Source organism: Podarcis erhardii (genome assembly GCF_964252035.2).
Source record: "Podarcis erhardii genome assembly, chromosome: 10".
NCBI classification, from domain to species: Eukaryota; Metazoa; Chordata; class Lepidosauria; order Squamata; family Lacertidae; genus Podarcis; species Podarcis erhardii.
Genome location: NC_138500.1, coordinates 59,093,565 through 59,237,743, shown reverse-complemented (window position 1 = coordinate 59,237,743; position 144,179 = coordinate 59,093,565). Strand labels below are relative to the sequence as shown.

Here is a 144,179-nt window from a genome sequence, read left to right as displayed (position 1 = left end):
AGTTTGGCTCATATTTATATCTGTTTTTTCTCCCTTCAGTTCCTGTCTGACTTTTCCATTTTATTTTCTAGACTGAAGATGAGTGACTCCACTGCTCGCAAGTCATTATAATGTGCAAATGCCGGCGTCTCCAAGGAAGGCTGTTGTTAGAAATAACAAGGATCAAGTGCTTTTATTTGAAATACAGGATATTAAGAAAAGGAATTGTGGGGATTAGCGAATTCACTTTCCCCTTTTAAAGTTGTCAGCCAAGAGGAAAATCAAACAGCACTCCCTTCTGTCACACACACACATAAAAAATGAATAATAAATATTCGCTTTAACCCAAACATATTTTTTGTGTAAAAAAGTGAGGGGGAGAGCTCAGTAGGGACACCGTTGGGCTTAATTATAAAGAGAGGCTTTGACAGTTATGAGGGAGTGTAGGACATTTCACTCCAATATTTTACGTATCCCACTCTGCATGAAGGCACATGAGGGACCCAGCAAATCTGACCCCAGGACCTTACAGCTGTTGAGGAGTCAGCAGTTGGATACCTGCGGTCCTAAAGATAGTAATTAGCAGTCTCTGTCTCTCGAAGCACCAGGTGAAGGTGTTTGACTTTGCGGTTTATGTCGGATGAAGAAAGGGGGGTAGGAAACAAAAGCAATCCTGTGTGTTGTCAGCCTGCCGATGTAGCTGCGCTCACAAAAATGTACCAGTGTCTGCAGAAAGATCATGGTCAAAATGAACAGATTTGCTGAGTCCCTCATGCACCTTCATGCTTTAAACCCTCAGTGCCCATGCCAAGGATCTGTACAGCAAATCTTCTCCACTTCCCAGTGGGGAGGAGTTGCGGTGGACCATGTGGCCACCTACTCCCCACCGGGGGCAGCAGACTTTGTCCCCCGTTGCCCGGGGGATCCCAGCCACATCAGAGCCCGGCCAGCCAATCCACTGGCCAGGGGACATGACCGGGGCAGTTTAAACCGAGGAGGGAGCCAGGGGACTTCCTCTTGGCTCGCTTCCTCAATCACCTACCCTCCTTCCCTATTTGCAGGTTAGGCACTGGCCTTGCTATGGACTTTGGTTGGTTGCCTTGGTTGTCCGAGGGGCCTGGTAGGAATTTTTCCACTTGGCAAATTGGCACTGGCCACTTGGTTTTCGCCTACCTCGTAGCAATCGTCACAACTTTGTTAGGGTTGCGGTTAGGCATTGTTTGACCCAGAAATAGTACCTCGGGTTAAGAACTTTTCTTCAGGATGAGAACAGAAATCACATGGCGGCAGCAGGAGGACCCATTAGCTAAAGTGGTACCTCAGGTTAAGAGCCGTTTCAGGTTAAGAACAGACGTCCAGAATGAATTAAGTTCTTAACCCGGGGTACCACTGTATTTAGTTTGGAGTGGGGAGGGGAATAAGTGGAAGCTATCATAATGTTGTCACACACCTATGATGAGCCTGAAGAAGTTGCTCCTTCCTAAGCCACATGAAATCAGTTTCGTTATTTAAAAGTGGGCTTGTTGTGCTAGGGCGAAAGAACACTTACATCCACTTCAACTGCACAAGCCTAAACTTCTGACATGTTATTGAATCCCCCCCTGAAAAACAGCAGCAGCCTGGAGGCAGCCAATAATAATGGAGAAGGAACATTGAGAGATGCTGGCAAGCACACAGCATGGCAGTAATGTTTACAGATTTATTTTATTTTTATTTTTTTTAAAATCTAACTGTTTGCAAAGTTAATAGAAGGAGCGAACAGGCTTTAGGGTGAGTTTGTGTGATTGGGTTTATTTGTTCACAGGCAAAGAGCAAATACACAAATTTCACACCGTCTGCTTTTATGTTGATCATACTTCCCCCTCATACATTTCTTAAGTGGTTGGCAACTCTTCTGCCTGCGTATCATTTCCATTTCTTATTGGTTTGAATATTCTCTCTGAACTCACGCCGTGAGAAGGGCTAAGGGAAGCCACACATTCTCAGACAAAGCAGAAGGCAGGGGTTGATGATCATTACAACTGTGCTTTTATAGGCACTTGAAAACAGGGCACTGGAAGAGACTGAAAGAGCTTTCTTTAAATCACTTTAAAAAACCAAACAAACGGGGGGGGGGGATTTAGGGAACGTTTCACGCAAATATCTCTCTCCGACATTTATTATTTGAAATAACAAAAAGGATAAGTTTTAAATTCAGAGATGCAAGGACATTTATGCTCTCATTTAGAAACTCAATTTCTCCCCGCATGGCTGTGTTGCATGGTGAATTTAATCAACACATACAGTGGGTAGGGAGGGCAGGCAGCCGAGATGGTAATCTTCAGGCACAAAAGAAAACGGATTATGGCAGAAAATAGTCAATCCAAACTGCATAGGTTGATTTCATTTTAATCTCGATGACACCATGACTGGGCAATGGTGTCACAGCACTTCAAAACGATTTCCACATTGGCCAGTGTCTCTTATGAGTCTGTGACTGGCCAAAGGTTTAAAGTAGCTATAGGCTGGTATTTGATATGGAAAGTTAAAACACACACACACATGACTCTATAATAGCTATCTGATGTTGCTTCAGATTTCAGCAGAGGTAGGAGCTGGGCAAAGTTTTAAGTTCTGCTGTTGGATTAATTCAAGAACCCTTTGCATATGTGTGCACAGAAAGAGTGGGGGAAGATATAAATTAATGCAGTCACAGGTGGTGACTTATGCCCATTGGGCTTGCTGGAACAGATGCGCACCAGTTCTAGGGGGCCCACCCAATATTTGTTGGAAGGGGGCAGCCCCCCTCAATGTTGAGGGGCCTCAACATGCGGCATACATATGTGAAATCACTCACAACGTGCAATGTGGGTCACGGCTTCAGTGGCCTGCCACCCCTGTGCACTTGGCCTCCTAAAGATGTGATGTTGTGTGTGCAAACACTCGCACCATGTGCCACATGCATGACATCGTGTGTGCACAACACACACCCTGTCCCCTCGATCTGTAGGAATAACGGAGGACGACGAGAGGTTGGATGCAGGTGAGCCATGCAGAAGCAAGCTGGCAAGCATGCTCCAAGTAGGCTGCCAACTAGCTGCGCAGAGGCTCCTTTTATTAACAGACATCAACAATTGGAAACAGTAGTGAAACCACTCTGAACATGGCGTATCTCCATCAAAGCACATTTCCAGCATTATCAAATACACGTGTCAGCAGGTGTTTCCCTAAAATGTTTTCCCCGATACTTGATTACATCTGCGTCCCTGGTCATGCTCCAGCCAAGCGTTATGTCTAGTAACCAAATCTGTGAGAGGACAAACGGTCAGGGGGAAAACCCTGTTTACTAGCTAAGAGGCCACAAGTTCAGGGAGAGTGGGCGCGAGGCTCCTTGGCACACTGTGGCAAGCCAGGTGTGAGGTGTGGCTCAGCACAGGTGGAGCCTTACTCCCACACTTTTTAAAAAAAGAATATTTTTTATTAACCGGCCAATCAAATCAAATTAAATCACATCACATAAATTCCGAATTACAAAGCCGAATTTTAAATTTTGTTGGGGGGACCCATATTTCAAGATCCGAAGGGGGATTCTGATCATCTTCTTGCTACTGCGTTAATGTCCAAATCAGTCCGAATCAATCCAAACAGAGTTCATCATTCTATCCAGTCTTTTCTTGCTGTTTCCACATCACATCTTGTTCATATATTTTCTCTTTTTTCTTTATGATCTCTTCTGATAGTCTCCTTAAGCCGATAAACACCAATAATAATCCTGTGCGAATTTTTCCGTTCTTCCAATCCTCAGATCGAGATGGTTTCCATATATCATCACCTTCATAGATAACATCGCTCTTTCCATCATTAATCTCGCAAAGCTGTCGCTCTTAAGTCCCTCTGAGGAGTTTCACCCACAATATAAAAACAGCTCTATTTCTCTATTTCTCCTCCCAGACTCAAGACCTCCGACAGAACTTCCCAATATGGCAACGACATTTTTAACTGCATCATTCCAAAGCTCTTATACATTCCACGCTCTTCTTAAAACATGCTTTGGTTCGAAAGTTTATCTCCACACAGCCTTAAATCCACAGCTTAAGTCCTTAAAACGACATTTCTGACTCGTGAGGGGAGGGGATTCTTGTTTAATCACATAAGGAAAGAAAGGAAAGTTTTTTCCCCTCCCCCATCAGTCATTTGCCATACCGAGTCTTGGCGTATCTTCTCATGATTTATTCTTGTTCCTCCGACTCGTCTTGTTTTATCAGAGATCTCTTCTGTTAGCAGTCTTTACTCCCCCTCCTTCCTTGAGATATGTGCATTCATTCATCCAAATTGTTTCTTTTGAAGTTCTTGCAGCTAGTGGCGTGGATCAGGGACGGCGTCCAGGAGCGCCGAAATCCCACAGGAGGGCTTTGTGCCTAGTGCTTCCATCCCCACAAATTCGGGGGTGGTATAGGGCACAGCAGGCAAGGGCAGTCCCCCCCCCCACATCCTGGGGGGGTAGGGAGGCTAATTACTCCCATCATAGCCTCCAAATTACCTCGTGTGGGTCGGAGAGATGTTATTGTCAGCCATCTTCTGATGCACCCCCTAGTGGCCCCCTGCCTTACTCCCACACTTGGGGGGCAATCTGGCATCTCTGGTGAGGTGGAAGGAAAAGAGGCCAATGATAGGTGGAGCCAGAGTCAATTATAGGTAAAGCCACTAATTGTAATTTTCTCCCCAGTCACCTCTCTGCTGATGGCAAGGTTGAGGCTAAGGAAGAGGAAGCTGACCTCTTGGACTGTTTGCCGGTAAGAAGGCAGGTAGGTGGGGGCTGGCCAAGCTGGATGGGGCAGTGCCCCATTCTTCCTTATGGACCAGCCTCCACTGTCAAATGCATACTTTTTTTGTAATAGGAAGAGGAACCCCTGTAAAAGACATCTCTAGCTTTTCACACCTGTGGAAACCTTCTCTTCATTCTGATGCTGCAAGAAGCGTTGCCAGCTGTCAGGGGCTGTCTGGATCTGAAGACTGGGGAATGCAATCGCAGGGAGATCAGCTCCCAACAGAAGAGGAGGGGAAATATCTGTCTTCCCTGCTTCCAGCGTTTCCCGAAGCAGAGAGACAGGCAGACATGGAAGCTGCTCAGTTGAGAGAGGAGCTACCCAGCTATGAGATAGTAGCTAAGCAACCAGAACGGAGGGAGCAGCTGGGTGATACATCTATCGAGAGTGGGGGGAACCCCCTCCCTCACCGTGAACTCGGAGGTCTGAGCATGTCAGAGAACAAAGTAGACACGGGGGGAGGGACTTCCCGTTGGCACGCTTCTTGCTGTAGAAGTGAGGAGTCAGAGTAGGCAACAGATATCCTTGTGGAAGGTTGCCTGTTTGTGCTTGTAACATAATGCTGTAATAAAAGGATTATAAATCTACTAAATGCTCATTAATTCTTATTGGTGAGCTACCAGAAGGAAGAGGGGAACTTCCGTACTTGACACCAACTGAATGCAGAGAGGATTTGGTATCCGGTTCATTATGCTTCTAGTAATCCCCAAAGCTGCTGATAGGTTAGGCTGAATGATCCATCCGCAGAGTTTCATGGATGAATGGGAGCAGAACCTGTATCTTCCCTCTCCAAATGCAAACTTCTAAGTGCCACACCACACTGGCACCCTTGCCACATCTCTTGGACAGCTTTCAAACTAGAGATCCTCACCACTGCCTTCTGAAGTACTACTGTAACCGACCTGTGAGAATGCTGTTCCCTGTATGCACCTATATCTTGAGGTAGGAATCTTATCAACAACTCCTGTAAAGTCAGCTGACCACCAACGAATTCTAAACAAGACAAAGCTCAGATCCACACTGAACATTTAAGGTCCATTTAAAGCACATGGGATGAATCATGGGAACTGTAATGAATCATGGGAACTGTAATCTGCCCCCACAGAGCTACAATTCCCAGCTCCCTTGAATTGCAGTGCCCGGGATTTTGGAGGGAAGCTGTGTGCTTTAAATATGTGTTAAATGTGCTTCAAAAGCATTGTGTGGGTCAACCTGGATTCATTTTCCCTTTCACATTTACTGAAACTGTGTTGTGTCAGCATTACGCAGACCTTCCAAGTGTTGCTATTTTCCAGTGCCAGGTTTACAGAATCTGTCCCAGTTTCTTATGTGATCCTGGAACATCCCACTTTTGCTTAAGACGTCATTGTTTTCATCAGAGAAATGTTGGAGGGTGTGGAGTTATCAGATCACTGAGCCATCTGAAGGCAAACCTGTATAGTGAAGGTTTCTTTTTTAATGTTTAATGTTTTATTGTTTTTATATATGTCAGAAGCCGCCCAGACTGATTAGGGCCATCCAGCCAGGTGGGTGGGATATTATTATTATTATTATTATTATTATTATTATTATTATTATTATATAAATAAAAAGGTAAAGGGACCCCTGAACGTTAGGTCCAGTCATGGACGACTCTGGGGTTGTGCCCTCATCTCACTCTATAGGCCGAGAGAGCCAGCGTTTGTTCGCAGACAGCTTCTGGGTCATGTGGCTAGCAACACAAAGCCACTTCTGGCAAACCAGAGCAGGGCACGGAAATGCTGTTTACCTTCCCACCGGAGCAGTACCTATTTATCTACTTGCACTTTGAAGTGCTTTTGAACTGCTAGGTTGGCAGGAGCAGGGACCGAGCAACGGGAGCTCACCCCGTCACAGGGATTCGAACTGCCGACCTTCTGATCAGCAAGCCCTAGGCTCTGTGGTTTAGACCACAGTGCCACCCGCGTCCCTATTATTATTAAATAGCATGGCCCTGTTTTCATTGGAGAAATGTTGAATGGTATGTGTACATTGACTAGTGAATTCAGGATCTGGAAAGGGGTTGAGGGGTTGTTGACAATGCAGGGCTGTTAATGTTTGCTTGCAATGCTGTTTCTTTTAGCCCAGGAAAGGAGAGGGATCAGGGAATCTGTACCTAAGATGACAGTGGACATCTATTTCGCTGTGCCTGAACAGGACATCTGTATGCACATAGCACATACACTTCATGTGCAGAAAAGCAAGAAACACTTGCCTTCTAAAGCTAAAGAGCTATTGAGAACAAAGTTGTCACAATTACATAGAGAGGCATACAGAAGAGCCTTTTCTGTTTTCTAAAAGAATTTTTAAAAACAAACCCATGGACATAGAAACATAATATCATTTCTTTTCCCCATCTTTTTCATTTAGTTATCTTTCAGTAACTACCGCATTTCATCATTTAGCTGAGAAATTGGATGCCTTGGGGCTTGGCTTTTATCACGCACTAATAAAATGAAGAGAAACAGACCTTTTAAAAATAATCACCCAAATAGAGCCTGTCAGTAAGCATTAGATTCAGATGTGGCATCACCTCAAAAAGGTTATGTTGCATTAGAATACATTAAGCTTATCTCATTCGCTTCATGCAGGTAATGTTGCCTATTGTTTACATATTTTCAGATTTCAGCAGGCACATTCTTGGTTATTTTGCACTTTTAGAAAAATGCTGATAGGCTGAGAGATGCTTAAACCCTAGTAAAATATATGTTCCTAAAATGCATGCCCAATTGTTAGATGGTCAGAACCGTTTTGATTACATGAGAGACTATTTATCTCCATGGCTTGCCTTTTAAAGTCACAAACCTATATATACTAATATATCCCATATGTACTAATGCATGCTTACATGCCCTTAAAAGCTATAAGAGCTAAGCACAGGCTCTCCGTATTGCACCTTCAATTCGGAATGCATTCTTTTGACCAACGATTGCCAACATGCTAGAGATGCCTTATGTGAAGAGCCAGTGCGGTGTAGTGGTTAAGAGCGGTATTCTTGTAATCTGGGGAACTGGGTTCGCGTCTCCGCTCCTCCACATGCAGCTGCTGGGCTAGTCACACTTCTCTGAAGTCTCTCAGCCCCACTCACCTCACAGAGTGTTTGTTGTGGGGGAGGAAGGGAAAGGAGAATGTTAGCCACTTTGAGACTCCTTTGGGTAGTGATAAAGCGGGATATCAAATCCAAACTCTTCTTCTTACATATATTAATGGACTCTAATGCCTGTCAGTTCCACACAGCATGGCCAATGATCAGGGGAGAATGAAGTTGTAGTCCAACATCATATGGAAAGCACTACATTGGCTATCCTTGTCCCAGTGGTGTGGCGTGGGCTGCTAGCACCCGGGCAAGGCAAGTATTGTGACCCCTAACCTGTGGTTCCTGGTGGCAAGGGTGGTGAGGAAGGGTCTTCCCAGCAGAGAGAGGGAAGCTGGGGAGGGGACAGCAGCTGTGGTTGATTATTTTATTATTATTTATTTCATGGAATTTTTACACCACCTCCTCCACACTCCAGTTGTTTTTTTTAAATGCAGCATGTTCTGTATCTGATGGTTTGAGGTGTTTCATTTGGTACGTTGGTGTGATACAGCCTGCATTCTTTTCATTTGTCAAATCACAAAGATAATTATGTTCCTTGCTATTTAATAGTCATCCCAGTAATTATTTCAATGATTTTGGTGCACTTTTTGTTATGTATGTGTACATTGTATGCAGTCTTGGGTCATGCCTAAACCCATCTACACTTCACTTTTCACAGCTTGTCTCTTTCTCTCAGATGGATCTTACCTTTTAAATACCAGACAGGTGGTGTGAGACCAAGATAGGGTGGGAAAAAACCTATTACACAGATGGATGTATCTATTTATTGCAAAGCACACAGGGTTTGTATTCCTCTGAACCGCTGAGGATTGTTTGTTTTATAGGTCACAAGAAAAGACAGCGCAAGTCATCTTTCAGCTGCCCATAGTCTTAGAAGGATGCCAGAATAACCCCATTTGTTCCGATGCTCCAGTTCAAGGAATAAGTTGACTTAAGCATCATAAGGAAAGAAATGGGTGCTTTGGTTTTGGACAGATATCTCTCAGTTTGTTTGAATGTCAATTAACACAACACAACACTGAAAGCACTGGAGTCATGAAACTGATTTTGGGCACACAACAAAGTGGTAGCTCCTGCAACGTATGTCTTAGCCAAATTCTTATAACGTGTACAGATATTTTAAGAGCTCAACACGACAGTGATCTCTGTTCCACAAATCTGTATCAGTTTTATCTCACTTAAACTTCCATGTCATTCCCCCCAAGAATTCTGGGAATTGTTGCTCAGTGAAGGTACTGAGAATTCTGTTAGCTAGAGATATCCCTAAGCCAGTGTGGTGTAGTGGTTAAGAGCGGTAGTCTCATAATCTGGTGAACCACGTTTGATTCCCTGCTCCTCCACATGCAGCTGCTGGGTGACCTTGGGCTAGTCACACTTCCCTGAAGTCTCTCAGCCCCACTCACCTCACAAAGTGTTTGTTGTGGGGGAGGAAGGGAAAGGAGAACATTAGCCACTTTGAGACTCCTTAGGGGAGTTATAAAGCGGGATATCAAATCCAAACTCTTCCTCTTCTTCTTCTTCTTTTCATAGAACTACAAAGTTCTCTGCAGGGAAAAGAACAGGGTATTAAAAACCAGTTTGGATCTATAAGTGTAGATGTTCCCTGAAAGTAGATGGTGTGCTAAGCTGCCTTTGAATATTGAAAAATTAGCATTCGGATACACAATCTCCCTGACTTAACCCACATTTTAGTACATTTCAAAGAATATGTGAATTTGAGCTTTGGTGCTCAGTATAGTGGCATCTGCAGGATGTTATGAAGAGCACATAAAATAACATATCTTTAACCTCAGAGTTGGTCCGTGTTTATTCCTCAATCTCTCCCAGCAAAATTGAAGTCAATTGTATAGCTCTGAGCAGATGTGACTTCAAAAGAAGTGCCTGGATATATACACACTTGGAAACTGCATGAAAGGGAAGCACATGCGAGGCAGTCAGGTTTCTATGGTAGAGAAAGATTGGATTCTCATGACTTTTTAAAAAGAAATCAATGCAAGGGAAATAACTTTTTGAGTAGATGTGCATATGTTGAACCAATATTGTGAATTAATCCAAATGTTCTGGAACGTGCTCCAAACCAATTTGTGATAAGATCATTATCATTAGTCAAATGGACTCAGTAATGGACTGTATCAGAACCAATAGGTAAGGTAAAAAACAAAAAGTAAAGGACCCCTGGACGGTTAAGTCCAGTCAAAGGTGACTATGGGGTTGCGGCGCTCATCTCGCTTTCAGGCCGAGGAAACCATCATTTGTCCACAGACAGCTTTCCAGGTCATGTGGCCAGCATGACTAAACGCTTCTGGCACAACGGGACACCGTGACAGAAGCCAGAGCTCACGGAAACGCTATTTAGCTTCCTGCCACAGCAGTACCTATTTATCTACCTGCACTGGTGTGCTTTCAAACTGCTAGGTTGACAGGAACTGGGGCAGAACAATGATAGCTCACCCCATCACACGGATTCGAACCGCCGACCTTCTGATCAGCAAGCCCAAGAGGCTCAGTAGTTTAGACGACAGCACCACCCATGTCCCTCCGTAATGGACTGTTTCAGAGCCAATAAGCTGAAGCTGAATCCTAGGAAAACAGAGGCCCTGTGGGTGCTTCTGAGGTTTGGGAGATTGGTCAATTGTTCAGGATGGGGTTGCACACCCTCTGAAGGAATGAGCATGGAGCTGGCTTGTGGGCACTCCTTGAACTCTGTGTCTTCTCAGGTGTCTTCTTCACCCAGGAATGCCTCTACTAGATACACTCGTATCAGATAAACATGTTCTTAGACAGGGATAGCTTGGTGATCATGGTCCATACATTGATAACTTCTAGGCTTCAGTACTGTAATGCCGTTTATGCATGGCTGCCTTTGAATGTAGCCCAGAGGTTAAAGGTAAAGATAAAGGGACCCCTGACCATTAGGTCCAGTCGTGGCCGACTCTGGGGTTGCAGTGCTCATCTCGCTTTATTGGCCGAGGGAGCCGGCGTACAGCTTCGAGGTCATGTGACCAGCATGACTAAGCCGCTTCTGGCAAACCAGAGCAGTGCACGGAAACGCTGTTTACTTTCCCGCTGGAGAGGTACCTATTTATCTACTTGCACTTTGACGTGCTTTCAAACTGCTAGGTTGGCAGGAGCAGGGACCGAGCAATGGGAGCTCACTCCGTCGCGGGGATTCAAACCGCCGACCTTCTGATCGGCAAGTCCTAGGCTCTGTGGTTTAACCCACAGCGCCACCCGCGTCCCAGCGCAGAGGTTAAACGAGTGCAAAACATTGCTGCTAGTTTGTTGTCCTTGGCTGCTGGCTGCCACTTTCCTACTTTTTAAGCAGAGGTTGGATGGCCGTCTGTCTTGGATGCTTTAGTTGAGATTCCTGCATTGCAGGAGTTGAACTAGATGACCCTGGGGCAGGAGGTCCCTTCCAAGTCTACGATTCTAATATCCCTATTCAGGTAGATGCATGGTTGTAAGGGAGCAGGTGGCGCTGCGGTCTGAGCTACTGAGCCTCTTGGGCTTGCCAGTCACAAAGTCGGTGGTTCAAATCCCCACAATGGGGTGAGCTAACATTGCTCTGTTCCAGCTCCTGCCAACCTAGCAATTTGAAAGCTGTGGATGTTGCTGTCTGTGGACAAACACTGGCTCCCTCGGCCTGAAAGTGAGATGAGTGCCGCAACCCCATAGTCGCCTTTGACCGGACTTAACCATCCAGGGGTCCTTTACCTTTTTCAATTTAGATACATGGTTATACTACTTGTATATAAAGCTTTGATTGGTTCTGAACTAGGAATAGAGGAAATCATAGAATCATAGAATCATAGAGTTGGAAGAGACCACAAGGGCCATCGAGTCCAACCCCCTGCCAAGCAGGAAACACCATCAGAGCACTCCTGACATATGGTTGTCAAGCCTCTGCTTAAAGACCTCCAAAGAAGGAGACTCCACCACACTCCTTGGCAGCAAATTCCACTGTCAAACAGCTCTTACTGTCAGGAAGTTCTTCCTAATGTTTAGGTGGAAAGATTGATTCCATTCACGTTTAAAGATAAATTTACCTAATTCGCACAGTCCAAAACAATACGAAACACAGCCATCCTTTGAAAATCTGCACCTCTCTGAATTTTGCAATGCAGCAGCTAAAGAACATGTACAAAAATGCATATACAGTGGTACCTCACGTTAAGTACTTAATTTGTTCCAGAGGTCCGTACTTAACCTGAAACTGTTCTTAACCTGAAGCACCACTTTAGCTAATGGGGCCTCCCACTGCTGCCATGCTGCTGGAGCCCGATTTCTGTTCTCATCCTGAAGCAAAGTTCTTAACCTGAAGCGCTATTTCTGGGTTAGCAGAGTCTGTAACCTGAAACGTATGTAACCTGAGGTACCACTGTATACTGGAGTGAAGTGTGCACCACAATGAACATATTAGTGAAAATAACAGAAAATGCATTCTATCAGGGACAACTGCTTGCACAAGGGTGTATAATAGTAAAAACTGCAGACAAAATTTGTGTTTATTGTTGTTAATTAATTAATCTTTGGTACATAAACTTCAGCTCCCAGGATGCTTTGGGATGGGGAAATGTGCTTTAAATGTATGGTGTGTATGCAGCCTGAATTCCTTGAGCAGCCGTACTTGGGAGTGTCAGTGGTATAAATTAAAGGAGCCACTATCCAAAGCAACAAAATGGCCTCCAGTTTTTTCTTCTTCTTAAAACTGTAGTATCACAGCGACTGTTTTATGTATAGCCAGAAGCTACTGCCCCTATAACAGGGAGTGCGGGACCATTTACATATTATTTTGCTCTCCCCTTAGTGCTTAATACTGCCACAGAGGATTATTTTCAAATATACTGAACCATCACGAGAAAAGCTACAGGTCCAGTGAGTGTCATCCCAGGTGCCTTGAAAAGAATCAATTGACTTCTGAATTTCTCCTACCAATTATTCTTCCTCCGGGAAAGCCGGGACAGTAAAATAAAACAACATCAAAGTAGGTTAGAAGGGTTAGCTGCTTATAAGTCACCTCTGCTGTTTCATAAAAATCCTTACCTGTTCCTTTCGGGGGGGGGGGGAGAATGCAATTTAATGACTAGAGAGCTGTAAATTAAAATTTTAAAACCTGAAGTAAAATTCAGAAGGGATACCTCCAGTCTTCCTTACATAAAAGTTTCTGGGACACAGAGGTCAGGCTGCTGGCTTCTGTTTTTAAATGAGACCTGAGAGTGACTCCTTCTCCGTCTCCCTTTTGTAATAACTACAAGCCACACTCCTGTGGTAATATAATATATAGTTTTTAATTCAAGGCTTTCCTCGCTTCTACGTTTATTAATTTGGATTGATGAAAGACATTGCAAGCTTTCGTCTTATTTCTGAATATTGCCGTTTTCCACCCTCATTATTATTGTCACCACCTGACATTTACATCTCGCCTTTCCTCCAAGGAGATCAAAACAGCACATCTGATCCTCCCCTCCTCCATTTTGTCTCCACAACAACCCGGTGAGGTAGGCTTAGCTTATGTATCATAACTGGCCCAAGGTCACCCAAAGAACTTCATCACAGAGTAGTGATTTGAACCTATTTCTTCACAGTCCTAGTACAGATCTACACTCATGGCTTTTAACATTAAGGGAGGCTTAAGGAATGGTTTTGATAACACGGGTCCTAGTTTTTACATTCATAATGCATTATTGCCTTGTCTTTTTATTGCTTAAATTTTAATCATGTTATGCTATTATATCGGTGAAACTCTGCTCATATGTCCCTATGTAGTGTTTTTCCTTTCTTTACTGTATTCAAACTCTGACCCCACTCCAATGGTATTCGAGGGGTGCAGATAACAAAGGACAGGAACACAGGTGGCACTGTGGTCTAAACCACTGCGCCTCTTGGGCTTGCTGATCAGAAGGTCAGCGGTTCGAATCCCCGTTGCTCGGTCCCACCTCCTGCCAACCTAGCAGTTCGAAAGCACACCAGTGCAAGTAGATAAATAAGTACCATTGTGGTGGGAAGATAAATGGCATTTCCATGCGCTCTAGTTTCCGTCAGGGTGTTCTGTTGCGCCAGAAGCGGTTTAGTCATGCTGGCCACATGACCCGGAAAGCTGTCTGTGGACAAACGCTGGCTCCCTCAACCTGAAAGCGAGATGAGCACCGCAACCCCATAGTCGCCTTTGACTGGACTTAACTGTCCAGGAGTCCTTTAGCTTTTTTAAAACTTTTATAACAAAGGACACAGAGTGAGGGAGGAAGAATTAAAATGTGATACCAGAGGGCGGAGCAGAACAACCCGCAGGGAAAGAAACAGCGTTTTTGTGAAATGGCGTAACCAGGTATTTCTGACATTTGACAAAAAAAAAAGCCAATGTAAAAAAAGTTTTAATTAACAAATACATCCTGTGACATTTTAGAACAACATATCTAATAATGTCCTAATGGGGGAAATAATGTTAAACAGGTCTGTGTAGATCCAGCCCTAGTTTGACACAGTAACCAATACACCACACTGTAAAGATTCGTAGACTTGGATGTCGGTCTCATTAACAGTCCAATGCGGGTTATTAGGATTACTTATGTAATGGAGTGCTCTTGCAAGGCTATGGCCTAATGCCATTCTGTAATGTTATTTGATATAACAGTCTTTAAGAAATGCTTTTCAGATGTCATTCAGGTCAACAGTATGTGATTTTCATGGCATCGCTTCTGAACTTGCCACCTTCTGTGCCTCGAACAGAACAGAATCCTAAATAAGGTGCAGAAGCACCTGTGCAGTTTCAGGTATAACCGGATGAAAGAAGGGAGAAAGGTGACCTCCAGAACAAAGCTCTTTGTAGTGGATTCCAGGGGAAAATATGGAGCCTGAAAGAAATTGCTGAATGTGACTACCTCGCTGTTATACAACTTTTGCTTTCTTTAAAACGTCACACATGGCCTTCCTCTGTTTGGTTCAACAAACAAGATGGCCTGGAACAGAGGTAACCAAATAATTCAATTTAGAGGTATATATACTAGGCCTTGTTCAATCTCCAAGGTGATATTTCTATCACAAATCTGAGGCTCTCAGCTATCATTTCAAAGTTGGAGCAAAGCCTCATACATGGGGAAACGTGTCTGGAAGAATGAGGCCATGTTTGACCATGCCAACATAAAGTTTCTGTGTATGTTTTCAAATTTAGTGGGGCTTACTTCTAGAGAAGACATCCTCCCAGACCCTTCAAGTGTCCCTATTTTCCAGGGACAGTCCCAGATTTACAGAAGTCGTCCTGGTTTCTGATTTGATTTCCAGATTTTCCTTAGGACATCCCTATTTTCACTGGATAAATGTTGGAGGGTATGGAATTACACGACCCCCAAGACAAGGAGATGAATAACTATACAAACTATAGAAGACATCTGAAGGCAACCCTGCATACAGAAGTTTTTTTATGTTTAATTTTTTAATGGATTTTTTATATGTTGCAATCCATCCAGAGTGGCTGGGGCCATCCAATCAGATGGGTGGGATGTAAATAATAAAATTGTTGTTGTTGTTGTTTTGGAATAGGACGTCTCTTTTTTCATCAGAGATAATTATCAGCGTTCAATGACACTTTCCAGACAGGCAAAAGCACTCAAGAAGGATGTGAAGCATCAAAAAGGACGTGAAACTAGGCCAGTGAGAAGTGTGGCTTGGGGAGAGTCCCAGGGGCCAGATAGAGATGCTTGGAGGGCCACATTAGCAATGTCATAGCATGGGTTGCCAGTGTCCGGGGCAAGGCACAAAAAAAGCTGTGGCATCACCATGGGGAAGGGGGCTAGCATGTTGCTGTGGGTCCTTCTCTTCCATTTTTAGAGCAACCTCTGAGATGCGGGCTCTCCCGAGAGGTACCAGATGTGGACTCCAGCGGCCCAGCCACAGCCCTTTCTGAGTTGCAGCTCACCCAACACCAGCGACTTCATTTCTCCGTAAAGCACCCAAAGGAAGCTCTGCTGGTCTGACCTAGGAACTGGTGTGTTGCCAGCCAAGGCCCATATGGTCATTACTTTGTCTGCACCAGGTGCTCCAGTGGTGCCACACTGTGCCTGAGAGCCAGTGTGGTGTAGTGGTTAAGAGCAGTAGTCACATAATCTGGGGAACCGGGTTCGTGTCTCCGCTCCTCCACATGCAGCTGCTGGGTGACCTTGGGCCAGTCACACTTCTCTGAAGTCTCTCAGCCCCACTCACCTCACAGAGTGTTTGTTGTGGGGGAGGAAGGGAAAGGAGAATGTTAGCCGCTTTGAGACTCCTGAAGGGGAGTGAAAGGTGGGATATCAAATCCAAACTCCTCCTCCTCTTCTTCTTCTTCTTCTTCTTCTTCTTCTTCTTCTTCTTCTTCTTCTTCTTCTGTGGCTGCCTGCTCCCATACAAGGGCCTGGGCTGGGGGCTCTGTGGTGCTGTGGGGGGTCCCAGCCACCTCCATCCCCAAGCGGGGGCAGGAGGAAGCCAAGGGGGCCATCCGGTACAGCAGCAACCCATCGCACCTGGTAGTAATGTCAGCCATGGCATGAAACACGTGTGGTGTGTGTAGCCTGAGAGCGAAAAATGTGGACCTGAGGCATTGAAGGGGGCAGACAGTGAGAGTGGACTCCGCTCTGACAGGGGAGGGCCTGGCCAGCCCCCTGCTCCCTGCTTGCACAGGAGATCGGTGCACTGTGCACACCACATGTTGTCAGGCCACGAAAAGAAGCCACCTTCCTCCAAGTTTTGCAGAACCTTTGGGATTGCTGTGGCCCAGTGGTATAGCGTGGGTTGCGCCCCTACGAATTTTGCACCCAGGGCAAGCGCCCCTGTGGCCCCCCACAGCACACCGCTGCATGTTGGGGCCCCAAACCTGAGGTTCTCCACACCTATCCAGGCATAAAATGCTTCCTGTTCCAGTTCAGCCTTGCTTTTTGCTTGAGAAACATGGTCTTCCTGAACTCTGGAAGATTCTTGTATCCTTGTTTATTCTTTGGTTCTGTCTTGTGCTTGTGCATCGATCCAGACTCCTGCCTTGCCCTTCAGGTCTGATTTGCTCTTTGGAACTGATTTCTGGCTTGTCCTACATCAGGGGTCAGCAACCTTTTTCAGCCTTGGGCTGGTCCATGGTCCCTCAGACCATGTGGGGGGCCGGACTATAGTTTGAAGGGGGAAAAATGATCGAATTCCTATGCCCCACAAGTAACCCAGAGATGTATTTTAAATAAAAGCACACATTCTACTCCTGTAAAAACACCAGGCAGGCCCCACAAATAACCCAGAGGTGCATTTTAAATTAAAGGACACATTCTACTCATGTAAAAACACGCTGATTCCCGGACCGTCTGTGGGCCAGATTTAGAAGGCGAATTGGCCACATCCGGCCCCTGGGCCTTACGTTGCCTACATCTTCTCACTTGAGACTGCTCTCTACAGAGCAGCCATGGTGGTATTATCCGTCCAGAGATAAAAACAGGCAGCTCTCAGGAGTCATCCTACATCTGAAAAATATGTGAAACAGACCGCTTGGATTGGGGTCTCAGAGGGAACGGTTGAAGCCTTTGTGAACAAGTCACTTCCCATTGTAACGGGTGCCACGAACCAAGAAGAATTCTGTCATTTTGTTCTGCTTTCCATCACAAGGACAGAATGTCAAGCTTTTGGTATTTACAGAGCTGCTGGGGGACGCGGCAGAAATTGATTCCCAACTTCCTGTGAAATATTTTGAGCAGGAGCAGGCTGGATTTGTGAAAGCGGGGAGCCGCTCTGCGCTGCAGAAGAAAATGTCAGCGATGGTGGCAGAAGTCAAAATGGCTGAAATAACATTTGCACAGCAGCTAACGAGAGAGAAAGGATTTCGTGCGACATTTGGGCTTCTTGACACATAATTGACACAGTAATGCCAAACATGCTGGCTAATGCTCTGGCTCTTGGGCAGAAGCAATTGGGCCCAAAATTGCAAGTCACATTTCCGGCCTTCACAGGGCTGCAAATCCTTCAAGAACTTTGTTGGTTTTTATGGCTATCAAATGACATTTCTCTGTAGGCCTGTTCAAGAGCTCACTAGCTTACATTGCGGCTAATAACAGGATGAAAGAGAGCCATGTGTGGAAAGGGCTCTCCTTTTAATGAAGAGTTCGCTAACTTTGTTTGACACTGAAAGAAGAAGAAGAGGAGGAAGAGTTTGGATTTGATATCCCACTTTTTCACTACCCGAAGGAGTCTCAAAGTAGCTAACATTCTCCTTTCCCTTCCTCCCCCACAACAAACACTCTGTGAGGTGAGTGGGGCTGAGAGACTTCAGAGAAGTGTGACTAGCCCAAGGTCACCCAGCAGCTGCATGTGGAGGAGCAGGGAAGCGAACCCGGTTCACCAGATTACGAGACTACCACTCTTAACCACTACACAACATTGGCTCTTAGTTTTAAACTTAGAGACTTAGAAAGCAGTTTAAAATGACAAAGTCACAAACACAAAAAGCTAGCTTTATTGCCCAGATGTTCTTTTCACACTCCTGGAATGAATTTGTGAAAGCAAAGTAGAATGGTACATTGTTTTTTAATATATACAAAAGTGCATATTGCTTATAATAAATAAATACAAACAACAAAGTGATGAAGGGTATAAAATCTTAACCTATCCTAAAAGTACAATAAAACATCAGAATAATAGGTTCGGAGTCAAAGGCGCACAGTTGAGCAACATTTCAGGAAAGTCTATTTAAACAAAAATGTTTTGAGTACATGCTGAAAACTTTGCACGTTTGACACCTTCCTGATATCAATAGGGAGGGAATCCTATGATTTCTCTGCGCATTCGCTGCATTTACAGGGTTCCAGATGGAATCTAAACACATATAAAAAAACTGCTGTGAAAATGCTTTCTTTCAAAAAAAAAAAAAATTGAGAAATATATTGAATTTGCCATGAGCTCACCATCGCCATCTAGTGTCACATTTGTATAATGCACTTAAAACGTTATATTTGCAGCTGTGTAGCTGAGTCCCCAGAATGCATGCTTTGTGCGTACAACTTGTATGCATCAGAACTCTGTGCATACAGGGGAAATGAAAACAAGTGGAGCACAGGGACATAGGAAGCTACCTTATGCCAGGTCATATGCTTCTAAATGATTTTATATTGCCATGTTATAACCTTAAAACCTTTACTCATTTATAAATAAGTATTACAACAGCAGCTGCTGTAGGTTTATTGCTAGGTCTGCAGAACATGCATAGTGGTCCATGCCAAAATCCTCAAATTAAGCAAAAATTATCAAAGCCATGCACGTTCAGCTGAATTAATAATATGCAGTGAAGATCCCAAATCTCGCTAATTTTCCAAATTTAGTCTTTTAGCTAAGACAATCTAGCAGATCTGTTAACAGCCCACACAAGACACCACCACACTGCAGTACCCTATTTTTTGCTCCATAAGGCGCACCTGACCATAAGGCGCAACTACTTTGGGGGGGGGATTTAATAAAAAAAATGTGCTCTTGGGGGCTTTTGCGGGAGGTGGGGAAAGTGCGAGAGCCTCGCTCTGTCCCTTCCCCCACCTCCTGCAAAAGCCAGGGATACCCGCGCAAAGCCTCCCCAGGGCAGCGGGATGAAGGCTCCCCACTGCCCTGCGGAGGCTTTGCAGGCTACCCCAGAGCTGCTCGACCCAAAGTGCAGGTCGGGAAGCAGCGGAAAGGCTGTGTGCAGCCTTCTCGCTGCTCCCCGGGGCTGGCGGTGGGGGAAGCACAGCTTCCCCTCCCCCAGCCCCACAAGCTCAGGGAGCAGCCTTTCCGCTGCTCCCCGAGCTTGTGGGGCTGGCGAGGGAAGCTCGGGTCCCCCCCCCCCAGCCCCAGGGACCACACATTCGCTCCATAAGACACACAGATATTTCCCCTTAGGTTTTAAGAGGGGGAAAGTGCGTCTTATGGAGCAAAAAATACGGTATTGTACTTACCTCATAAACCACTTGATTGTAAACATCCTCAGAGCAGTTTACAAAAGGAAATATGACTTTAGACATTATAATACAGGGAAACATTTAAATGTATTTTGCAACAGGGAGGATACATACTATTTGGATCTTCCAAAACTAATGCTACCATTTTAGCAGAGTCTATTCTTGCAACCACAGCAAAGAATGCAGTAGGTTTTAAAATTCATGTGATGGAGCATCTTCTCTGGCCTTCTTAAGCAGCACAGTCTCCCTAGGAAGAAGCTGGGGATTATTCTGCCTTCAGGAGTAATATTTTCTGCAAGCAGCTTGTTCAAGTCTTCATCTTCCCTCAGCACCACCAATTCACTGTTGTTTTTGGGAGTAGCATCTCCTGCAAGCTCCAGCATCTCTGCTGTCAGATTCTCCAACACTGCAGCCATGTTAATACTACTTACAGGACTTTCTGCATAGTTACCCTCAGTCCCGGATTTACATATAAGCTAAACAAGCAAAAGCTTAGGGCCCCACTCTCTTGGGGGGCCCCAAAAAAATTAAAGAAAAAAGAAACTGGATGTACATTTCCAAAATATAAGATAAAAAACAAATAAAATAAAACCTACATACAGCAACAGTGTTTTGTGTTGTATAGTCCTATGATGTAGGTAATGGGCCCCCGCCCATTTCACTATTAATATACTTCTTCTTAATTGTATTTCAGTTCAACAATTTGATAAAATACATATTTTGTTGTGTGCAAATGGCTTTAGATACCCATTAAAAGGTAAAGGTAAAGGCACCCCTGACCGTTAGGTCCAGTCACGGACGACTCTGGGGTTGCGCGCTCATCTCGCTCTATAGGCCGAGGGAGCTGGCGTTTGTCCGCAGACAGCTTCTGGGTCATGTGGCCAGCATGACTAAACTGCTTCTGGTGAACCAGAGCAGCACATGGAAACGCTGTTTACCTTCCTGCCAGAGTGGTACCTATTTATCTACTTGCTCTTTGACGTGCTTTTGAACTGGTAGGTGGGCAGGAGCTGGGACCGAAGAATGAGGCTGCAATCTCCTGGGTGATGCAGGTGCCATTAGCCAGGGGTCAGCAAACATTTTCAGCAGAGGGGCAGTCCACTGTCCCTCAGACCTTGGGGGGGGCGGACTATATTTTTTTTGGGGGGGGGGGAATCAACGAATTTCTGCAAATAACCCAGAGATGCACCTTAAATAAAAGGACACAACATTCTATACAAGAGCACCGGGCAGGCCCTACAAATAACCCAAAGATGCATTTTAAATAAAAGGATACATTCTATTCAGATAAGCCATCCCCCCTGCACCGACTCTCCCCTTCTTTCTCCACAGCACCGGACAAGCACCAGTGGCTGCTTACCTGTGTCTTGCGAGTGGCAGGGGCTGGCGGTGGCGGGACAATGAACGGCATGCGAAGGGGCTCCGGAGAGGGGTCAGCACCAACAAAGCCCAGCCCCCTGTCTCTTGGCTCTAGGCAAGGCGGGGAGAAGCCAGGAAGAGAGAGGGAGGAGGGAGGAGGCGCTGCCAAACGCACTCGCTGGCGCAGCCTGAATGATCAGATCCACGTGGCGATTTCCGGGCCATCTGCGGGCTAGATCCAGGCAGTAACTGGGTCGGATCCGGCTCCCAGGCCTTAGTTGCATTAGGCAGTTGAATGTGCATGGAGCCTCTGTCCATTTCCCCGGGCACTGGTAACCCACAGTACGCCACTGCATACACGTCAACATTTTCTACTGCATAACTGGTCTGATCTTCATAGAACTGGTTCTTTCTTGAAGTCATCATGCTTCGCAAGCTGAGCCAAGCCTTGTTTGTGCAGGCATGGCCCCTCTCTTCATTACAGCTGAGAATAAGTGTCAGGGGTTCAGGAGCAGAGACACAGGAGAAGGAGCAAATGGAGAGTGAGGAGGAGGAATCCGAGGGGGGTGTAGGCAGTGACAGTGGTCAGAGAGATTCCACAAGTCTCTCCAGCGAATCGGAAGATTCACAGAGAGGAGCGCCGATGGCCAGGGCAAGGGGGGTGCCAAGGGGGAAACCCCAGAAGGAAGGGGCCAGCGGGGACTCCCTGAGCAGCAGTTGGAAATCAGGACCAGCGTCCCCACCAGAGCGTAGTGGGGGGGAGGAGTCCCAGGCATCGGGACCAGTCTTCTCACCACCAGAGGGAGGAGATGACGCAGGATTGGCCACGCCTCCATCGGAGAGCAGGGAAACGGTCAAGAGGAAAGTCACCGGCTGGGCGCGCGCGCCAAGTTCAAATGTACAGGCGAGCGGCACAGCAAGTAGCCCGGATAGGGAGCCAGGTCCTAAAGCCCGCCGGAAGGAAGGGCAAGACTCAGGGGGGTCAGCGTCAGAAGAGTCCAGGAGGGAGGAAACCCCAGGGGGCAGAAGGACCCAGAGGAGGAAGGAACAGCGCAGGAGGTGGAGCCGGGCTAGGATCTTAAACTGGTGCGGAAGGGGTAGTGACTCAGAGGGGACTTCGCCGGTCTAGGGCCAAGACGTAGGGCTGCACGCTCTGGGGTTTGAAATGGAAACTAAACTTCAATAAAGACTCTTGTACATTACATCAACCGGGCGTTGGTCCTCTGTGAGCTGGGACCTAGAGGCAGCTCTGACAATAAGTTTCTACACTAAAGAGAAACCTCCCCCTATATTCCAGATCCTCAAAAAGACATTTTTGATGAGTTCTGTTTTTGTTTTTTACAATAGGTAAAAGGCATTTACATTCTATTAAGTAATTAAGCAGTCACTTTAAATCTGGACGGTTTCTTATTTGTTTAAAAAAATCTTTAATAAGATATTACGGCATAAACATTTTCAGGCATATGAATATTGGCCTCGCTGGAGAGAGAACACTGGGCTAGCAGCTGTTATGGCTTTTTAAAGTACTATTTCTCATTAGCCGACTGCCTCCCAAGCAGAATATTGGAACATGATTTGATATAGGTTCACAGGTGACATCTACTGATTTCATTAATTCTACTTCTCCGAAGCTCTAAGCTTTCCTTTAGGAGACAGATAGTGCTTGCGACTAAAAGGACATGGCTCTCCAGCCCTCTAGTGGCTCTTGGTACTAAGTACAGCACGTTAGCCTCTAACCTATTTGCTTCTTTAAGTCTAAAGGTGAATGCCTGGCACTCCTTTTAAAAAAAAAAACAACCTCTATAAACACTACCAACACCACAGTTTTCCTCAGGGGGCTTCCTAAGAAGTAGCTGTTCCTGCAGATTGCCGTTGATTTGATGGACTATGAAAACTCAGGAGAAACTGCCAAATTTATCAAGCCTGAACTGGCACATAAAGTCAGATTGTTTGACAAAAGAAGTCATGTGAAAGCCATTTTCGGGGAAACATTTGACAAGCTGACAGAGCTTTCTTTTAAGATGTACTGGGCAATGTTACTCAGGGATAAAATGGTGGTTGTGTTGTAAGAACTGCTGTCAGCTCTGGTCTCCGAATGCTGCTTCTCAAAAACTGCTGCTGGGTGCAGTTCAACCTTTGCAAAAATCCCGCAGATCACAGGCAAAAGGCATCCTCACTGTCACTTTGATTTTATAGGAAAACTATGTTTATTAGGTTGACCTATTCTATGACACACCTCAAGCCTTAAGGCAGATCATATAATAGGTCAAGTCAATTAGACTTAAGGTCTTCAACATTCAAGTTGATGCAACCAAACTTAGCCAATGGGTGCCTTCAGAGGACAAAACTTCCATCAGCCCTGGCCGCCACAACACAATTCAAAGTGTTGGTGCTGACCTTTAAAGCCCTAAACAGCCTCGGTCCACTATACCTGAAGGAGCTTCTCCACCCCCATCATTCAGCCGGGACACTGAGGTCCAGCTCCGAGGGCCTTCTGGCGGTTCCCTCACTGTGAGAAGTGAGGTTACAGGCAACCAGGCAGAGGGTTTTCTCAGTGGTAGTGCCCGCCCTGTGGAACGCCCTCCCATCAGATGTCAAGGAAATAAAAAACTATCTGACTTTTAGAAGACATCTGAAGGCAGCCCTGATTTAGGGAAGTTTTTAATGTTTGATGTTTTATCATGTTTTTAATATTCTGTTGGGATCCGCCCAGAGTGGCAGGGGAAACCCAGCCAGATGGGTGGGGTATTATTATTACCAATTTTTATAGATTTCCACACAGGAAGTGACTTTTGTGTAGAAATGTTTAATGCATGAGGTGACCTTGCAGTCACTAGTCAGATGGTCTTGGTGATGGCTAAGCATGGGTTCTGAATGCAGTAATCCAAGTCTAACAATTGACTATGGAAGCTTGGTGAATCTTTATATGAGAAGAGGAGAGATGACGTTCACAGAAGTCATCGGGCAATTTTAGAACCATGAACTTTTGATTCAGCCCCAGCACCTTTCCAGAGAAGGACAGAACTACATAATCAAGGACACAACTACATAATCAGCCCATTTTCTGTCTCATCCCCCTGCTCTGCAGCCAAGGTAGATGTAATCTTCCTTCTCTGAATCTTGGTTGAGGCTTTTTAAATGTAGTTAAGGAGACTGTAATTACTTTTACATTGATTTAAAGGAAATGTATTATCTCGGTCAGACTTTTAGTTCAGCTTTGAGGTCTCACAAGGCCCACCAGCTGTTAACATCTTTTAGCTTTCATGCCAGGTTTATAAAATATTAAAACTCTACTATGGGGATTCTACTTCTTAAATGATCAATATCCCTAACTCCTTATTGTTCATCCCTTGTTCCTTGAAGAATTTAATCATCTTAATTTCTTCCTTTAAACAAGAATGGCATGGTTCCTTCGTCCAATTTCAATAATGTATATTTATCTACCTATACATGTGTGTACCTAATTTATGTTTTATATAAGTATTGGGGGGGTTTTAAAAAAACCCCAAAAACCTACATTTTCATCACACATAGTCCATGGCAACCGAAAGCCAGCTGGAATATTTAAAAGACAGACACTGCTTCTGGAAGATGCTCAGACACAAGTTTGGGAAAGTCTCCAGAACCAGAAATTCCACAGCTGGTATATGTGTATATGATATGAACAGCACTAAAGATGTAATTAAACATTGCAAAGGGGAAGAGAGGATAGGTGTTAAAATACCTTTTTTTGGACCAGGTTCATATCTAATTAAAAGGAGAGCCTCTGCCAGTCCAAGTCGACAACACTGGTCCAAAAGCACCAATACAGTGGTACCTTGGTTCTCAAACTTAATCCGTTCCGGAAGTCCGTTCCAAAACCAAAGCGTTCCAAAACCAAGGCACGCTTTCCCATAGAAAGTAATGCAAAACAGATTAATCCGTTCCAGACTTTTAAAAACAACCCCTAAAACAGCAATTTAACATGAATTTAACAAGATCATTAATCCATAAAATGAAAGCAATAATCAATGTACTGTACTATAAAATAAATAAGACAGTATTGTAGATGATAAAAATAAAAATTACATTTTTTACTTACCTGCACTGATGATACTCATTGTTTGGATGGGGGGCTTTTATCCATTTCCACAGTCATACAATCAATCAATCAATCAATCAGTAACCGAACTGGGTTCCACACAGTCACAAAAACAAATTAAATGAAAAAGCCTCAAAAACAAAAATGCAAAATAAATAGCAAAAACAAGAGCGCCAAACTTAATCAGTTCCAGAAGTCCGTTTAACTTCCAAAATGTTTGAAAACAAAGGTGCAACTTCTGATTGGTGCAAGCGGCCCAGAAACAATAGCCGACAGCTGCATCAGACGTTCAGCTTCCGAAAAATGTTTGAAAACCAGAACACTTACTTCTGGGTTTTTGGCATTTGAGAACCAAGGTGTTTGAGTACCAAGGAGTTTGAGAACCAGGGTGCCACTGTAACCCAATTCAGTTATAAGGTAGTTTCATATACTCAAACTGGGATGCTACTGAAAATGGCAACCCTGTGCTGAGTTCACTGTCACCGTTGGGTACAGTATAATGCATGTCTTGATGTAATTATGCTCAGCGACAGCCAGTGATGTTGAATGGGAGCAGGGAATTGAAAAGAGTATTAGGTTCGTTCTACCAGATGTTATGCAGCAGGGTGCTGGAGTGACGCAACTTGGGGTCGACATTATTTTGTAACAGCTCTACCTTTCTGTTTGGAAACTTTGAGTTTTGTCCTGGTACATAATTGCTTTGCATTATCTGCCCTTATAAAATATATACCTGTGGTATATAAATTCAATAAATAATACTTAATATTTTTCAGAGAACAACATAGGTCTACAGACCTCCCCGGATTTACAGAAGCTGTCCCGGTCTCTCATTTGATCCTGGTATGTCCCGCTTTTCCTTAGGACATCCCTATTTTCATAGGGAAAATGTTGAAGGGTGTGGAGTTATCAGACCACCAGGTCATCTGAAGGCAGCCCTGTACAGGGAAGTTTCTTAATGTTTTATGGTTTTTATGTTTTTTTATATGTTGGAAGCCGCCCAGAGTGGCTGGGGCAACCCAGTCAGATGGGTAGGGTATAAATAATAAAGTTGTTGTTGTTGTTGTTGTTGTGGAATAGGTCGTCCCTCTTTTCATCAGAGAAATATTGAAGGCCATGGGTCTATCATAATCACATCAAACATCACTTCATCTTGGCACAATGCACTAGGAATGCATGCTGTGCCAAATTTATGGCAATGACACATTTCATATACCCTTTAACAGCTCTGACAGAATCTGGAAGTAATAATTGTTGGAGGAAATGTGGAGTGATGGGAAAGTATTGTCATATGTGGTGGGATTGTCCGTTAGTTAATGAATTTTGGAAAGAGATTGGTATAGAAATCTCGGGAATTGTGGGTTGGAAGGTGGGAATATCTAAATTAATGGTTCTTATTAGTCTGAGTAGCACCGAGTTAAAATCAAAAGAGGAATGTAAATGGGTAAAATAGATGGTAACAGCAGCCAGACAGGTTATAGTGAGTAACTGGAAAAATGCAGAAGAGCTAGGGGTGAACCAATGGAGGAAAAAACTGAATAATATTATAATTTTAGAACATCTAACTGTGAAGATACACAGAATGAAAGGGTTTAAGATCAGTGAGAAAGAGGAGGATTGGTTGAGAAGATATTGAATTATCTGGGCAGGTTTGAACAATTTGGGGCAATTAAAATGTTAAAAGTTAAATAAACCTTGTGGATGGAGGAGTGTTAACGTATATAAAACTGTACATATGGTTGATTTGAATATGTTATAATTGATTATGTATACCCAATGTATCAGCCACATTGGGGGGGGGGGCAGTTTCATTGTGTTTGGTTGCTGGTAAAAAATTAAAATTTAAATAATTTTTTTTAAAAAAAACCAGCTCTGGGATTTCTCTCAGCTTGGAGATATGGTTCAAAGGAATGCATCAGCTCTTGATTCTTGCCTGTCATGTAAAGTGAATGATTCCTCATTCTAGAAGGGTGCCAGCCCTAATCACACCCAAGCAACCCTAAGTAACATAGTGCATGCAGAAGCATGGAGAATCCCCACCGATAAGGTCATCAAGCCATAGCAGTGCTCCGCTGACCTCCTCCCTAAGCAAACCTTTCAACTGAATTCTGCTTTGAAGAACTCTACAGCCTTTGCAGTTTCATCAGATTCCCAGCTGGCTTCTTTCAAGGACATAGCTGAAGACAGAATTTTAACAAATGTGGCCGACCCAGCATAACTATTATCTTTACCGAGAAAAAATGTCACAGCTGTGAAGACCCTTTGAGAAAGAGGACTACATATGTTTGACAGTCTGGAGTTGGAAAACCTATCAGAGCAGAGCCAGAATAATATTTAGGTGAATCATCCTCCTTTACAAAAACAGCAACACATTTCTTGCCAATCAACACCTGCCCAAATGGAGACATAAAAGCTTCATTCAAATTATGAATTGTGGGTAAGGTACTTAATCTGTGTAGTGAACCTGCTAAAAACTTTGACAGCAGATGGCTATTCGGAAGCTCATTGAATTCAGTGGGATTCACTCCTAACTAAGTGTGCATGGGACCTCAGCCTTACTTACATACAGTGGTACCTCGGGTTACAGACACTTCAGGTTACAGACGCTTCAGGTTACAGACTCCGCTAACCCAGAAATAGTGCTTCAGGTTAAGAACTTTGCTTCAGGATGAGAACAGAAATTGTGCTCCGGTGGTGCGGCAGCAGCTGGAGGCCCCATTAGCTAAAGTGGTGCTTCAGGTTAGGAACAGTTTCAGGTTAAGAACAGACCTCCGGAACGAATTAAGTATTTAACCCAAGGTACCACTGTAGTTTCCATTAAAAATACGATGTTACTACCAGCCCATAAACGTACATACAACATCAGCAAACCAGTGAAGCAACAGTCTAAGATCCACATTGTTTTTATGCACTCGGGTTGGCGCATTGTATTGTTGGGAATTCCATTCCACCCTTGCTGCAGATATGTGGGATAGTTACATGTCACATGTCTGTTTACATTCCAGCACAGATTGCTTGAGTCCTGTGAGCAGAACATCCGCTCTGCATTGCTTTTATTTTTCTCTCTCTCTGAGAAGAATGACAAGGAGCGAAGCCGTGTTTTCTTTGTTCTGATTTATGTACAATAAACATAGTCTAGTATCCACACCTCAAGTTGGATCTGTTGCGTGTTTACTCTGCTGCGTAATGTGTGCTCTTGCATACACAGTAGCATGAGTCATGGGCGCACGTCAGAGGAGGACTGATGGATCTCCGGAATGGCAAGGCTGAGAAGGGAGAAGCTCTGGCTGTGGCCAAGCCAGCTGGCTTTCCATCCCACAGTTCCAACATGTATATGATGATGATGATGATGATGATGATGATGATGATAACTTATTATTTATACCCCACCCATCTGGCTGGGTTTCCCCAGCCACTCTGGGCAGCTTCCAGCAGAATATTAAAGCACAATAAAAGATCAAACATTAAAAACTTCCCTAAACAGGGCTGCCTTCAGATGTCTTCTAAAAGTCCGATAGTTGTTTATTTCTTTGACATCTGATGGGAGGGCGTTCCACAGGGCGGGCGCCACTACCGAGAAGGCCCTTAGAAATGAGCCTTAGAAATGGCACAAATGGAAAATCATTAGTGAAGGCTGTTAGGGCTTCTAACATTTACATTATAGACTTCATAAGTAAATAATAATAATAATAATAATAACAACAACAACAACAACAACAACAACAACAACAACAACAACAACAACTCAGAGTGGATAGCACAGAGTCTATTAGTTAGCTACGAAGCCCAGACTGCATTAATGTTCCATCTCTGGGCAACATTGCATGTTAAACAAGTTTATATGCCAACTTGCTTTGCTATGTCTATATCCCCTGATGGATCGTTGACAACCAAAGCTTGATGCAGGATTCCAAAAGAATAGAAATTATAATGCCACGTGAGCAGGTTTATGGGATAATTAGGCATAAAGCCGTACTAGGGGTGATGTCATGGGTAGCATTCATGTATTTAGGAAGTCGGAGGCATTTCCCATGCCCAGTGATATTCTCTTCTGGAAAAATAGGTGTCAGTACTCAGTATGAAGTTGTTATAGTAAGTGCCACACTGTTTAACAACAACAAAATAGGTGCTGGTATTGCGTATCCTTGGGTGCCCCCAATAAAAAGCACAGCCCACGCCTCCCCCAGCAAAATTGAATGCCCAGTCAATCATCTAAATGTCTTGAAAGTATTAGTAATTGTGACTAGAAAGTATCTTGTTCAGTGCTGGCTTGGATTTGATGCTCGTTAAACTTTTAAACTGTATAATGCACTTAAATTTTAGATTATAAGATGTTCAGTGTAAAATTATTTGGGGAGTGTGAACAGTCAGAGTGACTGCTATGCTGCTGTGCACATAGATAGTAGTAAGAAGTAAACACTGATTTAATGTAGCCACCTTCCAACTTAAGATAAAATCAACTTTTCAAGTTCCATATGGAGTTAGCATGCAGCAAATTAAAAAATACTTTCAAAACCTCCGTTATCTGCTTTTGACACCTCGAGTCCAAAATTGCACTTTCTTTCCGAATAGGCAATATATGCAAATATCAACCTTTTTATTCAGTATTTGAATCTTTTGAAGGTACCTCGGACGATTCACTAAGATGGAATGGCATTCTACAGTTCCCAAGCCAGGTAAAAAAATTACAACAGCAGGGTGGACATTGTCAAATTCAAAATTGGCCTCAGGTATGTTGAACATCAGGCCACCCCAGAACAAATTTCTCATTGTCTTCTTATATCTCTGGTTTCATGCCACTGAAATAAAAAGAAAGCCAGTTTGCTAAGATCACCTGACAGGTTAATTATTCTGCTCCTGATTCAACTGAAGCATGTTGAATAACAAGGACTGCTTCCGTCCATGACAACTGCTAACCGCGTACACATGAAAAGCCCACCACAACTGAAACTTATGGCTATATATGTTTTAAAACATTGAACTATAGTTATAATGTAGATACACCAATCCTCTGAAATTTCCAGAACTAAATGGTGAAAAACCAACCATAATTTTTTTTTGGGGGGGGGGTAACATTTAAATAGCCTTCTTGAAAAAATACAGAGAGAGTGGAAGACTACTTTTACGTGAATACAGCGGCACTTTATTGAGTTTACTCATTATATTATTGGGCTTTCAGTTATTGTACTTTACTACCTGCATGTTCTTGCTAAATGTCTCGTGCCATAAGCACCTGTCATTATAATGGATGCACCACTGTACTATAGAGGAATTTTAAATATTAAATGTATTCTGCAATGCCATTTTGATTTTAATTAGCCGACATATAGCCGTGCTACATTTATTCCTGAGTTTGCAAGGAAAATAAAGAATTCATTGCTTCTAAACTGTTTTCTTCGTTCCGTTATTGTAATCCCAGGATATGCATCACATAGGGACATTTGCTCAATGGGAAGCAATCGTATATATATATATATATATGCAGGTTTTGGTGTCCTCGGGTGTCTTCCCGTGTAAAAGTTGGGGTGTCTAGGCGACGTTTCGACGAGGTCTCACTCGTCATCTTCAGGCTGGTGCTTTCGGCTTCTTGTTACTGGAACAGAGCAGGATCTCAGTGTTTGAGTTCCTATAAATACTGTAGAGGGGGTGTGGTGTATAGCCTCCAATGTTCTGGGCAGAGAGGAAGTTCCCAGGCTAGTGTGCCTTTTCTTCTTTTGTTCCTTAATTACTTGAGAGCTATCTTGAGTGATTTCTTGAGTGATATCCTGAGTACCACTTAGGTGGGTCATTAGGTGTGGATTAGTTGTTAAAGTCTTTGTGTCTTGACCTCTTGAACTTTGGCTCAGATATGTTGACGACACCTTTGTAATTTGGCCACACGGGAAAGAAAAACTGGATAGCTTCCTCACACATCTCAACAACTTACACCCCAAAATACAATTCACTATGGAAATAGAAGCCAACAACCAACTTCCCTTCCTTGACGTCCTAATCTACAAAAAACCTGATGGCTCCCTAGGACACACTATCTACCGGAAAAAAACACACACCAACCGCTACTTACATGCACAATCACACCACCACCCTGCACAAATAAACTCCGTAGCCAAGACTCTCATCTCCAGAACCAAACGCCTGGCTGACAAAGACCACTTGACAACTGAGTTACAGAATCTCTCAAACGTGTTAATTGCCAATGGATACCAGCAAAACAGGATTACGAAGCTAATCCAAAAGGAAACACCCCCCAAAAACCAAGACACAGAAGAAAACAATGGCATGGCCCTCCTTCCTTATATCAAGGGCACTACAGATAAAATTAGCAAAATCCTCCATAAACACAATATCAAAACAGCCTTTTGCACCAACCAAAAAATAGCCAATATCCTCAGAAACCCCAAGGATAAAATCCAGTTGGAAAACCAAGGGATCTATGAAATACCCTGCAAAGTCTGCCCAGCCACGTACATTGGACAAACAAACAGACGAATAAATGCACGTATCGCAGAACACAAGAATGCCGTCAAAAAAGAAGAAAAAACTTCCTCTCTTTTCCAACACATGAAAGAAACAGGACACGAAATTAATTTTGCAGATTCCAAATTGCTCTTTAACACGGAACATCACCACAAGAGAATAATCATGGAAGCCATCGAGATAGAGAAACACCCTCACAACATGAACAAGCGTGACGACACATCCCGCTTGCCAGACATCTGGAAATTAGCCCTCCCCACAAAAACTGACACCAGATCCAGAGGCACACAGAACGCCAACACCAATCAACCACACCAGACCCAAACCCAGACCCTCTCCACAGATGAATTACAGACACCATCCAGTAGCCAATCCATGGTGGCACCTCCGGATGCTGCACCCCCCTGCAATCCCTACACAGATCTGGCTGACACAAGCCACAAAACCACAGCTCGCCCCTATACACGAAGCCAAGCCAGAGCACAACTAAGTACAGTACAGCCATCTTCTCAGGAAAACTCTTCACAAAGTTCAAGAGGTCAAGACACAAAGACTTTAACAACTAATCCACACCTAATGACCCACCTAAGTGGTACTCAGGATATCACTCAAGAAATCACTCAAGATAGCTCTCAAGTAATTAAGGAACAAAAGAAGAAAAGGCACACTAGCCTGGGAACTTCCTCTCTGCCCAGAACATTGGAGGCTATACACCACACCCCCTCTACAGTATTTATAGGAACTCAAACACTGAGATCCTGCTCTGTTCCAGTAACAAGAAGCCGAAAGCACCAGCCTGAAGATGACGAGTGAGACCTCGTCGAAACGTCGCCTAGACACCCCAACTTTTACACGGGAAGACACCCGAGGACACCAAAACCTGCATTCCTGTACCCGTGAAAATCTACGAAAGCATATATATATATATATATATATATATATATATATATATATATATATATGCGCAGTGGATTCGGTAACCAATTTAAGGACACAGGCTGCTTCATCAGTGGCAAAACCAAAAAAACTACTGTCACTATTGAGACAGCTGAAGTTTTAGTACAAAGAACTATACAGAAATATTGTCTCAGCAAGGGAATATTACAACAGAATGCAGAGCAGTTATTATACCCAGAGATAGATACAAACAAAAACTAGACTATTGTTCATTTTAGCAGAGGGCTATTGGGACGACAAGATAAGATTAATTGAATCATTTGCGAGTTTGACAATAGGATGACACAGCTAAACTAATTAGGCAAGTACAGAAAGGCAACTGGAGGATAATTAGCAAGTGTATTAATTTAGCAAAGGAGATATCTCATTTTAAACAAAGACTTTGATACTGCCTTAGTGTACGATGGAAAAAGCATTTTCGGATTTTAAATTAATGTTTTCCAGTTCTCCTGAAGGACTTGATCCCAAATCTAATGAACTCAAAAGAACCTCTACTGATTCCATACCCATTTGGCACCATCGACCCAAAGCTAAGCATTGTCAAGTCCCATTGATTTCAACAGAAGAGTTTAAAGCACATACTTTGCCAACACCCCAACTGAAATTAAATGGGACTTGAAAATCCTTGACTTTGGCTGGATGGTGGCTGCTGTGAGCAGGTTGGCTAAAGTGGCTTTGTACATGCTATGCATGCAGTTAGCATAATCTGAAAATTGCTCTCTCAAACTGGGAAGATACCATGATATGGTCAGTGTATTAGTTGTGCTCACTTCTATCTGGATAGCTCAGTTGGCTAGAGCATTGCGCTGATAACGCCAGGTTTGCAGGTTCAATGGGACGGCTGCATATTCCTGCATTTCAGGGATTGGACTAGAATCTAGATGGTCCTCAGGGTTTTTTCCAACTCTACAGTTCTAGGGTTCTTGCTGAAACACCTTGACAAAGGGTTGCAAATGCTTATTGAGATAAAAATCAATTAACCTGAAAGAGCTACCCTTAAGCTGCTTCTGTATGTAAGATATCTAAACAAACCAAAAATATGTTCATTTTTGCACCCAGAAGTTTAATTTGCCCAATTATTGACTCTGGCTTCCATTTCTTGTACAGTGGTACCTCTGGTTGCGAACAGGATCCGTTCCGGAGCCCCATTCACAACCTGAAAGGAATGCAACCCGCGTCTGCGCACGCACATCGTGATTCGCTGCTTCTGCGCATGAGTGTGACGTCATTTTGCATGTCTGCGCATGCGCGAGTGGCGAAACCTGGAAGTAACCCTTTCTGGTGCTTCCGGGTTGCCGTGGGACGCAACCTGAAAAGACGTAACCTGAACCGAACGTAACAAGAGGTATGACTGTAATCGTTTAGGTTCTCAACCTAGAGTCTATCTATACATAATTTTAACCTACCATAGAAGCATTCTGTAACTCCATGCCAACACTCAGTCATTTATTAGTGTCAAAAATATGGCCAATTTTCTAAGATAATTTTTTCCAGCTGGCCAGCCTACAGGATGCAGAACAGCAGTGCGTATTAAGTGCCAAGCAGTGAAAGCCTGCTCCAAAAGTAGGTAACAGTTAACACATCCAGCCAATTCTGCCCTTTTAACCATTTGTGCATCTTAAAAACAATTGTTTTAGCCATACAATATAGTCGGAAACATTTAACAGTATGCCAAGACTCATGAAGAGTTGTAGTGCGATGTAAATTTTACGTATGCTAATGCCAGATACTGCTACTTGGGTTAGCAGTCCACATTCCAAATTCAAATGAAAAATATATATGTTGAAGGAACAATAATCTAAAGTCCAATGGCCCAAACCTAATACGGCGTAAAGCATGATTATGTCTACCTTTTGCCAGGCTTTGGGGAATCAGATCCCTCACACGGTGGCAGAAAAGACTCAGAGAAAAACAGAGAAGAGTTCTTACCCATTAGTTTATTCAATAATCATAGCGAGAGACAAAGGAATGGGGTCTCTCTCTAGAAATAGCATTGCTCCAAGGAAAGTCCCACCCCACTACGTCATCCCTATTCTTTGTCACCCCTGCATTGGTTAATCTGAGCTTTCTGCTTCTGAGCTTTCTGTTCTACTACCCTCAATGCCCGCCTGGTCCTGGGAGGGGGGGTCAGGAATGCTTTCCAAGGACACTGAGTCTGTCAGCTCTCTCTCCCCTTGTGCTTCTTCTTCCTGATGTTCCTCTTCCAATATTTCCCAGCTTCTCCACTCTGCAGCCTCTGAACTATGCCCTTCTGCAAACCACTGTTCTAAATCTATACTGTCCTCCTGTTGTCAGGAAGGTTCAGGAGAAGTGGGGGGTGGTTCCCACCATTCCTCCTCAGTCCAGACCCAGACAGCATTAAGCCAATATCTCTGGCATTTAGACATGGCTATGTGTTTTCACTTGCTCTGTTTTTCACTTGCTGTAACCTGCCCTAGGTTTTTATAGTGAAGGGAAGGCAAGAAATCGATTTGACAACAGAATTCTAATTAGATGGAACTTTGTTCTAGTCAGTGCTATTTTTCTAGAAAAAGTGGTGCCGGAACTCACCATGAATGCCTCCCTTGTTCTCTTAGAGTGGGCATGGTGCCCACCTGAGAGGTGCCAAAACCCACCTGAGAGATGCAAGAACTGAGTTCCAGTGACTACCAGATGGTGAGGAAAGCCCTGGACTAGTTGAGCAGGACTCTCCTTATATTACTTTATGCCACAGAAGTCAATAGATGTCCTTTTGGGTGGGACAATCTCAGTCTATGTGACTCCCATGGTTAATCATCCAAGTGCCCACATGCTGTATTTCTCTTCATGCGATAAATCCATGGCTCTTGGGCTTTTGTTACAGAGAAGCCAAATGGCGTTTGTTCCTTTAGCATTCTCACATTTAGGCAGTGGGCTGTCATATGTCCTACTTTTCAAAATCTTGCCTAGAATTAAGCTACTACAACCATGTTACGTTATGTATGGTACGCCACTAAAAACTGGACTTTGAGTGATGATGTTGAATGAATGATATGTATGCATCTCAGAAAAGTAGATTTTATTGTCCAGGTGTCTGCATGTGAATTTATGCACCTTCATGTGTCACTTGAGATCAAAGAACAAATCAACATCAGGATTAAAGGAAATTTTTCTTTAGTGTTCTACTCCTGTAAGAAACATGAAAATATGGTTACTTTCAGGCACCTGTTTGACAAGAATACTTAAAAAAGCATAGAAATGTTTTGGGGCCAAAGACTGGGGAGTGAAATATATTCAGAGTCAAGTGTGGATTTCATGCTCTTTATTCAGCTCATAGTGGTGAAGAGGAATGGAAGTTCCCCTAGAATGTCTGCTTTATGTACATTATTTATACAATAGGCCCCACATGATTGGCTAATTCCGGGATTCACCTGTAGGCCAATCAGGTTGCAGATTCACTTCCACCTGGAGCTGGATTGGGTGGCTCTTGTGGACCAATCAGACTGCTGCATTCTGAATCCTATTGTTCTAGGACCAATCAGAATGCTGCCTTTTGGATCCTATTCAACTCAGTACATAACAGGAGAGAACTCAGGCAAGTAGCTTCATGCTCACAGAACAGAAATAGGCTGCAACTCTTATTCTAAGGCAATGTCCTGAGCAATGATAGTGCTCAGCTCATCTACTTAGTAAATGAAGGGAGGAATCCCAGCCTGATTTAAATTTGGATCACTGCTTGTTGTAAACAGGGCCAATACCGGCAGCAACATCATGTGATCTCCATCAGGGCATCAGAAGAGTTCTGCAGCATCAGACCATAAGTTTACCTAGTGGCCAACCAGATTTCCCCAAATTTATATGGGTAGGCAAGGGAAATACAAGTAATGTACCCCACATTGACAGCAGAGAGATGATCCTAAAGCTGTCTGTGACACTAGGGTAAACACTATCGCAGCCAAAAGATTTAGTTAATCTACCGTAGTTGGTGGCGGGAGTCAGGAACCACTGTGTCCCAGCCAGCATGTAGAAAGAGGGGTAAAGGGACACAGGTGGTGCTGTGGTCTAAACCACTGAGCCTCTTGGGCTTGCTGATCAGAAGGTCGGCGGTTTGAATCCCCGCAACGGGGTGAGCTCCCGTTACTCTGTCCCAGCTCCTGCCAACCTAGCAGTTCGAAAGCACACCAGTGCAAGTAGATAAATAGGTACTGCTGCAGTGGGAAGGTAAACAGTATTTCCGTGAGCTCTGGTTTCCATCAGTGTCCTGTCGCGCCAGAAGCAGTTTAGTCCTGCTGGCCACGTGACCCAAAAACTTTCTGTGGACAAATGGTGGCTCCCTCAGCCTGAAGCAAGTTGAGCGCCACACCCTCTAGTTGCCTTAACTGTCCTTTTACCTTTTACTAACTTAGAGCAAGTTGGTTAGCTCATGTGCCTTCAGATAATGCCCTAATGAATTTATTGCAGGTACTCTTGGCACATTCTTTGATGAAATCATTTAGTTTCCCTCTCCCTACGTTAGATTTATTTTGTTATTTACTTGTTATTTGTTTTCTGAACCATTAGGTCAATATAGGCTTCCTTGCTTTGTAGAACAAACCACTCCAACCCATATGCTCACACTAAAACACACACCAGTTTTTTGAATTAATTTGGACATTTGAAATGCCCCTGTGCTTTTGGTTTAATGGTTTTTGAATGCATTTGCAGCTGTGAGTGACAAGAGATTTCTTTTAACAAACAAAATATAAAAAGAATCCATTTTGTAGAACCTTTTGTGACAGAGGGCTTTAAGCAAGCTTTTGCAATCAGAAGATTTCTAATAAGCATGTGGGAAATTTTCACCGATGGTACTGGGCCTCTACATTTCAGAATGAAACTTAATAGGACATTTCCTCCACTGACTTTCCTTGACAATCCTATGTTCCACAGTTGTGGTGAATGAAATAACAGTTGAGAAATAACTTGACCCTAGGTTCTCTACCTCCCAGCACTTATAGTCACAGACCATGAAACTAAGTTTCAGTGCTTAGTGAAACTGAACTGATTTAATTCCTAACTGGCAGAAAAGGAGGACTAGACCAGGGGTCAGCAACCTTTTCCAGCTGTGGGCCAGTCCACCGTCCCTCAGACCATGTGGTGGGCTGGACTATATTTTTTGGGGGGGGGTGGAATGAACGAATTCCTATGCCCCACAAATAACCCAGAGATGTATTTTAAATAGAAGCACACATTCTACTCATGTAAAAACACCAGGCAGGCCCCACAAATAACCCAGAGGTGCATTTTAAATAAAAGGACAATTCTACTCATGTAAAAACACGCTGATTCCTGGACTGTCTACAAGCCGGATTTAGAAGGTGATTGGGCCGGATCCTGCTCACAGGGCTTAGGTTACCTACCCCTGGACTAGACATATTAAATATTTAGTTTCTTTGGAGCCATAAATTCTGGGTAAAAAAGAAGAGTTCAGCTCCTAAAGATTTCATAATACATCATTACTCTGCCAATTTTTTGTAAGCATGAAGGTTTTCTTAGTGTCTTAAACAGTGTAATCCTATCCAACCCTACTCAGAAAAGAAAGCCTCATTGACTTCAATAGGACTTACTTCCAGATTAGTGTGAATAAAATTGAAGCCTTTAATAGTTTAGCAGCGGACTGCAATTTTGTAGCACATCCATTTTGTTAATTCTGTTGAAAGTTAAATGTAACAAACATTAAACACTACAGTATGTGCAACTACATTGAACAATATTATTTGGTTAATTCCAGGATGCATAATCCTATGCATAGTAGATTAGACGTAAAACCAGCTTTAAGTGTAAGGTATGTGTATGGGATTGTAGCCTTTATTATATAAAGGTGTTTATAGCACAGCCTTAAGGATGTTCACTGCATGCTTCTTTAAGTCCATGTCCAATGGGATTCACTCCCTACCTAGTGTGTTTAGGTGTGCAGTTCATAAATATAATAGAATCATAGCACTGGAAGGATCATCTAATCTAGGCATCCCCAACCTGCAGCCCTCCAGATGTTTTTGGCCTACAACTCCCATGATCCCTAGCTAACAGGAACAGTGGTCAGGGATGCTAGGAACTGTAGTCCAAAACATCTGGAGGGCCAAAGGTTGGGGATGCCTGATCTAATCCAACCCTCTGCAACGCAGAAATATACAGCTGTATTTTTTAATTTTAATTTTTGCAAAAGAAGGTTCAGAATTTGAGGACTATCTGGGCATTATTGCTAACCATGAGCTTGAAATTCTGGAGAACATCCTGGAACAGCCAAAAAAACCAACAACCCAACTTTCTATTCTATTACTAGATCAGCTTAATTATGCATGTTTACACAAACCGAATACATTATCAAAATTACACAGAGTAAGTAGGGAAATTATTTTATTCAACAGCCCAGCCATAAACATGCTTATGCAGAAGTAACTTCAACTGAGTTTAGCAGAACTTGCGTCTGAGTAAACATTCTAAGAATTTGGATGCAAGTTAATCAGATTTCATTCTACCCCTTTCATTAGATTGAACGATAATTGCAACCGTTTAAATACTCTTCTTAACAGCAACCCCCAAAGTAGATTAGGAATTCTTTCCTAACTGCAGATGGATGGGGAAAGAAAGAGCTATTTAATGGGTGAGACTGAACATAATTAAGTGGTGTGTGTTGGGATTAAATAATGATGATGATTCTAATTTCATACATGCGTTGATAAGATGTGAACTGGCTGTAACTATTCATGAAATAAATTTTGGAGTTGCGGCTGATAGCCCTATTTTGTATTTTTATGCTGTGAGCCGGCCTGAGATCTTCAGATAAAGGCAGTAAACAAATTTAATAAATAATAATAATATGAAAACCTCATATTTGTGTGGACTCTTTGCTCTGTCTTGCAACATAATAATAATAATAATAATAATAATAATAATAATAATAATAATAATAATTATTTCCAGGCAGCTTACAAATTCAAAACAAATAATAAAAAAGGTACCCAGAACAAACTTAGTTTGTCTTTAAGGTGCTACTGGACTTTATTGTTACTATTATTTTGACTGCGTCAGACCAGCACGGCTAACTACCTGAATTGAGATTAAAAACAAGAACGGTTAAAAACACAGAAAAAACTAAAATTACAGTTTTCATTTCACTTTTAATTTGTATACTGCTTTTCTATATAACAATACCCAAGGTGGTTTTCAGAAACAACAAAATATGCACCAAAGAACACACGCCTTATAACAATCTGATCCAATACAGAAAGTCATAATAAAACATAATATTCAACAATCTATTAGAATAGCACAACATGGGCAGAGATGACTGGCAGAATCCGAGACCAGGACAAAGAGACAGTGGAAGAAGATTGGATGAAGTTCAAAGACTATCTTAATAAACATTATAAAATTAATGAAGGCTAAAAAGATATGGGTTTAAAAATTAGTGGTTTGCAGGGGTGTTGATTAAGGAAAAAGAATAAAATTATCAAAAACTATGGGAAAAATGGGAATGGATTTGATAAGATAAATGAGATTAGAATACAGAAGGGGGAGGTGTGAGGAGGTCGGTGAAATTAGGTTTAGAAAATAAGGTTTGAATTTATACTTGTTTTTGTTTTGTTTCTTGGTTCATGTATGTTTTTATTGTTGTTTGTGTTTGTGTTTATATGTGTTTATTCGAAACTTTAATAAATATCATTTAAAAGAAAACAGAATAGCACAACACGGACCGTTCAACACTGGCGGAATTAAAAATATACATATTTATAAGTAGATAAATATTCCTGTCTTTGTGCACCCATTTCCCAATACAATCCTATGTATATCTACTCAGGAGAAGCAAGTTCCACTGATTTCAGTAAGAATCTCATTTGTGCATTTCAACCAGTTGTTTCCCATATACTTCGGTCTCCAGCTACATAACTACATTTCCCATGGTCCCTCACCGCTGGACCCGCGAGCTAGGGATCACGGGAGTTGTAGTCCAAAAGAAAAAGAGAGCTGGGGGAACTCAAACCTCCCTCCCAACCGTTACTTCCCTCGCCCAAGGCTCAGAAACGCTGCTCGCGTTGCCCGGCGCTGCGGAGCTTCAGTTTAGCACAGTGCGCGTGCGCCTGGCTCCGTTGGTAACGTCTGGGCGCCGCGAACCATAGAGAAGAACGAAGCCGCTGCGCACGCGCGGCCGGCAACCCACGAAGCGCTTTAGAACGCCCCTCAGCCCCCGGGCCCGGTTTGGCATGGAAATAAGGCTGCCTGACGGGCGAAGTGGTCGCTCGCGCCTTGCCTTCCTGTGAGGCCTGACCGGCCTTCAAAACCTGGGTTTGCAGCGGGGGCGCCATGCCACTTGAAGAGATAAGGGGCTCCTTCAGGGTGTTTGAAAACTCTCTGCGGGGAAGCCTCCAAAAAGTTGGTTTCGAGCATTTGCAGGTGGGCTGTGACTGCGCCAGCAAGTATGTCCAGGTAAACTCTTTACAATATTATTATTATTATTATTTCCAAATATATTTTATTACATTTCTACAGATTCCACATAGAGTTCCAATAATTATGTGTCTGTGTGTGTGTGTGTGTATATATGTATATGTATATGATGTATATGTATATGTATATGTATGTATATTTATTTATGTATCTCTGTCTCGACATAATGACTTCAGGTAAACTTTTTTTTTTTAAAAAAAAATTCCAAATATATTTTATTAGATTTCTACATGTTCCACATAGAATTCCAATAATTATGTGTCAATGTGTATGTATGTATGTGTGTGTGTGTATATATATATATATATATGCATATGCATATGTATGTATATCTATGTATCTCTCTGTCTCTCTTTCTCTCGACATAACGACTTCAGGTAAACTTTTTTTAAAATTCCTAAATATATTTTATTAAATTTCTACATGTTCCACATAGAATTCCAATAATTTTTTTTTTGTGTGTGTGTGTGCGCGCGCATACGTGTGTGTGTTATATGTGTGTGTGTTATATGTGTGTGTGCGCACGTGTATCTCGACTTTAGGTAAACTTTTTTAAAAATTCCAAATATATTTTATTAAATTTCTACAGATTCCACATGGAATTCCAATACATCTGTCTGTCTGTCTGTGTATCTATCTATCTATCTATCTATCTATCTATCTGTATAATATAGACTTCACATCCCATTTTCCATGTTTTTCTCCCCCCCCCTTTGCTGCACCCCATTTCCCTCTTTTATATCATAACCATAACACAATAATAACCAGTTTTTTTCTGTTGCTCATAGTTCAAATCCTGCTCGCACATTCTTCATACTATAATATCTCTTTAAATAATGTTCAGGTACCCTCAGAAAAAAGCACTGGTTATTAATTTGATTTATATACTGCCCTTCAGCATAAGATTTCAGGGTCGTTCACAGGATAAAATACAAGGTAAAAGCACGTGTAAATAGTCAACAAAAATAGCAAAACAATACCCCCTGCCTTCTGCAGTACATGACTGGGGCCTGGGATCATTTTCATGGGTCACAAGTTGTGTAGCACTGCCATGGCCTTTTCTTGCTATTTTTAAAGGACGGTTGAGTGTATGGCCATGGAAATAGCTTTAATGGGCTTTATGTTGCTGCATATTTCTAGGAGAGACTGATGTTGTGCTCAATTTTTGCTTGTGGGCTTCCTGTAGACATCTGTTTCATCACTGTGAGAGCAGGATGCTAGACTAGATAGGACTTCCATCTGATCCAGCAGTGTTGTTCTTAGGTTATTTATTTAATATTTTATTGTTTCATAAAACTTACACACCGCTTTATTGGTAAAAACAACAACAACCCTCAAAGTTGTTTATCACTAGGTTAGTGCTGAGCAAGATCTAGTGACATTCTCAGCAACAGTTGCTTCAAATTTTCTTTTATGCAATAGTTTTGCCTGCCTTCTTTCTGTAGCCATCAGCTTCTTATAGATTTAAGTTAACTTGGGTTCCATTAGTTGAACACACCTGAGAGTTGCTCCACTGATCTTTCCTTTTTTAATAATAATAATAATAATAATAATTTTTATTAACCGGCCAATCAAATCAAATCAAATCATATCACATAAATTCCGAATTACAAAGCCGAATTTTAAATTTTGTTGGGGGGACCCATATTTCAAGATCCGAAGGGGGATTCTGATCATCTTCTTGCTACTGCGTTAATGTCCAAATCAGTCCAAATCAGTCCAAACAGAGTTCATAATTCTATCCAGTCTTATCTTGCTGTTTCCACATCACATCTTGTTCATATATTTTCTCTTTTTTCTTTATGATCTCTTCTGATAGTCTCCTTAAGCCGATAAACACCAATAATAATCCTGTGTGAATTTTTCCGTTCTTCCAATCCTCAAATCGAGATGCTTTCCATATAGCATCACCTTCATAGATAACATCGCTCTTTCCATCATTAATCTCGCAAAACTGTCGCTCTTAAGTCCCACTGAGGAGTTTCACCCACAATATAAAAACAGCTCTATTTCTCCTCTCAGACTTAAGTCCTCCGACAGAACTTCCCAATATGGCAACGGCATTTTTAACTGCGTCATTCCAAAGCTCTTATACATTCCACGCTCTTCTTAAAACATGCTTTGGTTCGAAAGTTTATCTCCACACAGCCTTAAATCCACAGCTTAAGTCCTTAATACGACATTTCTGACTCGTAAGGGGAGGGGATTCTTGTTTAATCACATAAGGAAAGAAAGGAAAGTTTTTTTCCCCCTCCCCCATCAGTCATTTGCCATACCGAGTCTTGGCGTATCTTCTCATGATTTATTCTTGTTCCTCCGACTCATCTTGTTTTATCAGAGATCTCTTCTGTTAGCAGTCTTTACTCCCCCTCCTTCCTTGAAATATGTGCATTCCTTCATCCAAATTGTTTCTTTTGAAGTTCTTGCAGCTAGTGGCGCGGATCAGGGACAGCGTCCAGGAGCACCGGAATCCCACAGGAGGGCTTTGTGCCTAGTGCCCCCATCCCCACAAATTCGGGGGTGGTATAGGGCACAGCAAGCAAGGCATTCCCCCCCCATCCTGGGGGGGGGTAGGGAGGCTAATTACTCCCATCATAGCCTCCAAATTACCTCGTGTGGGTCGGAGAGATGTTATTGTCAGCCATCTTCTGATGCGCCCCCTAGTGGCCCCCCCGCTCCACTGATCTTTCCTGCCCTGTAGGATGTGAAGGCTCCCATATACATGTGAAACACTTCTGATCTGTAGATGTTTTAAGCAGAAGCTTGTAATTTTAAGTGCACTTCTCAATCAGTTAAAAATTGTAACAAGTTACAGTGATACCTCGGTTTTCGAGCATCTCGGAAGCTGAACAATTCGGTACCCGAATTCCGAAAACCCGGAAGTAATTGCTTCCATTTTTGAACACGTCTCGGAAGTCGAATGGCTTCCGCTGTGTGTTTTTCTATTTTTTCCATTGACTTGGCCAACCGCCCTTTGATCCTTGGTTGCCCAACGTTTCAAAAGTCCAGCAGTCTTCTGGAACAGATTACATTCGACAACCGAGGTATGTACCACTGTACTTGTGAATATTTATTTTATTAAATTTGTATACTGCTCCCTGTCTATTCTCACTTCCTTTTTGGAGACATGGTAGCCCTACTCTTATAGTCAGATCCTGAACAAGCTTACTTGAAAGTAAGTCTTAACTGAGTGTTGCTAAAATTAAAAATATCCTGTGCTTTGTCTTATCTATATAGTCATAGCATGCTCTCTTTTTAGCATTGCTTTTTTATTACTGGAACCATTAGTAAACTTGGAAGAAAAATATAGATGGCTTGGGAGCTTTTCATTTAAGGCATAAACTTAAAAAAGTGTTGTGATAAAAAAATTTCCAGTCTGGTGACTTAATGGACTTCTTTTTTCTTATAAAAGAATCAATGGAGTCTTCCAGATTTATGGACATTTTTCAAAAAACTGGAGGAACTGCACCACAATGTAACTTTTCTTTTTTACTTCCTCAACATAAAATCAGCACAGTTTGCAGCAATAATTTTCAGCTGTCTAGTAGCTGTTTCAGAACAAGGAATCCGCGTTGTGTTGCTCCATCTGTGGCTTCAAATGTGTTCTAAATTCAAGTGCTTAGTGCTGGTGGTACATTAGGCCTCTTGTATAAACTTTACAGAGTAGAACACATGAGACCAGTCTTCTTCAACATGTTTGCTTTAATTTGATGATGATGAATTTAATTTTAAAGCCTTTTATCATTACTGGCACTTGGGGATGTAAGCTGAGAATAGTACTGTTAAACTTGAATTTTGTTTGCTGTGGAAAAAAGCTTTTCAGCGAAAGCATGCAATTCAGTCATCATTACTGTTTCTTTGCTACTTTTATCTCCATGTACAGCATAAAGCCAAATATTGTATTTTCGCGTCACAGCAAACTGAGAATTACAAAAGAAAAAATCAATACAACCTTTTACTCTTTATGTAGGGTAAAATGGAGGTTAAAAAGACTCATGAATTTTTGTGATGTCAGGTATTTTTAATTCACACTCTTCTCCAGGAATACCTTTTTATCTCTAGCGCACGAAGTTCACAGTAGTTATCTTCATACACTGGAGACATTCCTTGGATGTAGTGCTTCAGGAGAGGTATGGAGGGTGTAAGGTCCAAGGCTCAATATCAGTTTTCGATTAATAAGCTGCAGTTTGGGAAGAGAGCTTTTTGACAGCGACCTTGGCAACATATCAGTGTTTCAGCTGCCACTTCCACCTTCTTTCAGTGAGGCATGGAGAATGGTTGTAGGGTATACAGTGCGTCTTCTGCTTGGATTGAAAGCCACACGTTGCAAAAAGGGCTGCATCCTCCTTTTTCTTTTTTAACTGTGGCCACACCTGCCAGCATGCACGTCTCATCCTCCTGCTGGGGGTTCAAGAGTGAACATGGCCCTCTGGTCAAGAAACGTTAGTCACTTGCTGAGGGGGGGCATTTAAACAATCAGTGTTCAAAATTAGCCAGGTGCATTTTGTACCTGGTTTTTGACCACCTACGACCAACTGAAGCTGCCTGGGCACCAGGATGGTGCCTGACATCTCTATCGTCTGGAGGTGCATGCCTGGGAATCATTGGATCTTGTCTTTTCACACACTCATACCCCGCCCTGTAGAATTCTATCAGATTTATTTTATCTGCACTTTCGGAATGAATTTCAGGAACCAAACTGCTTTTTCTGTGCAGCTTGAGCAGGAGTAGTCACCATTAGGAAAAAGAGGTCTGAAGAGGACCTGGATCAAGTGACTTTTCTTCTTTAAGTCCTTTAAGTTCTTTAAATTCTTAACTTAGCTAAAGGTTATCATCTGAACTAGCCAGATGTTTAACTGAGAATTAATCACAGTTGGTCCATCTGAAAAATCAGGCCTTTGAGCTGTCTTACCCCAAAATAGTAACTAGACATTTCATTTTGGCAATTGTAACATTGGTTTAAGAATCCATTTGGCATCTAGCTTATATATATCTGAGTTTCTAACACTGCTGATGACATGTGACACCCTTATTAAAACATCTGCACTGGCTGCCCATCTACTACTGAGCCATGTTCAAAGTCTTTGTGTTAATTTACAAGGCCCTGTACAACTTAAGTCCAGGATACCTTATGGATCACCTAAACCCTTATATCTTAGCTTCTTTACTAAGATAATCTGCAGAAGGGTTGTTGTTTATCCCCTAAGTTGTCGAGGCACATCTGACAACAACAAGAAACCAAGCGTTTAGTGTCATCAGCCCAGTCCTGTGGAATGTATCGGTACAGGAATATAATCTATGGCTGATTTCTAAAATATATATGGGGCACCGAGGTGGAGGTGGGGGGTAGAATGCCGTTTAAAGTTGTTAAAGATCACTGCCACAGTTGGTTTGTGTTCAAAGAGAGGCTATTTCTCGTGCTGGCACTGGCGCAAAATATATGTTCAGTACTCCATGTGATTGTGATAGATAATTTCCTCCGAGGAAACTTGCCTCATGGTGAGGAGAGAATTTAATGCATCTGAAATCTGCCTGAAGAAGCAAACAAACTAGGTGACTGTGAAAGGCTGGCACAAAGAACACGGTTAACAAGGAAACTAGCTCTTGTTAATTTGACAGAAGCAGTTATTGGGGCATCTGCTAATGTGCCAGGGATTGCTCTGGAGGACGCACATCTGCTTTCTACCTGGAAGCAGCTTTCAAATATATTATGATGATCACAGTGGTTGTACTGCATATTTACTGTTGTTCAAGTGTGATTGCCGTGTAATACATAGGCTCAGAACAGACAAATATATCCTTGGTGTACAAGCAGAGATGCCAGAGGAAAAAAGGCAAGTTGTAATTCAGGCAGTTTAATACACAGGTCTGTTAACTACTCCTGACTCCTTCAGCTGTGTATAACATGTGCAGCGTTCAAGAAATTCTGCTATTCTTGAGAGAGACAAAGAATATGCCATGTATCAAACCAGGGGAGGAAAATTATTTCCGGATATGGCCCACATTCTGAATTGGGTAGCTTGGAGCATCCCCACAGTTGCCTTGCTCTTTTGCAGTACTCCCAAGCAGTGTTGGAAGCTCAGATATATAAGCTAGTTGCCAAATGGCTCCTTAAACCAGGGTTACAGTCGCTGAAACCGAATGTCTATTTGCCATTTTGGGGCCAGACTGATTGAAAGTCGTTGTTTCTGGTTCTTGAAATTCGTTGTGCAGCTAAAGTATCACAGATAGAATTCTACAGGGTGTGTTGCTAGTATGTGAAAACAGTCAAGATCCAAGGATCCCCAGGCATGCACCTCCAAGATGGCGCAAACATCAGATGCCATCCTGGCACCCAGACATCTTTATTGGTCACAAGTGACTGACAGCCAGGTGCAAAACACGCTCGGCGAATTTTGAACACTACTCCCAAGTACAAAGTGAAACAGATCTGCAGGGACAATATTTGCCCACTCTTCTGTTGGGCGCATCATGATCCACAGAGAGCAGTGGAAAATATTTTTTCACATGCACCAGAATTAATCCTTAGTTGAGAGAGGGGGATATGCACAGCAAGAAAGAGCAGTATTTCGGGCATTCAGGCTGAAAATTCTTGGGCATTTGGGCTGAAAATTCTTCGGCAAAAAGTGTGTAGACGGCTGGGGGGTCCTGCGCTAGACCCACATCCTAACACCACAGTGTGCAATTATGTGTGTATATTCCATTCAAACTGTCCTGCTTTGAGTGGGAAGGTCTGGAGTGGGCTACAAAGGACATTAAGCTGACCTGGTTAAAAGCCTGTTAACACACAGGAGCTCTGATAATACAGCAGTGTTTCCCAAACTTGGGTCTCCAGCTGTTTTTGGACTACAACTCCCACCATCCCTCACCTGCTAGCTAGGGATGATGGGAGTCCAACAACAGCTGGATACCCATGCTTGGGAAACACTGTAATACAGGATCCCTGACTGTGGGGAAGCTCCTAAGCCAGGTGTGAAGAACCTGTGGCCCTCAAGATGTTACTAAACTATACTTCCCATTGTCCTTGGCAGTTATTGGCTGGGGGTGATGGAAACTGTAGTTCGGGAATTTCTGAAGGGCCACAGATTCCCCACCTCTGCTCAAGACTTGTTCGACCAAACGTGCTTAAAAAGTCCCTTCACCTTCCCACAGGGATATTGGAGTATGGGGCTGGCACAAGGGTTGGGAATGGAGGCTAAACATCTGAGGAGGGTTTAAGTTTGTCATGTTTTATGCAGAGCACAAATGAATATGGGATGTAGTTGGAGTAGGAGTGGCCACCATTCAGCTGGAAGACTAGCTTTTGTTGGTCAACTGCAAACCATAAAAATGAATGTTGCCATTTATTTGGAAGTTATTGAGGATTCTCTTGAGAGGCACAGGACTCTCTGTTCTACCAGCATTCTTTGGTCCAGAAAGTAGTGGACAGATATTGAGTAGTTGGTCCCGCCATGCTTCTCCATTTGTAAAAGGAGACTGACGATTGACTGCTCAGGATTGCAGTTAGGTTGTTAGATACAGATGAAGAAAGCAATTATAGGTTTGTATATTTTATGAAGCACTTCATTAATTGTTCTGCCACTGTAAAACCTGATGCGATGCTGCTGTTGTGGAGATATTGCACATAATCCGAAAGGTCTGGGTCAAGTAATGAATATGATTGATATTTTCTATTGGAAATATTTTCGACTTTCTATTGGAAATATTTTCGACTTAGGACCCCCTCCTCCCCAAATTTCTCATTTCAGGGAACAGTTGCTGCTTCCTATCCATTAAGTAAAGTGGGAAACGGGACATCTTTCTTCAAGATTATACTTCAAGGTATTTTAACATATATTTTTTGGTTGTACTACTTGTGTTCCACAGGCAAAAGTTGTGGGACTGTAATAATGGGGGTAATAACAGATATAGTGGAAGATTTAAAAAAACAACAACCCAGTGTCATATGCTTTTACAAATGGGAGAGATGATTTATTTGAGGAGGCATCTAGAATTCTGAAGTTGAAGTATTTTGCAAATTATAATATTATTATTTATTTAACCTACCGTTCACTTTTTAAACCAAGTACCTCAAACCACTTTACAACAGAAAAAGAATAACAAATACAGTAAAACTAACATGACACTAAGAGAGCAAAATCTGAAGCATTCATATTTTTGAAAAAGGAAGGTCTAAAACATCCCATCCCACTGAAGGAGACCATGGATTATCAAAAACTAAAGGCCTGCTGAAAAATAAATGATTTTGCCTGGGCCTAAATAAATAATGGTGGCTCTTCACTTGGGAGAGCATTCCATAACTGGGGAGTCGAGACCGAGAAGCCTGCTCTTTTGTCAATACCTCCCTTGCAGGGGGCACACAAAGATGGGCCTTGAATGATAAGCTATTGCTCTGGGTTGGTTCATAGGAGGAGAGGTGGTCCTGGAGTTACTGGGGTCCTGAGTTGTGGAAGGCTTTATAGATCAAAACCAGCACTTTGAATCAAGCCAGGAAATGAATTGGTAGCTTGCCATCTCCCTGCTGAATTCGGCACCTGCTGTAATTTCCAAACCATCTTCAAAGGCAGCTCTACATACTACGCGTTGCAGCAGTCTATCCTAAAAGTTACCAGAGCATAGACAACAGAGGCTAGGCCTTCCTCTACCCTTTTTAAAAATTTCACAGTCCTTATCTTGTCGTTTGATGTCGGTCCTCACCAGCAAGGTTATCTGGACTTTCACCTACAACCTGCTGCTGTGTGCTTCATTGATTGCCTGGTAGAATTGAGCTCATTTTGTGGTCCTTACTCTGGCCTTTCGGGAGCCGCCTTATGTGCAGAGATTCCCCCCCCCTTAGTTTCATAGCTCACAGGCGTGAGTGTATTTTAATGTCCCTGGCCTCTCAGCGCTTGCGATATCCCTGTGAAATCAGAGCTGCAAGGCTTTCCTTTAGTATATTCAGATAAATGTTACAGTGTCACTGTTCCTGTGTGTCTTTCAGAGTCAGAAAACCCATGTTTTAAGGCCGGTGCTATCAATACTTATATGTTTGGGAAGTTGGCAGAGGATTGTGCCAGCGTTGTACATCAAGGGGTAAATGCTTTTATTTCTTTCATTCTTAGATGTTTATTTCTTCTTGTGAACTGTTTTTCTACTGATCTTGTTGACCTAAGTGTGTTTACACGATCAATGCATGCGGCTGCCTTTTTGACCGGGTTAAGGTGCTGACTGGTGTTCAAATGAATAGCCTCTGTGGCCCGAAATCCCTGGGTGCTATTCACCCATGTATTTCGTGTATTAAAGCTGTATTTGTGTTCCTTTTTGTCACTGGAATCTGATATAGTACCGTTTGCTTGAACAGCACTATGGCATCACCTAATGGCAAAACAGAAAGAAACACCTCTTCAAAATAGTACTCTTTGTCTTCTACCTCAGTGACAGGGAACCAGATGTTGTCGGATTCCAGCTTCCATCAGCCCCAGCCAACATGACCAGTGGTTGGGGAGGAGCACAAGTTTTCAACCCTTGCTGTAGTTACTTACATACCCAACAGGTCACTGAGATCTGCTCTGCAGGACAGTTTTTTCTTCAAGGCCTATAGATCTCAGAAGCCTGCTCCACAGTAATGCATAGCAGGTCAATTTATTGCGTCTGAAAGTCACCAGGAGCATTTTGCTTAATGTCTGCACTGTTTGGAGCTGCATGCCTCGGGATCCTTGGATCTCGACTGTTTTCACACAGTAGCAACACATCCTGTAGCATTCTATCTGTGATATTCTAATGGTGCAATCGTAATGAATTTCAGGAACCAAAAAGTTGTATTGAAAAACATGACTTTTGATCCATCTGGCCCCCCAAATGGCAACTAGACTTTCTGTTTTGGCGACTGTAACTCTGTCTTAAGGAGCCATTTGGCTCCCAGCTTATATATTTGAGATTCTAACACTGGTTAGTGGGGCTGCCTGTTCCATGGAACAGCATTCTTGTTGAGATACTCATTATCTACACTTTCTGGAACAACTGGGTTTGCCTTTAAAACTGTTTTACAGCTTTAACTACCTGACTATCTATTTAGCCTCTCTTTCTGAAGTCCAGTATGAGCCATGGGTAGTCTTCAACTAAGTTCTAAGTAGACCCACTGAAATTACTGTCCATGACTAAGTTAGGTCTATTGATTTCAGTAGGTCAACCCCAAGAAAACTTTACTTACTTACTTATTGAATTTATATACCGCCCTATACCCAGAGTTCTTAGGGTGGTTCACAGAAAAGATCATAATATATAAAATCAAAAGAAGAACAATAACCCAATAACACCCCCCCCAATAGAGCCACATTTCAAAAGGGTATTGAATAGCTGAACACCCCTTTTTTCCCTAAATGCCCTTTATAAGTAAACATCTTAAGACTAGTTATCTGCCCAAGTGGAAAACTTATGTTAATTACCGGTCATGCCTCTGTCATTCTATTTAGTCCCCCCTGCCCCCATTTGTAATGAGCAGCTTTGCTTGCTGACTTTTATCCCAGCACAGCAAATGATGTGTAAAAGGAAAAAAGAAAAGAAAAAAAAGGGCCCTGTGGTAGTGGTGGTCTACCTGCCAGTATTATAGTATAGATTGGGCACTGAGAAATGATTTCAAGTTACCTCTTCTACCACATCGTTTAAAGTGTCTGAAACTTAATTAGCGCTTTGCGCCCTTCTTGATAAAAGGAGAAGTAGTAAAACAAGGCCCAAAGCACCAATTAGGAGATCACAGAGATCAGTACTGAGGACCTGTACTGGAAACTACAGCCCTTGAGCTGGAAACTTCAAACAGAGTTGAACTAGCAACAGAATATTCACACCTCCCTTGTGACTTGAGCCGTGGTTATGTGGACTTGTGCGTGTGGTTTTTAAGAGGCTTACTATGAATATGATAGAGGGAGGATAATCTCAGTTCCTTTAAAATAACACAAAATTTAGTGATCAGGCATTTTAGCAAGCCTGTTGAACTTTCTTTCTTTTAAAAAAAGTCATTGATTTAAATAGTAAATTGTGATGCAAGGAATTGGGGGTTCCCCGATGGGAGATGTAAACGGTAACATAGAAAGGGTATATTCATATTATGTTGCTCCTATGAATACCACTATTTTCAAAAAATTACTGTATATGGCACCAAATGTGCTTGATGCAATGTACATTTCTAAAATTGGTGTAAAGTAAGTTGTAAACCAAAAGAGCTATGCTCCTGGATATTTCATTCCCGTTCCAGCATTTTGAGATGTTACTGCACTAACTAGTTATTTTGGAGTTTGCTCCATTCATTCTTTCAATTTCTATACTGCCCATCATCCGAGGATCACAGAGTGGTTTATAGTATAAAAACACAAAAATACAAACCATGGTAACAAGCAAAAAACAACACACACACACACACCCCAGTTTAAACAGCCAGGCTCAACAAAAGACAGTTTAAAATCGCTTCTTTGAAATATCAAGCAGATATTGTGCCTGAGTTAGGTGCCTTTTTGATAACTAAGGAAGATTGTCCACAAATGCTTAAGGTTTCCCCTCCCCATTTCTTAAAGGCAGGTTGTGGTTCATATGTAAGAAACTTTACCCATGGATTTTTTAGTTGTTTTGTTACAGAGTTATTTCTCATTTTTTATTGAAAGGAAGATGGAACAGTGGCATAACTAACTCCCCTGCCCCCCTCCCAAAATGGTGGTACAGAATAAAATTCATTGCACCCCGGTAATTCCATTGCACATTAAGCTTTGTTGGAATTTGTTCTAATTCTTTTTAAACAATTGAATCTGTCTGTATCACTTAAGTTAGCAGTCTCCCACCCACCCCGGAAAACATTAAGGTTTGGGGTTTTCAGTCATTTAAAAGAATATCATCAGAGACTGCTGAAGTAGCAAAAAGAGCAATCATAGCACCGCAGTTTGCTAAAAACTCAGCTTTAATCAGAAAGCTCTTTTATTTATTGTAATCAAATAAACACACGGACAAACGACGTGCAGTAAAAGCTAACGGGAGTGTTGTTGGTACTAGATTGAATGCAAAAGATGAAGCGCTGAGGCTAAAATGCTTCTCAGGAAGAGCACATCCATCTGGAAGTACTTAGGGGGCACAGGCAAAATTGAGACGGCACTTTAAAACTCAGACAATGCCAGAAATAACTAAGGTAAAGGAGCCTTTAACTTGCATTGCAATTCCCTGTGCTCACTTTCATTTTCTCAGGTATCTAGCTTAGTTTCCCTGCCTGTCAGTAGTGCAGTCTATCAACCTTCTCTTTCACCCCCTCCCTACTTCCATGGGAGTTTGCCGTGTAATAAGCTGAGGGATGAGAGGCAAGTGGATAGCTCTCTTTTCCTCTTTCTTTCTCTTTAACCTGACTGCTAATGGTCCAATAACTGCTGACATCTGCAATCTTAGATGACAAGTGCTGCATGCAGAAAATCCAGTACCTTTAACTTCTTCACTGCTGAAAGATATCCAGCTGCTCACTCATAGCAAGCAGGTGGATCTGGGCCAGCACTGAAGATGTTAATATACAGGGCATTTGACTCTCAGAAAGAGAGAGAGAGCACTTAAATCTAGCCACCAGCTTGGCTTGACTTAACTAAGAAACAGCATTGTTGCTGTAACTCCTTTGAGTCGATAGGGATAAACAAGGTGCTATGTTTGGACATAACAAGAAAGCAGTGAAACAGTATTTCAGTAGTTTGATGCCCTGCTTCTTAATTGCTTTTCTACTAAAGAAGGCTGACCCTGAGAAAGCCACAGTTCACATACGTTTTTTTAAACAAAGCCTGTCCCGTCAATAATTTTACCTGTGCAAGGCAAGCTGAAATGAATATAGCTGTGCAAAACTTGCAAGTGCGCTTTCCCAAAAGTTGCAGTTGGTGCTGGTGCAAGGTAGTTTTCTGGGAGATCCTGAGCTAAGAAACTAAGATCTTCAAGCAGTAATTAAAATTTGGGGCTTGCCTTTTGAAAGTTATGTCCACGTTTCTTAGTAATTTGGGAATACAATTACAGAATGTAAATGTATTGTCTTTTATTCTTTACACATTTTCTGTTTTAAGTTTGCAGGCTGAGATACTGTGGCCCCTCTGGCTGTTACTGAACTACAGTTCTTTTCCTCCCCGCCCATGCTCTCTGGGATGATTGGCGGTGGAGTCCAAGAACATTTGAAGGACCACAGATTCCTCTCCCTGATCTCCATAGTCAAAAATCTATTTGAATGATGTGTTAATTTAACAGTTCTGCAGTTTGCTATTCATTCCCCAATATCATCAATATAAATGATATGTTACTACATTTGATTTTGATTATTCAACACACCAGTCTTTGAGAGTGATAGATCATTAACATTTGGCAAGAGGATGCTACCTGGCACTGATTGTAATTTGGTGTCCAAAAACATCTGCCAAGCTACAGGTTTTCACACTTGCTTTAGATAATGGGTGGAGGTTTCTCTTTCCTGTTTTTGTTAAAAGTGAGCTTTAAATACCATGTGATCCCCAATTAGTGTTAGAAATTCAGATATATAAGCTAGGTGCCAAAACAGAATGCCTAGTTGCCATTTTGGTTCCTGAAATTCATTATGATTGTGCAGGTAAAATGTAACTGATAGAATTCTGGAGGATGTGGTATTAGTGTGTCAAAACAGTCAAGATCCAATGATCCCCAAGCGTGTACCTCAAGATGGTGGAGCTGTCAGGCACCATCCTTTCACTCAGACATCTTCACTTGGTCGCAAGTAGCCAACAGGTGCTAAATGTGCCTAGCTAATTTTTTAACTGGAAAAACAAATATGAAGTGTTGCTGTTTAAGCCCTCTGTGGTATAACTATATTGAATTTTGTGTATACCACCATCCCTCTGTGGAGTTGGAAAACCTAAGTATCTACTCTATGGTAGTTTTTTGTTTTGTGAATGGTGCTACGGACCCCCTGGCTGGGTTTTGCAGAGCCATTGGGGTCTGCGGACCTCCAGTCAGGAACCACTGCTCTATTATATCCCCCCATTTTTATTTTAAACAAAAAATCTGCAAATGGTACACAACCCTCCTGAGTCTCCCTTTGCCATGTTGGATAGATCAGATAGGGACCTCATAATAACAGAATCAAGTAATAGTGATTTGCTAACTATTCTTTCTGATTTGGGCCACTAATCGGAAAGAGTGAAGTTTGACTATGTTGTACTGAAACGAATCAGATTTCAGTGTTGAACTGTGCACTTATATTGATTTTAGTGGGGTGCATTTACCTAACTTTATGTAGATTACATCCCCTTTTTGACATTAGCTTCAAAAAAAAAATGCACAGAAAGAGTTTACCCTTTGTCACTTTCCTGTAGAAATCAGAAAATGTGTGTATGTGTTTTACTTTTCCTGTTTGAATAATAACTTTCTACACTACTTATTCTTGCAAACTGGTACATAACCTCCACCCCCAATCCAGGACTATTTCATGCTAGTGTTATTCCATTATTGCTTCAGCTTAGATTTCAAATCACTGACATTTCTTTAAAAAAAAAAAAAAAAAAACCCACACTACTTAAAATTACTATAATGGAAAGTGCCATTACAAAAGTCAGTCTCCATAAAATGACATCCTTTGACGTTAACGTCAGTTTGGCTGTTGAGTAAATACCTTATTTGTATAGGAGGAAGCAGAGGGATTGCAGTAACTATTTTTCTTTCTGATTTATACTACTGGCAAAGAGACCTTTTAGAATTGAGTATTGCACTCATCTCAGAATTTTTATAACAAATATCTTCTATAAGTGACTTAGATTGTTCATCACCTTTCAAGCTATTTGAATTTTTCAGCTTGCTAATATTGTTTTGTTGGAAGAGTTGTTGTTGTTTTTTACCCTAATCCTCACAGTACCGAAAAGGCCATTTTGCTCACTCCAGTCGTCAGATATCAGAAACCAGTTCTTCGGTGCATTTTTCAAAAAGTGCCATTTAAGTTCCATATGATGAATTCTCTTGATTTATCAACTTCTTGTTTGTCTCAGATAAAATATTTAGCTACTCTTTTGTTATGTAAATACTGGCAACATTCAGACCATGAAGCTTTGCCCCATTGCCCTAGTCTTATGAAAGATGAATTGTAAGTTTTCGTAATGTAACGTCTAAGTTCACTGATGACCTGCAGATCATTGGAACACCTGTGTATGCTAAAATATGTAATTAGAATCATAGAATTGTAGAGTTGGAAGGGACCGCAAGAGTCATTTAGTCCAGCCCCCTGCAAATGCAGGAATCTCAAGAATTAATTTTAAAATGATTGATACCATTTGATTTTTGACAGTGGGTAATAGCTAATTCTCAGGGTAGATTCATTGAAATCTATAGATATGTCCATTGATTTTAGTGGGTCTGCTCCAAATATGGCTAACATTGAATATTCCCCCATGCAATTCTTGATTTAAATTATTTCAATCACTTAAGGCCTTTGTTTTCCCCAAACACTATCCCTACTAAAGTTAATGACACATTTGAGTGGAAATTTTAGACCTGTACACAAATATTTCATATTGAAACTTTGGTTGCATCATACCTTTACATTTTTCTTTTCTTTTCCAGAGGCTTTCATAATCAGCAGGGATTTGTCATGTTTTCTGAAGATCCAGGGAAATGTTTCATCAAATGATCTGATCACTAAGGACTCCGAAAATATGATAACTAATAGCAATAATGATGCATTTTTTCTCTCTCTATAGGACATCATGGTGGTAGCTGGATTCAGCATGGCTAAGTCCACCAGTGATACTGATGGGCATTGCTGTCGGCTAGAAGTCTCTGATGAAGCTGGGTCAACTATTTATGTATGTTTTTCAAGCTTTTCTTCTCTCCTTTCACTCCAAACCTTTCTTAATAAGAGAGTCTGAGAGGCTGTGGATTACTAAAAAGCACATCAAGGTCTGCTTTAAAAAGATAGACGAACTTTACCATTCAGCATACTAATAACTGGGATTCAGAGAAAACCCTTGGCTACAGCTGAGTGTCTAAGGGGGCTTTAGACTTGCATTCGTGTATCAAACAGCAACCCACCAGAAATCTTAGAATTGGAAAGGGACCACAAGGGTCATCTAGTACAACTCCCTGCAATGCAGGAATATTTTGCACAATGTGGGGCTCGAACCCACAACCCTGAGATTAAGAGTCTCATGCTTTACCGACTGAGCTATCTCTGGTGATAAAGAATCAGATGGCAGCAATCATAGAGTTCATGGCATGTGGAATACTATTTTTGATACTGAACAGGGTTTCTAAGCAATCTGACACACTACGCGGGCTGCTGCTGCTGCCCAAAGGGAAGAAAGTTAGCATTACTCAAATGCTTTGAAATGTGTGTAGCTCATACAGCTCTGTCTCTTTAGCAGTGTTTATAGGGTAGTTTTAGAAATGTGTAAAGTCCTTTTACTTCTCTTTCTCTACATAAAAATGTAAGGCTGCCATTGCTGGGCCTCCATTGGAGGATTTGTAGAGCCACATCACAAACCTGGATTTGCATGATGTCTGGGTAAGGGAGCAAACATGAGGCAGGATTTAAGATGGAGTTTTAAGTAAAAAGTTTGAGTAAAGCTGAAATAGAGGGACACAGAGGAGCTGGGGCAGGTAAGGGGCTTGAAGGGGCCGTGAGGAAGTGCAGGGCTTGAGGTAGCAGAACTGCAGAGATAGAGAGGCCGGAGTTGCTTTGTGGGAATAGGGAGGCTGAAGGAGGCAATGGCGGATTTGAGTGAGGTGTGAAGGGAGGGATGGGACTAGCAAGGAGGGTGACAGCAGCAGCAAGCTGGGTAAGCAATGTGAACAGGAGCAGAAGCATATATATTTACAGTGGTACCCCTAGTTACGAACTTAACTCGTTCCGGAGGTCCGTTCTTAACCTGAAACTGTTCTTAACTAGAGGCGTGCTTTCGCTAATGTGGCCTCTTGCTGTTGCTGTGCTGCCGGCACACGATTTCCATTCTCATCCTACAGCAAAGTTCTCAGCTCGACATAACTCTTCCAGGTTAGCGGAGTTTGTAACCTGAAGCGTTTGTAACCTGAGGCATTTGTAACTCGAGGTGCCACTGTCTGTCTGTCTGTCTGTCTATCTATCTATCTATCTATCTATCTATCTATCTATCACAGTAACTAATGAAGCAGAAATTTTACATTACTGTAACAAAATGTCTCAGGTTCCACCACCTTCATCAGTTGCTCTGATAAAAAAAATAGGATGTTTCCAAGCCTGCAGTTGCAGTGCTTCTGAGCATTCTGTTCTCAAAGTTCTGGAACGGCCAGCTTGGAAAGAGCCTCACTTTTTATCTAAGCAAGGCAGGTGTGGAAACATTTTGCTATAAGAATTCAAAAATTCTGTTTTGCTAGTCACTGCAACAAATACATGGTTTTAGTGATTACCTGCATCTTATCGGGATCCAGAACTAACTTGTCTGAAATGTTGTTTGGTGCGTGCATATTTTTCTCTCTTTATATGTGTGTATATGTGGATGTATATGCACAACACTGAGCCTCTTGGGCTTGCCGATCAGAAGGTTGGTGGTCTGAATCTGCACAATGGGGTGAGCTCCCGTTGTTGCTCTGTCCCAGTTCCTGCCAACCTAGCAGTTTGAAAGCACGCCAGTGCAAGTAGATAAATAGGTACCGCTGGAGCCCGAAGGCAATTGACGTTTCCATGTGCTCTGGCTTCTGTCACTGTCCTCCGTGCACCAGTAGCGGTTTAGTCATGCTGGCCACATAATCCAGAAAGCTGTCTGTGGACAAACGCTGGCTCCCTTGGCCTGAAAGCGAGACGAGCGCCACAACTCCATAGTTGCCTTTGACTGGACTTAACTGTCCAGGGGTCCTTTACCATATATGCACACACCCCTGGGAGAGTATTGGATGTTGCTGTGGGTACCCTAACTATTATGACTTAGGCCTATAAATCCAGTTGTGCTGTATTGAAGTACCGTATTGACCCAAATATAAGCCACACCCGAATATAAGCTGCACCTTTAAAATTGATGGGGGAAAGGAAAAAAGAAAAAACCACCCAAATATAAGCCGCTCCATTCCTTGCTGCTCCTGGCTGCAACCTTGCGGGGGGGGGGGGGAGCCACGCTGCGTTGCTGGCAGCCTTTCCCCTTCCTCGCTCTCTCCCTTCCCAGCCTTGGGGGAGAGGACGGGGAACTACGCGTGGGGCAGGAGCTGCTTTGTCACACTCCTGGCACTGTTTGCCCCGCACTCCTGGCTGCATACCATAAGGTCGCGAATATAAGCCGCACTTTAAGTTTTCACGGTCGGAATTTGGGAAAAAGGTGAGGCTTATATTCAAGCCAATACGGTAGTAGCAATCTACAGTGTTGCTGCTTTAGTTAATGGGGAAAGGCCCCTTGCCAGATTTCCAATAGTATTAGCCTTGAATTGACATAGACTTGGAAAGTTTGAGATTGTGCTGAGTTTGCAGAGTGCAGCGTATCTTTTTGATGCTTCGTGTCATTTCTCTGGGATAGCAAATATGCTGTAAATATATTTACATAGTGATAGCTTTGATTTGGAGAATGGATAAGAGAACTAATATTTCTATAGAGTCAATGGATTTTAGCTCTGATCTCAAAAAGTGATGTTACCATAAGCCCGTCTTACAGTACTTGAAGGGATGGTTTTTGTAATTTGTGTAGAATATTTGCCAAACTGAAAGGCAACTTGGATATTGCAGCTATGCAACTAATTTTGCATGCCCACAGGGAGACAGTTTTCTCTTCAATTCATCATGTACTCTCTTGAACCTAATGTTTAGTTAATTATTTGCTGTGTAGTTAATTATATTTAGGAGAAGCTCCCTTACCATTTCCTCTCCACCTGTTGAGGGAGCTTCACCAGTTTGGGTGTTGGATAACTAGGTTGAAATTCCTTCCCTAACCTGGTGCCTTCCATATATTTTGGACTCCCATCATCCCCAGCGAGCACAATCAGTGGTCAAGGATGATGGTAGTTGTGGTCCAAAATGTTTCATGCGTACAAGTTTAGGGAAGGCTATTAGTAATATTTTATTTTTATTTTATTTTAACATGGAACTTCTCACAAGCCCTTTTTGAGAAAAATGAAAGGCACATGTGCTGTTTGCTGCCGCTAATGAAAAGTTCATTTTAGATTGGAATTAAAGACCTAATCATGCTGTATTAGTTTAGCAGTATGAACATTAGGAGAACCTTATTTTTTAAAATGATTCTTACAGTTACATGTAATCCTGGGGTTTGCATCTTTAATTTCCTGGAGCACCCTGTGATGTTTTGTAATGTGTAACTTAATAAATTTCCTGGAGCGCCCTGTGATGTTAAGTAATGTGTAACTTAATAAAAGCGGCCAGATTTTAATCATTTCAATGTTTTAAAAAGGCACTTGTGCAAGTCTGTTGTTACAAACATTATTTCATTTAAACCAGGATTCATTCGCCAGGGCTAAGCCATGGGTTCAGCCATGGAACAGTTAACACGTGAAGTGAGTTTAAGGGCTTATCCACATTTACCCCTTGCTCCGTTCTTTCCAGGGAAAAGTAAGTGTGGATCAGCCCTAAGTGTATGCAGAATCTCCACTGAGTGACCACAACCAGCTTACATACACCTGAAGGCCCCCATAAACAAATAATCTGATATAAAGGCAGGCCGGAATTCTAGCGCCTCTTATTTTGGGAATTATTGATGTTGGTTAGAGAAGCCACATGTTATCTTTTGATAAGATAAAACCATGAATACTGGGGGAGTTGGAAGACCACCAATAGCAGTGCGAAGCCTGTTTTGGCCCTTTGTCTGCCTGACAGACAGGTAAGGGTAGCTCCTAAGGTAGTTTTTGTTTCTAAACAATACAGATACAGTAAGGGTGGGATGGAGAGTTAAGGGAAGCAGGTTACAGTTTGCAAGGTGTGGGGGAATAACAAGGGAATACTACAGCTACAGTCAAGTTGACCAGAGTTTAGGCATGTGAATGCATCCCAGATGTCCAGATAAGTGTCTGCTGCCCAAAGTAAACTGCCTGTTCAAAAGCAGAAAGGATTTGGAAAAGGGATTCTCTCTCTCTCTGTTGAAGGATTTGGCTTCACATTCATGTGTGCCCACAAGATCCAGTTTGCTGTTTTACAATTCACAAAGCACAAAATATAGTTTGGGGAATGTAGGCATCTGTGAAGTTCAGTGATGTCCCTAAAGCACATTAATCATCCAGGCAGCTGGATAAGACATGCCTATCTCTAATATGATAGTGATTAAATTGGCACCAATGTAAAATCAATACCATAACTTGCACAAATCTTAAATGCTATAAAACGTATGAGTCCAGTATGAATACTCGTGTATTATCTTTATGAAATGTATTTAGCGAGGAGTGAAAACCTTGGGCAGAATTCCGTTGACTACAGATAGTGTTGCCACCTCTTTTCTGGTCTTGCTCTTGCACCTATAGCAGCAGCCTGAAACAATTTTGAGTAAATAAAGCTTTTCTTAAGATCAGGAGAAGGGTCAGTAAAAAAGGAGGCAGCTCTAAGCACCCAAGGATAAGTGGTTTTGACAAATGCAGCTGAAATATGAAAAATGAGATGCACACATTTTGTATAAAATTTAAATTTGAAATTCTTGAGGGATTTGAAGTCACTTTGTTGTTTTGTAGATAAAAATGAAGAGGAAAATTAAAACCAGAGAAAGCACCCACCAAGTAGGTATTCTGTTACTGTATCTTTGTAGCATTGAGTGTTAAAAACGCTGATAATAAATTCATTCATATTATTTCTTAAAGACTTGTTTTAAATTGAAAGAGCTACTTTGAGTGAAGTTCCCTTTTGGATCCACACGGCAGTGTAAAAAAAATGGTATGGTTTATTTTGATATTGGCCATAATAGAAATATGCATTATTAAACTATTCTGTTCTGTTAGTTTGTGGGTTTTTTATACTGACCCCAAATGTTTGAGATAAAGTAGTCTATAAAAATATAAATGTTTGTTAATTAGAATTGTTGGTTTACATAAATATTTAGGTAGCTTTTGCTATATGTTTAACATAAGACAATTCACTTATATTACAATGTAATAAAAATGCATACATTTATTATTTCTATCTTTTAAGTTACCTATACATAATAGATTAACTTCCAGCATATATTTGTTCAAAGAACAAAGAATGTCCATCTTAAAATATTGGAATAAAAAAATCTGAAATGATCCTTATTGTCTTCCAGTTTGTTCTAACAATCTTCAGTTTTGTTTTTCTCCGCAGGTTTGTACTAGGTCATCCAGTACAATTACTGGTTCAGAAACTGTAGCCATGGTAAGTTTTGTTTTGGTGTTTCTTTTATTTTTGTTTTAAATTGCAGAAGGCATCGCGAGTTCAGTGCCTGAAACAAGTTTTACAGCAATTTTAAGATGGCCTGTAGAAATGGCTATAGTTCTCAAAATATTTTTGCATTAGCTGCTGTGGGGAACACAATTACAAAAGGAATAAGGCAGAGAATAGGTGTCCAGAAATTTTGAATAAATCCAAACACATGCTAGGTTTCCTCCTTTGGACATCTCTCTTTACACTGTGAGGCTGGGAATGCTTTATGAATGTGTTTTCCAGCTACTTTAATTTGTCTTACGTATATAGAAAAATTCTTTTCAAGCAGCCCCGCTAAATAAAAAAATACACCAGGCTGTAGAGGCTCAGAAACTCTGGCAAGTGTGCTAATTTCCTGAACATCTTGGAGGTGGTCTGCAAGTATTATGACTGTTATTAGGCTAGCCAGCAGAACAAGGTGATGACAGAAATAATTAAAATGCCTGTGGCACCTTCTGCTGGTTGCTGGAGAAAGTACAAAAATTCATGTGTTCCAACAGCCTTTCCAAAACTTTATTAAAGCAAATTTGCTGTATCAGGAGAGGGCAACACTGTAGATTTTTTGACATGTGTACAACTGGTTGGCAAGATTCTATACTCACTAGGGCCAGACTGAAATTCTAATGTGTCAAAAATCAATTGACAAAGATCAAAAATCAGTTGGCTTTCTCATTCTATATGTTGGACCCATGTGTTTTCTCTTCTCATGTAAGTAGCTTACACACTTATTCCAACCACAGAATGTACAGCAAATGGGTTTTTTAAACATCCTGTGGAATGATAAATCGACATGTGTGATAACTATTAAAACCATGGAAATTAATCAGTGCTATTGTACTATAAACATTTAACTTACAATTGGACCCGGTGTTTTTTTCCTGTTAAACTATACAGATGGTTTAGTTATACAGCAACATAAGGATCTATGTCATTGTATGGTGTTGGCAACAATAATTTTGTTGGCAAAAAAATGAAGATCAGCAATGATACCAACCATTAATAAATACAGAGAGAAAATATAGGAATTTGCTTCAATGGCCAAGCTAGCTTGTTATGTCAGAGAACATAACAAGATGAATTTGCAACAAATGAGTAGGTGCTTATTAAATATAGCAAGGATTTAATCAAAACATGTTGTGGTTTTACACTGTTTTGAAGTTTGGTTTGTTGAGGATAATTAAACTAGTAGGTTATGATATAGGTTCTTGTCTCTTTCTTTTTTTCACTTAGATTAATGCTTTTTGAAATAATAAACAAATTTGTATCTGCAAATGTTTTATAGCTTTAACTCTGCAGTTGTACTATTTAAACTAGAAAAGCAAAAAAAGCTAGTGTTTCTGGAATGGTCTGATATTTGCCGTTTGCCAGGAAATAACACTTGGCTGTCTCATAAGAAGAGTCCTGCAGGATCAGACTCGCAACATATATAACAGTCATAGCTTGCAGCTTTTGATAGCCTTATATTCCATGAATCGGTCCAACCCCCCTTTAAAACCACCCAAACTGGTGGCTGTCTGCCTCTTCTGAGAGCAAATCCCATAGTTTAATTATGTACTGTATAAAAAAGCACTTTTTTTCTGAGCTGAATTTCCTAACATTCGGCTTCATTGGATGGTTCCAGATTCTAGTATGAAAATAGTCACACACACACCCCAACATCATTTTATACATCACAAAGCATATCCACTCCCCGCTCACCTTTTCTGTACAGTAAAAAAAAAAAAAAACCACCCCAAATTGTTATAACCTTTCCTTATAGGGGAATTCTTCCAAAGGAAGAAGGAGTATTCTGATGGAATGACCAGTAGCAAAGAAAAATGTTTTCTTTGATGTTCATAATGGACCCTGATATCTAGGCCCTGTACATAAAGAAAGTTTTGGCAAAAGAAAATAAAAGAGAGAAGAAGAAGAAGCTTGCCACTTTTAAAGAGCTACAGAATTTGACTTGAATGTGATCACTTTCTGTTTTGTCTTGTTAGTCTGTTGCCCCCAGCTATACATACACCCCTCTGAATCTTGTTAAAGGCGGGACTATTGTCAACCTCTATGGTGTTGTGAAATTCTTCAAGCCTCCATATAAATGCAAAGGAACGGGTATGTATTATTAAATATATAAAACTCACAAAGTGTTCTGCTTTATAAAAAAATGCTCATAGCAAATATGAGCAAGAAGTCGATTATGGGTCATTGTATGATTTCTGATCAGCTTGCCGAAGGTCGGCGGTTCGAATCCCAACGAGGGGGTGAGCTCCCGTTGCTCGGTCCCTGCTCCTGCCAACCTAGCAGTTTGAAAGCACATCAGACTGCAAGTAGATAAATAGGTACCGCTCCGGCGGGAAGGTAAACGGCGTTTCCATGCGCCCCTCGGGTTCGCCAGAAGTGGCTTAGTCATTCTGGCCACATGACCCGGAAGCTGTCTGCCGGCTCCCTCGGCCAGTAAAGCGAGATGAGTGCCACAACCCCAGAGTCGTCTGCAACTCGACCTAACGGTCAGGGGTCCCTTTACCTTTACGATTTCGAATAAACTGCTCAATGCTTCCTGGATGTTTGGATTCCTGTACAGCAGCCTTTCTCAACCTGTGGGTCCCCAGATGTTGTTGGACTACAACTCCATTCATCCCTGAGCTCTGGCCTTGCTAGCTAGGGGTGATGGGAGTTGTAATTCAACAACATCTGGGGACCCACAGGTTGAGAAAGGCTGCTGTAAAGAATGCTTGCTCAGATTCACCTTGGTGAGCCACCTTGGTCTGTTCCACCCTTTCAGTGACTTCTTTTATGACATTCCCGCATCAGCTTTTGGGTTCAGTGCTGTGTGCAATTGTGCACATGTTGGTCGCGCCTAAAATGGGGGTTGCCTGTTGTGCTCAGCATTATCACGAACTCCAAATCAAAGTTTGGAAATGGGAGCTTGTTTTATCGTAACTTGGAGTTTATAGTGGTTAGGGCAGATGAAACCCTGACCATGGTTAGCTTTGAAAAGAAAGAAATTCATGCTAGCGTGGCTAGGAGATTAGGCAGCCCAATGTCTTCGGCAATAGTTGAAAGTTTTATTCATTTGTGGAGAAGCTATGGAAACCTCCCTATTCATTGCACACCATTTGATATAACGGTGGGAAACTCAAGAGGGATTTCTTTGCTCTTTGGATTGACAAATAGAGGAACATAGTCTTTGGTCATGCTGTTTGAAAATGGATCTGCTTCCTTCACTTCTTTTGTTTAAAAATGAACATGACTTTAGTCGCACAAACCCAACATAGTTTGTGGTAATGGTATTTAAACATAAAACTGTTGGAAATATTGAAAGATAAGTGTTTTCATATCCCAGTTAAGAAAAAAATATATGAATAAAGCACCATGAGGTACAATAATTTATATGTCAGACCTTTAAAAAATGAATGGGGTAATTAAATTTGGTATCAAGAACTGGTAATGGTCCATCTGTTATTACAGATATTACACCATATGCTTTGTCTATTTTTCCACAAAATGAAATTAAAATGAATATCATTAGTTTCATCTCATATTCACTTATAAACTAAAATTATATTGCAGGCATGAACCTGGAAAATAATGTGTCTGCTCTAATTTTGGAGGGAATGGAGCGATTTGCATATTGGTCGTTAGTTTTGTGATAATTTGAGCTGATGATAGAAGACTTACTGTCATAGAAAGAACTTTCTAAACTGGTCAACTTCTTTCATAATGGTGATCTTGTATCCTGGCAAGGCAGACTGTGGCAGTAATGAAAACTATTTTTATCCAGAATTCCAAGGAAACTTTTTTTTTTTTTTAAGTGAACCCATCTTATTCCTTTTGCCAGGATCTCGGGGAACAAAAGCAATACTTCTGTAGATGATACGTTTTACAAACAATTTGTTAAGTTTGACCATTTGGGGAAATAGTTGTGCTGGATTTTGTTTTGTTCTTTTTTTTTTAAGGCTGACTACCTTCTTGTGATGGTAACCCTTACTAACTAGGGTTTCTTTAGAATGATTCAAGATCTTGTTTTGGTTAAAACTGGAATGAGTTGCATTGTAGCTTGTAAATTTCATTAAAAGCCCACTTATCTGTTTCCCCATCATTGGATCACTGGGGTACTCATAAAGCACATCAGGTATTGCTATCTATCTCTTCTTAAATTAAATTTAGGAATAGAAATAGATTTGAAATAGATGTTTGAAAAATAGTGTTGCCATTATTAGGACACAATGATCTGCTTCAAACATAATGCTAAACCATAGCTTTAGCACTGTGTGAACCCTACCTAGCAGCTTAACTATGGTTTGTTTCCTGACAACAATCTGAAGCCATGGTTTGCTGATAATTTGCAAACCTTAGTTTGTGTGAATTATGATCTGGTGCTATGTGTGAATGCAGCACTCTTCCTTAACCATGTTGGTTTAGCGAGCATCTCCGGTGGTCCATCTATAAAGGAATGAGTTTAGTAATTGGAAAACAAACTAAATTTTGGAGAAACAAGCATACTTGTCTATTTGTGGGACAACTGTGGTTTCACTCATTGTTTGTTAAGCAAACCATGGTTTAATGTTATGTGTGAACAAGGCTTCCATATCTTATATTGTGTCTGTGCTGTTCTCCTATGTAGTTTGTAGAACATTAAGAAAAAAGTATGTAAAGCCAAATACAATTCTGATGTACAAGTTATATCAATATGGTTAACATTTCCTAGTTCTTTCTGTATAGGAATTGTCTTCCTGAAGCCAAGATGAAACTTTTAGATTCTTATACTTCAGCATCTTTTGATGCTTAGTTATGCTAGGTCTGTATGTCTGAGAAAACTGCATTCACTGTGACATTTTCAGTCTTTAATTTTAATAGGGATATTTTTCCCCCTTCTGGAGAGCTGCAGAGAACTGAAAAGATTATGATTTTCTATCCTTTAGGATATTGCAGAAGGTATTGCTGATTTTTAAAATGTTATTTCTGGATAGGCAGATATCCTCTTATTTCTCTTTCCTCACCACTTGTAGCTTTTAAATGTAAAATGGTCAAAACCAAAAGGGCATGTAGACAATCATTTGCAGAAAGGGCACTTCTCGACTGAGGATATCAAATGGAAATTTAAAGTTGGCAACCCCCTATTAAGATATCTGAAGACTTCACAGCTGATGGTAGAAAATTTAATCCATGAAATGGCAATTGGATCCATCCTAGGGTCTCTAATGACATAGAAGTAACTGTAGCTCCAACTGCTGCTGTGAGGGCTTAATATTTCCCTGTTCCTTCTTTTGCAGTTAAGCCAAGCAAGCTTACAGTAGCTGTTAAGTAATTTTGTCAGGTGTTACAACTTACTGCTTAAAGTCATTTCCATGGGTGTGTTTTTGTTTTTGTTTTTTTTTTTGCCATTCTTAAACAATGCTAATACAATTAAATTATTTCATGGTAGCATAAGTTTGCTACTTACTACAGAATAAACTAACCTAACCCAATTGATCTAAATCACAGACAATACAACCTGGAACTATACAAAAGCCCAAATTTGGAAGTGCACTGTTCTAAATAAAAGAGCTTCAGTGGCCCGAACAGAGAGCTGAGATATCAAATAAAGATGAACCACTGAAGCTCACTTCCATTGAATTGATTGGTAAAAATACATAGATCAGCAATGGCTTGCAATTTGGTGTGGAGCTGTTACACTGACTTCCTGGCAGCTGAGTCGCTGCTGCTTACTGGAAGGGCGATGTAATAGGAAAGTTGGCATGACCAGCAGAACCCACCCTCTCACCTTGCTCATTCTGGTAAGCAACTGTGATCCACTTGCTCGAAAGCTAGCGTTGCATATCAATCCCAGTTGGCAAGCTGCTTCTGGCATACATGTAAAACTGTAGATGTCTGTTGGTCTCAGTGGAAAGGCCCATAGAGGTTGGAAATAGAACATGTATTTTCATATTTGCATATATGTATGCATGAATTTTCAAACTGCTATAGCAAAACTATTAAAGTTTCTCTGTTTTTGGTGTGCTTGTCTACCCTGAAATCCATTCTGGATGTTTCCGAAATGGAAACTGCACCCGGTGTGTCATTCAAAGCTTCTTTAGCCACTAAAATACTAAATGTAGTTTGTGTTTCTTGTGTTTCTTATGTTACTGATTTCCATATTGAATAGCATTTTGGACTTTCAATCTATCTTGTGCTAGGGGCCATTTCACGCACTTTAGAATGTCTTTCCTAAAATATGTGCTTTCTTAGAGAAAAGTGTTTTGAGAAACATGTGTACCTATGACATACATCTTGCCTTATATTCTATGTGTGTGGTGGGTGTATTAGAGAGTTCAGTGTCTCCCACCCACATATATGGAAGAGCTATTCTAGTAAGTGTATGAACTAGACTCCCAGTGCTGGTGGGTTCCACTTACTATCCATACAACATGCCAGGATACTTTCAACATTTAGAACCAGGACATGGGTGGTGCTGTGGTCAAAACCACTGAGCCTCTTTGGATTGCTGATTGGAAGGTCGGCGGTTCAAATCCACATGACAGGGTGAGCTTCTGTTGCTTTGTCCCAACTTCCGCCAACCTAGCAGTTCAAAAGCACGCCAGTGCAAGTAGATAGGTACTGCTGCGGCAGGAAGGTGAACGGTGCTTCTGTGCGCTCTGGTTTCTGTCACAGTGTCCCGCTGTGCCAGAAGCATTTTAGTCATGCTGGCCACATGACCCGGAAAGTTGTCAGTGGACAAACCACCGGCTCCCTCAACCTGAAAGTGAGATGAGTGTCGCACCCCATAGTCACCTTTTACTGGACCTTGACAATCCAGGAGTCCTTTAACTTTTTTACGTTGACATTCGGCATATCATCACAGAAGTGTAGGACTTGAAAAATACAATTTCATATGCAGTAACAAGCCTAAGTGGATATAACTATTCCAGTCACCTGATGTGATAAGGTACCTGGGAGAGGCTAACTCCCTATATTCCAAATCATGAGATAGATTTTTTTAAACTAACAGTTAAGGCATGAGAACATGATCTACAGACGGAGAGCAGTATACAAATTTAATAATAATAATAATAATAATAATAATAATAATAATAATAATACAGCGGTGCCCCACAAGATGAACGCCTCGCAAGACGGAAAACCCGCTAGACGAAAGGGTTTTCCGTTTTGGAGGCGCTTCACAAAACAAATTTCCCTGTGAGCTTGCTTCGCAAGACGAAAATGTCTTGCGAGTTCCTGCGGGGTTTTTCCCCATTCCCCCCCCCCCTTTTCCTAAGCCCTAAGCCGCTTATCAGCTGGCTTTAGGTCTGTGAGCCATGCAAGCTGTTTGCTTTCAAGTTGTTGTTTTTTTCTGCAATCCCACATGTTTTGAAACAAAAATGTAAGGTGAGATTATTAGAGTGCTAGGAAGAGCCTTCAGGCTATGGAAAGAAAGTCACCTTGGAGATGCATTCTATCCAACACATTATAAAAGAATATGGTAGAGTGAATTTTTATAAGCATTTGTTGTACTTCAGTGCCAGATTTTGGTAATCCATGAGGATGTATTAGCATTAGTTTTGCACTGTTGAACTGACACGGTTTCTCTCCTTAAGCGATGGCGAGATCCCATGTTTTGTGAAGTATTTTACACTATGTACTGTCTTGCTTGTCTGAACTGAGATAACCCTGTAGTGACGCACAGAGCTGTAACTTGAAGCAGCCTGTATATTTGTCGAGTTTTGAAAATATTAGATTTAAATTTGAGTTACCTTAGAACTTGTATATCTTGCCAGCATGCAATTTTTCACCTTTTTAATTAAAGTGAGGTACACAGTATATAGGTTTAAAACAAGTTGTCAGATTTTAATGAGCTTGCTAAAATGTATTATTCCTACTTGCTTTTTACACTCTGTGGCACACTTAACTGTACTTTGATGCTATTTCCTAAAGATAATTTGCAAAGTTAAACAAGCAGCTAATTCAGTATCATACTTCTTAGGCCTTGTTTCTTGGGACTAATCCTTTGAGAATAGTTGCTTTACAGTAAGTAAAAAATTAAACTAAAATATTTTTTGTAGTATTAGCTGTTGGCTTAAAGCACCTCATTGGAACTATTCCCTAACTATTTGTTGAACATGACATTCCTGTCTCAAAGTTAACTCATTTATACTGTAATCCTAGAGTGTGTTGTGCAATGGTGGCAGAGAATTACAAATAAGTATTTGTAATATACACTGTAGACTATTATATTCATGGCTTCTTTGATTAAAGGCTTGGCTTAGAGATACTAGCAGGCCTTGCAATAAAACTACAAAGCAATTTGCACTTAATCTTACAGAGGAAATTAGGTGAATTGCTCAAGATTGTTTCTAATACCTAACAGAAAGTTTAATTTTTCAACTCTTACACATTAAGATCTAGTTAGCACTATTTAATCCAAAAATGTTAATGGTTTCCAGTATGATGGGCAAATCTAGTAAACTATATTGAAACTTGGTGTTGTTTTAGCCCAAAGGTTATACAGTGGTACCTCGGGTTAAGTACTTAATTTGTTTTGGAGGTCCGTTCTTAACCTGAAACTGTTCTTAACCTGAAGCACCACTTTAGCTAATGGGGCCTCCTGCTGCTGCCGCGCCGCTGGAGCACGATTTCTGTTCTCATTCTGAAGCAAAGTTCTTAACCCGAGGTACTATTTCTGGGTTAGCGGAGTCTGTAACCTGAAGCGTATGTAACCTGAAGCGTATGTAACCCAAGGTACCACTGTATGTTGTTTCTGCCAGAGCCTGTAGAAATAATAGATTTGTCCTTTGCATTAGAAATTCATTTTTTAAAGGATGGTGTCCTGAATATGAAAATTGGCATTGATACCCAATACTTTTATGGACTGTAGTGCTTAGAGGATCAATGACTGGGCAAGCGCTAACTAGGCTTTAGGAAGGAGGCGGGAGAACTCTAGGAACCTGGCAGAGTCCTCAAGCTTCCTTCCCAAAGCCCAGTGCCTCACTTACCCAGCTTTGGGAAGGCACCATGAGGACTAGGGCATCAAAAGTTGCTGAGGGCTGCCAGAAAAGGGATTGAGGGCTACTTGCAGTCTGAGAGCAATGTTGGACCACTCTGGGTTAGACTATTAGACTAAAACCTGGAACAGGGGTCAGCAAACTTTTTCAGCAGGGGACCAGTCCACTGTCCCTCAGACCTTTTTTTTGGGGGGGGGGGGGTGGACTATATTTTGAAGAGAGAGAAAAACACGTATTCCTATGCCCCACAAATAACCTAGAGATGCATTTTAAATAAAAGTACACATTCTACTCATGTAAAAACATGCTGATTCCCGGATCGTTCGCGGGCCAGATTTAGAAGGCGATTGGGCCGGATCCAGCCCCCGGACCTTAGTTTGCCTAGCCATGACCTGGAACACCTTCAAATCTTCAATCTGCCTTGAAACTCACTGGGTGACCTTCAGCCAGTCACCATCTCTCAGCCTAACCTAACTCACAGGATTGTTGTGAGAATAACTTGGAAAGAGGGGCACCTTGAAGGAAATGTGGAGTATAAATGTTATAATAGTAAGATATTTTTAGATGTATTAAATATGTTTTTATTGTATTTTTAATTAGTTTTTTAAAAAATCACTGATGCCTTTGCTGCTGTGTGCTCCTTTGAAAGGAAGGGCAGGATATTAGTGTATTAAAGTTATAAGAATTTTGCAGAACATACATGTTTCTCCCGACTGTTCGGTCTTCTTAAGGGGGTTGAAGATATGTATCAATGAGGGTGTGTTCCGAACTTGTTATAGATTTGAGTGCTGATAGAATCATAGAGTTGAAAGGGACCCCGTGGGTCATCTTAATTCAACCCCCTGAAATCCCTCTGTCTAAAGTCTATAAACAGTCTGTTGCTTCTTACTCTGCATGAACAGGAAGTGGTTTAAGCCATTTGCCCTTTTAATATGGCTGTTTTAAGTGAGGGCAAAGCTAAGCAAAAGGAGACTTGTCACACAACTGGCAATTATTAGCTCTCCGGAGACTAACACCTAAGCTAGATTTGAAGAAATGGAGCAGTACTGAATGAAAATTAGACTGCATGCTAGGCAATCATTCCTCCTTGCCTCATGTCACAGAAGAAAGTGTCGTTGTCACTCTTGGCCAATTAAAGGGTTGGCTGACCATTGTACTTGATACCTTGAATTAAAATAAAATACTTTCTCTTCAGTGTTAAGATTTGTTAGTAATTTTATGAAAGTTTCAAACCCATTCACATCTGTAGACATGTCAAGATTACTGAAAATGCATGCACTTTTTAAACAGAGGTAGGTGTAAAATTTCTGGCATGGCTAATCTTAGGAAATTGTTTTGCTTTCTTAAAAGCATATGGAATCCTATAATCTCATCCCTGTATTTATTCTCATGATGTTACCTGACATCATGATCCTTTCTGTATTATTCTGTGCTTTTAGAAGTATGGTGCCAACTTTTTTACATCTATATTTTCTCCTTTACAGATTATTGCTCAGTGATAACCATTGTGGACCAATCGGATGCGAAGCTGATATGTTCACTTTTTAATGTAAACAGAGATGCCCTTCCACAAATCTACAAAAATGGTGACATTGTTCGATTTCACAGAATAAAGGTACCTTTGCTGTATTTACCATTCACTGTAGGGAGGTATCCATTTCTGTTTCTTCAGTTTTTGTCATCATATTTATCATGGACTTCTAATACTGAAGGTTGGTCCTTTCACATATCAGGTTATTTGGTGCATTTCCAAACAGACCAGGTTCTTTTACATGCTGCGGAAGATGGAGACTTAGGTAGGTAAGAAGCAACAGGAGCTAGAGGATTTGTTGTACAAAGAGGTCCTTGCAACCATGTTTCAGGAATGCTTGGCAGGGAATCCCAGTCTGTGTTCCTTGGCCAGATACCCAAATATATTCTGTATTCTAAAACATTTGAAGGTACCTTCCCAACATCAAGCCCTGAGTATCCTGTTTGTTTTGTAATCCGATCAAATGCAGAAGCAGTGCTACCATCAGTTGCATTTCTCCTTGGCATCTTGGATCCAACAGATTTGAATTGGATGGCAGCAAAATTAGGTTGGTCTGTATAATCTCCCAGTCCTTTAAGTTCAGAAACAGATACACCAAATATGCCAATGAGAAGAAAGCCATAAGCAAGGAAGGCACTGAACCCTTCTTCTCTTGTGACAGCGCCCAACCAAGCGGTAGAGGCACATCTTGCTTTCGCAATTTAGAGTTGTACTGTGTGTGGCGTTATAATAGAGGAATTATAATGAGCTGATAAAGTGCAGAGTCTTAAGTCCCCACTTGCACCGTGGTTATGTTCCGGGCCCCTGTGCGCATAAGCGACAATCACATAAGTGGGGAGCGCCCTCTAAAAAGCCTGCTCTCCAGCTCTCTCTCCTGCTCTCTCTCTAATCCAGACCAAAATAGCTAGAGTTGAAGTTCTTGGGCCGGCTGGAGGATGTGTAGGAAAGTGGCTGTGGCAGCTGCTGTGCTACCCCATGCGCCAGCTGTTAGGTGGGGAAGCTGAGCAGCCTAAACAAAGCTCCACTGCACCTCAGTGGCTTCCACTTTGGGGCTTCCTTCACTGGTGCCCTCTTCAAGCCCTGGGGTGGTCTCCTCGTGAGCCACAAGGACTCCAGGACTCCCTCCATTTCCTGGTATGAGTTCCTATCCATTAATTTATTTCCCAACGCACAAGCCAATGGCGCGTAAGTGTATGTATGCAGTTTTAGAAATCCCTTTGCTCATCATTCTAAAATAAAGTATTTCATAATAATAATAATAAAAAATCCACTTTAGAAAAAGAAAAAGACTTGGAGGGAAGTGGGGGAGGAAAAGAATCATTGCACCAACCCTAACCCTTCCATTCCCATAATATTGGATATAACCCAGAATTCAAGGCACAATGAAAGAAAACGCAACTTTGTTTTGTTGCTTTTAAATGGCAACAAATGTTGAACACTTTTAAAGCAGGGTGCTACACTTCATTTTTCTCTTCAGTTACTGTTCACATATTGTGTATTCTTTATAAGAGAAGCAAAACATTTACAATAAATTGAGTTCCACCCATTAGCTCAACCACAATTGTTTGAATAAGAGCATGTGGAAAGCAGAAAAATATTTGCCAGCTTTCCTGCTGTGTTTCTAAATGTGTAGCTTTGGTCACTTCTAGGCAGTTGTATCTGGGTAAGTATCTTGCAGCCATTTATCTGAGAGTACAATTTAGCTGCGGTCAGGGTTCAACTGGCAGCCAAATTTAGAATAGTAAAAGTTTAATTAAGCTACTTAAATATTATAGTTTTAAGCTGCCTAAGTAAATTATAATTTTCCTTCTTTTCAGTGCCTGAAAGTTACACGTAAAATATCTGCCCATTATTTCAGTTAATTAATGTGCTTCCAAGGCAAAATCTTTTTTTCTGTAATAGAATTTCTTCTTATCCCATTATCACACATGATCGTAAATCGCAATTAGAGTCAAATGTTCCATTTTTAAAGGTACCTAGATTGGAGTGTTATTTAGTATGTTTTTAAATGTATAGCTTTATATATGTTAATCCCAATCTATTGAAAAAGTTTCATTTTCTTGGATTCAGAACATTCTTCTTGCAATGAAAAATAAAAGGTTTACTTTGTCTTTAGTACATATATTTCTGAATGTCTTGTATTTTATTTTTCTTTTAGTCTATACAGTCGTACGTTGGTTCTTGAACAGAATGCATTCTGGGAGTCCGTTCGACTTCTGGAACTGTTCAGAAACCAAGACGTAGCTTCTGATTGGCTGCAGAAGCCATGCCAGATGTTCGACTTCCGAAAAATAGTTCGAAAACTGGAACACTCCCTTCCGGTTTTCTGTCATTCGGGAGCCGAAACGTACGACTTCCAAGGCGTTTGGCAACCAAGGTACAACTGTATTCGCTGTGCTGGCTTGGTTGTGGGTTTGACTGCATGAGTTGGCCCTTCGTGTCAGTAAATTCTGTAAAATGCTTAACAGTAGCACCATAGATTGGTAGACCATTGGCCCAGCTTGCTCAATAGGCAACAGTTTCCCATGGTCTCAGACCAAAGTCTCTTCCAACCCTACCTGGAGCTGGGACCTTTTGCATGCAAATCCCTGAGCTATGTTTCTTTCTGTTACGTTCATAAGGCACATGTAATTGAGGTGGTATCCTTTAGCGGCAAAAATTGCAAGCTGCAAAGTCCTTGGTTAAAATATTGGCTCAGCTCTGACCTTGCTAGCCTTAGGGAAACCGTGCTCTCTGAACCTATAATTATTTCTTTTTCAAAGCTAACAGAGTTCTGTTCTGGCCCCATCAACTTCTCAAAATATAACTTAGCATTTTCACCTGTATAATAAATTAAGTTTTAGTGTTTGTGTGTGGATATTCCACTTTAAAAGCACCACAGTAGTTTTGTGGGGTTTTGTGGGGTTTTGTGTGTGTGTGTTTTTGCTGCTATATCAAAACAAACAAATAAACGTTCTGGCCTGTACCAAAAACAAATAAATCACAAAGGACTGCAGGGCGTCTATTATACCCCAGAAGTAAATTTTACCTTATGGGTTTAATTCTGCTCCAGGTTGCTTTACCTTGATACATAAGTCAGTATTTTGCCACTGCAAATTTGCTGCAGTGATTTCTTATGTGCAGTGTGGGGGGGGGAGGGGGTTTCGGGGACAAGAGCTTATTAGGCTAGGGGTTGCCAGTGTGACCATTGGTCCATCTTGCTCTGCACTGACTAGCAGTAGCTCTCCAAAGTTTCAGACAGGGTCTCTCCCAGCCCAAGCTGAAGATGCCAGGGATTGTCTGCCATCTGTGCCGCAGTAACCGCTAGGGTAAAGGTAAAGGGACCCCTGACCATTAGGTCCAGTCGCAGACGACTCTGGGGTTGCGCGCTCATCTCGCTCTATAGGCCGAGGGAGCTGGCGTTTGTCTGCAGACAGCTTCTGGGTCATGTGGCCAGCATGACTAAGCCGCTTCTGGCGAACCAGAGCAGCGCACGGAAACACCGTTTACCTTCCCGCCGGAGCGGTACCTATTTATCTACTTTGACTTTGACATGCTTTCGAACTGCTAGGTTGGCAGGAGCAGGGACCGAGCAATGGGAGCTTACCTCGTCGTGGGGATTCGAACCGCCGACCTTCTGATCGGCAAGTCCTAGACTCTGTGGTTTAACCCACGGCGCCACCCGTGTCCCAACCGCTAGGTTAGATTACTGCAATGCATTATACGTAGGGCTGCCTCTGAAGACAGTTCGGAAACTTCAGCCAGTGCAGAATTCAGCAACGACATTGCTCACCAGGACAAGACGGTATACACTGTTCCTGGCTCAACTGCACTGGCTGCTAATTAGTTCCCGGTCCCAATTCAAAGTGCTGGTTCTGAAGTATGAAGCCTTAGATGGCTCAGGACTGCAATACCTCAAGGACCACTGCTCTCCATAGGAACTGATCTGGACCTTGGAATTATCCACTGAGGTCCTTCTTCGTGTGCCTCCTCCACAGGAGATCCTGAGAATAGCACCACAAGAACTGGCCTTTTCTGTAGTGGCTCCCCATTTGTGGAATGCTGTCCCTGAAATTTGGCTGGCACTTTCATTATACATATTTAGGTGCCAGGCAAAAGCTTAACATCCGCTATCCTCTTAAATGTGTTGGGGGGTGGTATACTTTTCTCTTGTTCCTGTTTTTATTATGTATTTTCTGTTTTTTATATTGCATTTCTATGCTGTGAACCGCCCTGAGAACTATGGATGAAGGGCAGTATACAAATTTAATAAAGAAAAAATAAATTGAGACCGCCTACATGCAAGGCAGATGCTCTTTTACCCTGTCATGCTTATTAATTTCAGTAGGGCACTGGGCTCCTTTGGGTAGGGATGGCAGGAAAGAAAATTACAGTAAGGGAATTGTGTAAACTCTGAGTGGGTTTTGATAAGCGACTTGAGAGGAGAAGAGATGTAGCTCTACACACATGTCTAGAGAGTCAGTTCGAACCAGGAGGCAGCAGAAGGGGGCAATTTATTTCAAATCTTATTGTCGCAAATAAATACATAAAGCTGATGAAACAAGACTTTGCTTTTTCTTGGTCAGTATACACTCCTGAGCGGTAATAGAATATATTGCTGAAGTCAGCTGAAGAATCAGAAGCGACCCATTTATCACAGCTTCACAATATTTGTTAGAGAAGCTGCTTTTTGTTTTCTTTTTTTAACTATGTCAGAGATTGGGAGTAAGGGAGAGAGTTTACCTAGTTTACTTTACCTAGGAGTTAATTAATTTTAAAACTGCTATGTTTCTTTGAATATCATCTTTGATACTTTTTTGAAAAATTAAAATATTCTGATCATTTGTTTATTAAAGTGGTCATGTTTGAGTCAGGAATGTCAGCCTTCTGACGCTTGGGCACCCCTAGTAATTGACACACATTTGCTTGGGACCAGCTCACCCAACCATTCTGTACTGTCCAGCAAGTGACCTTCATAAAATACTCCTTACCATGCATTTGAAGCTTGAATAAACTGCAACGAGTTCACACCAAATAAGTTAACAGTGTTTTCATTAGAGTCACATATGTTCAAATTAAGGTTGGGACTAGTTAAAAAAGTAAAGGACCCCTGAAATGTTAAGTCCAGTCAAAGGCGACTTTGGTGTTGTGGCGCTCATCTTGCTTTCAGGCCAAGGGAGCCGGTGTTTGTCCACAGACAGCTTTCCGGATCATGTGGCCAAACCATGACTAAACCAATTCTGGCACAATGGGACACCGTGATGGAAGCCAGAGTGCATGGAAACACCATTTACCTTTCCTCCATGGCAGTACCTATTTCTCTACTTGCTCTGGTGTGCTTTCGAACTGCTAGGTTGGCAGGAGCTGGGACAGAGCAACGGGAGCTCACCCTGGCATTGGAATTCAAACCGCCGCCCTTCTGATCTGCAAGCCCAGTGGTTTAGACCACAGCGCCACCTATGTCCCCACCCGTTTGGGACTAACCTCTGGTTTGCATGGGTTGGATTCCACTTGGTGCACCCCAAGAATGTTGGGCAGTGGAGCGCTTTGCCGATCTCATATCTTGAAAGTTGAGAGTCAGACTTTTCAAATACATGCCTGTTACAAAACAATGTGTTCAAAGAAGGATGGACTGGTGTTCGTTGCTTTCTAAGCCGGTACATGTCTTTCATCTTGTAATTTGCAATAATTAGTTCAAATGCATGTGATAATCATCCTACATATTGGCTTTTCCCCCACTGAGTTCAAAAAGCAGTACACTTTTATTTTTCCTGATGGCGTTGCCTTTTTGTTCTTGTTGCCTAGATCAAAGAGTTCAGCGGGCAGTTGCAAGGGATTAGCAGCAGTGGATTTGCAGCACTTACCTTTGATGGCACTGTAGGAACACCAGTGATTCCTCGAACGTCCAGCAAATTATTCACATTTACAGATGAAGACAGAAAAACAATAGAAGACTTGCGCATTTGGGTGGCATCTAATCTTTTAAACTCTGCAGTCGTAGCAAAATTGTCTGGCATCCAGCCGCCTATGTATTTTGATCTCACTTGCCAGCTTGTAGGAAAAGCAAAAGTCGACGGATCTTCCTACCTTCTCAAGGTTTGCTGCTCTCCCCGCTCCCAAAAAAATGTGTTAATTCAAAAGCTCTTTCATGTTAGTATAAAGGCAGTATGTTATAACTAATGCACAGTAAGTTTTCTCCCTTCTTAGCAGCACTGCCAAGAACCAAACAATGCTTACTTTCCACTCCTAGAGCTATATTCGGATCTTGACGTTGAAACTCTGTCGTTAGATTGGTATGGGAAATTAATATGTATCTTTCAAGTTCATGCCTTCAAACTGTCCTGGGAATGTTTGGCAAGGAGCAGAGGGAATAAGGGAAAGAGCATGGAGATTCAGCTGACCTCTAGAGAGGCGTATCCTTGGCCCCTAAGAAAATGGTGGTGAACCTCTGTCTTGTAGGCCTAATTTGGCCTGGAATCCAAACCTCACCAGCTAGACGAAGAGACTCGCAGAACGGATTAATTTCGTCTTGCGAGGCACCACTGTACTACTTTGTATTTATAAAACTCAAGTCCAGCAGCGCTAACAATCTGGCTGTATGAGCATGTGAATTCAGGCTGTATGAGCATGTGAAACCCTGGTGTAAGGAGAGGTACATAGGAGTAACCCTTTGTCTTCCAGTGCAGACTGGATCATGCAATTAAAATTGCACTTGAAGGCCACGTGACTGGTGTAACATGTAGTTTTCCCATGAGATGCCACAAAACATCAGATGCATGTTGCACTGTGGGTGACTGACCACATTCAGTGCTCTGTTTCTGTGTTTTGGAACATTAACCTGACACATGCAGAAATTCCAGCATTTTCAGTGGTGATAGCCTCATTATTTGGGCATACATCTGAAAATTTCAGTACAGTCATACCTCTTCTTACGAACGCTTCATGTTGCGTTTTTTTCGGGTTAAGAACACGGCAAACCCGGAAATGTTTACTTCCAGGTTTTGCCTCACGCGCAGAAGCATTCTGCGTGGTTCACACATGCGCAGAAGTGTTCTGTGCGGTTTGTGCATGTGCAAAAGCGCTCTATCGAACTTCGCACGTGCGCAGAAGCACTGCTCTGGTTGCGAACTTTTCAGGGTGCAAATGGCACCCCAGAATGGATCGTGTCCGCAACCAGAGGTACCACTGTAAAAGATAAATTAAAAAAGGAATCCAGCGCTTGGCTCTTCAAACCAAAAGTTGTAAAGTACAGAGGAGGGGAGGCCGAATTTTTGCTTTGCTGAATGATTACTATTGATTAGATTATTAGGGTACTATTACATTTGTGTCAATGGATATTTTTATTCTGAAATTCACAAATGACCATTCCAATGAATAAGGGGGGAAATCAAACAAGATGCAGCCAGGGATTTATTAACTGCTGGGGTTTATGTACTTTTAAAAGTAAATAAATTCATAGGAACAAACAGCAGAAAATAAATACAGTTATCTAAAAGAGGTAATAATTTTGGAGGCAGGGGGACAGAGAAACCCATGAAACCCGATTAGTTAATTTTTACTTCACATACAAACTGAAGGTAATGTGATTAAAAGCTTATTTTCCTTGTGTCTGGTCGCATCACAGTGCTGGATAGTCCTATCACACTTTGTTTGAACTGGTAAATTGAAATATTGTAATGCTTAGGTAGGAGATGACCTTCCCTTTCCTTTGAAAATGCAACTTATTAAAAACTGGAATTATCACTAGCAAGATAAAAAAAAGTGGTTGAAAAAATATTTTGCAGGTCCTTTCTGTGTATATATTATGCATGTTCTAGTTATCTCTTTGGCTTCATTTTCAAGGTGAGATCCTAAGGGCCAAGTGTTTCCTTCCATGTGTTCACTGGAAGTTCTCGCCACCAAAATTCTTTCCTGTACAATCATCTTGTAACCTAGAAATAAGACCCTCAGGAACCACACAAGGGCCTTCAGTCAGAAGTTGAAAATAGGGAGATTTCCCACACACGCATGGAAGGGAGCACTTAAGGTCTGTGTTCACAGACAGCACATACATGCATATTTTTGATTGGGCAGAATGTTCACATCATGACACTGTTTCTTTGCCTTTTGGCTAAGATCAAGTGTGGTATCATAACCAGATGATGTCCATTATTTGGATTGTTGGTCTTCATGACTTTATGACTCAGAAGATCCAGATTGTTGTAAGGGGATTACATAAAGCCAGTCTTTCCAAAAAATGTATTTATTGTATGAGGAATGTTACAATAGCAATACTAGCAATTGTTGTTGTTGTTGTTGTTATTTTATTTATACCCCACTCATCTGGCTGGGTTTCCCAGGAATATTAATATTTTAGGAGCTTATCACATTTTGAGAAATGCTACTTGAATAGGTGATTCATTCATTATTTAAAACCATTTATATTTCACTTTCAAACTAAAGAAAAATGATCAATTAGTCAGCCAAGTCTTTGTGTAATCTTGGTCCAGAAAAACCAGGAAAGTGCAAGATGTATCCTTTGGGGCCAGTCTTGCACCAGCATTTTTAGATCTCTGCTAGACACGCCAGCAGTCTTCTCTGATTCCACCCTGTTGCCAACACTGTTTCAACCCTCAGCACAGTGAGTTGGGTTGAGATCTGGTGAAGCCAGAATCTCAAAGCTCCTCATGACCTTCACAAAAGATAGTGAGATCAGAAGGGCCAATAAAACCTACTTCTCCACAATTTTGTGATTCTAAGCACAGTTAGTTCAAAGTGAACTCAGTTGGCTTTGGTCGACCCTTTTAAAGCAAATGTTCTTAGAATTGCAGCCTTAATCTGGAAAAATAAAAAAGTTCCAGTTTTTTTTAATTCTTTTTATTAATTTTCAATAACCAAACAAAGAAAACAGATAATCAAAACAAAAAAGAAATAACACAAACGTTCCAGTTTTAAAAGGAGAATGAATTTTGTTTCATACCAGGTATGGGATGGCACAAAATGTCCCTTTTCGTATTGGAAGGTGGTTGTTACAGAAGATGACCTTGAAGGTGACAGTGTTCTCATTCATCGACTAAGAAACCTGATAGTGGATGTTGTCGTTTACGATAATCATGTACAGTTGGCAAAATCACTGAAGGTAAGTCCTCAGCAGTGCTTTACGTTATGTGTGTGATCTTACCAGAAGCTAGCTACCCAGCTCTATATTTATTTAAATTGTGTACTTTTATCTTGTTTAATCCTCCTAGTAAGTCAAACCTTCTAACCCACCCCCCGCCCACAAAAGACTAATTGCTTTAATATGCCACATATAAGTGGTCTCCTAATTAAGCAGCTTTATTCCAGATACTGTGGTATCATGCAGTTGTGAACATATGCGAAATGTTTTCCGTGACTTTAAATTATTTCTTGTAAATGAGATAAAACATAGTTTAATTTGTAGTCCCCATTATAAGCAATATTTTTATACTCTTTAAAAGCCTATTGCTCATTAAAACTGCCATTAATAACTGTTTGAATGTGCAGTCCACCATTTCTTAAGTGGCTTTGCAGTATTGATAATTTTCAAGGAATGAGAACAGTTTTAACTAACGTTGCTGAAGTGTATCTTGGCAATTTTGTGCTCAGCCCCCTGTCCTTAGTTGCTCTAACCTGCAGAGCTTAGTATACTCCTCGAAGGCATTTAGCCTGTGCCAGTATGTCAAACAGGCTAGATCAATTCTGGCTGCAAGAGAGAGGAGGCCCAACTTGGCTCTGAGGTGGGCTGCTGGTGTCCCACAGGGAAGCCCCCAAATCTGCCTCATAAATTTATTTTGTGGGATCTCTATTTCAGATTTAACACCAGTTCCCCATATCTCAGCCCCGTAGAGCATTTGGGCTATGATTTTAGAGACAAAGCTCTTAATAACTGGGTTGATTAGCTGCCCATCATTTGAATGAAAGAACCTATATAGCTGCCCAGTAGAATGACCAGATATTAGCTTAATTGCTTCCAGATGTGGTTTCCATGATAACTTCTCACCGATAAGTAATCCTAGATATTTAAATCTGGGTACTTGTTCTAGGGTGTGACCGTCTAGAGTTCACCTGACTTGGTAGTTCTCTTGCCAAATACAGTGACCTTGGTTTTATCATAGTTAATTTTTAGTAGATGCTCTTTTTTGCACAACTGTCCAAATTTAACCAGCATCCTTTTAAATCTGATTTTGTTCTGAGATAACAAAATTTAAGTCGTCGGCGTAGAGCAGATTTGGCACTTTACGATTCCCAAGGGTGGGGGCAAAAAAGGAGGGGATGCAATATCAGGGATTATTTATATAGTAATTAAATTGGAAGGGTGCCAGTATACATCCTTGTTTGACACCTCTGTTAGTTAGAATTGCCTGTGAGAGGGCGCCTTGAAGGCCCAGTCTCACTTGCATGAGGTCCCCTTGATGCAGTTGTTGGATGAGCCACAGAAGTCTTTTATTGATATTTGAATGGGCCCCCCAACTGGTTGTTCCATATAAATACTTCCTATGTACAGACTTTCCTTACAACTTAATGATAAGATGCTTCTCATTATACATTGTGCTCACCATGTCAGAGCTCTGTATTAAGAATTCCCCGAGACCTCCAGGTATAGGGCGGTATATAAATTCTATTATTATTATTATTGTTATTGTTATTACTGCTACTACAGTAATAATTCCAAACATGGACAGAGAACGCTGGAAGGGATAGAAATTATACAGCCCAAAGAAAAGCCATTTGCTTCCTTTCTCTGTCCTCTCTTCTCCCAGGGCCTTAGGCAAGCTGCCCCAGTAGGCTCTGGCAGTGCCACCTTGCCAAAATCTCCCCTGGCATCATCTTGGCAACTGCATCACCCCCATTAGGGTTACTGGGCAGGAGCATGCAAGAACTTTAGAGCCTGTTGCTGAAAAGAGGGCTGCAGCGCTGCCTTTTTCATTTGTCTGCAACTCCTCAGGGCCCTGACACAATGCCACTGTTAGGGAACAGGGCTCAAGCCATAGTGGGGCAGATGAATAATAATCAATAGAAAAAAAGACAGTCACGGAATTGAGAAATTGCACAAAACAAATGAAATACCGTGAAAATCCCTGAAACGAGAAGTAATCGACTAGAAATATTATCTTGTGGAAATCAACTAAATAATAAAAATCAAAAAGCTTAAGGAAAAAATTAGAACCTAAAATAGAACAAAACTGTAACGGGATGCTGGCTACAAACCTCATTTCACTGAACTATTTCGTTTCCTCAGAAGGATATAGAAAAATCATAAACTTTAAATGACCAAAATTCAAACATGGCCCAGGTGTTCCTGCAGCGTTTCAGCCCTGTTCTTGAGTTTGTTTAAAATCTAAAACAGCTTTATCTTGTATTTCTTTCTTTCAATTTGTGCCATTTAGGTTTTTAAACCTTTTTGTAAAAGCAGCACTAGAATTTTCATAGTGGGGCAGGCAGGCATAAAGATAGCAAACATTTGCAGCTGCCAAGCTCAGTACAGTAATACCTTGATTCTTGAACGGCTTAGTTGCCGAATGCCGCAAACCCGGAAGTGAGTGTTCTGGTTTGCAAACATTTTTCAGAAGCTGAACATCCGACGCAGCTTCCACTTGAATGCAGGAAGCTCCTGCAACCAATTGGAAGCCGCGCCTTTGTTTTCGAACGGTTTCAGGAGTCGAATGGACATCCGGAACAGATTAAGTTCAAGAACCAAGGTCTTACTTTACTTCCCTTTCCAGTGCCAGAATCTAATGTTCAGTACAGGATGTGTGCATCAGCACCAGTGAGCTATACCAATTGCTTATGCCAGACGTCTTACTTATTGCTTCATTTAGCAGGAAGCAGTGTTTTTGCTCCCTCCAGCCTTTTCTGCTTCTTCTGGGAATGGGACATGGTTCTTGCATGGTAGCAAGCCTCTGTCATACTTTTGTGTTGCTTTTCCAAACTGGAATATACATGTTAAACTGTTTTTCTGAACTGTTTTCCTGAACTGTTAAACTGTTTTTCTGAACTGTTTTCCTGTAAGACCTATTGCAGTCGTTAAGAGTCGTCAACAGGCTCATCACAGCTATCTGCCAATCACCCATTCCCACCACCCTTCTGAGTAATACCCCTCCCCACCTTCTCACTATATAGAAGGGTCTGGAAACTTCTGTTTCAGTGTATCTGAAGAAGTGTGCATGCACACGAAAGCTCATACCAAGAACTGACTTAGTTGGTCTTTAAGGTGCTACTGGAAGGAATTTGTTTTGTTTTTCTGAACAAAGGCCACAGCCATAGGGGTGGTTTTTAACCTCTTTTCTGCATTTGAAATTTCTTCAGGATTGAGTTGCTGTGTAAATTGTTGGTCAAATGGCAGGTGACTCTATTCAGTAGCATCATGTTCATTTTTGCAGTAACAGCTGGAGTTTGGAAATGGTGGTTTAACGTATAAATCTGCTTTGTGCTTTCTTGCTGCCACAAAGACAATAGCGACGTCTGCATGAAAATGACATGTTTAATTTTATTTTTAAATTATACATATTTGAAAACTTGGTGCTCAGTGTGAAGGCACATAAGAAGCAGAAAACATGGGGAAACTGGGTGGTGGAAGTACATTATGTTTCACTTAATAACAGCACAGTGTGAAATTTATATCGCTGTGTTCCTGCCAACAGCAGTTTGTCTTAAAACACTGCATATTTTTCCCCTTGAATGCAATACAAAACTTTAATTTCACTAAATTGCATGCTACTTGAATGGTAAATTATGTTGCTGCTTTTTATTTGCTACTGATGAAAATAGGTTAGTGGTATTGATGGCTATATTTACATTTCAGGTCTTGTATGTTTCCCAGCCTCATGTTGCATGGCACCTGGATGTGCTGTGCACCAGAATAATGCTTATTTGTTTTAGTATTTGTAGACCATGCTTCAGCATATGCTCATGCTGTATACAGACATTAGTATTTATGTATCATTGGTAAAGGCCGCTTGTAGCCAACACCTTCCCAGTCCCATCCCAGACAGCAAGGCCAATAGTCAAAGGTGATTAGATTTGTGGTCCATTGCATCTGGAAGACCTCTCCAGGCTTTTTGGACCAGCAGGGCCATTTTGAATTTTCAGAAAATGTTGTGGGCTCCACTCACAAAATAGCTGCAGTAGGGACTTGGCCCTAATGCAACATGGGACATGGCATAGTACAAAATGAGAGAGAAGGCACCAGACAACCTCCATGGGAATTCAGCTGTGTCCTGCTGGTTCTAAATGTGGAGATTGCGCAATATTATCATAGAATTGTAGGGTTGGAATGGCCATCTGGGCCAACTTCCTGAAAGGCAGGAATCTCAACTAAAGCATCCATTCCTCACTCACCCTGCAATGGTCTGAGGCCATTCCATGCCCACTGAGTGCGCTCAGTCCTTCAACTGTTTTGCGTGCATGGGTTCCCCCTTTTTGGCTTCAACCAAAGAGAACATTGCTGGCTGGCTGGCTGGCTGGCTGGAGCAGCGATCCTGCCAAGTATACTCCACACTGCCAAATTTTGTTTGACATCCCACTTAATGTAACTGTAGTAACAACCTGAGCTAACTCTTCTGCCTGGCATTTGTGCAAGCATTTGCGGAATAGCACTGGTGGTTATTGTCTTTGCATCCGACCCAATTTTTATATGGATGTTTAAACATAAAACTAGCTTGCTTTTGTGTGTGTGGGTGTATGCAGACTCATGATTAGAATTTGCTCTTTACAAACCAGAAGTATACAATGCTGCCCTCCAACGGAAAATTCTTATATTGCACATACTGTTACATGACTACAGCCTCTGCTCATTTGCTGGGCTATGTTATGAGATTGTGAACATATTTTTTTAAAAAATCTGATTGCATCAGCTTTGCTTAATTAGACTTAAACAAGACATAGCAAAAAAGATACATACAAAACATATATTTCTATTAGAAATAAAATATAATTTTATTATTTTATAGTTTGAACAATTATTCTTTCATAATCGTGAATTCTCAATGTTGCACAGCAAGTATCTTTCGAAACTAAGTGGAGCTTCAAAAGCAGTTTTTGTTGTGGGGCCTCTACTATTTAAAAAAGGGGAGGCATTAAAATGGAGTGCTGGATGTGATTAAAGAAGCTCTTCAATTACTTATCCATCTCCTGGAAAAAAGTAAAGAGAAGCCAGGCCAGCAGATTCCAGTTGGGCTCCAGAAGGCCAAGTCCCCACCCTGTAAGAGCAACAACCTCCTGCTGCAGACCCCTAAAGGAGGGCAGAGCAACCAAGCCTTTTCTCAAGGGCCCAACCAGGCCTGTTTTTAGAACTTTGAGCAGTCTGCTTCCACCCTGGTTGAGAACCCTGGTAACATAAGTTTGCTTGATTTCATCTTCCCTTCTCTCCCCTTTTTCTGGGCTGTGACTTTTTAGATTGCACTAGTTGGTGGTTACCAGTTAAATTGATGTGTAAGCCTTTCTGGCTGAAGAGTGTGATACAAATGCTTTGAATGAATGAAGTTTTATAGACTAGGGTCCAGAGGATTACTTTGCCGGGGGAGCAAACATGATGCCCCCTACCACTACCAATTTGGTTGAATTACAGTGCCCATCCGAACTGTTGGACCTGTTGTCTGAGGATGATCAGATGTTGCTGAGCTACAACTCCTGCAGCTTATCCTGCAAAACCCGAAAGTTTCAGGGAGATTATCTCTATCATGGGTCAGTAGGCTTTCAACCTCCCTCGCCCTATTGAGTGACAGAAACCTATGCCAAACTGCTTAAGAAATCCCCCTTGGCTTCTAGAGATGTTTGCATGCCACAAGGGGGAAATGCTACATTTAGTTTGCATCCCCTTATACACATGGAACTAATTGCATGGTTCTTTGCCTCAGAGACATAGATTTTGATAGAGGCAAACCTCTCTCTTTGAGTTATGCTGCCATAAGATGTGCTTTCATAACATTGCTGCAAACTTCCATTTTCAAGGCCTGCCCGGTAGCTATAAAGATCACCCTTTGAGGATATTTATTTTGTTCTACCGCAGGAATTGTCCATAAAGTAGGATTTTGGAGTAAAAAAGGCCAGTTGCTCAAAATCCAAGCGCCCTAATTTTTATGTGGTTTTATCTCTGCGAGGCAGGGCGTTCTGCTATCACTGAAATGCAGGAAATGTCTGTGATACATTAACACCATCTAATGGATGTTAAAGGAAGCAGCAATAGCTTTGAGAGAGATCCCTTGGCATGGTGATAAAAGAAAAAGGGGGATATTCACCTTCATTTAGGTGACTAAGAATCCACCACAACAATAAATAAACATCTCCAGTTAATTAATAAATGTTTGCTAGACACCACCCCTGATCATTGGCCTTGCTTGTCCAACAACAACTAGAGGCCTATGGGTTCCTATAGGAACTGTTGGAAGCTGACTTGAGAGAAGGAAGTTGAATGAAAAAATTGCAGACTGCTGCTAGATACATAAAAGACAGGGCCTTTTCTATTGCACCCTGGCTGTGAATCTTATCCACAACTATAGAGATTCAGTTGGTCCTTTCTCCTTTAAGTTTTAGGTGAGCTTTTATTTTGTTTAACCGACCGTCTACTGTGGGGTGAAAATTCTGCACCCCTGTTTTTATACTGAGTTGTTTTATCCTGCTCCTGGTTTTAACATGCAAAATCAATTTTAGTAATTTGAACTGTTTTATGGTGTGCTAACGTATTTTACGTTTCTTTTTTGTAAGCTATTCTGAGTTCATTTTCTAAAGGGTGGTGCGATATAAACTCATGTGGTATTTTATTTTATTGACATGCTGGTTTTGAACAAAAAGTTCTGAAAGCAATTTGTATGCTAAAAAGGAGACAACATGTTCAGAAAAGTTGTCTCTGGCACAGTGCGGTCTAGTTGCACGGCATCATCTTCCTTAACTCTCTTTTATAGATAAAAACGAGTTTTATTTTACCTTCTGAAATAACTGTTTTATATATTTCAAGGTTGGAAGCTTTATTAGATTGTACAGTTTGCATGCAAAATTCCAAAGTCGGGAAGGTGAGCCTGATGTTTCATATCTGCAATTTCATCTTCATGGTGGTACCACGTACGGCCGTGGGATTACAAGCCTGCCGGAAGGCCACGCCGATGTTGAGGATCTAAAGAAGTAAGTAAATAGAATTCAAGATATGGTTGTGCCGTATGCCTGGAATTTCCCGGACATAGCTGGAATACTGCAGTCGGAAGCGGTGTCCTGGCAGAAATCACAAAAAGGTCCCAGGAAATTTGGACGCATGGCAACCCATGTTGCTTTTGATGATTTTCCTAAATTGCTCAACAACTTTGGCAACCCTCATTCAAGACAGCTGTCATTTGGAAGAAGGGTAGGGAATGAGAGAAGCCCTCCATGTTACTAATGGTCAGCCTTTGCTTCCCAGTATTCCGAGTGATGGTTAGTTCTAAACTCTATACGCATGTTAGTCTAATGAATCAATATGCATAAGAGTCACTGTTGTAGTATGATCTTGCATAGAATAAAAATCAAGCAACATTAAGGAACCACAGAAAAATAGCTGTGTTTCAAGGCCCTGTCTTTTAGGGGGATGCTATCATTTTATCAGCACATGCCAGTACAGTGGTGCCCCGCAAGACGAACGCCTCGCAAGACGGAAAACCCGCTAGACGAAAAGGTTTTCCGTTTTGGAGGCGCTTCGCTAAACGAATTTCTCTATGGGGTTGCTTCGCAAGACGAAAAAATCTTGCGAGTTCCCGCGGGTTTTTTCCCGCTTTTTCCCCCCTTTCCTAAGCCGCTAAGCCGCTTATCAGCTGTTCCGCTGATAAGCCGCCTCTCAGCTGATCGCTAAAAGCCGCTAGACCGCTAATAGCGCTAATCCGCTAAGCCGTCAATGGGCTTGCTTCGCAAGAGGAAAAAACCGCTAGACGAAGAGAATCACGGAACGGATTAATTTCGTCTTGCGAGGCACCACTGTACTACTTTGTATTTATAAAACTCAAGTCCAGCAGCGCTAACAATCTGGCTGTATGAGCATGTGAATTCAGGGAGTCATTGCAGCACGTTCAAATTCTGTTATTGAACATGGTCCCATCGCAATGGAATGAGAAGCACAAAGTAGATTTCATCTGAGTTAAACAAAATCGCATCTGCAAGGCCATTTATTTGTTTACTTCTGTGTTTTGATTATTTTCTTCAAAACCTTTTTCATTTTCAGATTCCTGAACTCTGTAGACTTGATGGAAGATGAGTCTTCAGAAAGTCCTTCAGAATCCGAGAATGCTTACTTTACATGTAAATAAACTTGAAAACAACACTCAGCTCTGTCTTCCTCGCTTTATAGTATAGTATTTCCATGTTCTTTTTATGGAGTTGCCTACCGTTTCTTTTAACGCAAGATAAAAATATTCAGGAAACCCTAAAAATGTGTGGACGTGAGCTGTGGTCCATCACTGACTTCTTTGATCTCAACAGCTGATAAAAAATGGCTGAATTACGCAAGATAGTTTTGCTTTCTTTGTTTATGTGCAAAATTGTTTTCTCTGTCATCTTGGATAAGAAAATGTATCCTAAGATTGTAGGAAGTTTAAGTGACAAGCAGGTGGCAAAATTTTTACCTCACATCAGGTTATTTGGGACCACATTACATTTTCTACCAAATGGAATATGTAATCTACGTCTGAAGCATGATTGATCAGATCTAAAAAGATATATTTAAGATTTTATAATGTTATAATATAATAATAATATATAAATAATAATAATATGATATAAAAAGGGACACAGGTGGCGCTGTGGGTTAAACCACAGAGCCTAGGACTTGCCAATCAGAAGGTTGGCAGTTCAAATCCCCGCGACGGGGTGAGCTCCCGTTGCTCGGTCCCTGCTCCTGCCAACCTAAGCAGTTTAAAAGCATGAAGTGCAAGTAGATAAATAGGAACCGCTCTGGCGGGAAGGTAAACGGCGTTTCCATGCGCTGCTCTGGTTCACCAGAAGCAGCTTAGTCATGCTGGCCACATGACCCAGAAGCTGTATGCCAGCTCCTTTGGCCAATAAAGCAAGATGAGCGCTGCAACCCCAGAGTCGGTCACAACTGGACCTAATGGTCAGCGGTCCCTTTACCTTTACCTAATGTTATAATATGTTAATGATTTCATTAAACACTATCTTACTTTTTAAGAATCATAGAACTGTACCATTGCAAGGGACTCCAATGGTGATCTAGTCCAACCCCCTGCAATGCAGGAATAATTTAATGATTTGGAATTTTAGAAATATTCTTATAAATAAAAATTAAGTGATAACGCTGTAAGTAGTCAAAGCTCATGGATGCTGTTGCTCAAACATACAGCTTCTTGTCATCTTAAAACAAGACGTTTCAGTCTGTTTTGAAATTTGTTGTGGCATATTGATGTCTCTTGCAGTTTACAGGGAAATGTAAGTGGGACAAAATTAATTCCCCCTTTCTTATCTTTTTAAAAGTAGGATCTTGTTCAGAAGGATGCCAGCAGTTATCCGTTACAGGTAGGACCCACAGATTCAGTATACCTTTGATCCAAATAAGTTCTTCTTGCAAAGTGTTCTCCCCTGAAGCACTCTGTGCTTCACCAAGCCCACTTTTTCAGGTTGTACCCACTCTAGAATGGCTCAGAGTGTGGCATGGGAAGCTGCAGCAGAATAGAAAATCAACAGAAGTAACATTCTGCTCAGCTAAGGCATCTTTTGTATTGATAGTAGGGAGGCCTGAGATATTTGAACTTTGCGAATTTTGATAGGTACTGACCTGATCCACATCTCCCTGACTAACATGCTTATCGAAATGTAATATCCATCAGATTTACGCTTTCCAAATATCCCAGCACTGTCCTCTGCTCAAAACGTATCCCAATACGTTTTCAAAACGCACATGAAAATATGTTTTGAAATCCACATTTTGAGATGGAAAAAGTTTTAAACCCTTATTTAGGGTGGATTTAAAAAGTAGCAGATGCGATTGCATATACAGTCTTATGAATGAACACATGCACAAGTGACATGGATCAGAAATAAATTGGTTTTACCCATTGAAACACTTCATATTTCTGGCTGTTGGGCCATCAGTTGTGCAGATCAAGGGTGTGCCCAGTCCTATTTTGGTAAAGAGCTGGACACAACAGATGTGTGTATTTTTAATTTCAAAACATGAAGTGTCTATTCACATAAGTGCGTATTCAGAATTGTCACATCTAGACCACAGAATGAATCCAGAACTTCCAGCGATTTAATAAAGCTTTGTTTCAATTTACTTCCGAGCTGCTACTTTCCTCTCATTTTACGTTTGTTCACATCAATACAAGCCTTGATATCTTTGTGTTTTTACAGTGCTGAGAGATCACCAGCATTTTGAAGTGACTGCACTGAGTACTATTTTGAACAGCAGGAGTCCTCAGCCGTATCGCATCAGAGCTAAGCTGAGACAATTTGAACCTGAAAAGCTTCATCAGTCTGTTAAACTTCATTGTCCCCAGTGCAATTTGTTGTAAGTGCCATGATACATTTTTCTCTCATGCTGCTTTGGAGATGTTGCTTACATAGTTTCCTAGATTTTTGGATCAGTGGAACTTGGATGTACAGCAATATCAAGGGTTGGTTATCATATCCTTTTGTCATTATATATATCCCACCCTAAAAATGTGCCGAAATGCCTGTCTAGATAAAGGAACATGATATTAGCACTTTAAAAAATTCGCTGTTGTTAAAATATAACGGGCACAGTAGAGATTTGTTTATTATTAACAAATGTTTAATTTGCCCTTGCACAAATAGCAAGTACAGTCGTACCTCTACTTATGTATCCCTCTGGATACGGAATCTTTGGGTTACGGCCACGGCAAACCCGGAAGTATATGCTTCCAGGTTTCTCTGCATGTGCAGAAGTGCTCAGTCACGCCGTGTGCAGAAGCGCGCTTCCATTTACATTATTTTTGGAGTGTGAACGGACCCCCGGAATGACTTAAGTTCGTATCTGGAGGGTCCACTGTATCACTTTTTTTTTTTACTGGGTAAGGTGTTTTTGCTTCATTGTGTGGTGGGTGACATTTATGGTATCAGGCAAATTGACTGACAGACAGAAGAAGCTTGCAAGTATTTCAGGGTGTTCCCTTCCCCCATTTTTTTATTGAGAGACTTCCGTATAGAAGGCAGAGAATGATTCCTCCATCCCTAATATCAGCTTGGCTTCTTAATTACTCTACCTTATTAAGTAGCAGTCTTTGCTCTCACTTTTATAAGCAAAATAAAAAAGAAGCTGGGGTGATCACTTTGATTCATGTTTAGTCCTAACTTCCTTTTTAATGTGGGATGCTCCAGTACTGAGTAATATAAGGACCTTAAAATTCCAGCGGCGTGCAGAAAGAGGGTTGAAAAGCACCACAAAGCATCAAAACAAAGAAGAGATCAGGTTCCAGCTCTTAGTGGTACAAGGCTTTTAATTTACCTCCACGTATTTCGGACTTCAATACTCCTTCAGGAACATGAAATGCTTACAAGTTCTTTAAATTTAGAAACACCTTTTAATGAAAATCTGAGCTATTCCTTTACCCACTCTCAGTACCACTATTCACTGCGGAGATGTGGAGAAAATAAAATGGAGTCTTAAAGCTTGTTTAAAAGAGAGTTCTTAAGCTCAGATTTTCAGAACAAGGCATTTCTGAGCCTGTTCTCTGCTTTCTTAAAGGACCGCAGCCTCCTTTCGCCAATTACCTTGTGTCTAAACATGGACGCGGAAAATTCTAGCCAGTGGCAGAGCTTCATGCTCCCCCTCTTCCTCCGCCAGTGAGTCTAGCTATTGTAGGATTTCTGTCGGGGCTGACAGAGCCGCAGCAAGATTCTCCCAGCAGCAGAGTCAGTGCCACTTACCAGGAGGGGCAACTTGGCAAGGTCAGGGCTGTGTTGATGTGCCAGCAGAGCCGGCTCAGCTCTTAAGCCAGTGTGCCCACAAAGCCCTCACCTCATTGCCACTGAACCCCTTCCAGTAACAGGCAGTGAGTCCCCTGGGGCAAGCTACTCCTGAATTGCACGATCCGTTAAAGTATCAAATATGTTGTTGTTGTTTAGTCGAGTCCGACTCTTCATGACCCCATGGACCAGAGCATGCCAGGCACTCCTGTCTTCTACTGCCTCCCACAGTTTGGTCAAACTCATGCTGGTAGCTTCGAGAACACTGTCCAGCCATCTCGTCCTCTGTCGTCCCCTTCTCCTTGTGCCCTCCATCTTTCCCAACATCAGGGTCTTTTCCAGGGAGTCTTCTCTTCTCATGAGGTGGCCAAAGTATTGGAACCTCAGCTTCACGATCTGTCCTTCCAGTGAGCACTCAGGGCTGATTTCCTTCAGAATGGATCAGTTTGATCTTCTTGCAGTCCATGGGACTCTCAAGAGTCTCCTCCAGCACCATAACTCAAAAGCATCAATTCTTCAGCGATCAGCCTTCTTTATGGTCCAGCTCTCACTTCCATACATCACTACTGGGAAAACCATAGCTTTAACTATGCATCTAATATATTCCACAATGTCATTTTGAGCAGGCTTTTGTAGATTGCTTCAGACTGTTTTGTTTTTTCCAGGCAAGAGGTTCCGGATGGGAGTGAGCTTGATCTAATTATACAGGAAGCTTCAGCTACATGTCCATTGTCCGATTTACAAAATACATCCTTCTGCGAATCTGTTGTTTGGGATACCGAAAACCAGGGACAGCGACGTGTGGTTATTCATTTTGTAAAGCATGATGAACTACTACAAGACCCAGAAGACAGTTTGATTATGATAGAAGGTTAGTTAATACAGCTGTATGTAAGAGATCAGATGGTATGCTACACAATATCTTCGTCTTTTTAAATAAAGTTTAAGAAATACTTAACTATTTTAAAAAGTTTTGATCCTGATAAAAAGTACCGTATTTTTCCCTCTATAACACGCAGATTTTTTCTCCTAAAAAGGAAGGGGAAATGTCTGTGCGTGTTATAGAGCGAATGTGTGGTCCCTGGAGCCGAAAAACCAGGCAAAAATCACATCGCGACGCTTCAAGGAAAAGGGAAAACTGAAAAGAGGAAGCGGCTGCTTTCCTGCATTCTGCCTCAGGGTCTTACTGCCCACTCTTCTCTGTTTCGTTGCTGTGTTTGCTGAAACGGAACAAAGAGCAGGGAAAGCCCCTCCCCTCCAGGCAAGCTCCGGTGCTGCTGGGGGAGAGGGAGAGAGAGAGGGGGGGGAGGGAGAGGGAGGGGGGGAGGGAGGGAGGGAGACAGAGAGAGAGAGAGAGAGAGAGAGAGAGAGAGAGAGAGAGAGATGGCTGGCTTGGGTGGGGGGAAACTTTTGCCTTTCTTTCCTCCAACCCGTTAAATCCCTCTCCTGCATTCTTAGCCAGCTGCTTCTCTGCACACCCATCTAATGTCCCTTCTTTGTTTTTCCTTCGCTCCCCACTTAAAATGTGGTTACAAAGCATAGATCCACATGGATCCTCAGGATCTTTGCATTGGGTCACCCCAAATTCACCATCAGATCACATAGCATGTCCATGGCTACAGCCTGCCCCCCCCCAAATCACGCACCCACTGTTGCCTGGGGCTGCAATGGTGCAAAAATGTGGTTAAAAAGCATGGATCCACATGGATCCTCAGGATCTTTGCATTGGGTCACCCCAAATTCACCATCAGATCACATAGCATGTCCATGGCTACAGCCTGCACCAAAAAAATCACGCACCCACTGTTGCCTGGGGCTGCAATGGTGCAAAAACGTGGTTACAAAGCATGGATCCACAGGAATTCTAAGGATTTTGGCATTGGGTCACCCCAAATTCACCATCAGATCACATGTCTGTGGCCACAGCATGAAGCCCAAAAATGATACATCCACTGTTTCATTCAGAATGTTTTTTCCCTTGTTTTCCTCCTCTAAAAACGATGTGCGTGTTATGGTCAGGTGCGTGTTATAGAGCGAAAAATACGGTATCTGTCTCTTGCTGTTACCCTCGTGTGATTCCACTAAACCAGAAAAACTTCACAAGAGAAAATGTTTGCAGCATATATGTACAAGTTTTTTTTTTCAAATTGATTTGTGCACTTAAAAAAAACCAATTTGTGAGCAAACTTCATGCACTATGGAATAGTTGTTAATTGGCAAGCCCCGTATATATAATGGACTCGTGCATAAAACACATTGCACAAATCATTCCCATGAAGTCTCTTGCCTCTTCAAAATCTTACCTTGAATTTTGCCCCCAAGTAAATCTGCTTTCTTTCTCATAGTTCTTCAAAATACTTAATGGTGTTTGTATATAGGGGGAAAATAGAAAAGGGAAAACTAAGCAGAAAATTTAGGTAGCACTCCTTGATTTGAATCTGTGAGATACATTTAAGCATGAGAAGAGAAATGGGGAGGACAAGAATAATCTTAAGAGAGAATTGCTATATAGTGAATTGTGAATGAGACACTGAATAATAAATCCAAAGCTTTATTTCTTTTTTTACAAATGTCTTTGTACAATTTACCTTTGCTTCCATTTTAGTTGGAATTCATATTCTGCCCTCTAAGAAAGTATTTTACTACTTCTAGTAGCTGGATAATATACAAGCCCAAAAGCCTTTCCTGTTGCAAACGTACTGTACTTAGTCATCCTCTGGATGTCAGTGTTTTCACAGAGATAAAGCTGTGCTACTGTGAGAAAAGCAGCAGGCAAGCTATGTTTTGTTATTATTCACGAGCCATACCTCATGTATTTTGGGCACACGAGCCTCTTAAATGAATGGCATCACCCCAAGAAAAGGAATTACTTAGCCGCCATTCATTTTGTGGGCTTTTGCGAAAGAACCTCCTAGTGGACTGTGCCCATGTGTTTCTATTATAGCTTTTCAAACAACAGTTGTTTGTTCCAGGAGCTCTATATTTTTGTGTGAAAAATGCAAGTAACAATGATTGAAACAGATTTGATATTAATTTGTATAAATATTTATGAATCGCCTCTCAGAGCATACTTCACCTTCTAAGGTGGTATTCAAAATACAATATAAAACAAAACACGTGAAATCAACAACTATTATCAGCTTGCTTCACAACTGGACTAAGCAAATTGACCTATGCTGAAAGCTAGACAGAAGAAGTACTGTACTTTTCTGTCTATAAGACTCCCCCATGTATAAGACTATTTGGGGAGACTCAGATTTTTAAAAATGGGGGGAGATGTATCCGTGTATAAGATGCCCCCTAATTTTCGGCATTATTTTAAAGGAAAAAGCCTAGTCTTATACACGGAAAAATACGGTATGTCCCTCTTGGTTCAGCTGGATTAATTAATTGGTCCTCGGCTGCCGAGTCTTGAATTTGCAACATACCACCCACTGGCATCTTCCATGAAATACATTTCAGCATGTTTGCCACTTTATGAAATCCTAATGAACCGTATCGGACGTTTGTGTATTTTATATTTTTAAGCTTGTATTCCATGCATGGTGTAGAGCACATTTATTTCAGTTATTTCTATACTGCCTTCAGGATACCAATCGTCCTAAGGTGGCTTATAAATAATATGACTGTGTTCTACTTCCGCTGTCTGAACACCAGTTGCTGGAAACCATAGGAAGGGCGACTGCTGTTGCACTTGGGTCCTATTTGAGGACTTCCCATAGGCATTTTGCCACTCACTGTGAGAACAGATTCCTGGTTATTCTAATAATAATAATTATTTTTATTATTTATTATTTGTACCCCGCCCATCTGGCTGGGTTTCCCCAGCCACTCTGGGCGGCTTCCACAAAGACAAAAAATACACTAAGATGTCACACATTAAAAATTTCCCTGAACACGTCTGCCTTAAGATGTCTTCTGAATGTCAGGTAGTTGTTTATCTCTTTGACATCTGGTGGGAGGTTCCCTGTAGCTTTGCTTCTCGCAATGAGGGAACCGCCAGAAGGTCCTTGGTGCTGGACCTCAGCGTCCGGGCAGAACGATGGGGGTGGAGACGCTCCTTCAGGTATACTGGGCTGAGGCAATAGAATTGTAGTTTAAGTTGGTGGTAGGAGCCCTGGTGCTGGTAGTGGGGTACAGACCAGCAGGAGCAGGTCCTGGGGTCATCTTAACCTGGCTCCTTCTGGCTCTTGGAATCCTTTGTCCAGCTGGAACAGACTTTCAGGTGGACTTTGCCCACCTGCCTGCTTATTGGCTGGATAGCTCAGTTGGTTAGAGCATGGTGCTGATAAAGCTAAGGTTACAGGTTCAATCCCCGTACGGTGCATATTCCTGCATTGCAGCAGATGGGACTAGATGATCCTTAAGGTCCCTTCCGATTCTAGAATTGTATGATTGTCTGTCTCTCTTGGGATCCAAATATATATGTACACACATTATATACACAAGGATGGTCAGGGATAAATTTGATAACTTGGCTCACTGCTGTTATTTAACATGTTATCAGAGTATTAAAGTAACCTAAATATAGTTATTTCTGTTTATTAATAGGAGGCACACTGGAGGAAATCTTGAAGCTCTCAAAAAAATTTAAAGGAATTATACCCGTAGGAGCCACGGAAGACGATCTTGTGTTGCTGGATCTTTCAGCTCCATTTCTTTGGCAAGGGAATATACCACACTATGGGTAAATCTAACACACACACACCCATATTAAATCTGGCTTCTTAACTCCAGTTCTGATGCTGAAACTTTGATCGGTTGTTAAACCTTTGGAAAATTAGTTATTTTATCTGACCTTATAGCAAATAATAAAATTTAAGAAGACAGGATGATAAGTTCCTAGCTGGGTCCAAATTTACACCCTGGTGTTATTTTTATGCCTCTGCTATGGGCAGGGTAGCAATCTTAAGTGTGCAAAGTGCATAACTTCTGCCTCCTTTGAATTAAATTGGGAAGTTGTTTCATGCACTAGAGTTGTGCATGTGTTACCAATACTCTCAGATGTGCCACTAGATCACTGGGGCAGGATTTAATCCCTGTCAACAAAACCTGCAAAGATGGTAAAGGCCTTTTTATGGAGCCATTTGTAAGCCACGAAAGGTAATATCGCATTAGTTGTGCCTCATCTGTAGTACCGTGTCCATCTCTGGGCAAAACCATTTGAAGAAGTAGTTCAGGATGACAGTGAAATCCATATGGAAAGCAAGTCCTATGAGGAAAAGGTTGTGGGAACTGGATATATTTAACCTCCAGAAGAGAAGACTATGAATGGACATAATAGCACTGTTCAAATACTTGAAATACATGGAAAGGGCGCCAAGTCTTGCTTGCTGCTGCTACCCCAGAGGGTTAGATCTACGTAATGGGTTTCAGTTACAGGAGGGTAGAATTTGGTCAGACATTAGATACGGTAACAATGGAGCCAATTTCTTGAGGGAAGAAATTCTTTCTTGCTACAAGGGAAGAAGTCAGTGGAACTAATGAAACTGAAATCAGTCTTAATTCGTCTCAACTTAGACCCAATTATATTGGACAATAACATTCACTTTCTCTACACTAACAACACTTGGTTTATTTTCTGCAGTCATCAAAAGTTAAAAGATGTCTTTTTAAGCATGCTATACAAGCATTTGCATACTTTTCTTACCTGGAAAAGGTTTGTTGCAGCTCTCTTTTAAAAACCTACAAACACCATTTTTATGTTGATGATTTTTATGGCTATAAAAATGTTCTAAGTTTTTTTTAAACATTGCCAAAGAATAAAATTTTTCACTCGTTAGGCCGTGGTTAAATTATTAATTCAGTCGTGTTTTAGCATATTGTACCATACCAAATTTATTACTTCTATTGCGTGAAGCAGTTTTGTGTCATTAAATAACAAAGAGCAGTGTTTAGAAAATATATGCTTAGCAATGTATCAGTTTGCCTGACGTTCTTCAGTACAACTGACCAAGGGATTTGTTTTTGTTGACAGTATCTTATAAAAGGCATTAAAGTTTACTGCTTTTCTAGGCCATATAAAATATCTGTCTATAAAATAGCAGGAAAATGTTCTTCTGACAAGTTTGATTCTGAGAAAAGCTAAATATACAGAACAGTTAATGCTATTGTTTTGTTTCAAACTTTAGGTGCAAACACTGTTCAAATCCAAAGGCAATAGCAAGCTTGAGTCCCCTTGCTGCACAGAAAGATCCATTGTGGGAGCCCACTACCATAGCACAAGGTTAGTTTATGCTATTATCCATATTTTTATTCAGAAGTATTTTTATTCAGAAGTCGAGAGTGTAAATAAAACCACCCAGTAATGTCCAAGTAAGGAGAAAGCTGCATAAATCTGAAGATTTAAAAAGTTATTGAGTCCAGGAGAAAGAGGATGACTTGCAGTTCATTCCCAAATAATTGTTATATTGAAGATGTCTCTCTCATTATTTGTGCCTTGTTCATGTAGGAGAGCAAAGTTATATTAAGTTGAATAAAGTGTTTCTGACATTAATTTCAAATTAGATTGACTCAGGGTACTCAAAGCAGCACATTAGGCAATGCTCAAAGCCTGCTCCCCTTTGTGAACAGGCCTCTTCTTGTTGTTTAAATAAGGGCATCACTGAGATGTAATAAATGGCTGAGTTGGTAGAGCATGAGACTCTTAATGTTAGGGTCCTATGTTTGAGCCCTACACTGGGCAAGAGATTCCTGCCTTTCAGTGTTGGACGAGACGGGATGATCCTCATGGTCCCTTTCAACTCTACAATTCTGTGCCTGCAAGAGGCAATTTGAGTTTAGCATACAGAGCTTTCCTGGAAAAGAGCAGGAATGTCCCTAGCTTAATCTCAATCTGATACGTATTAGTCTGACATTTGATGCATAGGAAATAAAATATGTAGCTTTTAAGTTCTACAGAGTCCAGTGCTATTATTATGCGCACGCTTCCAAAAAAGATCCTGCAGAACCATTTGATCTGAATTAATAGGGCTTTTCTGTTAGCCCCAAAGCAGGATGCAACGGTGTGTAAACATTATTATTATTTTGTAAAGGACTTCCAGGAATGGTTAGGTTCGAAACACAGCATTTCGTGCTGTGGTCCCTGTGCATAGAGCTGCGCCCCCATGGAAGTGTGTTATGTGAATTCCCGAATTTCTGGAAGTAAAATAAAGCATGATTAGCTTCATCACAAGCAATAAATGCAGGAGAAGCTGATTTTGATAGTTGATTTATGTAATTATTCACAAATTATCCCAAGTTCCATTTAGGGTAGCTTTTGTTCTCGAGAAATGACCTTGACGCTGATTTATGTAAATAAGAACAAATGCTGGTTTCTCTGTTGCATAGCATTCACCTTTCAAAAGATCTGCATTTGAGCAGGCAAGAGGAGCTGAACTGCTCTGCCTTGCTCCATGTCTGCATTACATTCACTTGTATGAATCTTGTCCTAGCAGAGGAAATAATGGCGAAACACAACCAGCAGCTCTCTGTTCTCCTGCCCCACTGTAATCTACCTAAGCAACAACAGCAACAAAAATGAAACCAGAATTTTGTGTTAAAACACTAACATGGAACTAGAAAACTTAATTCAGTGGCTGTTCATATCTTCATTGGACTTTGTATTTAAGCTATACAAAATAAATTGGTGGGTTATTTTAATGGGATACATAGCAGAGCAGTTCTCTGCAGTGGACCATTCTTCTACCAAAGAATCAGTAGCGCTTTCCCTTTCAGATTTCCTTAGGAATGGAACTGGGCAGAACAAAATGAATCCACAATTACGCTGCCAAGATGTCTACTGGCTATTGGGAAATAACTTACAAAGCCTACATGAAATTAAAATTTTCAATGGATGCAATTGTGTATGTAAATGCTATTGAGCATCTTCCACAGCAGTGTTACTATGTTACGAAGGTGCAGTATAGATAGCTTGTGTGCACATCACTTCAATAGAGGGAGCAGTTTAGTTGGGAGCAGTTTGTTCACACTGGAATCCTCTGCAGCAGAAATAAATCAGTGGATGACAGTGGTGTTTATGTTGTCTGTATCTCACTGATAATATATTTTTAGCTTTTTATTCCTCTCTTGTATTGAGTAATCTCTAAACACAACTACTTATTTTCCTCCTGCTTAGCTTTAGGACTTGTGCCCCTTGAATATGTCTTTGTGATGAAGTTTATGCTGGACGATGGGACAGGAACCCTGGATGTGTATCTCATGGATTGCGTAAGAGACGAAAGCATTATACTCTGAAAATGTTCAGTTTGAATATAAGTGTGTGCTTGTATATGGCTGTTCTCTCAAGCGACATGGAGAGAGGGCAGAGTTGCAGTAGAAGCAGTAAGAACTATGATCTAGTTTAAAAATGATTTAGTTAAGCTCATGTGAAATTGGATGAAAATAGCCACTTTCAAACCTTGATTTTTAGATTAAATACAGCAGCAGCAACAGACGTAGCAGGCCCAACATTGAGAGGGCCTGATCCCAATGCTATATGCTGGATACAAGCAGTTGAGCCTGTTGGTGGTCTTGACAGTGGATGACTGCTAACTTTTCTTTGCCCAGATTTGGAACATTTTGGAGCATCTGTTGTTTTAACCCCCCCCCCCCGTGTCTCTCTCTGGTGCTATGGCATGCCACCATTCTGTACTTGATTCCTTATGTATCCTTCTCTCATCTCTCTTTCTCTTAGTTTCTCTCTCCTCCCTTCCTTTCCAGCTGAAGGAAAGGGCTAGAAAGAGTTCCTTAAAAAAGGACTTGGGGAAGCTGCCATGGGATGCAGTGGTGGCCTTTAAAAGACTTGGGTGGCTTTAAAAGAGAAATTAGACAAATTCATGGGGGAAAGGGCTATTGACGGCTACTAGCCATGGTTTCTGTGTTCTGCCTCCATGGTCACAGGCAGTATATCCTTCTGAATATCAGCTGCTAGAAGCCACAGGAGAGGAGAGAGTGTCCTTGCACTCAGTAAACCTACAAGCATTTGGTTGGCTACGATGAGAACAGGATGTTGGGCTAGATGGATCTATTGCATGATCCAGCAGACTCTTCTTGTGTTAATTTAAAATTCTTGGGGGGGAATAATAATTTGTGGACCTTTCTACTTGGGGACAGTTTGCCCACCACTAGTTAGAATTTAAGAGGGACGCAGGTGGCGCTGTGGGTTAAACTACAGAGCCTAGGATTTGCCAATCAGAAGGTCGGCAGTTCGAATCCCCGCAACGGGGTGAGCTCCCGTTGCTTGGTCCCTGCTCCTGCCAACCTAGCAGTTCAAAAGCACGTCAAAGTGCAAGTAGATAAATAGGTACCGCTCCGGCAGGAAGGTAAACGGCGTTTCCGTGTGCTCCTCTGGTTTGCCAGAAGCAGTTTAGTCATGCTGGCCACATGACTGTACGCCAGCTCCCTCGTCCAATAAAGCGAGATGAGCGCCGCAACCCCAGAGTCGGTCACAACTGGACCCAATGGTCAGGGGTCCCTCTGCCTTTACCTAGTTAGAATTTAAGCAAAGCCAAATCAGAAACAAGATGAAAAAATGTTCTTGTTCTATAAAAAAATGATAGAATGACAGCCAACCTCCTCACAGAGAAATGTGCGAAGCATGTAAAAACTTGTCAGTCTTGACATGTTTGAACAAAAATGTAAAAGTTAGGTTATTACATATACAGTGGTACCTCGGGTTAAATACTTAATTCGTTCCAGGGGTCCATTCTTAACCTGAAACTGTTCTTAACCTGAAGCACCACTTTAGCTAATGGGGCCTCCTGCTGCCGCCGCCACACGATTTCTGTTCTCATCCTGAAGCAAAGTTCTTAACCTGAGGTACTATTTCTGGGTTAGCGGAGCCTGTAACCTGAAGCGTATGTAACCTGAAGCGTATGTAACCTGAGGTACCACTGTAGATGGACATGAAAATTACGGGGGGGAACGTTTTCATTTCTTTTTAACTTACCAGTTCTTTATATGCTGAAGCATTGCAACAAGGTACAGCATTTTAACCTCCAAAAATATTTAGAATCTGAACCCTTCAATTACATAGAAGCTATAAAACAGACATAATGTGATTACATCTACTCATACCAAATAGCACTAATTGGCACCTGTAATTTCTCTTATTTTTAACTAAGTGTTGGTACACGGGTTTATAGTGCAGTAGATGAGACCACAGAGTATTCTGTGAGTTAACTGCATATTGGTGGTAGAAATTGCTCAGCATACACTTGAGACATACATTCATGTTTTATTAAGATCTAGCCTGTACAAATGTGGTAGATTATTTCTATTTTAGCTATGAATTTTAATAAAGCTAAGGTTGGCATGAATTCCTTTGAGAGGGTGAATTTAGATTCACTTATGAATTGGATTAAAGTGAAGATGTTTTTTAAAAGGCACTCCTTCTTGTTATACCAGAACGTTAAAAACAGATTTAAATATTAGGCTGCTTATGTGAATAAACAATGCTACTCCCTTCTGTTTTTCTTTATTTGCATTGTGTTAAAAACATGAAGTGTGAAACATGTTTTTGTTACATGTAATTTTCATTTCTTTGCCAAATATCTATTGACTAATTTAATTATATCTGCATCATTTTTCCTGTTCTCCAGAAAGATTTCTTCCAAATTCCAGCTTCTGAAGTCTTGTTCAATAATATTTTTCAAGAGAACATAGAAAGAATCATGAAAAAACTTTGCCCCTCAGACACAAATCTAGGTGAGATAATTATCATAAATTTGGAAGCATGGTTAAAATCTACATAAGTTTATCTTTTTAATTTTTACACTCTATAGGAAAGAGAATTAAATTACATCTTTTCCTGCTGTACCACAAAACTACACTGGTTTGTAGCTCTGTTCTTTTTAAAGATACAGATGTATAATTTCTCCATTGGCTGCAATTGTCGAAACAGAGAATTTGGTACAAAGGATAACTATTCTGTACAGCGTGGTATGTTTAAACTGTATCTTTAAAGAGCAACCTAGCACTTCAGCAGCACTGAAAGGTGTCTTCAAATGAAGTCACAGATGGTATACTTCAGTGGCCCTTCTGTTCTCTTATATATGCTGAAACCTCATGAAACTATCCATAAAGCCTTAAGGACCTCTGTACATTTGACAGCCACATTTAGTCCAATTGGTTGCCAGAGTAATTTAAAGTTGCCTTTTCCTGTACAAGAATGTGATTGCCTGTATATACTTCTGAATTAAAACTGTTTGTGTTTGTTGATGACAAATGCTAGCTTCTTGTGCCTGTGTATTACTGAGCCCAGTTTCATTGTATGAGAATATTGTGGATTGTTTTGAGATTTTTTCCTCCCTAATAGAACTTGAGAAATACATTCTGGCCTTCAGAATTTAACTGCACATAGTGCAAATATCTGATAGACTCAGCAACAACCATGACACTTTATTGATTTTATGCCGAATTTGGGGAGGGAGGAGAAATGAGAAAAGTAATATCTGCCATGCTAGCAAACACAGAAGCACTGATTTCACTTGGCAGCGGTTCATGTATAAGGGACATTTTTTCGATGCAGAGTGCTTCAAACAGAAGCCCAGCTGAATTTTTCATGACTCACCTAACCAAGTTTTTGTTTCACGTGAAGTAGGATAAGTGCTTTCTTTGGCATCTTAAATATGTATACAGTCATATCTTGGATCCCGAACGCATTGTGAGTTCAATGTTTTGGCTCCCGAACGCTGCAAACCCGGAAGTGAGTGTTCCAGCTTGCAAATGTTCTTTGGAACCTGAATGTTGGATATGGCTTCCGATTGGCTGCAGGAGCTTCCTGCAGCCAATCAGAAGCCGCACTTTGGTTTCCAAGCATTTTGGAAGTCGAACGGACTTCCGGAATGGATTCCGTTCAACTTCCAAGATGGATTGTAGTGTCTTGGTTAAGACATTGCAGTCCATGGTGCTGTTCCTTTCTGCGCTACATGAATACCCTTGTATTATAGCCACACTGTATGTGCCACTGTTTCTGTCCCACTGCTGTGATTCTGATATATGCTTAATGTTTCGAGGTCTATACAAGTTTTGTTTTTTTGGTCACAATTCTTGAATACAGAAAATGCAGATTAAAACCAGTCATTTGCTTTTGATTGTAGATGACATGCCGTGGCTGGACTGTTTTATCAAATCCTACTATGTCACGGATGGAAGACAGCAGCAAATTTGCTATCGGGTTTTTGACACTACGATTGCTGAAGATGTCTGATATCCAGCTACTTCGAATATTTAAGGGTTTGTAATGTTTGTCGATTTCATTTGAATATATAAACGATCCAGGGGATGTTGTAAGGTGTTTGCTTTTTTATTAGATGTGTAAAGAAGTACTTTGTTCTGAATCAACATATAACTTAAAATGGATTTTTTTAATATACTGTTTGTCATGGAAAATTCACGTAAGTTCTTTGCAGTTCTCCAGGTAACACACAAGAGTCATAACTCACAATTCCCGCCTCCTCAAAAAAGAGCTTATTAGTTTGTTATCCTCTAGTCTAGCATGACTTTCAGAGTCAAACAAAAGTCCTTAAATCCTTAAACTCTTGAGCCAATCGTAAAAGCCACAGTGTGGGGCCCTTCTCTAAAATGGCACAGGCTGTCTTTGATTAGAAAAAATTGTTGCAGTGCAATAGTCATGTGCAAAAAGCTTCGGGTTATGCCACAATACAGATAGGATTTTATTAGCTTCTTATCACTGTTGAAACATACAATACGATGGCATCGCATTCAGATAGATAAGAAAATATCAAGAATGTCAGGCACATGCATGCATACAGTACAGTAATAGTATTTGAATCTGGACTATTCTGTACATACAAAATGAGCACAAAATACCTGCCAGCTAAGTGCTGTTTGTGATGGCACTTTCAATTGTGTTTGCCTCTCAGATCATGTTGCACGTGACCCAGGCAGCTAAATTTGGTGTCCAGCTGATCTTCTTTTTTCCTTTGCATAATCTGATTTGGGAACCAGTTTTAGAGCCGTGGAGTTTCAGGCTAGTAAGTCACTGTACTAATTGGCTCTTAGAGTGAAACAAATTGCTCTGGGTTTCTTTATCTGCAGTCCGGTATACATGTGCTCATGCAAGTTTCCATCCAGTGGGCAAGAATTGTATCTTATTAAAATGTATTACATGCTGGCAGCTACAACACTGTATTTCAAGCCATGTAAAATATTTAATATAGTCTTCATAGTAAAATTGTCTTGATGCATATCATGTGGCTTATTTTTTAGATAATTAAGAATAGATGGTTCTTGCAGTTGTTTGTGGACTTTTTCTATAATGGACATTATTTCTGATCCCCCAAAGCACTTAACTGCAAATCTACTAAACATAAGGGCTTTGAGCTTAGTTCTTTGCCTGGGAATGTATGACTGGCAATATTTCTCAAGGCATCTGTTACTCAGCACTGTAAAAGCAATGAGAAATAGGAAAAATTAATCAGTGGGAATTAATTCTTGCAACGGAGGGGTCTTAAAATCTAGCCCTGTTGCAAGCACTTTAATCCCATTGAAATCAATGGGATTTAATGCTCGGATTAGTCAAGGGCCACAATCCCAAACTCCATGCAAGCAGACTGTCCTATTTATTATAGACTATCTGTGCACCTGACTAAACCTAACATTCCTGAAAGTTGGAAGAAAATGGGACAGACCCTCTCTGCATAGAGCTCCGATGTATGTCAGAGCTGCTGTGCGCACAGTGGAATCAGTGGAGTAAAAATCAATTGTGCACAATTTATGTCTGTGGAATCAGGTCCAAAAAGCTCATTTCCAAATATTTATTCCTTTGTACTTGTGCTTAATAGCTTAAGTGGATTTAAGTACAGCAACCGTAGCTTGTCAAGGCAAGCAACCTTCTGTTGCAAACGTTTTGTGTGCCTGCAACATTATTTCCTCTTGTGTTTTATTAAATGGATTATTTAAAAGCATTATTTGGCATACAATTCAGTGTGTTTTGTGTTGACTTTGTTAAATCTTTTCAGATTTATGTTTGTGTAATATAAGATTTGGGTATGTTGGGATGTTCAATATTGTAAATATGCACGTGTTTAATAAACACTTTTCATTAAAAAAAAATTATTAATGTCCTTTTTAATGTTCATCTTAGATTTGTAATCTAGTTGCTCTTGGCAAATGAAAATGGTCTCCAAAAGGGGAAGTTTATGTAAATGGAAGAAAGTTGGTTCTTTTTCCTCCAGGCTATTGATGTAGAAATGTGTAGATGGGTGGGCTAGTAATATTTCATATTCTTATATGCCAGATAGGGGCTATTTGAGAACTAACTTTGTTCATCAATCCTACTGTCAATCTGCAAATGCCTGTTTTTCCTCCGAATGCATGCACTGGGAAGTGAAAACCCAGATCACTCCATGTGCCCAGACTTCAATAGGCACTCAAATCCCTGCTCACCCACTATAATCAGGCTGTTATCAACACATGTATTAATAACAAGGGGAAGTAGGACATAAAACAGCTTCACACTTGTGAAGAAAACTGGTTTATGGGTTATATTCTGGCATATGGGTTTCTCAAGTGTAGAGACAAAAAACCGCTTCTGCTGCTTAGTATATGCTGTTGGGCCAAATTCAATGTACATACAAAGCCTTATGCGGCTTATGACCCACATATCCAGTGGAATGCCTTCTCCCCCATTTGTGGAGCTCCTTCCCCCTTCAAATGTGATCAGTGTTGACCCTCATTTTCAGCACAGATTAAAAAACATATACAGTGGTGCCTCGCAAGACGAAATTAATTCGTTCCGAGAGTTTTTTCGTCTAGCGAGTTTTTCGTCTTGCGAAGCACGGTTTCCCATAGGAATGCATTGAAAATCAATCAATGCGTTCCTATGGAGACCGCTTGCCAGGCTGGCGGTGCGGAGAAGGGCTTTTCTCCCCACCACAAGCCTTCAGGACAGGTACGGGAACAGAGGGGAAGGTGCGCAGCGCTTCTCTGTTCCCAGGGCTTGCGGTGGGAGGAGGGTTTTTCCTCCCCACCACCAACATTCAGAACAGCATTCTGAAAGTTGGCGGTGGGAAGGAAAACCCTCCTCCCACCGCAAGTCTTCAGGACAGCCTTCCGAAGGCTGGTGGCGGGAGGAGGTCTCTCCGCCCCACCGCCAGCCTTCGGAGCAGCCATCCCAAAGCTGGCGCGGGGCGAAGGTCTCTCCGCCCCACTGCCAGCCTTCGGAGCAGCCATCCCAAGGCTGGTGGCGGGAGCTGAGCTCTGCCTCCTTTCCTTTGCACAAGCACTTTGCTTTTGTCCCTATATTGAATACTGTTGATTGTGATTTTAACTGGGTTTTTTAATCTGTGCTGAATATTTTTGTGTTGCTGATGTAAACCACTTTAGTAGACATACTGCCTGAAAGCTCATTATTAGTATTAGTATTTTACAGTGTCCTACACTTCTAATCGACAAGTTCACACAGAGGGCATTACTGACTATATTCCTTGTGGAGCCTGTTGCTTTGGGGCATTCAAAGAAACTTGCCTCTAAGCAAATGCATGCCAACATTTTTCAAAAAATACCTAGATAGACTGATTTGCCTTGGGCTGTAGTTGCTTCATTCAATATTTTTCTTCCATCATGACAGTGTTCAACTAGGTTTTCAGCTTTTTTAAAAAAGAAAAATGAAGCTTCCCCTCTTTGCCAATTCTCTGCAAACTCTATTTGAATCAATGTCATTTGAACATCTATTTGCATGTAAAGGGGAAGATTGTGTGTTTACATGTCATCTCACTTTAAGACAATCCAGAATCGATGAGTAGCAGTGTAGTAATGTATTCTGAAATGGATTAGTGTAGTAAAAAACACAGCAAAATTGGACCCAGTAAGGCATTATGGGACAGGATGGAAGGGAGAGAAGGAAGAACACAGTAAAAGAAGGAAAACAGCCACTTCCTCACTTTCCTGGCTGCAGGAAAAAATCCACACGTAGCCAGTGTTGTACCTTAGTAAGAGCCACTTTGGGAGGAGCGTGCAAAGGCCGGGGAGGGGGGAAATTTGGAGAGGAAAGACACTGTTTATTTGGAGACCTGATAAGTAAAAGTAGCATGGCAGTTCTGTACTGTAAAGCAGAGATAGGGAAGCTGTGGACCTCCATTCATCGGATTCCAGTTCCCATCAGCCCCAGCCAACATGGTCAGTTGTAGTTGGAAGTTGTAGTTCAGCAATACCTGGCAGGCTACAGTTTCCCCATCCCTGATGTAAACCCTGCAGGATATAGTTGGATTTACTGATGAGAAAGCATGGCTACAATAGGGTTGCAGGGCCCTGAGTCAAGCAGGCTGGAGATAATCTTTTAAAAATCTAATGTGTTAACGGTGACACCATCAACCATCAATAGGCACATCCTTTGAAGAGCAATGAAAATGATGTTCAGTAAAGGTAAAGGGACCCCTGACCATTAGGTCGAGTCATGACCAACTCTGGGGTTGCGGCGCTCATCTCGCTTTATTGGTCGAGGGAGCCGGCGTAAAGCTTTCAGGTCATGTGGCCAGCATGACTAAGCCGCTTCTGGCGAACCAGAGCAGCGCACGGAAACGCCGTTTACCTTCCTGCTGGAGCGGTACCTATTTATCTACTTGCACTTTGACGTGCTTTCGAACTGCTAGGTTGGCAGGAGCAGGGACTGAGCAACGGGAGCTCACCCCATTGTGGGGATTCGAACCGCCAACCTTCTGATCAGCAAGTCCTAGGTTCTGTGGTTTAACCCACAGTGTCACCCACATCAGTAGACTCTAGTAATTCCCATTTTATAAAAAGTTACATAGTCCTAAAACATTATTGTACGATTTTAAAAAGTTGGACATTTCCCATTTTTCTACTGGAGAAAAGGTGGAGAGGTTACCATCCAAAGGCAAAATTTCAAATTTCCTGGACTTCTGCACAAGTTCCACCCCTTTACCACTCAACCACATCCCTGGGGACATTTGCTTTTGATGTCTCTTAATGGCATCATGCCTTGCACCAAAATAACACTGTGCCCCTGTACCATGAGTCTTTGGCTTTGGGATGCTGGGAAACTGGACAGCTTTGGCTAGGAATCCCTTGTGATATGATAAGCATCCTTACCACACCTGAAATTTCCACATGAATAGCAACTAGCTCGCAGTGTGTTCGGTATTGCCAGTTAATAGCAAACTTTCTGACACTTTGACCCCAAAGTCAAAAGCAAAAGCAGTGCTTTTTTCTGGGGGCTGCAGGGGTACACATACCCCTAAATATTTTATGAATCTTTGTACTTTTGTCCATTTACTGTATTTATTTTCCTCGATTTGGAGTAAAATATGGTGATTTTCTTGACTCAAAATGAGAGTACACCTAAACAATTTTCTTAGAAAAAGAGCACTGAGCAAAAGTATACCTTATCAGCAAATTTCAAGATGTCTGAACAGCTAATATAGCTAATGATGAATTGGGTAATTCAAAATGCAACACTGAGCAGTAGTGTAAAGGAAGAAAAATGCTCAAATGAAGCCAGAATGGTTCTCTGAATGCACACCTGTATCTGCTTCCGTGTACAACGTCAGTGCCATGTTTAAATAACCACACAGTAAAGGACATTTGATTACGACTACAAATATTATGAACGGCAGCCAGCCTAAATGCAGAGCATTTTCCTTTTGATGGGCTTTCAGGCACCAACACATTACCGAAAGCTTAAAGAGCATATTTGTCCTTTTAATACCTGCACATAATTTCACCTAGTGGGCAGCTGGCTTTAATGGGATTTAGACATTTTCATCAGGAAGAGAATTTAGCATCCAGGCCTAAATTCCACAAATAATCCACCTGACGTACAGAATGGAACATAAAAGAAGAATCTGAATGCCAAATCACAGTTCCAGAAATGAGAAAAAACCTGTTGCTATTTCTTGCCAAGTGGTGGTTGCAAGATGGAAGCAGAAGCTGCCTTAGCATCATTTCTCTAGGTGTTTGCCTTGCGTGGAAATTGTAAAATACCGATCCATTGCGAGAGAGATTTCTTTATTTACTTGCGAAGACACAGTGGCAGAGCTGTCCAGCATGCGTGATCATTCTGTAAGTCCAATCACATCTTGCCACAGGGAATGCTTTTCAAAAAGATTCTCTCAGTTCTCTGTTTACAGAGCTTCTGGTCTTGACACCTTCACACCTGTAACTCAGAAGCAGCAGGGGAAATTGCTCTAAAGGAAAATATGTATATAACTTCCAGGTTTGTGCTAGATACGGAAATGTCTCAAAAGCTGTATGTGGCGTTTCCCACATAGTCTGCACATCTAGCATACAGCCAAAAAAGAATTTTCCCTTTCTACAGAATCCCAGGAATGGTCGTTTGTTAAGGGTGCTGGGAATTATAGCTCTGTAAGAAGAAATTGACAGTTCCCAGGGTTCAGGGGGTGCTTAAAGGTGCTTTAAATGTAAATGTATTGGGAGCAGCTGCCAAGACCACGTAACACCGGTCTTAAAAGACCTACCTTGGCTCCCAGTACGTTTCCGAGCACAAGTGTTGGTGCTGAATTTAAAGCCCTAAACGGCCTTGGTCCATTATACCTGAAGGAGCATCTCCACCCCCATTGTTCAGCCCGGACACTGAGGTCCAGCTCCGAGGGCCTTCTGGCAGTTCCCTCACTTTGAGAAGCGAAGCTACAGGGAACCAGGCAGAGGGCCTTCTCAGTAGTGGCACCCACCCTGTGGAACACCCTCCCATCAGATGTCAAAGAAATAAACAACTATCTGACATTTAGACAACATCTGGAAGGAGTCCTATTTAGGGAAGTTTTTAATGACTGATGTTTTAATGTATTTTTAATCTTTTGTTGGAAGCCGCCCAGAGTTGCTGGGGAAACCCAGCCAGATGGACGGGGTATTCACAGCAACAACAGTCCAACAAGTTGTTGTTGTTATGTGTACACAGTCATAGTTTGCTCCTGAGTGCAAACCTTTCCTGCAGCAAATTGCCAGTGCGGGCTGTGGTGGGGAGAAGGAAAGGAAACAGAAATCTGAATTGGGACCTTGGCATAGGATGGGGGCGGGCTTTAACTCTTTGCCTTTCCTGTAGTTGTGATCCAGACTGGGCCCTGGGCCTGCAGTTTCCAAATGAGGGGGGAAATTGCCATCAGCTCTAATGGCAAATTTCTTCTAATTCAAATGGCAGAGGCAGCAGGGAGGGCAATTTTGGTGAGGATGTTCATAGCTCAGTGACTTAACAAATGGATTCCTTGCAGGACCACAGTGATCGCTCATTGCGGCCTTAGTAGCTTCCTTGGGAAGTACAATACAATGGCTCCTTGTGACATTTCTAGATGTGTCCCATAACAATATGTAATAGAAAGTATCATGTCACTACAACAAAACAAGAAAGACAACAGTTCATTCTGCATACATCAACATTTGTTGTTGTTTAGTCGTGTCCGACTCTTCGTGACCCCGTGGACCAGAGCACGCCAGGCACTCCTGTCTTCCACACATCAACATTTTTGTTGTTTAGTCGTGTCCAACTCTTTGTGACCCCATGGACCAGAGCACGCCAGGCACTTCTGTCTTCCACTGCCTCCCGCAGTTTGGTCAAACTCATGCTGGTAGCTTCGAGAACACTATCCAGCCATCTCGTCCTCTGTCGTCCCCTTCTCCTTGTGCCCTCCATCTTTCCCAGCATCAGGGTCTTTTCCAGGAAGTCTTCTCTTCTCATGAGGTGGCCAAAGTATTGGAGCCTCAGCTTCAGGATCTGTCCTTCCAGTGAGCACTCCTCCAGCACCATAATTCAAAAGTGTCAATTCTTTGGCGATCAGCCTTCTTTATGGTCCAGCTCTCCCTTCCATACATCACTACTGGACATCAACATTTCAGTGAGCTCAAAGCTCACCAGTAGGTCAGGTAAACATAACTATAATAACTTCACGTCCAAAAGTAGCCCCAAAGCTCTTTTGGCCTGGAACTGATTGGTGTAAATATAAGCTTCCAAACCCACACAGCCGTGTTGGACTATAAAGGAGCACATTAATCATATTTCATATTGGCTGGGATCCAAAGAGCTACTCTAGATTCACATGAGGGTCCTCCAGCCCTGTAGAATTGTTTTAATAGCCCACCACTGTGCCACACTGCAAACTTGTTTTTGATATTCTCAGTTTCAAAAGCAGCTTGCCAAGGATACTGCTCAGGAAAAGCAATAAGTAAAGCTCCTTTTGGGCTCGCACAACTAGTTTCATGGTTTTTGGTTCCTGGCAACTGACTCCAGTGAGCCTGGACTGAAAGTGCTCATTCAAATCCTCAGAGAAATGCCAAAAAACTTCTAATCAGAGATTTCCTGTGCTTTGTAAGATGCTATCAATTAGGCAGCCTTGGAAGTGAACAGTCACTTCACCTTGAGTATCGACACACACAAGTAACTGAAAATTGAGGGATGGCATAATATTTACATAAGCAATCATCTGAAATGTAAATGAAAGGTAAGAACTTCTATCAAAAAATGGCTGCTTGAAAACGAATCATTCCTTTCATATGCTACCCCAATATATGTTGGCACTCAAACTCTGCTGAGAATGTTAAAAGTCCATCAAATTCCTCAGTTGCCTCACTGAAAAATTCATTTCCAAGGCAGTGGAAGAAACAACAAGGGAGGTCATCTCTCTTAGACCTGGGCCTCACCAACAGGGAGGAGCTTATTGATGAATTGAAAGTACAGAGGTACCTTGGTCTAAGAACAGCTTAGTTTATGAACAACTTGGATTAAGAACGCTGCAAACCCAGAAGTAGGCGTTTCGGTTTGCGACCCTTGCCATGGAATAAGAACATGTTCCTCTTCCTGTTGAATGTGTTCCATTTGTAAATTGATTCTCCCGCTGCTATGGGAAAGCATGCCTTGGTTTAAGAACGCTTTGGTTTAAGAATGGACTTCCAGAATGGATTAAGTTTGTAAACCAAGGTACCACTATACAAGGAACCTTTGGAGGAAGTGATCATGTCCTCTTGGGTTTCATTATACAGAGTTAAGGGATAGCTGAGTGTAGTTGGACATGCACTTTGGCAAATCTCAGAATGAACTCAAGCTTGCAAGAGAGGTTGAAAATAATAAGAAAAGTTTCTTCAGCTATGTTGAAAGCAAGAGGAAGTTCGAGCGAGTAGTAGGTCCCTTGCATGGAGAAGATGGAGAAATGCTATTGGGTGACAGAGGAAAGGCAGAACTGCTCAATGCCTACTTTGCCTCTGTCTTCACCCCAAAGGAAAGCAGTGCTCAACCTGTTGATAACAGAAATGAATGATGCAATGAGGGTGCTAAAACCAAAGCTAGAAAAGGGATGGTAAGGGGACACATAGCTACTTTAAATGAATTCAAATCTCCAGGGCCTGATGAGCTGCACCCAAACCCAGAAAGATGGGCAGGGTATAAATAATAAGGTACCCCTGCCCGTACGGGCCAGTCGTATGCGACTCTAGGGTTGTGCGCCCATCTCACTTAAGAGGCCGGGGGCCAGCGCTGTCCAGAGACATTTGCGGGTCACGTGGCCAGTGTGACGAAGCTGCTCTGGCGAGCCGGCACCAGCGCAGCACACAGAAACGCCGTTTACCTTCCCGCTATAAAGCGGTACCTATTTATCTACTTGCACTTAGGGGTGCTTTCGAACTGCTAGGAGGGCAGGAGATGGGACCGAAAGACGGGAGCTCACCCCACTGCGGGGATTCGAACTGCCGACCATGTGATCGGCAAGCCCTAGGCGCTGAGGTTTTACCCACAGCGCCACCCGTGTCCCTATAAATAATAACATTATTATTAAAATTATTGTTATTAAAATAGATCTGGTGCATGCCTTCAAACTAGTAGAAACTACTGTCAAACAAATAATTTACTTTTACTTGTGTTAATTATCCACTTGTCAAATAAAGTTCCCTCCATCTTTCAAAATAATGAAGTACCGGTATTTAAGTAGAAGTACATAAAAACCTTTTAGGAAGTGTAGGAGCCGAGTTATGGGATAATTCCTTCAAATCAAAACGTAAGTAAGGTAAGCTTTCACATTCCACAGATGACTATCAACAGAATGTTAGCCTAATTTAAAGCTTTGATGTTCAGTAGCAAAATTAAAGAGACTCCTATTTATGCTATCCAACAAGTGACAGTTTGGACTAAAGGAGCTTTTGTCTCGGAACCTCTGTCTATAATCTTTGTGCAGAAGAGGGCGACCATGGTGATCAAGGGTCTGGAAACCAAGCCTTATGAGGAATGGTTGAAGGACTTGGGTATGTTTAGCCTGGTAAAGAGGAGATATGATAGCCATCTTCAAATATCTGGCATGTTGTCACACGGAAGTTGGAGCAAGCTTGTTTTCTCCTATACTAGAGCCTAGGACGCAAACCAAATGATTCAAGTTACGAAAAAGGAGATTCTGACTAAACATCAGGAATAACCTGTGGACAGTAAGAACTGTTTGACATTGGAACAGAAAAGAGGTGATGGACTCTCCTTCCTTAGAGGTTTTTAAGCAGAGGTTGGCTGGCCATCTGTTGTGTATAATCTTGTTGAGATCCCTGCATTGTAGGGGGTGGACTAAATGCTCTTCAAGGTCCCTCCCAAGTCTACAATCCTGTGATTTTATGATTCTGTGCTACTAACATATGTGCCTTTCCCTGCCCACGCCCCTCTGCAAATGGTCTACTTTCATTTTTTTGTTGTTGGCAAGCGATTCCACTTTCAGCAGAAATCAGCGGCCACAACCCAGAACACATGGACAATCTGGGAGCAACAAACAGAGGGAAGCAATTTCGATAAGAAAATATAGGTCATGTTCATGTTGTCTGGTGGTTGTTAGGGGCAACAGAAATGAAGATGAAGACAATCACGTTGATAGGTGACTTCTTAATATATATAAAATGCTTTTTCTTTGCCAGCCCCATTGTTGAAGCCAATGTAAATAGGTTTTTTATTTCAGGGCAATTTCATTTTCCTGCTACATCTGAGCGCCAGTCTAAATTGTCTTCAAAACCCTCTTTAAAGCTCAATTGGCTTCTCTATTGAGCATATTGAATGTTGTGGGAAAACATCAGAAATGTGTTAGTGCTAAAAGTGTTTTTAAGCTAGAAATATGTCTCTCTCACTCACTCGCGCTCTCTCTGCTTTTCCCTGAGCACCAAATGTTATATGGAAGCAAATGCTATTTATTATCTACATACAAATAACTCCGATATCATTCTACAATTTAAAGCCTTTACCGGCTGAGGAAAAAAGTGTTATGGCCTTGTGGAACAGATTCATGCTCAGTTTTTGCTGTTGTAAAATTGTATTTATGTACAGTGCCTGACATGGCGTTGTTTTTCTGCGAGGGCTGCAGTAAGTCACTGAGTTTTATGAGAAATGCACTATAGCAATGTTTTGATTTTGTTTATATATTTATTTACTTCCTTTTGCATTTTGGTTAAAAAAGAAAAATGCCAGTCTGCGGAGCGAGCCCAAATATTTCCCCCTGTTGTGGTAAAATCAGTGAGGCTGGTATACAGAAAAGGGGGAGAAAAATCTTCCTTGCTAATCGTACTGACTTTTGCTCTCTATGTCAGTCCACTCATGATAATAAACATGTTTGTTTCCGAGACAGTTCTGTTACAGAACAGAGAGGACAAAATGGCATGCTTCATAGTAATTTTACCACATCAAATTGTCTGTCAGCCCTGTGACTGTAAGATGATGAATGGGACCACGATGGGAAATGATCGCTTAGGTTTTGGAGCAAATTGGACTGCATGAGGTGGTAGACAGACAGACAACACAATCTCACAGATGTGCTGAGTTCAGCAGAGCTTACTTTCATGGTGTAACAGAGTAATCCTACAAGGCTGGAGTAGGGAGCAGTTGTGATGGGCAAATTGCCCAATCCAAACCCTGTAGGGCTTGGGCTCTTAGGCCGGCCCATGCAGAGCTTGGCTGAGGCTTGGGGCAAGAGTCTTGTTGGAATAAAATTATAAACTCAATCTGAAAAGCAGCCAGTCCCTAGAGACCCATGCCTGGCCGACTCAGCCCTCCAAAACCCATGGCAAGTGTAGTTGGCTGCTCCCCAGCTCTGCTGGTACGAACATAGTATAGCACAGGGACACAGGTGACGCTGTGGTCTAAACCACTGAGCCTCTTGGGCTTGCCGATTGGAAGGTTGGCGGTTCGAATCCCTGCGACGGGGTGAGCTCCCGTTCCTCTGTCCCAGCTCCTGCCAACCTAGCAATTTGAAAGCACGCCAGTGCAAGTAGATAAATAGGTACTGCTGTGGCAGGAAGATAAACAGTGTTTCTGTGCGCTCTGATTTCTGTCACAGTGTCCCATTGCACCAGAAGCGCTTTAGTCACGCTGGCCACATGACCCGGAAAGCTGTCTGTGGACAAACACCAACTCCCTCAGCCTGAAAGCAAGATGAGCGCTGCAACCCCATAGTTGCCTTCGACTGGACTTAACCATCCTGGGGTCCTTTAACTTTACCTTTAGTATAGCACAGTATAGGCTGTATCTATCCCTACACCCAACATTATCAGTGAAGAGGAAAAATAAGCACACCCATCTCAGGCCCAGTGTACTTTCCACCCTGTCATTTCTCTGTTGAAAATAGGGGTCCCCTTTTCCATTATTATTATTATTATTATTATTATTATTATTATATCCCACCCATCTGACCGGGTTGCCCCAGCCACTCTGGATGGCTTCCAACATATAGAAAAACATAATTAAGCACTAAATATTAAAAAGCTTCCTAGCAGAGAGGAATGGCAAACCAAGCTGTTGGCCTATGCTGAAATGGCAAAACTGACCAGAAAGCTCAGGGACCAAGAAGACAAGAAATTCTAGAAAGTATCGGGAAAGTTTATAATTTATGAAGGAGACCACTGTAAGCAGTTGAAAATATTAGCAGGGTTTTAATCTCACTTGTAAATGTAACAAATACTAAGGACAATATGGAGAGATATAAAATATAGATTACGAAATAATATGCAGTTGGAAATGTTGACAATAAGAACCATGGAAGGGGCTGGGGGGAAGTCTTGAGATTCAGAGTAATCTCTTTATATGCATGTGTATTTGGTATGGTTATAAATTTATATTTGTAAAATCAAATTAAAATGCTTTTTTAGAAAAGCTTCCCTACACAGGGATGCCTTCAGATGTCTTCTAAAGGTTGTGAAGTTACTTATCTCCTTGGCTCACAGGTTGCATAACTCCATGCACTCCAACATTTCTCAGATGAAAATAGGAACGTCCTAAGGGACGCGGGTGGCACTGTGGGTTAAACCACAGAGCCCAGGACTTGCTGATCAGAAGGTCAGCGGTTCGAATCCCTGTGTCAAGGTGAGCTCCCGTTGCTCGGTTCCTGCTCCTGCCAACCTAGCAATTCGAAAGCACGTCAAAGTGCAAGTAGATAAATAGATACCGCTCTGGCGGGAAGGTAAACGACGTTTCCGTGCACTGCTCTGGTTCGCCAGAAGCGGCTTAGTCATGCTGGCCACATGACCCGGAAGCTGTATGCCGGTTCCCTCGGCCAATAAAGCGAGATAAGTGCCGCAACCCCAGAGTCGGTCACGAACGGACCTACCTTTTAAGGGAAAGTGGGAACTTCCAGGATCAAATCAGAAACCGGGACAGCTTCTGTAAATCCAGGACTGCCCCTGGAAAGTAGGGGCACTGGGAGGGTCTGTCCTGTTCACATGAAATGCTTGAGCTTTAAGGTGTATTTTCTCTTGTTCATGGGGAATGGGATGGGGAGCTTTGGGGATTTTCATGGGGGGGGGGGAGGTTGGGAGTAGGATGGGTTTGGATCCCAGAAATCTGAAACCTCCCCTGATCCACCCAGGAATGCTTTACCCACAACAGTGGGCCTTCCCGCAGTAACCAGAAGGCTTCTGAAACCAGGGAGGTGTCTGGGGACGTTATGTTCCCTGAGGGACTGTAGGATTGTGCTGGAAATGTACACACAATTGCAGCCTCAAGTAGTAAAATGTTGAGCCTTATCAGCTCAGTCTACAGCTAGGTGCGCTACACAGCATTAGAATGCCTAAACAGGAATTCTGAGAGCAAATTTGTGTTTTCTGTTGAAAGGCAGAGACCTGCACGCATTGACTTACTGCCTCCTTTCCCTTGGGGTAAGCATTTGAATGAAATCCACCACTGCCCCCCACCCCAAAGGTAAGAAATTGCTAAAGCTACAATAGAGGAGAAAGCCTAACCAAGCTAACATTTTGTCTTGACAATTTTTAGGTGACATCCCACTCAATTTGTTCCACTTCTCTTCCCCGAAATGAAAACGAAGTTAAAAGTTTTCCTGTGAGGAATTTATTCCATCAGAAGTGGCGGTGCGAATTGTCCATGTGTTTGCATTGTCTCAAACTATATAAATCTGATTTACTTTCAAACCTCCCTCTCTACACCGTTCCACTTTAAAACCAGACATAAAATAACTGGAGCCAACTGGGATTACAGTGGCATAAAGCAGGTGCTGCCTTCCGCCACAAACCTTCCTTTTTCTTTCTTTTTTATTCCTTCTCTATTAAGAGTCTGCACTAAACGAATATTTATCTGGCTGAGGCTGGGTGAATATTGATGGTTCGTATCCAGCAGCAAGCCCAGAATACACGTAGGAATGATTGAAAAGACACTCTCCAGAAAGGTTGAGCGAACATAAGAATCTAGCTTTGCAGGAGGGACTGGCGCTGCATTTTCACTTACACTCTCAGCTGCAGAGGTCAGGCAAAAAGACAAGAGGTGGTAAGGGCAGCCCCACTGGAGAAGGAAAGCAACTTAACTGTTTGCAGGATAACGGGTGTGGCCCTAGAGAGGGTTCTAAGCAGGGAGGAAGCAAGGATGAGGAAGAAGTAGCCGAAAAATTAAAGACTAGAGAGCTAGGCTATGGCACACTGGCTAAGAACACAGTGTGGAGACCGGGTCAAATATTTGTTGGAAATGTAAAGAAAAAGAAAGTACTATGTATCATATGTGGTGGGAATGTAGAGAAGTTAAAAAAAATGGGAAATGATATACAATGAATTGAAAAAAAATGTTTCAAATGACATTTGTAAAGAAACCAGAAGCATTTTTGTTAGGGATTTTAGGACGAGACCCGCCAAGAAAAATAAAGAATCTATTTATATATGCTACAACAACGGCAACCTAAACAGCATCTTAAAAAGCAGAGACATCACCTTGCCAATAAAAGTCCATATACGGTAGTTAAAGCTAGGGTTTTCCTGGTAGTGATGTATGGAAGTGAGAGCTGGACCATAAAGAAGGCTGATAGCCGAAGAATTGATGCTTCTGAATTATGGTGCTGGAGGAGACTCTTGAGAGTCCCATGGACTACAAGAAGATCAAACCTATCCTTTTTTAATGAAATCAGCCCTGAGTGCTCACTGGAAGGACAGATCATGAAGCTGAGGCTTCAATACTTTGGCCACCTCATGAGAAGAGAAGACTCCCTGGAAAAGACCCTGATGCTGGGAAAGATTGAGGGTGCAAGGAGAAGGGGATGACAGAGGACGAGATGGTTGGACAGTGTTCTCGAAGTTGCCAACATGAGCTTGACCAAACTGCGGGAGGCAGTGGAAGACAGGAGTGCCTGGTATGCTCTGGTCCATGGGGTCACAAAGAGTCAGACATGACTAAACAACTAAACAACAACAACAACACAACAGCGGCAAGAGTCTTGTTAGCACAAGGATGGAAGAAGGAGGAAATCCCAACGAAAGATTCCCTTTTTACATCTTAAAAATAAGGGGCAGGGGAAGGTTGTCCTGTGTGGCTAATGTTGCTATAAGACGTCTGATGCACATTTACATGGGAGTCAGCCCCACTGAATGTAACGAGACTTATTTCTGAGTAAGCAGGCATAGGGTGGCATGGGCAGTGTTTTGACAAAAATGCTGTTAAAATCCACTTCTTGCCATTTAATCAAGAGCAGCTGCTTATGGAAAGCATCTCCCTTCTGCTCTTTAAAGTTCCCAAAAAGGAGCCTCAGCCTTTGGTTTTGAGCATGAGGAAGTTTCATCAGAGAGAGAGAGAGAGAGAGAGAGAGAGAGAGAGAGAGAGAGAGAGCAGGAATTGAGCAAGGGAACATTGGTCCCATGGTGGTTATTCGTGGCCCAGCCTGGCCTGCCCACCTCTCTCATCTCCTTAAGACACTGTTACAGCTGCCACATGGTACCTTTTTGGGGAATGTTGTGGGTGGCTGGAGAGGATATATTGATTAAATATTATCCTTCCTAACTCACGCTAGTGAGTGTATTCATACAGCCGAGTACATTTCCCCCCTTTTACACAGCAGGAAGCTAGTTGCAGATTTGTTAGAATCTCTTTACTTAAGCAATCCAATCTGGCTTTGTTCAGATTGGGTTTGGTTCCTGGCAAGTCCCCTTTTATCCCTCCTAAAGAGAATAAAGACACAGGAAGCTTCTTTTAAAAGTAATAAGAAGTTTACTCACATTCAGTTCACAGTTGGGTCCCTGAAGGCGTTCTTCAGTTTAGAGTTACAGAAGAGGGTTTGAGTTCATCCCATATGGGAATGAGCCTATGTCCTGGTGGCTGAGAGCCAGCAGACAGCAAAATACATCAGTATCAAGAGAGCATGGCATCTCGAGGAAGAAGAGTCAAGAGACAGGGAGATGGCTGTGTGACTGGCCCTTTTGTTAGGTCTGGAAGGGTCATGCCCACCTACCTGGTCACATGCAAAGGAAGGATGCTTCAGACCAGGTGTAAGAGAAAGTTCAGCTGGCTGGACCAACATTCTCCTGCATGGCCACTCTAGGCAAACAGGAAATGTTGTATTTGACTGCTTATGTTACATCCCACACTTTTTTGGACCTCTCCTTTCACGTTATGGCGGTGACCTTCTTTGAGACTTACAAGGCTGTGCTCTCCATTGCACAACAGTTCAGCTGCTTGAGACACACTTAAACAGACCACATAGCTGATCTGCAGGAGATAAAGGCATCAGGACCCAAAATTCAGGGCTTGGGTTCTCCCAGGCCCAACTCTAACGATGACTCTACTAGAAGCTTGGCAGGCATAGCCAGTGCTTGCTGGCCACTGAGCTACTTTCCCTCCCCCCTTTCCATTGTTAGTAATTATGGCCCTATCCTGCCAACATCCTCTGGCAGGTAGTAGGTAGGGTTATCAAGTCACATCAAATGAAAATTTCTGCCAGGAGTGGTTTTTCCCATCGCTTAAGCAGCTGTGATTTGGGGAACTGGGGAAATCCTGTTTCTGTGCCACAGTAGCAATCAAAGAAACAGGCCACACATTCAAACATCGCCTCCGATCCCTTAGTGACAGGCAGAGCCCGTGGGCTTGCAAGGACCAAGCAATCCTATGTCTGTGCTTCAGAATTTATTGTGTTGCTCAGTCATTCTTTATATTTTCCCTTCATAGCTCTTATCACGCTTGCTGCCCAACCAGCCAGCAGAGCAGCTGTAATTGTGGGAAAGAGGTGGAAAATGTCATCTCCTAAATCAAAAATCCTATGACAATTGAGTAATGGACGAGTTGTTCCTCCGAGGCAGTTAATTCCTGGGAAATAATGTAGTAGAAATTCTGTGGTTGTACAACAGCTTTCATGCTCTCCCGAGGCACTTCTGAAAGGGCCTCTCTTTGTGAACACGCCTGATCAACAACCATGTTTAGTGAGAAGATGTGTGGTATTACAGCACTGAGTGGAGCAAGAAGACATTATCTCTCTTACTTATGCCAATATGTGTTATGATACTCCAACTGAGAACTATACTAGAAGTGATGTTAATTGTGTGCAAGCAATTAACACAAACAATTTTGAAGGCTAAAAAGCTGCCATGAAGGGGCAGGCAGGGCTCCAAGCAAGACCAGGAGCATAGGGGGAGGGAAGGCAACCCTTTTCTGATGCTGATGAAAACCTCTTGACACCACAAAACTGTTCTTAGACCTGGGAGAAAGACTTTCAATGGTTCTAGTGAGAGCTTCCACCCTGGAGGTAAATTTTGGGGTGAATTTCATGTCCTGATCCCCTGGACTACCTGGCAGACAGACAGTGTGCTGAGGTGAAATTCAGAGGCCAATCCACACAAAGTCCAAAGATCAGGAAACACAGTCTGTTTGGGGTCTGTCCAAATAAGCCAAGATAGAAGTTCAGTAGTCAGGATACAGTCCGGAGTCAATCCCGAAATAGAAACCCAAGAAGGAGAATCCCTGGTGACATCCGTCAATGTGGGCAGTTGAGCAGACCCAGCACCTCAGCTCTGTTGCCTTCTGATGCTATGCCTGCTGATTGCTGCATCTGGCCTGGTTGGGCAGGTGACCCTCACCTGCTCTCAGCTTGCCGCAGCTGAGGAATCACATGTCTCCTTCCCCACCTGGCCAGCTAGTGAACTAGGCTGCAGGTCCTAGCCTGCCTCTGCTTCCTGGAGTGCCCCACCCACTGTTCCCTATGTCTTAGGACCCGCCATGTTCATGGGGATGGGGGCCTCTCTGGTTCTGGCAAAGGATGCTGCTGTTCGGCTTCTTGTGCACTGGCCCCTAGCCCCTCACCATCCTCTTTCTTCCCATGAGTACTATCTACACTGGATGCGGGTGGCGCTGTGGTCTAAATGACTGTGCCTCTTGGGCTTGCTGATTGGAAGGTCAGGGTTCAGATCCCCATGATGGAGTGAGCTCCTGTTGCTCTGTCCCAGCTCCTGCCAACTTAGCAGTTCGAAAGCACACCAGTGCAAGTAGATAAATAGGTACCACTGTGTCCTGAATGTAAACAGCGTTTCTGTGTGCTCTGGTTTCCGTCATGGTCCTCTGTTGTGCCAGAAGCAGTTTAGTCATGTTGGCCACATGACCCAGAAAGCTGCCTGTGGCTCCCTCGGCCTGAAAGCGAGATGAGTGCCGCAACCCCATAGTAGCCTTTGACAAGACTTAGCTATCCAGGGGTCCTTTCCTTTACCTTTTTACTATCTACACCAACTCTCCTTTTCCATCCCCAGCTTGCTGCTTTGTGACCCACTCCCAGCTACACCCCTCAATGGGATCCTCTTCCTCCTCCCCAAAGTCCTGCCAGTTCAGGACATTTCATCAAGTGAATTTCATCAGGTGATGTGAGACCAGAAGAGAGCCAGTGTGGTGTAGTGGTTAAGAGCAGTAGACTCGTAATCTGGGGAACCGGGTTCGCTTCCCCGCTCCTCCACATGCAGCTGCTGGGTGACCTTGGGCTAGTTACACTTCTTTGAAGTCTCTCAGCCCCACTCACCTCACAGAGTGTTTGTTGTGGGGGAGGAAGGGAAAGGAGAATGTTAGCCGCTTTGAGACTCCTTCGGGTAGTGATAAAGCAGGATATCAAATCCAAACTCTTCTTTTAAGCCTCTCCACTCTGGTCCCAATCCTACTTGGCCATCCCACAATGCCTTTTGCTTAATGCACATTAATTGCTCATATCAATTAATGCCTGTTTTGACAATATTTGATTCTAGTTTGACACTGAGAATCAAGGTAGTGTTTTGCCTGGATTGTTGGTCTGCATATGTGAAACCAAATCTCCCATCAGCCGTGAAATGCCTTTGAGCGAGTCAGATTCTCGTTCATCCTAGCCCATCTCACAAGGCTGTGGCAATCCTATGCAAATCACCTTCCGTTCCCTCCTGGAAGGACAGGATAGAAATGCGATTAATCAAATCGCACCAGCTTTCTGTTCAAGAAGAGAAAGCCACAGGCATATGAGCACAGCTCTTTTCTGAGAAGAAAATTCAAATATATGTTATTCCTGAATGTTTGCTCATTATGTTCTTTCTCCTCCCTTCCTTCAGGGCTCAACTATTTACATAACCTACCTGCTGCGTCTTGTCTGAAAACATTGTACAAGTATATTTTATTAGAAATGAGCATTTGATCTCAGTACGGTGAAGGTCAAGATCTCACTGAGAGTTCTCAAACTCCACAGTCTTAAGGAAGACCCCCCCCCCAAAAAGTTTACCTTTCCTCATACAGTGGTACCTCAGGTTACAGACACTTTGGGTTACAGACACTTTGGGTTACAAACTCTGCTAACCAGAAAGTGGTTGCTCCAGGTTAAGAACTTTGCCCCAGGATAAGAATGGAAATCGCACGCCAGCAGCGCTGTGGCAGCAGGAGCCCCATTAGCGAAAGCATGCCTCAGGTTAAGAACCATTTCAGGTTAAGAACGGACCTCTGGAACGAATTAAGTTCTTAATCTATTTTTCTTACCTATATCTCCCTACCCACCTGTTTTCCAATACCCACCTGTGGAGCTTCTTGGGCTTCCTGACAAATACTTCATTTTAATTTAGCGGTACCTCAGAAATTCAGGGAGTGGTGGTTCAGTATAGAGCATTCTCTGTGGCAATCCCTAATCTGTGAAATTCCCTCTCCACAGAGGTACATCTGGCACCATTGCATACCTTTCATCACACTCTGAATATGTTTACCTTGGCCTTTATATGGGTGTGTGTGTGTTGCACCTTCCATGTTCTTTAATTGTATATAGTTCTAAAGTATTTTAATTTAGCATTTTTGCACCGCTGTAACCTGCCCTGGCGAGGTTGAGCAAGAAATGAGTGACAGCGAGAGGCTAAAAGTTTATCTCAAAGTGAAGCCTGTTACTTTGCATTCCAGCCTTGAGGTGGACAGTCTGCCAAATGTCAGTTATTATTATTTTTTCTCTTTACAAACTTTATTGAAAATTTTAAGCACAGTTGTCTTCCAAGAAAAATACCTGTACAGATGTTAAGGCTTGCATGTAGTCCTCTGCATAGCATCAAAGCAAACTTGGAAAATCTTTTTACATTACAGATTCAGCTCACAACCGTAGGGTATACTTCAATCTAAAGCATTAAGATAATTTCTCCATAGTGGCTGCAGCAACTGAGACAGAAAGGAGATTACTGTACTCTTGCTGATAAACGATCTAAATCAAGCCCATACAGAGCCAAAACCCATATTTCTTTGTTATTCCTCTTATCACCCTCCAATGGTGAGTTAAACATTCCGTAAGTGCTATATTGTATTGGGTCAAAGTTTCTGTGGTGGGAGAGGGTTTTCCCCCTCCCAGTTGGAAGCAACCATATGTCTCACTGCTGTCATAAGAAAGAAGACCAATTGTTTATGCTTAACATTTTTATTGGTATCGTTTTCCAGTGACAGCAGGGCTTGCATGGAATTGGATTCAAGATGGTGCCCCATAATGTTGTTGTTATTTAATCGTTTAGTTGTGTCCGACTCTTTGTGACCCCATGGACCAGAGCACGCCAGGCACTCCTGTCTTCCATTGCCTCCCGCAGTTTGGTCAAACTCATGCTGGTAGCTTCGAGAACACTGTCCAACCATCTCATCCTCTGTCGTCCCTTCTCCTTGTGCCCTCCATCTTTCCCAACATCAGGGTCTTTTCCAGGGAGTCTTCTCTTCTCATGAGGTGGCCAAAGTATTGGAGCCTCAGCTTCAAGGGGCTTGAATAACTAGGCCAGCTAATGAACATTATTATTCATTATTAGCTCTCACTGACTTATAAATATAGGTTAAAGGGGTGGCAGATATAGAGAGATGGCGGAAGGTCATTAGTCAGAGAGTTTTGACTGAGAAAGTATAAAATGGCCATCATAGCAATATTTAGCGTCAGCAGAAACAGTTTGGTCAGTGTGTGCAGATTTACACATGGAAAAACCCGAGCTGGCAGCAAAGCCTAAGCAAGAAGCTGAAAAAGAAGAGTTTCTGGGCCAACCACAAAAACTGTAGCTAATCTGTGCACACAGGGGCAGGGGTGCAGCATGGGCGAACCACAGGGGTGGTTGCCCCAGGCACAAAATTGTTAGGGGTTCGGTTGGAGGATGGATGGTGGCTAAGAGATTGAGGTTGAATCTTGAAAAGACAGAAGTACTATTTTGGAGGGACAGGAGGCGGGTGGGTGTGGAGGACTCCCTGGTCCTGAATGGGGTAACTGTGACCCTGAACTACCAGGTCCACAGCCTGGGAGTCATTCTGGACTCACAGCTGTCCATGGAGCTGCAGGTCAATTCTGTGTCCAGGGCAGCTGTTTACCAGCTCCATCTGGTATGCAGACTGAGACCCTATCTGCCTGCAGACTGCCTTGCCACAGTGATGCATGCTCTGGTTATCCCCCGCTTGGACTACTGCAATGCGCTCTACGTGGGGCTACCTTTGAAGGTGACCTGGAAACTACAACTAATCCAGAATACGGCAGGTAGACTGGTGACTGGGGGCGGCTGCCAAGACCACATAACACCGGTCTTAAAAGACCTACATTGGCTCCCAGTACGTTTCTGAGCACAATTCAAAGTGTTGGTGCTGACCTTTAAAGCCCTAAACAGCCTTAGCCTAGCATACCCGAAGGAGTGTCTCCACCCCCATCATTCTGCCCAGACACTGAGGTCCAGTGCCAAAGGCCTTCTGGCAGAGGGCCTTCTCAGTAGTAGCACCTGCCCTGTGGAACAGCGTCCCAGCAGATGTAAACAACTACCAGACTTTTAGAAGACATCTGAAAGCAGCCCTGTCTAGGGAAGCTTTTAATGTTTAATAGACTATTGTATTTTAATATTCTGTTGAAAGCCGCCCAGAGTGGCTGCGGAAACCCAGCCAGATGGGCGGGGTATAAATAAATTATTATCATCATCATCATCATCATCATCATCATCATCATCATCATGATTAAATTTCAACACCCAGTGCTGCCTCAAAACAGCTGTAACTGGGCTCCATTGAAAATGGTTTCTGCATGAGAACCAGGAAATGGCCTCTCCAGACAACGGAACAACTCTTCTTTTCCTTATCTCTGCCTCTGCAATCTCCTGGGTGATGTGGATGCTATTAGGCAGTAGAATGTTACTCTGTACATTTTCCTGCCACCCACCCCCTCCGCATAGCCCCCTGGGCCCTGGCAACCCATGCTATGCCACTGCTCAGAGGCATACCTAGACATTGGCCACGTTGGCCCCCATCAAGGGTGCAGGCCCAGGGGGGTGCGAAAGTCAGAGAGACAGAGAGAGACAGTGATTGCCAAGGGTGCAGGGTACACCTCTGTATGCACTCACTTAATGGCAGAAGATAGGCAACTACTTCTTCTGCTGGATATATTTTGACATCTGCCTTAGCATGCACATCATTCAGAAAAGTAGCCATTTGGCTTGTGGAATGTGTGGGTCGTGAGTTTGCTATCTTGCCCCAGGCTTTGGCAGATTGTTGCTAATGTCAAGTTTTCTTCACAGTACCTACAAATCCCTAATATCTAACCTATTTTCAGAAGTGAGGCAAAGATCCCATGGCACGACAGTTATGCTGAAGCTTCCTTTTTCATTTGTTAAGCTGCTAGAGCAGGAGAGATGCTTTTTCAACTGGCGGCACTGCTTTTTTTAGGTCGGTATGAGAAGGTTACTGATAATGTTACTGAAAAGCTGTCATTCCTTCACGGGGAGGTTATCTAGATCTATATAGGTATTAAGGAATATTATTAATATGTATGTTTTGTGAGACACCCTTTATTTTACAACACTTTATCTCATCAGAAAAGCCTGACTAAGCTGCTGTGTGATTTTCAGAAGTCCTTATGAATGAACAGTAAGTTATAAAGTCATTAGAAAGTATGTGCCACTTTTCATTCATAGCTTATTAGTGATGTCATGCACATTTCACTTCAATGTAGCTTTTTTACCAAGTAGGTGAAAATTGAATAAATCCCAGCTCTTAAGAATGAGTGACATAATGTCTTGGTTAGCCTGTTTTTTGACTATATATTCTAGAATCACAGACCCACAAAGGTTTCTCTTTTAGGTTTGTTTCATGTTTATTTTTATTTTGAGGCTTGGGATTGTAACTTGAAACTACTGGCAAACCTTTCACAATTTTTGCAGATCAATACCCCTGGTCACTAGAGAGGAGCAAAGAGCCACTTTCAATTCCTCAATAAGTTAAATCTGTTTAAAAAGGATGGAGATTTTTCAACTCCATATGTGTTCCCTGGTTGTCCTTGTTTCTAAAGCTTTATTTGAACAACGGGCTTAATGATGTTTTCTGGTTACTGGCACTGCATATAAGTTATGGAGAGAACTCTACTGCTCTTCAATCCCATTTTCAAGATTCAGTTTCTAAGACCGTAAGAGTCAGAAAATTGAATACACTCCTTAGGCTTGCAAATAAATACATGTCTACTGTAGGGACGTGGGTGGCGCTGTGGTCTAAACCACAGAGCCTAGGGCTTGCCTATCAGAAGGTCAGCAGTTCGAGTCCCCGCGACAGGCTGAGCTCCCGTTGCTCGGTCCCTGCTCCTGCCAACCTAGCAGTTTGAAAGCACATCAAAGTGCAAGTAGATAAATAGGTACCACTCCAGCGGGAAGGTAAACGGCGTTTCCGTGTGCTGCTCTGGTTTGCCAGAAGCGGCTCAGTCATGCTGGCCACATGACCTGGAAGCTATATGCCGGCTCCCTCGGCCAATAAAGCGAGATGAGTGCTGCAACCCCAGAGTCGGTCACGACTGGACCTAATGGTCAGGGGTCCCTTTACCTTTACTGTAGGAGTGATCAGATGAGGGGTAGGTGGGTCATGTGTCCCTGCCACATACTATGGCTACACAACCCGTCAGCCATGCATTCAGTGTACATATGAGGAGGACGATTCCTAAGGGTTTTCTGTTAAAAAATTGACTTATCCCTCATATGGACAAGCTGGAACTTAACAGCTTAGTTGGGAGACTCACAAAAAAAAACCTTTTATCAGGATGCAACAAGTAAGAACTTGTCAAACTGTTTCTGGAAAAGTTAATTAATTGCATTTGCAAACAATGGGTAATAAAGTGCTATTGGCTTGAATGGAAAGACTATCCCATTGGCCAAGGAAAATCTCACAGCCCCACACACTTTACTATCAAAATATATCATGACACGTAGGAGTCATATTTACAGCAGAATGAAATCCAAGCAGCAAGACTCATGCAAACCAGCCCTGGCTCCTGGCTCCATTCTGTACAACATAGCTAAATAATGATGCTAATGATGCTAAATAAAGGTTATAAATGTGAAAGCAGAGATGCATAACCTCAGATGTTGCAGAAAAGGCTTTGCAGGAGAGATTGGTGTTTGTGTGTGTGCGTGCATTATTATTTTTGCTGTTCCAATGAAATAGTCAAGGTGAACTATTCAGCCACACATAGAGATAAGAATAGCAAGGTGTGTGCCCAGTCTCCATGGAAACAGATGGCTTCTGCCAAATTGCTAGCCAGGTACCAAAACAGAAAGACCTTGAGTGTCCATAAGGAGTCCTAGAAATGTGATGTGAAAACATTGACCATTTTTTCCTGTCCCCAAAAATTCAAATTCGATGTATTTGGTTAGGAGAAGAGTGAATTGATAGAAATATTCTTGCAAAAATGAATAACTGGCAAAATTCATTCTTCATGTGTTCAGGCCACAGATATGACTCCTCCTAGCATTAGATGTATTAAGAATAATGAGAACAATGACAGAGGCTGCCTTCGGATGCAGTTTGCCCAGTCTGATTGCAGTAAGACAGAGGGCTGGTGGTAGGAATCTGTGCCCAAAATTCCTATGAAGCCCGTTGGAAATGGTGATGATGGTGACAGAAATGTCCTTCTCCTTTGCCACCACTGTATCCACATAGTATTGTACTACCTGGACTTTTTCCAGTTAGGGAGAAAGCTGTTCACCATTGATTTCCACAAAGAGAACTATGTACAGTCGTACCTTGGTTGACGAACGCCTTGCAAGTTGAACGTTTTGGCTCCAGAAGTGAGTGTCCTGGTTTGCAAATGTTCTTTGGAACCTGAACATCCAGCGTGGCATCTGATTGGCTGCAGGAGCTTCCTACAGCCAATTGGAGGCTGTGCCTTGATTTCCGTATGTTTTGGACGTCAAAAGGACTTCCAGAACAGATTCCGTTTGGCTTCCAAGGTTTGACTGTATAATCTTCTGCAACAAGTTTACAAAAAAACCCCACTTCATTTGTTGATAAAGGTGCTTGAGTCTGCTCCATCATGGATGGCACAGATGAAGCAGAAGCAAGCCATGAAAAATGTTCTCGCTTCTGTGAAAGGATTTCAAGTGGAATGGGCATTTGGAGATATACACAAATGGGGCCTGCAACACATCATTGCAGTGTGTTGTGCTCTTGTTCAAGGCTCCTCTCAAGTCCTTTACCAGAATACTCCATTCAATTCCCACCCCATTTTATATTACAAACACACACAGAGAGAGTACTCTGTGACCACTGAATATGATTAATCCTCATTAGGCTGTTTTGAAGTTGTCTTGGAATTTTCCCTCAGACTCCATCTGAAAACCAAGGTGTTTTCCCCAAGGCTAGTGATAGTTCCCTCTTGTGAGTGGATAATAGTGTTTTTGCTGCATAGGGATCCATAAAGACTTATAAGAGAAGACCCTTCATGGATCACTGCCTTGCTGTGGTGAAGGGGCTTGAATAACTCAGAGAAGCTATGAACTATGCCGAGCAGGGCACCCAAGATGAACAGGTCATAGTGGAGAGTTTTGACCAAACGTGATCCACCTGGAGGAGGAACCGGCAAGCCACTCCAGTATCCCTGCCAAGAAAACTCCATGGACAGACAACAGTCATATAAAAGAACACATTTTCTATTACTTTATGGTCTCGAACAGCTCTTAGTCACTGCATGAGATTCTAAAAGTGACATATACTACTTCTGCAGTCCCCTCAAATGTTAATGCCAAAGCACAAAAATTAAACAAATATATTCAAACATGTATGAGTCTTCTTTTCTTCTTCTTCTTCTTCTTCTTCTTCTTCTTCTTCTTCTTCTTCTTCTTCTTCCTCTTCCTCTTCCTCTTCCTCTTCCTCTTCCTCTTCCTCTTCCTCTTCCTCCCCTCAATGGCAGGTGGGGCTTTTTAGCACCAACCACAGACCGTCCTGGGCTGAATAATTCTAAAGTTCCCCATAATCTGAGAATGTGTTCCCGGGACCCGTGTATTTTGTAACCCAGTGGTACATTCCTTAGGATCTATCTTTCCCACACAACCAGATCCCTCTGCAGCTTCTAAGCTCTGCTATGCCACACAAAATGTACTCACAGAACTTCAAAATGCATTTAAAATGCAGAACCACCTACAAACCGAAGTATGCCTTGTTAATATTCCTGATTAATAGATAAAATGTTATCTACGGATGACTTTGCAACCACAGCACATAAAATTGTGGCCGCTCATAGCCTAGTTATGAACTCTTGCTGTGGTTATTACATGCTTTGCTGCAGCTCTGAAACGGAGCTAAACTGAAGAGGCACAGGCGTTTAGAGGAATCCACTTAGACAGAAGTGGTCAAGTCCATGCAAGGGGGATTTGCAGCCTCATTTTTGCTGAGCACAGTTTCTAACAGCCAGTCCACAAGATCGTTTCACATGGGCACATTTCAGCTCCAAATGCCCTTAGCAGGAGCACAGAGAATATCTTGCTAAAGAAGCAAAAATCCCTGTATAAAAATGAGAATCCAACAGGAGATTTTTGTCAAGAACTCCAGATGTACGACAATAATAATTTCAGCCAACGGATTGGATCTTATTTTGAAATCTGCTTTGTTGCTCTTCTTCTTCCCCCTTTTCTTTTAGGACACTGTTCTAAAACTGAAATCATCATTGAAATGTATTGCTTAGATTGAAATGTAAACATTTCATTATTTTGGTTGAATATTCTTATCTATTTACAGTGGTGCTTCGGGTTACAGACGCTTCAGGTTACAGACGCTTCAGGTTACAGACTCTGCTAACCCAGAAATAGTACCCTCAGGTTAAGAACTTTGCTTCAGGATGAGAACAGAAATTAGGTGGCGGCGGCAGCGGGAGGCCCCATTAGCTAAAGCGGTACCTCAGGTTAAGAACAGTTTCAGGGTAAGAACGGACCTCCAGAACGAATTAAAGTTTTTAACCCGAGGTACCAGTATCTTTATTTTTCAAGCACAAGAACCCATAATCTCCCTGTGAATCCATCGTAGGCAACAATGCAAGAATTCTGGCTTGCTCTGGGCAGAATTTCTGGTGAGAACTTTTTTTGGGGGGGGAGGGGAGGCTGATAGTATGAGATCCTAGCAAGTTAGTGCGTCTCAAGAAAAAAGGACCCCGATTGGCTGGAGTGGAGATGACATTTCTCTGATCTTCTGCAAGTTACCCTGCAAAAAAGATTGTCTGCACTATGTCCCTTCCCCTTGCTGCTGCAGCAGAGCTGCTTTCTTGGTTTGGTTAGGAATATTATGGGCTGCTGCCCTGTGGAAAGTAGAGTAGGAAAGGATGAGTGTTTTATTTTTGTTTTGACATAAGCGCTACATCACTTTAAAACTAGGTCAGGAATAAAGGATATGCTTAAGTCTGTGTACACACACCATACATTTTAAACACACAAAATGATTCTGAGAACTGCACACTGTCAAGCATTCTGGGAAGTGTAGCACTGTGGAGGCAAACTACAGTTCCCAGGATTCTTGGTGAGAATGTGTGGGATGCGGGTGGCACTGTGGTCTAAACCACAGAGCCTAGGGCTTGCTGATCGGAAGGTTGGCGGTTCGAATCCCCGTGACGGGGTGAGCTCCTGTTGCTCAGTCCCTGCTCCTGCCAACCTAGCAGTTCAAAAGCACATCCAAGTGCAAGTAGATAAATAGGAACTGCTCCGGCGGGAAGGTAAACAGCGTTTCCGTGCACTGCTCTGGTTCGCCAGAAGTGGCTTAGTCATGCTGGCCACATGACCCCGAAGCTGTATGCTGGCTCCCTTGGCCAGTAAAGCAAGAGGAGCACCGCAACCCCACAGTCGTCCACGATTGGACCTAATGGTCAGGGGTCCCTTTACCTTTACCTTAAGAGTAACTGCTGCATGCAGTGAGAGGACATTGCTGAGGGAATTGGGCAGTTGTGTTCATCCAAGGCACTTCCTTGAAGCAAAATGTCTTATGGTGTGGCTTTAAGAGAGAGGAGAAGACAGGGAAATGAAGTTGCACCCCACACCTTCTCAGAATGAGAATTCAGAGTACAAAAAAAATTGATGAATGATGAAGCACTGGGTTGAGGACTGCAAATTAAAAGCCAAGCAATACTAAACATTTCTGAAGAAGGTAAGTGCTGCCCAGGGATGGAGGAGAAATTCAATTCAGTTTGCATTTAAATGCAAGCTTTCTGGAACAACAATGTGGACCAAAACACAGTCAGGCTTTGAAATTTGCACTTTACTGAATTTTGCAATGCAGTTATTCAGCCATGTAAGGTGTCCAAGAATGCATGTAAGGTATGAATATGAATGCTTATATTGGTGAAAATAACATACAAAATGCATTATATATGGGTAGATTGATTTACAAAAAGGTGCATACAGTGGTACCTCTGGTTAGGAACTTAATTCATTCCCGAGGACCGTTCTTAACCTGAAACTCTTCTTAACCTGAGGTACCACTTTAGCTAATGGGGCTGCCACTGTCACTGCTGCGCAATTTCTGTTCTCATCCTGAGGTAAAGTTTTTAACCCGAGGTACTACTTCTGGATTAGCGGAGTCTGTAACCCGAAGTGTTTGTATCCCGAGGTGTTTGTAACCCGAGGTACCACTGTAATAGGTAAAATTCTGTACAAAAGTGTGTATACCAGGAGAAATTCACACTAAAATTATGAAGAATTTTCATGGAGAATGTTTTCAAGACACTGCAAATTTCTGACTGGAGGCTGAACAAGCAGGAAAGCGAGAGAAACAGTAATTCACTCAATCTTAGTTCTGACAAGTGCTGACATTGAGCAACCAGCTTTGCAATGCAGCACAGTTATTACTAACCCCACAACCAGCCCTATGGATGGATGGGAGAAAGCTGGACGCCCCTGACCATGGATGCTGCAAGAACTCAGTGCATTGAGAAAGCATATTTGTCCTCTGAAATAAATAAAAAAATGATCTAAAATAAGAAAATGATCTAAAGACTGCTGGCGTGGTTAGAGACTTGGAGGGGAGATAAGCCTGGGAAAGGAACAATGGAAGAAAATTGTTACTACGGCAGCAAAGAGCCCTCATGGTTTTTTAATATAATAACACTATAAATATAAGACAGTGTGCCAGGCACCGGGAGTTGGATGTCAGGATTTCAACAGCATTGTCATGTTCATGCAATTTCCCCTCTGCTCATTGAAATTCTGAACACCAGAGAATACTGACGGAGTTTGCGATTCATCTGTCCTTGAGAATGCATCATATACGGTACTAATAACAGTATTATCTCAGAACTCCTTGTAACAATCCTAGGGTAGGCAAGTATTATTATCCTGAAATGGTAGATGGAGGGGATAAGAACGAGAGATAGAAACTTCGCCTGAACCCATGGCAGAGACACAGTTCCACTTGTGTAGTATAGATGGTTACATTCAAACTTAGGATAAAACAAAACAAATTCCTTCCAGTAGCACCTTAAAGACCAACTAAGTCAGTTCTTGGTATGAGCTTTCGTGTGCATGCACACTTCTTCAGATACACAGCTTTGTATGAGCTTTCGTGTGCATGCACACTTCTTCAGATACACATTCTGTGTATCTGAAGAAGTGTGCATGCACACGAAAGCTCATACCAAGAACTGACTTAGTTGGTCTTTAAGGTGCTACTGGAAGGAATTTGTTTTGTTTTGACTATGGCAGACCAACACGGCTACCTATCTGTAACTGAAACTTAGGATACTTGTTCTCAATACAGTCCTCATCCTTAAGCTACCTTGATTAGCTTGTTTGTTTTCACTTACAGAACAAAAAGGTGAAAACCTTTCTTCCGTGGTATAACTCCAATAGTATGTACAGTGGTACCTCGGGTTAAGAACTTAATTAGTTCTGGAGGTCTGTTCTTAACCTGAAAATGTTCTTAACCTGAGGTACCACATTAGCTAATGGGGCCTCCCAGTGCCACTGTGCAATTTCTGTTCTCATCCTGAAGCAAAGTTCTTAACCGGAGGTACTATTTCTGGGTTAGCGGAGTCTGTAACCTGAAGCATCTGTAACCCGAGGTTACCACTGTATAGGGATCCCAGGAATCCCATTCAAAAACTGACCAGATGTGGAGCAGGACGTCTTTGGCAAAGTTACTGCATCATGTGCTCTCAGCCATCAATTGTTCCTTTTCAACCAAGTGTTTACCTGCCCTGCTCCTGATGTCACAAATGGATGATGGGGGGCAGGTGGGTGTGGAAAGAGCCTCATGGTCCATGTTAGGATGCCACTGGGCTTAATTTGGTCTGCAGGCAGGATGCTCCCCAGTGCTGCTTTAGCCCATGCTTCTCCCATCCAGAGATGCCAAGTTGCGTCCAGCATTGAGGTGGCCCGTCATGTGCATGTGATGTCTCACGCATGAGATGAGAGGAGGCGGACCACTGGGAAGTCCCACCTTTGCCCTGCACATACCTTTGACAATTGAGAAGGAGTGCTGGTGATCACAAGGGGATGCACAGGGTCAAGGCGCTTCACCCTGGCACAACCCCTTTGACCCCAACATTCAGAGGGCTCGGCCCCCTGCCCACAAATATTGAGGGGGCCGAAGACACCTCAGCCCCATGGAGTTGGTCACCTGCTCCCAATTTAACAATCCTAATCCCTGATCCACTCCACTGGGAGGGGTTAAGATACAGTTGAACGGCACCAGTGGAGCCCACTGCAAGTGCAACTGGGGAGAAGCTGCCACCAGCTCTATCACTGCCATCTGTAGCCAGCAGACACCTCCGAAATGGAGGAAGGGAAGTGGCAGAGTTAGACCAGCCAAGGGTCCTCTGGTCTCAGGAGTCCAGGTTACCAACTTGATAACACAGTAAGCATAGCTAATTAAAAAGCAGGATTTATTGCAAAAACAAACAGATAGCTCCGGACGGCTCTAACAAAGCATTCGGCATCATTACGCAAGATGACCCTTCTGAAGACTTCTTCCGGCGTCTCCAGCAGATATTGAACTTATGACCCTGACGTCTCTTGTTTCGCTTCCTATCTAACAACCCTCCCGTTCGCCAACTACTCAGTCTTATTGGATCAACTTCAACCTTTTCCGGTTCTGAGAGGCTGTCTCTGAGTTTGTTGGTTCCTGATTGTGCTTCCGGCAAGCTTTGGCTGTGTTCTAACCTACTCTCAGCTACTGCCTTATCAGTCTCTCTGTCAAGGTCAGGAAGAGCCAAAGTCTGTAGCTGCCGGCTCTCCCCTGCCTGACTAAAATCAAAGCCTCTCTGTTCCTGGCTGCTTTCTGCAGCTGGCTGCAAACCTTCACTTGGAGCTGGCTTATTCCTGACATCTGGATCCTAAGCAGGCCAAACTACTGAAGACAGGCCCAATCTGGGCCTCTTTGCTCTGCCAGCCAGGAGTTTTCTCCACACACAGCCTCTGCTGGTGTTGTTGGCCAGTGTGAATGGCACAGCTTCATATGACACAGTTGTTCTGTCACACATGCATACTCAGAAATAAGTTATACTGTGTTCAATGGGGCTTACTTGCAGGTACTTGTGCATGGTATTGCAGCCTATATACCTCACATGAACACCTCAGGGGCACAAAGGAAAATCTGTGAGTGCTATAGCTGTATGCAATATATTTTATTTACCTAGACACTTTTCTTGAACATTCTGTGTACCATGTAATCTGCATGGCACACATTTGCGGAGTGGGAAAGAAGAGAATGCATTGGATACCCATATATGTAATTTATGTCAATATATATGGGTAGAATATCTAGTGCTCAGGGGATAAACTTGATGGATTTGCTCTGACAGATTAGGCAGTGCGTACAATGCCTTATCCCCAAGAAATCAGCTCTCCTGCAGTGGTGGCTCATGGGATACTGAGATCATCGCCATTAGCAACCACGCAGTGACAACATTTGTGAACACAGACATTTAATTTAGAAATGACTTTTATTTCTATTTTAAACATATCATAGGATATGCTACAAAGATGCAAACTGGGAATATTAATATGAATTTTGGTATCTTAGTATATTCACTATTCCCCACCCCCACCCCATCTACGGCCTTTCCGTTTTCCAAGAAAAGCTGTTCATTGCAACAGCCCTTCCGATAAGGGAGACCTTCCCCAACACACGCCCTGGGTATTTAGCCTCTGCCTGTCGGAAGTCATTAATCAATAGACTTTTAGCAAAGTCAGGACATTCATCTTTACCAATAAATTAAATGTATACATCTAATGTTTGTTTTCCTTCTGCTTGTTAAATCCGGCTGATGCCCCACAGGAGATAATGGTCTGCTTAATGTCATTTTCTGCCACAGAAGAGCACGTTGCTCATGCAATGTATTTCAGTCCTCTTTGCAAAAACATGATGATTAAAGACAGCTGGAAGGGTTTCGCAGACTCCTATGTAGCTGCTTCATTACCAGTAATGAGAGAGTTATCTTCCCTGCTTCGGCCTTTCCCCATTCTGAGGGTCGGGGCAGAGGGCTTCTTACTGTAACAAATCTCTGTGCAAGTTTCTCCTGGGGTAGATCTGCAGAAAGCAAGGCTAAGAAGCATTGCAGGAACCTGGCACGCCCTCTTTAAATCAGAGCAATCTGTCAATCTATGTTGTTATTGTTGTTGTTATTTAGTCGTGACTAACTCTTCATGACCCCATGCACCAGAGCACGCCAGGGCCTCCTATCTTCCACTGCCTCCCGCAGTTTGGTCAAACTCATGCTGGTAGCTTCAAGAACACTGTCCAACCATTTCATCCTCTGTTGTCCCCTTTTCCTTGTGCCCTCCATCTTTCCCAACATCAGGGTCTTTTCCAGGGAGTCTTCTCTTCTCATGAGGTGGCCAAAGTATTGAAGCCTCAGCTTCATGATTTGTCCTTCCAGTGAGAACTCGGGGCTGATTTGCTTCAGAATGGATAGGTTTGACCAGTGTGGTGTAGTGGTTAAAGAGCGGTAGATTCATAGATTCATAATCTTTAAAAAAAAATAATAAAAAAAAATTATTAACCGGCCAATCAAATCAAATTAAATCACATCACATAAATTCCGAATTACAAAGCCGAATTTTAAATTTTGTTGGGGGGACCCATATTTCAAGATCCGAAGGGGGATTCTAATCATCTTCTTGCTACTGCGTTAATGTCGAAATCAGTCCAAATCAGTCCAAACAGAGTTCATAATTCTATCCAGTCTTATCTTGCTGTTTCCACATCACATCTTGTTCATATATTTTCTCTTTTTTCTTTATGATCTCTTCTGATAGTCTCCTTAAGCCGATAAACACCAGTAATAATCCTGTGTGAATTTTCCATTCTCCCAATCCTCAAATCGAGATGGTTTCCATATATCATCACCTTCATAGATAACAGCGCTCTTTCCATCATTAATTACAGAACTGTCATTCTTAAGTCCCACTGAGGAGTTTCACCCACAATATAAAAACAGCTCTATTTCTCTATTTCTCCTCTCATTTTTAACTGCGTCATTCCAAAGCTCTTATACATTCCACGCTCTTCTTAAAACATGCTTTGGTTCGAAAGTTTATCTCCACCCAGCCTTAAATCCACAGCTTAAGTCCTTAAAACGACACTTCTGAATCGTGAGGGGAGGGGATTCTTGTTTAATCACATAAGGAAAGAAAGGAAAGTTTTTCCCCCTCCCCCATCAGTCATTTGCCATACCGTATCTTGGCGTATCTTCTCATGTTTTATTCTTGTCTTGTTTTATCAGAGATCTCTTCTGTTAGCAGTCTTTACTCCCCCTCTTTCCTTGAGAAATGTGCATTCCTTCATCCAAATTGTTTCTTTTGAAGTTCTTGCAGCTAGTGGCGTGGATCAGGGATGGCGTCCAGGAGCGCCGAAATCCCACAGGAGGGCTTTGTGCCTAGTGCCCCCATCCCCACAAATTTGGGGGTGGTATAGGGCACAGCAGGCAAGGGCAGTCCCCCCCACCATCATGGGGGGGGGTAGGGAGGCTAATTACTCCTACCATAGCCTCCAAATTACCTTGTGTGGGTTGGGGAGATGTTATTGTCAGCCATCTTCCGATGCGCCCACTAGTGGCCCCCCGATTCGTAGATTCATAATCTGGGAAACCGGGTTCACGTCTCCACTCCTCCACATGCAGCTGCTGGGTGACCTTGGGCCAGTCACACTTCTCTGAAGTCTCTCAGCCCCACTCACCTCACAGAGTGTTTGTTGTGGGGGAGGAAGGGAAAGGAGAATGTTAGCCACTTTGAGAATCCTTCAGGTAGTGAAAAAGCGGGATATCAAATCCAAACTACTCTTCTTCTTCTTCTTCTTCTTCTTCTTCTTCTTCTTCTTCTTCTTCTTCTTCTTCTTCTTCTTCTTCTTCTTGCAGTCCATGGGACTCTCAAGAGTCTCCTCCAGCACCATAATTCAAAAGCATAAATTCTTCGGCGATCAGCCTTCTTTATGGTCCAGCTCTCACTTCTATACATCACTACTGGGAAAACCATAGCTTTCTTTATGGTCCAGCTCTCACTTCTATACATCACTACTGGGAAAACCATAGCTTTAACTATACGGACCTTTGTTGGCAAGGTGATGTCTCTGCTTTTTAAGATGCTGTCTAGGTTTGTCAAAACTCTCCACTATGACCTGTCCATCTTGGGTGCCCTGCCTGGCATAGTTCATAGCTTCTCTGAGTTATTCAAGCCCCTTCGCCACGGCAAGGCAGTGATCCGTGAAGGGGAGTGAGTAGATCGGAGGACACCTGTATGTACCACAACCATAACCTGGCCAAGGGCCTGAAAGACAAACCAATCAGGGATATTGGGAAGAGAAGCAAGGAGACATAGTAACAGTTGAAAATAAAGCAGACATCTTTTAAAGATTTGCCTTCACCAGCAGAAAGAAGGTCCGGACACTTAAATATCAATTAGAAAATGCTAAGAAAATAGGGATGCATTAAAAGAACCAATCCCTACTTTCCGCCTCCTTGGAATGAATGGTGAAGTCAGGAAGAGAATGAAGCTGCTTTTATCCATCTAGAGGACAATGGATCAATGAGTAAAGGCGGCAGGGATTGATAGAGTATATGTGGCAGATAAGAGTAAATGCCTTTAAAAAAATTAAAAAGTCCCAGAAACAACAAATGAGAAAAAGCACAGTGTTATTTTAATATAGGATTTGATGCAGTCTTCACAAAATGAATACAAATTGCACATGAGAGCCATCATGTAGGCAGATAAGGATATCATAAACAAGAGGTGTTGATAAATAAGAACGCTGTATGGGCATTTTGGGAAATATTTTTATGGTGCATTGCTGTGCGGTTCCACAGCAGGTTTGGAAGAAAGGAAAAGGAGCAGGTGGGATGGAAGTAATGTGGTGTTAAAAAGGTAACAGTATAACTGAGTCTTGAAATAAGTAAACAATGCTAAAATATCAATTGGTAACATGGGAAAATCAGAACAAAATATCCCATGTAGATTTATAAAAAAGAAGACAGCAGGCAGTGAATAATCTACACCTGAGAACTATGTTACCAGAGGAGACTCATTATTCAGTGATATGAGATAAATTGATATGTGTGCAAGCATTGCATAACGCCTGCTCAAAAAGCTTTGTGGTTCCAAACGCTTGTGGAAAGGCATGGAAATGAATGTTTCTATGTTTGCCATGCTGCCTAGACAGCAGGGTTTTGCTGGATTCCAGGCATGCCACCCATGTCCATTTGTTGGACTATTAGGAAAGGGAAAAGGCTTCCTAGATTTGGGCTGTGTAGTTCCAGAGATATCGGGGAGCGGGGGGAATATGCATGCAGTATTCCTCTGAGCAACCATTCAGTAAAGAAGTGAACCTGTTCCTGCCATCAGACATTATACCCACTCTGTAGAAGCTACTAGGAAGGCTCACACAAGCGTCCACACACATACGCAAATGCCCAAAGAGGACAGAATCGTGTCTGCTGGAATGATAAGCATGACCCCTGGTGATGTGCATTTGGCATCACTATGACAGGGCTGTATGTGTATGTGTATATGCAGGTAGTGCTGTGGTCTAAACCACTGAGCCTCTTGGGCTTGTTGATCAGAAGGTTGGAAGTTCGAATCCGCACAACAGGGTGAGCTCCTGTTGCTCCGTCCTAGCTCCTGCCAACCTAGCAGTTTGAAAGCACACCAGTGCAAGTAGATAAATAGTACCAGTGTGGTGTGAAGGTAAACAGCATTTCCGTGTGCTCTGGCTTCCATCACGGTCTTCTGTTGTGCCAAGAGCGGTTTTATCATGCTAGCCACATGACCCGGAAAGCTGTCTGTGGAAAAACTCCAGCTCCCTCGGCCTGAAAGTGAGATGAGCACCACAATTCCATAGTTGCCTTTGACTGGACTTAACTGTCCAGGGGTCCTTTACCTTTACCCTTTTACCTTTACTGATGTACACAAGCAGGGCTTCTCCACATGTGGCTGAACCCTGGTTGGCTCAAGCTCCCCCCCTGTTGGAGGAGCCACACAAGCATACATCTGAACCTGGCTTGCTTGCTTGGCTGCTTGCCGTCACCTGTTGGTTATTACCCCAGCAGACATTACTATTTTTGTAGCTTAGGTAGGGCCCTCGTATTTACAGGACCTCCTCTCTTGGTATGCCCCGTAGAGGACCTTAAGGTCCATGAATAACCATAGTTTAGAGGTCCCAGGCCCTAAGGAAGTCAGACTATCCTCCACCAGGGCCAGGGCCTTTTCAGTGATGGCTCCGACCTGGTGGAATGCTCTGTCCCATGAGACTAGGGCCCTTCACAATTTAACCTCCTCCCATCGGGCCTGTAAGACAGAGCTATTCCGCCTGGCTTTTAATTTGAATTCAGCCTGATCTTTTATTTCCCTTCTCTTCCCTCCCCCTTCCCTTTTATGAAGACTACCCGCTCTGAGACCCCACAGCTAATTCTCCCCTGGCCTCCTCACTGGCCCAAGTAGGACTAATTCAGCCAGCTAGCCCTGGTGATTATCTAATGTTTATTAAATGGATTTCCCCTAAATTGATTTCTGAACTTTCTGAAATTTTATTGTTATTCATGTTTTTATAGTGTATTTTATGCTGCTTTTACAATTAAGTGTTTTAAATTTGTTGTTAGCCGCCCTGAGCCCGGTTTTTGAACCGGGAAGGGCGGGGCATAAATAAAAAAATATTATTATTATTTATCTCTCACCCCTCCACTGTAGGTAGCCTAGTTGTGCTGTTTATCACACAAGCAGCAAAAAGGGAAGGTCATGAGATGTTAGGAGCCTGTCTCATCCTTGCTGGTTTCCAAGTGATCAAAATGTAGGTAAGATGCAGAACTTGAGCCCTGGTGGACTGTGAAGTGGTAGAGGAGAGATTTGGGAGGAAACTTACTCCCGGGTTAGGAGTGTCTAGGACTGCAGTATTAATTTTCTGCTTTCCACACTACAGTGGTACCTCAGGTTACATATGCTTCAGGTTACAGACTCCGCTAATCCAGAAATAGTACCT

General features: G+C 42.2%; 1 protein-coding gene across 4 annotated transcripts; it reads left to right on the top strand.

Moving 5' to 3' along the window:
• The first annotated feature begins 40,812 nt into the window (after window positions 1-40,812).
• Window positions 40,813-106,097, top strand: POT1 (protection of telomeres 1). 4 transcript variants are annotated; one of them, XM_081877908.1, is made up of 20 exons: window positions 40,813-41,115; window positions 48,885-48,957; window positions 50,117-50,208; window positions 56,835-56,939; window positions 61,762-61,806; window positions 62,366-62,416; window positions 64,444-64,558; window positions 72,909-73,039; window positions 78,740-79,030; window positions 81,897-82,052; window positions 88,887-89,050; window positions 90,114-90,190; window positions 91,379-91,420; window positions 92,258-92,414; window positions 94,498-94,703; window positions 98,384-98,519; window positions 99,964-100,058; window positions 101,949-102,040; window positions 104,413-104,518; window positions 105,913-106,097. In XM_081877908.1, exons 1-20 carry the CDS (start codon window positions 40,993-40,995, stop codon window positions 106,020-106,022), a joined length of 2,367 nt encoding a protein of 788 aa, XP_081734034.1. In that variant the 5' UTR covers window positions 40,813-40,992; the 3' UTR covers window positions 106,023-106,097. The 4 variants fall into 4 exon arrangements, with proteins under 4 accessions (XP_081734034.1, XP_081734035.1, XP_081734036.1 ...); XM_081877909.1 differs by lacking the exons at window positions 48,885-48,957; window positions 50,117-50,208; XM_081877910.1 differs by lacking the exons at window positions 40,813-41,115; window positions 48,885-48,957; window positions 50,117-50,208; window positions 56,835-56,939 and adding an exon at window positions 57,620-57,732.
• Window positions 106,098-144,179: the final 38,082 nt, after the last annotated feature.

Excerpts from the sequence above, each read along its gene's own strand:
- POT1 (XM_081877908.1), top strand. The coding sequence starts at position 40,993 with ATGCCACTTGAAGAGATAAGGGGCTCCTTCAGGGTGTTTGAAAACTCT. Across the intron at positions 91,421-92,257 it reads CCAGCAGTTATCCGTTACAG|TGCTGAGAGATCACCAGCAT; the intron begins GTAGGACCCACA and ends GTGTTTTTACAG. Across the intron at positions 104,519-105,912 it reads CCCCTCAGACACAAATCTAG|ATGACATGCCGTGGCTGGAC; the intron begins GTGAGATAATTA and ends TTTTGATTGTAG.